At 40.0% G+C, this 144179-nt stretch overlaps 1 protein-coding gene across 1 annotated transcript; it reads left to right on the top strand.

Moving 5' to 3' along the window:
- Window positions 1-62429: 62429 nt before the first annotated feature.
- Window positions 62430-118103, top strand: LOC136886247 (oocyte zinc finger protein XlCOF19). The gene is made up of 6 exons (XM_068230800.1): window positions 62430-62558; window positions 68273-68402; window positions 74687-74782; window positions 93342-93424; window positions 117648-117960; window positions 118056-118103. Exons 2-6 carry the CDS (start codon window positions 68337-68339, stop codon window positions 118101-118103), a joined length of 606 nt encoding a protein of 201 aa, XP_068086901.1. The 5' UTR covers window positions 62430-62558; window positions 68273-68336.
- Window positions 118104-144179: the final 26076 nt, after the last annotated feature.

Below are 144179 nucleotides of genomic sequence, written 5' to 3'. Positions count from 1 at the left end.
CAAGGAGAAATATGTTCAACGTAACGGACAAAGTTATATTTGACAACAGAGTTGCTAGGCGGGAAGTAAGGAGCTATCATCCATATGCTGGCACGAAATATGAAAACAACGATGAAATTCGAGTTCCTGTACACAACCAAGAACATATATTTTTACCCTCTGAAGCTGATGTTCACATCGAAGGTGAAATAGTTAGATCAAGCGCAGATAATACACCTTCAGCTACAGCCGTTCCCGATCAAAACTTTGCAGCAAATCTCTTCGATGAAATGCGTATTGAATTGAATGGGAAAGAGATTGAAAGAACACGACGTGTAGGCACGACTAGTGCTATAAAAACTTTCGCCTCTTATTCTAAAAATGAAATGTTAGCGCTGCAAAATGCTGGCTATTTTCCATCAATTTCTACACCACCATACGAAGCTAATATTGTCCACGCAACTACAAAGCTGTTCCAAGCAATTATCCCACTGAGTCTTCTTTGCGGATTATTTGAAGACTACAGGAAACCATTCATAAACTGTAAACTTGAATTTATCTTTATTCGTTCTAGAGATGACAAATGTGCACTGTTTTCAGCCAACGCGGAAGATACAGCTAAGGTCAAAGTACGAAAAATGTATATAAAGCTACCAACTCTAATACTGTCCGACGAGGAAGAAGTTAAACGCATAAAGTTAATCCAAAAAATTCCTTCTATTCCTGTAGCATTTCGATCGTGGAGTTATCACGAGTTACCTACTATTCCAAATTCAACGAAAATTAATTGGACTGTTATGACTACGTCACAAATAGAAAAACCGATAGTTTTTACGCTTACTTTCCAAACCGATCGTAAGAAAATTAATGTTTCTTCTTCTCTGTTCGATCACTGTAATATTCGATCCGTTGGCGTATTCTTAAATTCAAACTTTTATCCCTATGAAAAGGCTGTAGCTAATTTTAACAATGGCGACTACAGTGAATTGTATGATATGTTCATCAAGTTTCGTAATGCGTACTATCAGCTTGATGATAATCGTTCCGAACCGAACATATCACGAAGTGAATTTCACTCGCATTGTCCTATTGTTGTTATTAATTGCATGGAACAGGTTGAATCGATAAAATCTTCCTCTGTAGATGTTCGCGTTGAAATTGAAACAAACGAACCTATTCCAGCCAACACTACTCTGCATTGCATTATTATTCATGATCGCATAATAAATTATAAACCACTAACGAATGAAGTATTTTTCTTCCAATGATCTTGCGCGAGTTTTTCTTCCTTTTTTCCTTCTAATAGTGTATATAAACGAGAGAGTGAAGATTCTCTGCTTCAGTTCTTCGATATCAAGCACACCATCAGTGCAAAACCCAGAGGAGTGATAGCTGACATTCAGAGGTTACCTACTGGAGGTTACGAGATAGCCTGTTGTAATATAGATTCGTCTACAAATGTGTTATCTACTGCTCTATTAGGTATGAGTGTACCTAATTTAGATTTCACGCTTACGTCGTTTTTCAATCTTCTCAGTGAACAACAATACCAATATCTGGTTGTGTGCAACTGTGTTAATGAGTTACGTCTATTAGCACTGCAAGAGTATCCTCGTACATGCATAATTGACTTGAACACTATAGAAGGTGTACCTGATTTAAGAACAATGCGTAACGAGTGTTTCCCTGTTGACTGTCCGCGCCATTTACCACATGTTGCAAGACATTCAGGCAGCTGTGCTATGTTCAACGTTCACGCAGTTCATAGTTGGCTAAAATCGTCAGATGGTGTGATGAGAATAGTGTGTTCAGTGATAAACAAATTTAAGAAAGAAGGTGTGAGCAGATTCAATAAATTTGAGTGGACTTTCTTCCCTGAAAACATATTATCTATTTACGAACAACATCAGTTAAGTGCGCTCTGGCAGTATCTACCAGATCATCTGAAGGCGAACTTACACCAGGCTTGTCAGGATTCAGGAGCTAACAACAACGACATCATCCGAGCTTGATATCAGCTACTAATACATCAATTATTAAGGTGAAAAAATAGATATAATACCATCCTTTTTTCCTTGCTTGTTTTTTTGGTTTTATTCTGCTTCTAACTAATTTATTTATTTTTTCTCCTCTGCAGGTGTCTCCTCATAGTGGCATCAACAACAACAACAACAACAACAACGACGTCTGAGCTTGATATTAGTTACTATTTCATCAATTATTAAGGTAAAGAAAAAAATTAGTTTCCTTTTTTTTCTTGCTTGCTTTTTCTGTTTTATGCTGCTATCAACTAATTTTTCTTTCCTTTTTTTCCCCTCCGCAGGACTCTCCTCTGGTGGCGGTGGAAGATTCAGTCTCTGCAGATCTCTCCTCGTGGTTGCAGTTACAAATTCAATCAGAAGTTTATATTTTGAAAAACCTCTGTAGTTTCCTATTCAATAAACTTGATTGTAAAAAAGAAATATGTTCTCTTTTTTTTCATTCTCCTACTCCTACTTTAGTTAAGAGTACAAGGAATAAAAGGAGAGGCTGCGCAGGATAGCTTGAAAGAAAATCAACTTTTTGATCATCTAGTGTAGAGTTTTTATTTTTATTTTTATTTTCGAAAAAGAAAAAAGATTAAATAAAGGTTTACAATGCACTTTAATATATAAATGATAGAAAATTAACTTACAGTACAATACTAGTTAGTACAATAGTATACAATGTACTTAAACAGCGAGTGAAATTCTATAAGATTCCTTTTTTTTTCATAATTAAATAAATATAATAGTATGCAATGTACTTTAAAAGTATAAATACAGTACAATACATTGAATAAAAGAAACAGCGAGTGAAATGTTTATCTAGTTTGAAATTCTATAAGATTACATTTTTTCTTTAATTAATTACAGAATGAAACAAAAGTTTCTCTAAAATAAAAATGATTAAAGTAATCACAGGAGCTTCTCCTCTTATTACTTAATATTCACCTTCAGAGAAAATTACATTATTTTACATACAGAGGGGTAAACTGATGACAAAGTGGAGGAGGTGTTCACAAAAAAAGCAAACCTACCTTGCAAGATAGCTATACATTAGTTATACTTCTTTTCTCTGCAAGACTGTAATGTCCAAATGGTAATGTATTAATTTTGTTATCTGTGATGTACCTTTTGTCATCATTAGCTGTGAGTGCTAGTTTGTATTGACGAACCGTGAACACAGAATGAGAATTGGAAGTAATGCACACTTGTAGTTTGGTCACTTGTTCACTTTCATAGAGACATCGTCTATACTGATCAATTGTAAGGTGATCGACAACATTTTTTTGACACCCTTAGCTTTACATGTAGGTTTCTCTTTTTCACACAACTTAATAGCATACATCTTTGGTCTCAAACCTACAAATTCTTCAACAATACTTCCACCGTTTTTATCCTTCATCAAACCTATTTCACCTGAATTTTTTCTTTCAATTTGGAAAGGATTATTTTCATCATAATTTCCTGTATCGAACAAAATTGAATTTTCCTTCATAAACTCATATATATCAAATGAAAAATTGTATATCAAACTGTCGGTGTCAGTGTAGAGTAGTTGTTAGTTTGATTCTGTGTTTCTCAAAATAACGTTGTAGTGAAAATCGTTCATTTTCATTTTTGACAAATCTAAAATTGTAGCACCGAGGTAAACCGGTTGATTGTGATGAATTTGAAGTTTCTTCATTTCGATAACCATACACTGTTCGTCTACTATAATACGACGTTTGAAGTTTGCTCTTGAGATCAACGTACCTGCACCAGAACGACCCTTCCACTGTGTGACCCATCTGACGTCGCGCAGTTTCCTTACGTTCATTAATGAACGACCAAAAATTGCGTTATTCATTAATTGATAGAAACTTTTCTCGAACTCATTTTTTGCTAACTTTCGTTTCTCTGTGTTCAAATCAATGTAGCATTTTAACCATGCGCTCTGATTAAACTGAATCGCTCTGTAAATGTGAGCTACTTTCATACCTAATTCTACACACTGTTTTAATAGCCTATAATGAAGAACATACCGTTCCTTGTTGTAAAGAGTGCTCATTAGTTTCGTAGATTTTTCAGGACACAATGGATAATCGGCATGTTTATCATGAAGTTCTGGCGGGTAGATTAAATCAACTTCTACCATAAATCCAACATCTGCTTCATCTCCTACATTCATAATGTCTAAATTCTCAACGTTTTCGACCCATTGAAAGCCGCCCATTGGAAGAAACTGTTGCATAGCGAATCCATACAAATTGTTCACGTCAAAGTACATTATGTATGATTCCGGTTTGGACTCATCGTATGTTAACATGTACTTGTTATTTGCTACTGCATGCCGCGTAACGCATTGCACATTACCACCGCGTATGGAGCGTTCGAAAAACTGCAGCATGTCGATATCCTGAAGTAATTCTAGCTGGACAGCTGTTATTTTCTTCATAGCACTCCATGCCATAGACGGTACCGTGTAGAAATGAGCGGCATCAATACCATATGTCTCTTTTCCAAGTTTTCAAATACATCGGCCAAGAGTAAAGTATCGATTTTCAAGTAAAGATCAGAATATTCACCCAACGATTTACAGTTAAACTTATTCCAAATAAGCTGAGCAAACGCGTAGTTTTCTTCCGAAACAGTTTCACCCTTTAAAGAGCTAAAGAATGAACTCCTTGACGGTAAACTAGTGTCGTCTAACACCTCCATACTAGTAACATATTCGTATGGAAATATCCCTTTCCGAGAAGCGAGTTTAAACTGTAAATCATCGGTGAAATACCGTCTCGTTACAAGCTTTGACTCGTCACTAAGTAATAGGGACATTTTGTCCAGCGAAAAAGGAATAAAGTTATAAGTGTCTATAAATCTTAGTTCAACACACTGTCTTTGGTTATAACGTATAAAGTTTGAAAATCCTTTGTATCGTTCCATGTTCACTGCTAATAGTTTAATGTTCGTTCTGAGATTTGTCACAACATCCACTCCCTTCCTATGCAGTTCTCTAATTATGAAATGACCATCATAGGCTGTCAAATTATGGAATGCTACCGGCAAGATAGAAATTTTACGATAGTGTAAGTTACACAATTGATGTGCTGATCCCCTGTAAACACCCGTTAAATGACAATGATCGCGAACTTTAATTTCATTATCTGCAATTTCCTTCTCACATATGTGACATAATGTAGACGAAAGAAATTCATTTTCTTGCTCAACAGTTAATGCTAACATTGGTTTCGTATCAAAATAATAGGGCGCAAGCGTGTCCACCAAGTTATACATCTCATCTACGAACCATTTTACACAATCACTACCTCGATAGAGTTTGAAAGAGCACAAATCTCTGTCAAAACTACAGTGTAAATAATATGCTACGCTGTATGGCACATGTTCGTGAATTGGAGTTGAATGTGAGGTGTCATCACATGGAAAACAAGTAGACACAGGTTTCAGTATGCATTCTGTGTCAGCATACACAATAAAAGGCACTGGCTCTTTAACCTTATACTCGGTAAAGTACACTAGCCGTTCGCTATCCGAAGACATTATACTTTTGCCCACCGGAAATTGTATACAGTTATTAGTATGCAAAGCTAATTTTTCCTTATTAGAAAAGTAAGACAAACACCGTCTGCAAATATAAATTCTATTATGGTTCTTCGTAAGAGATGAGCGCACAAGACGTGGAAGATTCTTAATCAAACAAAAGTGATACTTCTCACTGTCGCCAATCTGAAGCATTAGAAGATCTACGATCTTTTCACACGTTTTATGTGAAATGTACTAAGGTACAAGAGTAAACTCTTTTTTGGCATCATTCCGTCCTATGCACACCCAGTTGTTCTCGTCATACTGCGCTCCGAATACATTCACGGAGATTTCGTTTTGATCTTCAAATTTTCTCATGTATCTCATTTCCATCGGGATTGGTATGTCTTTTAAATTTAAAATTGCATTATAATGTGGATAAGAAGAAATGCGATCTACATGATGTTTAGCTGGAACTAAGCCAGCAACTACACTCCACGCAAAGCAAGCATCTCGTGTGTTCCGCAGATTAATAACTGCTTTCTTGTTTCGAATTGCTGTAGGCAACGTTAGACTAGTTGGGGACTTGCCCACGTGAAAACCTACATTTTTATTAATGTTTATCCGCAATTCGCGAATTCGTAGCAGAGACCATCCCGAATCACGAGCCTCGAACTCTGATATTTTTTTCAGAATCGGTTTCGTTACATGTTCGTTGTACCATTCTCTTAAATTAGTACCTTCAGTAATTTCAGCGTTCCTTGAATGAAAATAATTGATATCGATTTTATCGTGAAGCACATGTTGTGTGCAGAGAACGGTATTTACTTTTAATGCTTGTGTCTTGAGTGCTTCCTTCACGTATTTATTAAACCACACGTAATATTTATCTAGGAACTCTTCGGGGAGTAAGAAATCATTGTTAACATTTACCACCGCTAGTGTGTACACTCTGCGCCGAAAAGCTTCCTCGATTTGTTTACACTGGAAAGCAGACAAATCTTCTATCTGAAAAGTTAGTCCATTAACAGCGCGAGCGTGAAAATAAATTTCTAACATCTGATTACGCATTTCCTCTAGCTCGTTAAGATTTTCAATCAGCTTGAACTGAGCTTCTTCTTGCTCGTCGCTAGGTTCGAACCGATATGAAATTAGTATTGATCCATTTACCTCCCTCAAAAACGCGCGAATGCGTTCAAACGCTCTATCAAAATGAGTTTGCATTCTTCCCGCATCTTCATCTGTCTGTAAATTAATGTCTAGCTTTCTACGTTTGCTGCTCGAAGGATACTCCATGACTACAAAAAAAATTACGATTTGGTGCTAAATTTTTCAGCAATCTCAAGACAAGTCCAGCAGTTGCTGTAGCAACGACTTATCAAGAATGTACAATCCGTCATTACACAGTATAACCATCGAGCTAGGTCACTACCTTCTGCATCGCGTGAACAGTGTACAGCTTCGCTAGGAAACTCGTCCTGAAGCTTCCCTAGCAATGTATTACGGTAATAGGAAATTTTATTTGAATCTTGTGACGAAAAGGAAAATTCAATTTTATAAATTTCTTCGAATGTATTATATCCAAGAAATAGTAGAAAATGTTCATTACTTGAAAGTTCACTCAAAAGAAATCGCACTACAGCAGCTGTCACTTCCTGCTGGCTTTCGTAAGCTTTACTCAGGTTCGTCACATATACTGTATAATTAAAAAGAGAACCCCTCTGTTCCATAGTTCAATACAATTAGCACTCACTTCTTGTTCTTGTTGTGCGCTCAGTTGTCCCGCTTCATCTTCAACAGGCTGTGAAGTAGCGACCACTTCCTCCTCTCGATGTACTTGCAGACGACGACTCTGTATGCTTGGATATGCTTGATGTTCAGTTCCTGGTTTAATCTCAACTTTCTTCCACTTCATCATATTACCACCTCGGACCTGAAAAGAAACACCACATACTATTTTCAATTAACAAAACAATTATGCGAATACGGCGAAAAAAAATTACATTAAAAACGAAAATACTCTCTGCATACTTACTTAGTTAAAATAGATGTCGTAACTGATGACATTCTACTGTAGGAAGCACACTTGATGGTAGCCCCTCTCCATGCCTCTGTACATCATTTTCAAGTTGTTTTTTAAAGAATTTATTTCTTCTATTTCTTCTGCTGTAAGTTTTGAGAATTGCGCCGGCAGGAAAACACTCACAGTCTCCTCATCTTCCCCTTCTATATCAACGATTATTTTCCTCCCAAATCTTGTTTCTACCGCTCTCAGCGCTTTAACCTATGGTTAAGTTGCAACTCACTTAACTTTCTATTATGAAATTGTGGTGCCTTGGCAATTTTGTTTAATTTCATTAACATATCCATTCTGTTGAAACTGCTATATCTTTTTAAAATTAACAAACTAAATAAACTTACACTTACTGAAGAGGAAAGAAAAGTAGTAGTAGAGAACTCTTCCAACTAGATGATAGTTTTCATGTTGCGCTCTGCTCCTTAAATACTCCCTGCCACCACCTTCACTCCTCACCAGTAGGCTGGACTTGTCACTAGTTCACCTTCACTCAAAATTACAACCTACAATAAACATCCTGTTCGTGACAGAGATAACCTTCAACAAGTTAGAAAGCGGATCTTGCCTAGTAACAGCTGCACTGTAGCACTCCTTAGTGTTTCCCCCTCACCCCTCCAGTAAGAGAGGAGTGAGGGATCATTTTTTTTACATAAACTAACATCCTGTTCAGCTTTCACCAGCAAGTGACCTATTAAAGCAAATCCAGTTGCCACATAGTTACTGTACATTGGCCACAAGAGTAACCTTTCAAGAAAATTAATTACCTCTTACATAAAGACCTCTGAGTGTGTTGTCCTCATTCTACATGTGGTTGACCCCCTTAGCCAGTGAAAGCTACTCCAGCAAAATCCAGTCACAGCACCTTGCCCCCCCACACCTTTCAAGAATTAATTACCTCTCACATTAAGACCTTGCAGTATGTGTAGTTAACATTCCACACACACACCTTGGCAAGTGAGAGGCCCCTTCAGGGAGTGAAGCGCACGGGCATGCGCAGTGGCTGCCGCTGGTCCAGAATTCTTCTCTCGCAAAGCTGGTCCAGTATTCTTCTTTCTACTCTACATACGATACAGTAATTAAGGTAAAAGTCTGCAGGAAGTATGACTTACCTTTTGTTCTAATTCATGTAATGGATTGATTACAGTTTTCACTTAATTTACTGTAACTACTAAATATCACCTTTCCTGAAGTATCACAAATGTAATTAAAATAAGGAAATAGGTATAAATATATTTACAGTCAATTTCTGTGACGTACGTGGTCAGTGTTTAGAACTCAACTCAATAAACTTGTATGAAATATAAAATAATTAATTATGTTTATTAGCTTACTGTTGTCACCTCCTCGTCTGTAAACTCACTGTCACAACCAAGACAAATCACGAAAGTATGTAATATTTCGGTTACATATATCACTCAAATATTCTCCTTGTCCATATCGTACTAATGTTATGTATTATTTACTTGTAATCATAGTTTGTATTTTAAGGGAACATGTACGCAAATTCTTTTAGAAAATAAAAGAATTGCTGTTATACTATCCCCCAGTCTTTCCTGAATCCAACCATATACAATAAGTACACATTATTAATGTTTTAGGATTTTTTTACAGCGCTAATCCTAAATATCTGCAGAACTCTGCCACGCCCCTTTACATTTCAAATGTATTTAAACTTCATAATATTTCCTGAACAAGTCACTTTGGGGCAGTAAATGTAATATCTGTGCAAAAATATTAAATTTCACTTTCAAAAGTTGGCTAACCTGCACGATGTTCATCTTTCTCCACATCAGTAATAAATAAACTATAGTGTTGATCACAACAGTTTTTCTTAAAATATAAGTAGCAAATATTTCCACAGATATGCTGAGGACAAGGAAATTTGGTGCAGGCAGGCGCAAGTTCTATTTACATCTAGGGAGCAAGAAACACAAATCAATACCAGTAATGGTTCTGGTGAGAGTGAGGATAAGGTGCAATCAAGTGCTTCAAAAAAGAAACTGAAATATTTGGACGATTCAAACAGCAGTAACTTTAGTGAAGAAAAGATTCCAAACATTAATCCTGGGTCTGTGATAATTGAACTGAGTGTTGTGTGCAGTTTACTGAACAAATGTTAGAGTGTAAATATTGTGAAAGTGAAAGTAGTATTGAACTGCTTGAAGATGTAAATAGTAGAAAGAGTTTAGTCTAAAAACGTATCATTATGTGCAGTGTCTGTGGTCATGGTCTCAGGGGTAAATAACAAGAGGCTTTATAATATGAACACAAGACCAGCCTATGGTATGCGCTGTATAGGCAAAAGGTATAAAGCAACACAAACTTTCTGTGCAATTATGGATTTTCCTCTACCTCCTCACTGCTATTGACAGAATAGTTGCCGAGGCGGAGAGAATGTTTAAGGTGACTTCCAAGGAGGCAAGAACCAGAAAAAGGAATATAAGGAGGAAGAAAGAGGATGAAGAACTTCTGAACTAAGATGATTATTGGGCTGGAATGCATTAAACACATCAGGTTACGCCACAACTTTCATTAAAAGCAAAGTTAAATTTTAAGTCCGATTTCACAGAAGTTCAATTTTCTGACATATTTCATTTAATAGACCAAAAACTACTCAAGCTAGAAGGCTGAAACTTCATACATAGAATCAGTACGATAATTGAAGAAAAGTAGACTACAATCATGGACCCCTCTTTAAAAATTAGGACTTGACTTCAGCTATCACCAACAAAAAATTGCTGTATTTTTATGTACCAAGTTTTAATTAATGCCGTTAATTCATTTCTTTCTGTATGTTCTCCGTAGTAGTCTTCTTTATGCACACACACATTCTCTGTATACAGTGAAAAATGGTGGATTTTATTGATAAGTTTCAGAGATAAAGGTACCTAAAACTGTCTACACTCCCAAAAAGTAAATTACATACAAAGGATGAAGTAGGCTAATTATTAAAATACTTGACTAACTACTTTTTCTTTCTTGTTTTATGGTTCTAAAGGTTAATTCCACTTGTACAGTGAATTTCGGGTGTATATGAAGCATACTACTGGTGATATCTTGTGTGTAATTTGTAGTTAAAATTATGGTCCTTCACAGAGATGTACCCTTAAGTTCTCCCTTAAGCATGACTGGTACCAGTGTGCATGCTTCATAATGATAATTGTAGAGGTTTTTATAAGAAATTAGGCTTGTTGTGAAGTGAAGTGAGTCTCCCCAATACCTGGAAATAGTTGCCATATACTAGGCAGCTTACATGGTAAAACAGAGGGTGCACAGATATCCATGAGCAATTGTCTCTACATACCTCAAATTCTCCAGTAGGAATCACATGATTTCATTGGTACAAATTGAAGCTTATAATGCTCAGCCTTTCCCTGGCATGGAGTAGCCGGTCTGAGTGCAATCGCTGTTGCTGTATGAAGATTAACAGCAACACTGAGAAGCATGATAATTAGCAAAATGGAGCTGAGACCCTGGCTATGGGAGGTTCCCACTAAAGACATGTAGAGAATTGTAAAAACGCCCGTAAATGTTCGTTAGATAAATGGCCGATGTCTCCTTCGCTTATTCCGTTTCCTCATATGTTTGCGTGGGCAGTGTGTAATGTTTTCTTTTTGGAGCACTGGCACGAACTGGTATGCACTGTGCTGTGCAAGTCTGTGAAAAGTGTGGCCTAATGCGTCATGCATAGATCATAAGATTCCTGTAGATCGTCGAACATATTTGTGAATAATGGTTGCAACAGACAGTTTTCTCTTGTAATTCACGTACATTTATCGATAGAGTCGTCTTTATTGGAAAACAAATTCTTTCAGTATGCCCAATATTTGGGGAACTGAACAATCTCCAAAGGACTAAGGTGCATAGATATGTGACTCCGTGGTCACCTTTCAGGTTATAATGACGAATCCTGATGTTCATAGCTTGTCTGTAATTTCAATATTGTTTATTTTACCCCAGACTTTATTTGATATTTCTTTCCCGAACGGTGCAGGCCTTCGTTTCTGGGTAGATGGTCGCTACAATATAAGGCGTATTAAAAACAGATAGCACAATCGCCGTTCAATTTGGAGAGATCTGGAACATTGGTCCTATGGTTTATTTTCGTGTCTCAATTGATACGTTAGCGCTGCATATCTCGATTATTATGAAATCCCTCCAACTCGATTGTGACTGGCATGAGGAAAAGGGGCCTGCCTTTATAATGAAAACTCTCCATCTCTACTGTGAATGGTAGTTGCCAAATGAGCCTGTCATTATAGTAGAAATTACCGAACTCGATTGTGATTGGCGGTAGGATATGTGGCCTGCCATTATCAAGGAAATTTCCACAATGCCTACCTCACATCGGAAACAACGTATGGTGTCCTCCCTGTTTTCTTTCTCGGACTCGCTAAAAGACATGTAATGTAACATAATCTTACTAACTGCCTTTAGAGTAATTTACGGAGAAATCCGTATACAATGTTGAATATCATAGCGAAGCACGGGTACATTTGCTTGTCATTATATAAACTGTGTTATAATTATGTGTTAATGTTATCATTAGAAATTTTCTGCATCTCAAATATTACCCTGTATCGGTACATTATCTTCTCGACTTTATATTATGGAAAAGTCTGCGAATTTCTTCTGAACACTCCCAGACACAAAAGAATATTCAAGGCAGTCAGCAACCACTGCACGTGAATTTAACAGAGATTCTGGCACATCACTTCATGCCAGAAGAAAATCCTGAAGACTACGTGCCATGTTTGCTGCCTGCACAAGAGTCAAAGTCTATTGAACACTTTAAGGCACATCATCCTCTTGCAACTCATCATCATACGGATTCCCATCACTTACAATATCTATTGCTTTAGAAATTGATAAGTTGGCATATATGTCTTTTATGTTACATGTATGCTACTTTGTGTTACTTTCCTCTAATTCAGAACCCTCGGTTCTATTGCAAAATTCATTTTTGTTGTTCAGTACAGCTGTCAAAGTGAACTTAAAATATTTCTTAAAAAACTGGATAAAATTTGCCATCATGTAGGTTGGACTATTTCTAAAATTTACTATAAACTTACGGGTGTGTTCATTTTATGACCTATGAAAAGGGTAGTTTAAATATTCTTTTATGACATTTATGACAGCAAAACCTCGTTAAGACGTTCCTACAGGGGACAACAAAAAAGAACGTGCTAAGCAAGGAAACCTACTTCTCTATATACGAATAAAAACTATTCAACAAGGATACAGAAACAATAAATACGACTTTTCCCGACATGAGGGCACTTTACGTTGTGTAGCCGCGGGTACAGTGTAAACTATACCATATCTAAAGATGAGAGGAAAGTATTATTAAAAGGTGTGAAAAAGGCGAGAAAACAAATATGAAAATCTTTTCTGCTGGGGCTCATAAAATACCAAATGCCCTGAGTAGGGAAAATAGGTGGAGCTGGCACACGGGCTACTGCGCAAGATGGCCGCGACGCGCAATCCACCTCTAGTCACGCGTTACGTCCTCTGAAACCTCCAGAAAATAGGATGCCGTTATCTTATGGAATAATGTCAAAAGAGGCTACTGAAAAGGGCGCCTGATTTGAGAGAGCATGTGTTAGCGAACACGGGGTCTTTAGCTCAGTCTAGACATGTTGTGTACTAAGATGTTGTCTGTCCAACCACCTGGGCCAACTCTTGTAGGACACTTCATTCCGATGTGGTGGGGTTCTAGAATAGTAAAGCTCCTCCAGGGGCACCCTTGCCTTAGGTAGGAGTCGAGTAACCTGTGCTGTTGTTTTGCCTGCATTGGCCAAATCGCGGGGGTCTGTATCTGAGTCTAGGCATGTTGTGTGCTAAGCTGTCGTCTATCTAACCTCCTTGGCTAACTCTTGTAGGGGGCACTTCAACCCTAGGTAGCAGAGTAAATGCCACTCCTAAGGATTCGAACGTGGAGTTGACATAAACTGAAAAACTAAAGAGCTTAATTGCATTTCAAATATCCTCACCCTGATTGAAATATGTGTACGATGAAGATGTACTGACTACAGTAAATGACTACAGTGTACATGTCAGCGGAAAAAATGACTTTGTGAGCTGAGCTGTATTTTTCCAATCTGGTGTTGTAAAGGAATGCGACAACGTGTTATGACGCAAGACATCTGACTTGAGAGAACCCGGAGTCTTCAGCTACAGGTGAAAGCTTGTTCGGTTACGTCTCAGAACTCACGAGTCTCAGAACTCACGGGCTATAATTAGTAACAAATAGTATCAAAACTGACGACTACAAACTGGTAGCTAAAGTAAACATTCTAATGAGTCTCAAAATTCACGAATCCTGACAGCAGGTGCTTGCGATGACTGCACGAGGGATGAGGTGCGCGGTGACTCACGCCTCCCTTCAACCCATGTTTTTCCATCGACTTAGGGCAGTCACCCTGCTAGCAGATTGCCTATCAGTTGTTTATCTAGCCTTTTCTTAAATAATTTAAGAGCCCCTGGGGGCCCTTTTTAGTTGCTTCTTATGACAGGCAGGGGATACTGTGAATGTTATTCTGCCATCCCAACCCAGGGAAAAAATAATGGTTAGTGAATGAAAGAGACCGAGGTGTATTAATATCATTATTTTAAAAATATTTTGCTGTTGTCTTAAAGTTAATATAATACATTTCTTACCTTTCACATAAATTTGTAATACTGGCATGTGGCCTCCGGGGAGGTCTCGTGCAGGTCTTTAGAGTTGACCTGCACGTCTGTGAGGATGAAGTCCTACCTAAGATGAAGTCTAATGCTGAAGACGGCACGAATACCAGTCCCCGAGCCATAGGAATTAACTAATGAAAGTTAAAATCTCCCACCCGACCGGAAACCGAACTCGGGACCCCAGGACCCCTTGGACCAAAGGCCAGCATGCTAACCATTTATGCATGCAGCTGGACGAGATAAAATTAAAGTAGGTATATTTCCCACTGCTAGTTAAAAGAAACTGTCAGTTGTTAGTACTGGGGCTTAGCTCCATAATGCGCCAGAAGGCGGCATTTATTTGAATAAGGAATTTTATTTAGAGATATTAGATGTCAAGCCAGTTAATTCACTCATTTAGTTTCAACATTTGGAGATTCATTTGGGAAAAGGCGTATTTCTAATTTTCGTAAGCGTTCATCTATTCGCTTACTTCAATCGGTTATCTACCAGGTACATTTAAACCGAAAAAATATCCTTGTCGCATCCCATTATTCCGCGCGATATAAATGAATGATATTTGAAACTCATTCGATTATTTTATTCGATTATTTGAATAATCGGATGGAAGTTATTTGAATATTAAAAGTATTCGATTAACCCATCCCTAATAGGGTGGACATTTAACCATTCAAAGAAGGACTGGCCTTGCTCGTGAGTTTGAGACTGGCCCAGGTAGAGAAACTTACTCTTTCTAATCCTCTTCCAGGAATTCGTGAGTTTTGAGACTGGCGCAGGTAGAGAAACTTACTCTTTCTAATCCTCTTCCTGGAATTCGTGAGTTTTGAGACTGGCGCAGGTAGAGAAACTTGTTGTTACTAATCCTCTTCCAGGAATTCGTGAGTTTTGAGACTGGCCCAGGTAGAGAAACTTGTTCTTACTAATCCTCTTCCAGGAATTCGTGAGTTTTGAGACTGGTGTAGGTGGATAAACTTACTCTTTCTAATCCTCTTCCAGTAATTCGTGAGCTTTGATACTCGTGAGTTTTGAAACTCGTGAGTTTTGAGACGACACGGCTTGTTCGTGGTGTCCTTACTACAACTCTTGCTACTATGGTGACGTCACTCCACCCAGATCCTCATTTTTTTATGAGGTGAGGTGGAGGGGTAGAATTGCGTCAATGGTATACTGCCAGTCGTAAGGGTGACTAAAAGGGAGGGCTAACTCTGGCGAGAGCTGTGCTAGGACACAGTGGTAAATAGGCATAGACAGAGCCTTATAGATGCATTCCCTAATTTCTTCTTCTTCTTCCTCTGCTTCCTTATCTGTTTACGCTCCAGGGTCGGTTTTTCCATCGGACTTAGCGAGGGATCCTACCTCTACCGCCTCAAGGGCAGTGTCCTGGAACTACAGACTAGGGGTCGGACTCTACGGATCACTGGCGTAACGTGTGGAGATAAGGTAATTGCAGCTGAAAGAAGATACCAGAGTGGTGGAAGAATTGGAGAGAACTAATGAGGAGACAGGGAACAGCCCGAGTTTATTGGAAGAAGTGCTGAAATACAGTGAGATGGTGATAGAACAGAGGCAGGAGGCATTTGAGAAGAAAGCAATTGATGTGGAGAATGCACGTAAGGACAGAGAAGAGGAGGTGGAGAGAGCATGAAAGAAGAGAGAGGAGGAAATGGAAAGAGCTTGTAAGGACGGAGAGAAGTTTGTTGAGAAGAGAGAGCTGGCGTGCGGAATGAGAGAGAAACTTCCTCCCCAGAGAGACAGACAAAGTGGCGGAACAAAGAGGAAGGTCCACGGTGGCGGGAACTGCTCGTCGAGTACGAACCAGGTCACGAAATCCTTCAGCAAATTCTACATTGGGCCTCTGATCAGGGATATATCAATTCGGTGAATTTCCTTCTTGCAAGAAATCCCTGTGTGGACTGGATGCGCACCGATTTGAACCATGCTGCAGATAGGGGGCAGCTGCATGTTGTGGATGCTCTGGTAGGAAAGGAGAAAATCGAGGTCGAGTGGACTGTCTCTCCTTTGGAAGGAGTGACATTGATGTGAACATTGGTACCCACAGACAAGGAGTGCCTGCACTGACCTTGTCAGCCATAGAGGGCCAAGTGGAGGTGGTGATGTACCTGGTGGAGGAGGGAGGTATTACTGGGGAGTTGCTGGGTACTACTCTTGTACAAGTTGCTCAGTGGGGTCACCTCGATATAGTGAAGTACCTCACCACGCTAGACCCCACTAGTCTCAATGCTAAGGCTAATAGTTGCACATCTCTGTCCCTTGTCAAACGGAGGGGGGAAGCCACCATGAGGTGGTACGCTTCCTAGAGCAGTGCTCACTGAACAAGTAAGTTACTTGGACACACAACAGTAATGTAGTGTGTCTCCCTCTATCGACACCATGATCCTTACCTGCGCCGTGGAGGTGAGGAGGAGCCCTTCCTCCTCTCAGGAGGTTCAGTGCTACAACAGTGAGGGATCCTACCGGTAACAAAGAACTCTGTGTTGTGTCGTTGCCTAGAAGCGAATGGCATTCTGTGCTAAGGTTTGTACCAATGCAAATAAATTGTTCCAAGGTAATAAAACTGTTAAATGTGAGTTAGTGTTGGCCCCAGAACCATCTTCTTTGTGATTAAATTAGCAGCTCTCCGCAGACCATATGCCGCTCTCTAATTGGGAGTTGAGTAGAGTAATATACTTACACAGTATCGTACAATTGAGTGGTTGAAGCCGCTCTACAGGCTGAGGACAGTGTGGAAAGTCAGCACCATAGATCATCCAGGTAAGTGTCCTCGAGAAACGTTTCCGTTGAAGACACCGGCAATGAAATATGTAGCATGATCTCAGATAGGTAGGTGGCCTTCAGATGTGGCACAGATGGGAAACGAAATATTGTACGTAAATTTCCCATCACACAGGTGACAAGCACTTCAGTCATCTTATAATTTTCATGTTTTCCCTCCTCACCACTACATTTATGCTTTCAGTAGTTCCTGCATTGAGCCCTGCAGAAGTATTTGAATTACCTTTTAAACAAGGGTGAAGGTGAGAGTCGATGCAAGTGGCTGTGTCAGCGGAGAATAAGGCAGACTAATGATTCACTTATCCTAGTGCTTGAAATGCGATTTTACTAGAGTATGAAATCAGGCTTGAAATTAGAAACTACATTCTGAGTTTAATTGTATGGTATTTATCAAAATAATCATTAATGATCTCAATTAACTTACTGTATGACGATAAATATATCTTTTGCAGTAAATATTTGGTTTGAAAAGCCGTTGGCTCAGTAAACTCGCGTCCTCAACCTGAAGTAGAGCAGCTAATTTCAGGTGCACCCCAGTGGAGATGCATATACATTTTTAACCACATACCTGGAATCGAACCCTAGCTGAATGTTATGATGCCGTGGTTTCATTGAAATGGCAGAATGGGTTTGAACATAACACAGGTTGAAAGGAGGGAGCTGACGGCTGTCATACTGAGCCATGTACAGGAGGAGAACGGCCAATGACATAAGAGGCCTGTCGCTACAAAGAAACTATTGATCCCATAGGAACCTTGAGTGCGTCACTAGTTGCACTATGCGATATTATACAATTCAATCTAAACATTTAAACTCTTACTTCCAACAAATCATTTGCGAATCTTCTCACAAGAAATGCCTCATATGATTCCTTGATGCATTTAGGAATAACCGTGGTATTGGAACAGGAGGGTGCAACCTTCAGTCAGTCGCCACTGATCTGCATTTAGGGCAGTCACCAGGTGGCAGGTTCACTACTAGATGTTCACCCAGTATTTTCTCAAACTGATATGGACAGGTCTTACGGTGACAATGAGATAGGGAAGGAAGTTACTCTGGTGTGGAATTTGGAAACCACATAAATCAATATTCAAGTTTGCTGAGGTGAGGTTTGATCCCATTTTCTCCCGACAGTTGTTTGTTCACTCGCTCTGTGGAAACATTTTAGTCATGCTGTAACTAAACTGTGATGGGAAAAGTGCAAAATAAAAGTGACTGGGGTCGTATTAGTTACCCGAGCAAAAATAAATTTCTGAGTGTAATCAGTAAAGTTATAATAATCGTAGAACGCGCGTCTTCAGAGAACCACTGACTTTTTTCACATGGGTATGCCAGGGGGAAATGCATTAGTCTGTTTTGTACCTTTTAGTATGACAGTAAGTGGCTGTCATCGCGGCGTGAGACTAAACAGGCTTTCAAAATGATAGCTACGGAGCAAAATTAGAATGTCACTTTCGAGTTTGCAGGGTAACATTTTCAAAAAGGGGAGTGGAAATGCCTTAAGCCGTTCACTGTCACGTCTTTTTTTCGGCTCTTTTCTCCACGACGTGGGGGCGGTATTCCCTGCCTGTAGTACGAGGCGACTTTAAGAGATACCCAGGACTGTCAACTTGAGAGTGTCGTTTGGTGACCACGGTTCCGCTAGCTGAGTCTGGTGTGAGACTCCTGCACGGTTTGAGTGTCCTCCCTCTCTTTTGCAGATACCTTCACTTCTCCATTTTTCCTCTGATTAGTGTTAATAGAGGATGGTTGTCCAGTTGTACTTCCTCTTAGAAAAGTAATCACCACCACCGTCTCACGATTACCTAAATCTCAACAAGCTGTGAGTAAATGAGTGAGTGCTGGGGCTCCAAAGTGACCAAGCTCTCGATGCGACGTATATCGATTACTACAATGTATCAATTACAATTTTATTTTCAGAAGTAAATTACGAGTAAAAGTTACTAAGAAAGTAGCCGTTACAAGTAAATCATTTACTAGCCAACTCTATAAGTGAGATATTCGTGCTCATGACACAAGCTCGTATTACCACGTGTTAACGGTACTGGTGTCGGACCAGAGTACAGTTTACTGTATTGTTTACTGAGCACTTCATAGGCAAGTAATACCTGTTAGCGCTTGTCCTGCAGTGGAACAGGGTCTGGTGTCTCTTGTAAGCCAATCTTCACTTGGTTCTATAAGAGCATCATCTGAAACAAGATGAACATCCCTCAAGTCTTCTTGAAGGCGATCAAGCCAGTGTTTCTAGGACCGACCACGTGGCCTGTTTTCAGATGGTGTGATGTGAAGTGCCGTCTGTACCCATTACATGGCCATACCAAGTAGGTTATAAAGATAATAGCAGATACACTCTCGAAAGTGCGTAGCTTTCCGACGAGACAGCGCCACTACCACTATCTAGCGGCTCGCTGTCGACTGCTCCTTGTGGCTGCTATGACGTAATACCTGAACCAGAGGTCTCGAAATTGTATTGTATTGCATTGTATTGATTTTAAGTTTTAGACGAATTATGGAATAGCTTTTTAAGTACAACATGTGAGAACATTCAATGGGGAATATCATATTACTTGATTCATATTTCTTCACTAGTAAGAGGAAGTTTTCAGGGTCATGGCAATTAAGTTCAAGGGACATCAAAACATATTTACATTCATTGTATGGGATTGCCCAACCAATAACATAATTGTCTGCATTTGCCTGTGTAGTTTGCACATTGCTGTCGATGATCTCGTTTTTTCATTACTATTAGGTCTCTTATCACTAATATTTAATCTTTCATTCACAGCATAACTCATTTTAAAATACCGGTAATTGTATTTGTTTAGGAATACTGCAGCATCAGCCTCACAATTGCTATCTTGTGATGGGGATAGTAAGTTATTTATCTAACAGTTCTTAATGCACAGTGAATATTAGATGCATCTGGAGCTGTATTATTGCCCTCTTTACCTCTGACAATGGCAAATGAATTTTCCAGAAAATCTTGTGCTGGTCTTCTGGTGAAGAGAAATTGAAAATTCATTGCTCCATGAATTCTGACCACAAAATCTTCAGAGCAGTGACATTATCTACCCAACATTGAATACATGTTGGGTTGAGTTTACTATTACCACCTCTGTTTAACACAATGATCTGTCTTAGATATTTTCAATTTCTACCAATTTTTCTAAATGATTAGAATTACTGCAAAGGTGTTTTCTATACTTCTTAGGGCCTGGGATACTACATTTTGAGGAATCCAAGATGTCAAATAGTATGTGACATATTTCAATTAAATCAGCTCTAATAGCTGCAGAGGGTGGTTGTGAATGAAATTGAACATGCACCATTATGCCACAAGCAACAGAATGGCTCACAGTCCGAACAGCTAAACAAACTCCCGTTGGGGAAAATGAGGGAAGTGAAATATATACTTTTTATTCATTTTGGGGCTAGTCTGGGAACAATGGTTGAATCTTTGTTATAAAATTCTTCAGTATGAGACTAGCTAAAAATTTCCCTCCTTCATTTAAATCATACTTCTTTAAATTTTTTTTGAGTTGATTTAATCAAGTGAGGGGCATCATAGAAAATGTATATTTTTTAATCATTTATTTCTGTTGCGGGGATACCATTGTGGACAGAGAGGAAAGAAGGAGCACGCATGAATGGGTCTATCCACAACAATCAAAAGATTAATTAAAAGCTTAAAAATTATGGTTATATTTATTTTTTGGCTGTTTTTATGCTACGTTTCAACAAAACAAGTCGCTCAGCAACAGAACAAGATTTCAGGTACAGAACTAGCTCGGTAGCTTAGATACAAGATAGGAGAAATCAGAAAATCAACCTAAATTGCTAATTAACAATACGAGCTTAAAGCTCCCAATTTTACAAATGTTACTTGAGCACTGTTGCTCCATCCACTCAGTGGTCAAGGAGACAGGTCTCCCAATTTCATTTACAGAGTACTCACAACGTAAAATCTGCCGAGAGTACCTCTTGCTCTACAACGTTACCGCCATCCAAAAGGCACCATTCAATATTTACACTAACACCTCTACAAGAATAGAAAGAGCATCTGTGCTCTATGAATATATCTAGGAGGCTGCGCTCCGAACTTTATACCCTTACTGCCTTCTCAAGGCAACCTTCAACTTTTACATTCACAACCAGTGTATCTTTGCTCAATAAAATTAACACTTTCCAGGTCTCTCGAGGCACAACCTACATTTTACAATTCAAACCGTATTCACTGTCTTCAACACTCAACAGTCTAACATCTTAACATACATAATCAATTTTACAGGAGTATGGAATACCCATTCTACCGGGACTTGGTGGGAGAAGACACACAGATAAAAGTTACTGACCCAATAATCAAAATGATGCGGAGGCGAACACTTGCACTCCTTGAAATTTAGACTAAAAAGGTTAAAACCGTATTTGGGTTTCGGCCCGAAGTTACAGAGGCTGAGCCTATACTACTGAGGTGACTAGATGGAGAAAATGTAAGTTAGGAAAGCTACAGATAGAAAACGGTTACAAAGACATAGTCACCTCTAAGTCAAGTTGATAGGGAACTCAAGAGGTGTCACTCTCTCTAGTCCCGAATTTTAACTAAGTGCTTTTCGGCTCGTTTAAAATTTACATTAGATGTAGAAATTTACATTTTAGAAGACTGGAAATTTACTGTTACATCATTAAAGATAGGAAACCTTGCCCTCGAGTTAGCTTTCAGAGGCTATCACATAGTTATTAAAGGGCTGCCATTACCTTAATCTGCTGGAATACTCGATGAAGGGTCGAGGCGCCGCCGCTTCCTCTATTAACGCACACTCAGTAGACTGGGCGATCAATAAGGCAAGGTAGCTAGAAAAGGTAACAGATTTTATACCCGAGAGGAAGGTCCTAGAGAGCTCTCGGCTAAGGCCCAACACACCTCCAAATTTTATTGGTTAATCACAAAGGTACAAGACGGATCCTATTGCCTAAAAAGAAAATATACAAAATATTATATTGGTCGATATTTGAAGTTAGAGGACAGAGATAGAAATGTTGCAAACTGTAATACACCAAAAACAAAGCATAATCAACCTAGTTTAGGAAACCTCAAAATAAAAGTTACTTTAGGATTTGAATAGTTCCTCTTCACATTGATAGGGACATCTGTAGAGGAGAGTCCAAACTTCTAGCGCTAGTAGTTGTGACATTCATATATCAGATGGCATTCTTCGAGGCGCTTCATTTGAATGAACAGGGCGGGTGTACCTCGCGGTATAGACCTCCCCTCCCTTAATGTCTCTCCTCAGAGTTAAAGTTTGGCATTTGCATGTTAGAAGAAAAAATATCAAGTTGTTTTTTACAGACATACATTTTCTTGAAAAAGTTCATTTTTAAGAAATTACATTAAAAACAAATCTTGAAGTCTTCTTTCAGCCCTACCACTACAAGATACATAGTTCAAGTTTTGACGGCAAAAGCAGCCGCCGCAGACGGTAACCAGGTGGGGTCACCCGCATCACCCAGGTACCCTCAGATACATCTCTCCCGCTACTTTGAGAGGGGTAGCCATGGTGATGGTCGCCACAGACCAGATATAATGATACTGCTCCAAGATTGGTAGGCGGTTGAGATACAGCACCACAGCCCTCGCCGTAAAGGATGGTAGTAAATAAAGGGGATCGTTCGGCCGCCACCTCCACCTCCGGCTCTCAGGGGCCTCTTCCTGGGGGGCTTTTTCAGGGGCCTCTTCCACCGCCACCTTGTGGGGGCCCACCCCAGAGGCCCTCCGTAAACAAAGCTACGTGCTTTTTGACAGCAGTCATCGACAACAACGCATCGCTTACCTCACTGGTGCCATCTTGACAGGCCTAAACCTCAGTGCTGCCACCTTAACCTTACTAGCGCGAGATTTGAATGAGTAAACAAAGCACGTGCTTTTTTGACAGCCACGTGCTTTTTGACAACTATCATCGACAACAACGCATCGCTAACCTCAGTGCTGCCATCTTGAAGGGCCTAAACCTCAGTGTTGCCAACTAAACCTTACTAGCGCGAGATTTGAATGGGTAAACAAAGCCACGTGCTTTTTGGCAGCTGTCATCCGCCATTTTGAATCGCAAACCTCAGTGCTGCACTCTTTAGCTACTTACCTTTGAAATGTGGTGGCGGCAAAATGAAAAATTCCACGTGCTCTTGTTTGGAAACAAACCCACGTGCTTTTCTTGACGGCTGATTGCAGCCATCTTTAACCAACAGAGCACCGTGCTGCTATCTTTGTCGTAGTAGCAGCCAATTCCGTCAGCTGTCATCCGCCATCTTGCATCGCAAACCTTAGTGCTGCTATCTTTAACTACCTACCTTTGAAATGTGGTGGCGGCAATTTGAAAAATTCCACATTCTCATGTTTGGAAACAAAGCCACGTGCCATATTGACAGCTGTCATCCGCCATCTTTCATCACAAACCTCAGTGCTGCCCTCTTTATCTACTTACCTTTGAAATGTGGTGGCGGAAAATTCCACGTGCTCTTGTTTGGAAACAAATCCACGTGCTTTTTTGACAGCTGTCGTCCGCCATCTTTAATCAAGAGAGTACCGTGCTGTTATCTTTATCGTAGTAGCGGGCAATTCCGTCAGCTGTCATCCGCCATCTTTAATCAACAGAGCACCGTGCTGCTATCTTTATCGTAGTAGCGGGCAATTTGAAAAATTCCGTCAGCTGTCATCCGCCATCTTGCATCGCAAACGCAAGTGCTGCTATATTTAGCTACTACCTTTGAAATATGGTGGCGGATAATTTAAGAAATTCTACAGCAGGTATCTCTCGACGCTAATTGCACAAGATGGCGGCTATACATGACTCCTTAAGGGTACTTACGCAAGAAGGTGGTTGCAAGGTGGCTGCTATACATAGGTTCTTATGAGAATTCTTTGGGATGCTTGCGCAAGATGGCGGCTATACATGGCTCCTTATGAGACTCCTTAAGGGTGCTTGCGCAAGATGGCGGCTGTTCTTATGAGACGGCTTAAGGGTGCTTGCACAAGATGGCTTGAGACTCGCTAAGGATGCTTGCGCAAGATGGCGGACACAAGATGGCGGCTATACACGGCCCCTTATGAGACACCTTAAGGGTGCTTGCGCAAGGTGGCTGTTGCTCTTATCAAGAAAGCTAGCTTAGAGTCTAACGTGCCGTGCCGGTTCGATTCATTGAATTTGGGGCTTAAATGCATAATGTTAAATATCTCGAAAACGGTGCGTCGTAGAGCAAAACGGACAAAATATTTCCACCTACAGCGTAGGTTCGCAGTATAAGGAACATGATAGTAAAAGAAAAACATAGTCTAATGATGAGATCAACGGTTCGGTTCCCACTTAGGCCCTTTGACATTTGCTCTGCTTTAGCTTGTATTGAAGCAAGCTTTTGTAATAATATCAGGTCTAGCTATGGTAGAGAGTGTAACGTGCCGTGCCGGTTCGATTCATTAAATTTGGGGCTTAAATGCACAATGTTTATATATATCGAAAACGTTGCATCGTAGAGCAAAATGGGCAAAATATATCAGCCTAATACGTAGGCCCCTGAGAAAGTCCCCAGGAGGAGGAGGAGTAAGAGGCCCCTGGGATGGCCCCCCTGGAGGAGGAGGAGGAAGAGGCCCCTGGGAAGGTCCTCCAGGAGTAGGATGAGGAAGAGGCCCCTGAGAGCCGGAGGTGGACGTGTCGGCTGAGCCATCCACTTTATCTACTGATGGTGTTCCAGTACGCCGTAATGCAGGAGACTGGGCCAGAGCAGAGTGGGCCCTTACCCCACGCCGGCATCCCTCGCCAGATGCTGAGACACGGCCACAGATTAAAGAGAGGGCACGGAAACTGTCATTTATTTGGCGACAAAAATGGTTTGTGTTGAGAAAGAGAGTTGTGTACCCTTCTAAATTGCAGTTTCAGATGAGGCGGGCTGCAGCGAGTATGAGTGGGCTTAGAGGTAGTGAGAGACGGGCAACGGGATGAAATAAACCTAACTAAAGGGGACGGTTGTACGGGATTAAGTATATGCACTAGATACTGCCCTTAGGTGGATATGGGAGGGGCAGAAAGCCTCCCAATATAACTTAACAAACTGATATTTAAAAGAAAATTGTTACAGAACTGACGCCGAAGAAATATAACTGTTTTCTTACTGCCATAACTTAGTGGCCTATACTGAAAAACAAAAGATAATGCCAGTTTAATCTGCGAAAGTGGGCTCAAAATATCCTCTCAGGTGCTGGGTTCCTGACCAAAAGAGTAACAGGAGAGAAGAAGTCCAAAAAATACATGGCCCATGAAATCTAGGGGCAAGTTTTCCTGTAGGTACGAAATTCTTAACCATGACTTGATCTCCAACATTTTTATTGGTGGGCCCCCGTCCACGATCATATCTCTCTCCAACCTTTTCATGAGAAGCCTTCAGATTACTTTCAGCCTTCTTCCATAAGTCTCGGATATTATCAGGACCTATTGCCTTTGGTAATATGTCATTGATTGACCAAAGATTCGACAGCGGTGTGTTGGGAACAAATTTAAACGTGAGAGAGGGAGGAGTGAACTCGTGGGACTCATGAACAGCAGAATTTAAAGCAAAAGGTAACCAATGCAGAGAATTATCCCACCTGGAATTATCTTCATGATGAAAAGCGATCAACGCAGATCGAAATTTACGATTGATCCGCTGAGCCGGAGATGGTTGAGGGTAATAAGCAGAAGTTGTTACATGGGATATGGAGAGATCGAAACAGAATTTCCGGAATAAGTTAGATGTGACATCCTTTGCATTATCAGAAACTATATATAGACAGGGACCAAATGAAGCAATGCTAGTATTAAGACGAGAAAAGGTAGACTGAGCTGTAGTCAGCTTAGTGGGAAACTACCATGAAAATCTAGTGAAGCCGTCCACACATACAATAATAAATTTAGCCCCGTTCCCCTTTGATTGGGGAAGGATCCAACGTAGACTGTGTATAAATGCTCCAGGGGGGGGGGAGATGCTTGTTGCGAAGACAGTAGCCCTACCTTACTAGACAAGATGGGCTTACTAATAAAGCAAGATTTACAAGCTTAACCATTCCTCTCATTTCGCCGTCCATACTCTTCCTAATAAACATCTCTCTGATTATTTCCCTTGTTTCGAAGATGCCTTAATGCCCCCGTAATGGGTCCTCATGTAGTATTTGAAGATCATTGGCACAAGAACGGTTGAAACCACAAGTTTCGTCTTCTCATCATGCCTCGAAGGGCATACATAAGGGACAACATGTTCCGCAGAAGAAAGGTTTTCCGTTATCGGAGCCAGCACGGGATCTTCTCGTTGATATTTCTCAATGTCACGAAGTTGCATAGGGGCATCATTCAAAATAGCATTAACACTAGGAGGTATGGGCATGGAAATAGAAGAACTATCTTCCTGTTCACTGATCTCAACATCACTAGAAAACATGCGGCTTAGTCCATCGGCAACTACATTTTCTGATCCCCAAATATGTCGTACATCAAATTGGAATGCTGAGATCCTGATCGCCGAACGGGAGATACGTCCAGGACGACGAGGCCGAGCTAAAACCCAACTGAAGGCTTGCTTTCTTTTTCTAATTTAAATTTGACATGTTGCAGATAAAGGCGGAACTTCTCCAGGGCAAACAAGACTGCCAAACCCTCTGATTCATAGATAGAACACTTGTTGTCTTAAGCCGATAAGGTCCTAGACGCATAGACGATGGGCCGCCTTCCGAGTTCCTGCAGAAGGACAGCAGCGACAGCAGATGATTAGGCATCAGTTTGGACAATGAATTTCTTAGAGAAATCGTGCATGTCTAATACAGGGGCGTTACAAAGAGCTAATTTAAGGTCTTCATATTTAACACCTTTCCTGCGAAGTAAGTTCAGGGCCGCCGCCCTATTAGCAAAGTAATTCACCATGTTTATAAATCTGGCGATTCCTTTGATGTCTTTACGAGGCTTGAAGTCAAAATTGGCCTGTGTTCTGGAATGGTCAATAGAAACACCATCCGGCGACACAATATGTCCTAAGAACGGCATAGAAGGCGTAGCAAAAGCTACCTTCCACCCTCCAGGTCTCTCGAAGCACAACCTACATTTTAAATGAAAACATTCACTATCTTGAACATTCAACAGTAACCACTTAACATGAATGATTGAATTTTACAGGAGGATCGAATACTCACTTTACCGGGATTTTGTGGAAAAAACACATGTTAAAGTTACTGGCCCAAAAATCAAAATGATGCGGAGGCGGACTCTTGCATTCCTTGAAACTTACACTTAGAAATTTAAAACCCTAGTTGGGTTCAGTGCTCGACGTTACAGATGCTACCCTACACTACTGAGGTGACCAGATGGAGAAAATATAAGTTACAGATTGAAGACGGTTACAGAATCAGTCGCCTCCAAGTCAAGTTGATAGGGAACTCGAGAGGTTGTCACACTCGCTATTCCCGAATTTAAGCTAATTGCTTTTCGGCTTGTTTGAAATTTACATTAGAAATTTACATTTTAGATGATTAAAAATTGAAGGATACATAAATAAAGTTAGAAAACCTTCCCCTCGAGATAGCTTTCAGAGGCTATCACATAGATATTAGTTAGCTGCCATCTCCAGTAAAGCTCGATGAAGGGGAAGACGCCCCCACCTTCTCTATTTGCACACACTCAGTAAACTGGACGATCAATAAAGAAAGGTGGCTCGAAAACGTACCAGCTTTTATACCCGAGAGGAAGGTTCTAGAGTGATCTGGGCTAAGGCTCGACACACCTAATTTTTACTGGATAATGAAATAAACGGGGGATGAACACTATTGGTGGAAAAGTTCACATACAAAATTTCCTATTTGTCAGTTTTGAAGTTGGTGGAAACAGATCGAAGTGTTGACGACTGTGATACACAAGAAAGACAAATCAATTCAGTTTAGGAAACCTTAAAATAACAAATTACTTTGTATTCTTAATCGTTCCTCTTCACACTAGAGGGCTTAACATAAGCTGAAATGATCCCTTTTAATCCCTGCAAGGTGTAGGAAGATGTGTGGTATCTTACAAGACACCAGCACTGTCCATTGCAGTGTGCAGTAGATCACAGTTATAAGTAAACCAACGATACTGAATGTTAAGAAACAACGGGCTGCGTCTTGGAGCAAGAGAAAATAAGGGATTCAGGGTGCGTCACGCCTTCCAAGTAAGAATAGAACAGGACTTGACCAATAGAGAGGGACGTTAACGCTTGGAGACTGGAAACATTGCCTGGAACAGCTCGGGGTCCCGTGGTTGCTGTCCTGCTCTAAATGACCGCGACATAATTGTTATACGAAGCTAATTCTTTTTAATGCAGTAAAATAACCTGTAGCGCATTATGTGTGGTTGATACCACCTAACAGTCATGCGACTAAAAGGTGTGCCTAACTTTATGAATCCACCTAGTTACCCGATTAACAGTGTGAGATGTTGAACTCCTTCAGGTTTCGTATACAAGACAGCTGGAGAACAAATCGACCATCTCCGAATCACATTATCTTAAGTAGAAGGAAAGAAAAAGTAAACTCTGCTTGACTCTCAATACAGTGAGCACGGAACTCGTAACTGAGTCTGACACTCTCCCAGTTATTTCTGCCAATCCCTAACCTTTATCGTCCCTGTCCAAACATCCTTGGTCAACTCTTAATCCTTTCCGGCTCTGGTGGTATTAGGTTTGTGTCTTCCTCTTATTGATAGCTTAACTCTTCTCTGATTGGCGTTAAAAGAGGAAAGTTGTCATCAGTTCTGTAATAATCTGAACTGAATTCTCTCATCTCTGGGGTCAGTTCCTGTGGTACACAGCAAAGTTCTACTGCTAGTAGTTATCAGAACGAGCTGAGTTCTCTCATCTCTGGAGTCAGTTCTTGTGGTACACAGCAAAGTTCTACTGCTAGTAGTTATCAGAACGAGCTGAGTTCTCTCATCTCTGGAGTCAGTTCTTGTGGTACACAGCAAAGTTCTACTGCTAGTAGTTATCAGAACGAGCTGAGTTCTCTCATCTCTGGGGTCAGTTCCTGTGGTACACAGCAAAGTTCTACTGCTAGTAGTTATCAGAACGAGCTCAGTTCTCTCATCTCTGGAGTCAGTTCTTGTGGTACACAGCAAATTTCTACTGCTAGTAGTTATCAGAACGAGCTGAGTTCTGTCAACTCTGGAGTCAGTTCTTGTGGTACACAGCAAAGTTCTACTGCTAGTAGTTATCAGAACGAGCTGAGTTCTCTCAGCTCTGGAGACAGTTCCTGTGGTGCAAAACAAAGTTCTACTGGTAGTAGTTATCAGAAGTAACTGAGTTCTATCTCTGGAGTCAGTTCCTGTGGTGCACAACAAAGTTCTACTGCTAGTAGTTATCAGAACGAACTCAGTTCTCTCATCTCTAGAGTCAGTTCCTGTGGTGCACAGCAAAGTTCTACTGCTAGTAGTTATCAGAACGAGCTGAGTTCTCTCATCTCTGGAGTCAGTTCTTGTGGTTCACAACGAAGTTCTACCGCTAGTAGTTATCAGAACGAACTGAGTTCTCTCATCTCTAGAGTCAGTTCCTGTGGTGCACAGCAAAGTTCTACCGCTAGTAGTTATCAGAACGAACTCAGTTCTCTCATCTCTAGAGTCAGTTCCTGTGGTTCACAACGAAGTTCTACCGCTAGTAGTTATCAGAACGAACTGAGTTCTCTCATCTCTAGAGTCAGTTCCTGTGGTGCACAGCAAAGTTCTACCGCTAGTAGTTATCAGAACGAACTGAGTTCTCTCATCTCTAGAGTCAGTTCCTGTGGTTCACAACGAAGTTCTACCGCTAGTAGTTATCAGAACGAACTGAGTTCTATCTCTGGAGTCAGTTCCTGTGGTGCACAGCAAAGTTCTACCGCTAGTAGTTATCAGAACGAACTCAGTTCTCTCATCTCTAGAGTCAGTTCCTATGGTGCACAGCAAAGTTCTACTGCTAGTAGTTATCAGAACGAGCTGAGTTCTGTCAACTCTGGAGTCAGTTCTTGTGGTACACAGCAAATTTCTACTGCTAGTAGTTATCAGAACGAGCTGAGTTCTGTCAACTCTGGAGTCAGTTCTTGTGGTACACAGCAAAGTTCTACTGCTAGTAGTTATCAGAACGAGCTGAGTTCTCTCAGCTCTGGAGACAGTTCCTGTGGTGCAAAACAAAGTTCTACTGGTAGTAGTTATCAGAAGTAACTGAGTTCTATCTCTGGAGTCAGTTCCTGTGGTGCACAACAAAGTTCTACTGCTAGTAGTTATCAGAACGAACTCAGTTCTCTCATCTCTAGAGTCAGTTCCTGTGGTGCACAGCAAAGTTCTACTGCTAGTAGTTATCAGAACGAGCTGAGTTCTCTCATCTCTGGAGTCAGTTCTTGTGGTTCACAACGAAGTTCTACCGCTAGTAGTTATCAGAACGAACTGAGTTCTCTCATCTCTAGAGTCAGTTCCTGTGGTGCACAGCAAAGTTCTACCGCTAGTAGTTATCAGAACGAACTCAGTTCTCTCATCTCTAGAGTCAGTTCCTGTGGTTCACAACGAAGTTCTACCGCTAGTAGTTATCAGAACGAACTGAGTTCTCTCATCTCTAGAGTCAGTTCCTGTGGTGCACAGCAAAGTTCTACCGCTAGTAGTTATCAGAACGAACTGAGTTCTCTCATCTCTGGAGTCAGTTCCTGTGGTGCACAGCAAAGTTCTACTGCTAGTAGTTATCAGAACGAGCTGAGTTCTCTCATCTCTAGAGTCAGTTCCTGTGGTTCACAACGAAGTTCTACCGCTAGTAGTTATCAGAACGAACTGAGTTCTATCTCTGGAGTCAGTTCCTGTGGTGCACAGCAAAGTTCTACCGCTAGTAGTTATCAGAACGAACTCAGTTCTCTCATCTCTAGAGTCAGTTCCTATGGTGCACAGCAAAGTTCTACTGCTAGTAGTTATCAGAACGAGCTGAGTTCTGTCAACTCTGGAGTCAGTTCTTGTGGTACACAGCAAATTTCTACTGCTAGTAGTTATCAGAACGAGCTGAGTTCTGTCAACTCTGGAGTCAGTTCTTGTGGTACACAGCAAAGTTCTACTGCTAGTAGTTATCAGAACGAGCTGAGTTCTCTCAGCTCTGGAGACAGTTCCTGTGGTGCAAAACAAAGTTCTACTGGTAGTAGTTATCAGAAGTAACTGAGTTCTATCTCTGGAGTCAGTTCCTGTGGTGCACAACAAAGTTCTACTGCTAGTAGTTATCAGAACGAACTCAGTTCTCTCATCTCTAGAGTCAGTTCCTGTGGTGCACAGCAAAGTTCTACTGCTAGTAGTTATCAGAACGAGCTGAGTTCTCTCATCTCTGGAGTCAGTTCTTGTGGTTCACAACGAAGTTCTACCGCTAGTAGTTATCAGAACGAACTGAGTTCTCTCATCTCTAGAGTCAGTTCCTGTGGTGCACAGCAAAGTTCTACCGCTAGTAGTTATCAGAACGAACTGAGTTCTCTCATCTCTGGAGTCAGTTCCTGTGGTGCACAGCAAAGTTCTACTGCTAGTAGTTATCAGAACGAGCTGAGTTCTCTCATCTCTAGAGTCAGTTCCTGTGGTGCACAGCAAAGTTCTACTGCTAGTAGTTATCAGAACGAGCTGAGTTCTCTCATCTCTGGAGTCAGTTCTTGTGGTACACAGCAAAGTTCTACCACTAGTAGTTATCAGAACGAACTGAGTTCTATCTCTGGAGTCAGTTCCTGTGGTGCACAGCAAAGTTCTACTGCTAGTAGTTATCAGAACGAGCTGAGTTCTCTCATCTCTAGAGTCAGTTCCTGTGGTTCACAACGAAGTTCTACCGCTAGTAGTTATCAGAACGAACTGAGTTCTCTCATCTCTGGAGTCAGTTCCTGTGGTGCACAACAAAGTTCTACCGCTAGTAGTTATCAGAACGAACTGAGTTATATCTCTGGAGTCAGTTCCTGTGGTGCACAACAAAGTTCTACCGCTAGTAGTTATCAGAACGAGCTGAGTTCTCATCTCTGGAGTCAGTTCTTGTGGTGCACAACGAAGTTCTACCGCTAGTAGTTATCAGAACGAGCTGAGTTCTCTCATCTCTAGAGTCAGTTCCTGTGGTGCACAACAAAGTTCTACCGCTAGTAGTTATCAGAACGAGCTGAGTTCTCATCTCTGGAGTCAGTTCCTGTGGTGCACAACAAAGTTCTACCGCTAGTAGTTATCAGAACGAACTGAGTTCTCATCTCTGGAGTCAGTTCCTGTGGTGCACAACAAAGTTCTACCGCTAGTAGTTATCAGAACGAGCTGAGTTCTCTCATCTCTAGAGTCAGTTCCTGTGGTGCACAACAAAGTTCTACCGCTAGTAGTTATCAGAACGAACTGAGTTCTCATCTCTGGAGTCAGTTCCTGTGGTGCACAACGAAGTTCTACCGCTAGTAGTTATCAGAACGAACTGAGTTATATCTCTGGAGTCAGTTCCTGTGGTGCACAACAAAGTTCTACCGCTAGTAGTTATCAGAACGAACTGAGTTATATCTCTGGAGTCAGTTCCTGTGGTGCACAGCAAAGTTCTACCGCTAGTAGTTATCAGAACGAGCTGAGTTCTCTCATCTCTGGAGTCAGTTCCTATGGTGCACAGCAAAGTTCTACTGCTAGTATTTACCAAAACGAGCTGAGTTCTCATCTCTGGAGTCAGTTCCTATGGTGCACAGCAAAGTTCTACTGCTAGTAGTTACCAAAATGAGCTGAGTTCTCATCTCTGGAGTCAGTTCGTGTGGTGCACAGCAAAGTTCTACTGCTAGTAGTTACCAAAACGAGCTGAGTTCTCTCATCTCTGGAGTCAGTTACTGTGGTGGACAGCAAAGTTCTACTGCTAGTAGTTATCAGAACGAGCTGAGTTCTCTCATCTCTGGAGTCAGTTCCTATGGTGCACAGCAAATTTCTACTGCTAGTAGTTACCAAAATGAGCTGAGTTCTCATCTCTGGAGTCAGTTCGTGTGGTGCACAGCAAAGTTCTACTGCTAGTAGTTACCAAAACGAGCTGAGTTCTCTCATCTCTGGAGTCAGTTACTGTGGTGGACAGCAAAGTTCTCCTGACGTAAGTCAAGCTGAGCAATTGACACTAGCTGAGTCGGTCATCTGGAAAAGGGGACACGTCCACAAAATTGCATTTAACAGAAGAGACACAAAATTGAATGAACGTTGAAATTATCGAAGTTGCATATAAATAGTAAAAGGCCATTTATTCCAGTCATACGGATTCCGGAATCCATCCCTGAAGGGCAGAAAAATATTTTTTTCTCTAGATGCGTACAATTTTCCAAGTGGACTGAATTTCCTTATAAAAAAGGAAATTTTCATACCTGTCCTTTAATTTTGTGTTTAATTCGACTATTATTACAGTGTCTCTTTTCAATCAATCTATGACATTTAGAAATAAGGCACATATTTTAATTTTGACAAAGAAAATCAGTAATCATGTTCATTCCGTCGTATAGGCTATTATATTTTTCAATACGGTTCATGTTCTCTCATCATGAACTGACCTTGTAACAATTGTAATGAATATGTTATAGTTCCTGACCGTAGGTTAAAGATATAAAACAAGAACTGCAAGTAGCTTCTCTGTAAGAGGATCCGAATTCTTCTTCATACAGAGCTTCCTGCTCAGAAATTAGACAGTTGTTGGCAGTCTCATGGTAGAAACTGACATCTTATCACCAATATACCGTATAAGTTTCCTCATATCGTTGACCTTAATATTAATGGGACTTAGTATATACTACGAGAAGAAATGGAGAACATAGTTGAATTATTGTAAGAAAATTAATTTTTGCACTTGACAACTGTTCTGACAACACCAAGTATGTCATACTTTTATAAGAATACAAGTGTATTTTACACTATTACACATTCTGACAGGGCACACTTACATTCATTGAATTCGTCCATATCAGGAAATGTATTTTCAGCTTCTGCAGTGGTCTTCAACTCCGAAAATCTGTGTCAGTCAGCGTTAAAGATCTAAGAGATCCTTGTTCTTTTCCTTGGAAATCGGAAGTGTATTGCTGTAAAAATATTCGCTGTAGTTTATTCGATACAAACAGGTTTTGTCATCATTCACTGTGTATTCTGATTTCATTCGAACTGAAAGGTTCACTTGATGAACAGAAATTTCTCTTTTGATCTCTTGTTCTTCTTCATCCTTGACTATCTTCAATTTCATTTGTAGATTTCCACACTTGTGACGTGCTTCAAAAATATTCCAAAGAATATAGAGTGCGACCCACATGGAGTACATAGTGTTCTTCTTGTGTGATGAGAACGAAGCTCAGCCACACATCGCATCACCAGATGACTTTACTGTTGAAAACATTTCTTATCTGACAATGTAAAGGTCCCCTCAAAACTATGCAATTTCCTCAATTGTACGGAAGCTGAGGGGCTAACGTGTTATATTGTGAGTACTGGAGAGCTCTGTCAAGCTAAGCAAGCAAATTTCGAAAATCACTTCCAGGCTAAATGCAGTCCCGGATAAACTGTCTAAAATCGCTTGGTTCATTTCTCGTTTTCTGTCTTATTCAAATCCCAGCCAAATTATTCTTTCTCTAACGAATTCCTTGGTTCAATACTCTGAGAGATTTTTTATTTTTTTAAATGCCCGCACCGAAGCCTTAAGTGAAACTCTGCACTGACTCACACTAGCGCTCGTACTGGTATAAAAGACAAACTGCTAATCTAATCGACCTAATAACGATGATAAAACAAAGGATTGCATTTCTTTGGAATAAATATAGAATATATTCTCTTAGTTTATTATATTTTATTTACTTAAAATTCTTACCTCATATCCATAGGATATTTCCAGCATTGAGTTGCTTGTCTGAAGGCCTAAAAATGTGGATATTCCTCTGTTTTCTTCTTGCTTAATGCCAGATGTAGAAGCACTTGTGTTCATTATTGCCAATGTGTTCATAAAATATCCCATCCACACTCTTACTCATACTACATCTGTCTTAAGATATAACACGTATGACACAATTATAAATGTCCCCTCATCAGGATCACCTGTTCAGTACCAACACTTGATGTTTTATCTCTGCTGCCAAGAGACCAAAATAATTTCAATAATCTTTCTCGTACGTCATCACGAAGTTTCTCTTTACACTTTGCTCGACAGTCTCTAAGTGGTTCCATTACTCTGGCTGTAAATTGGTATAAGATTTTCTCTTTCCGTTGTTTTCAACCCGAAAATTGCATTCTTCTCGCGAGATCATGATGAAAAACATTAACATCTTCTCCACTTGAGCTTTCCACATACACAGGCAGAAAATCTGGATCGTTTCCCTGTTGTCATTCACTTCTTCACTTTCATCTCTGGCCATTGCCTGCAACATGACCATTGCTGTACTTCTGAGCACGTAAGCCCATACACTAAGGGTGCAACCTTACTCATTCTCCCCTGCAATGTAAATTTATAGTTATTTTTCTAATTGTTGGGTTTCTATTCAGTGTCGCTAACCATACAGTTTAGGGACCCTACTTTCCGATACGACGTCCGTCACGTTGGCACTGTACATTCAGGATTTATCTCGTGAATTGCCAGAATTACGTATTGCCATTGCAGTCACTAGTCTTACATTTGCGAGTATAATTGTAAATCTGCTTGGCTAATACCAGGTGGCATTTGATAACGTAGTTTGTGTGAACGCAGCATTTTATTTTGGTTTTATTTCGTGCAATACATACGCACAGAATTCAATTAGGGTGTCTAAGGAGCACGAAAACTCATCAAGAACTCCTACGAAAAGGAGACCAACGTTACCTCGTTTACAAAAATCAATTCAGACATTGCTACAAGTTATTGATAAAGGAAGGCGATGAGTTATCACTCGTAGTGATGTGTACATTATGACAAGAGTTTCACAATGAATTTGAGTAAGTGTTATTTTTAATTTTGTTTCTGTGATAAGTTTCTGATAATGAGATCAGTTGAAATGGAAACAATATTTCGTTATGAACTTAACCTAACCTAACCATGTCTTGTCTCGACTTTGGTACGGTTGCAGACCTAGCCTTTGTGTATTATTTTTGACTTACAGCATATGTGTATGTAATATGCTTGCTCATGTGTATTATTACAGCGTGATTTCATTTAGATTTCTATCCTGTTTACTAGGTAACATCTGCCACCTGAGCGACTGTTGTAAATGCTTCGAGTAATACACACCATTTCCGGAGGTGAAATCCTCCACACTCTAGTAAATTAACACTTTCAGACTGCAACTAAAGAGCATTCTGTATATTGTCACAGATCCTTACTAGGTCATCAGCATTATATACTCTGCGAATAACTTGTGGGTCTCTGGGGAATCTCGATTCTTCATCTTCAGCAAGTTGCTCCTGAGATCTGGTAGCTAGGAACGCTGCTGCTGCTGTGCCATATGTTACAGTGACAGGGTGGATCCATAGGTAGGGTTGCCATAAGATTCAGGATGAAATTCAGGGCACCAACATCGACAAGTTCCAAACATAGGTGCCAACTCCACTGCAGCACTTGCCCCCATGCACATAGTGGTACGGGGATATAATCATGTTTTTGCTCACGCAAAATTATTTGATATATTCATCCTTGCCCCCACGCTCAAGACCAAAAGTTGGCGTCTGTGGTTACAACGAGTGTATTTGGATAATTCCATGAGAACTGGCCTCTCCATTACCAAAAAAACACATTTGTTATTGCACCCGTCCACCTCCCGAGTCCCAGACTAGCATTTATCTCAGGGGTGTCGGTTCATTATTTAAGTCATCTATATATATAAAATAAGTGTTTTGTCTGTACATTGCTCAGAATTTGAAAATAATGGTATTTCTGTATCGGTCACGTCCATAGTAACAAGAAAATGCACTTTTTACTTTTCCGTAATTTCTGTCTGTCTGTCTGTCTGTCTGTCTGTCTGTCTGTCTGTCTGTCTGTCTGTCTGTCTGTCTGTCTGTCTGTCTGTCTGTCTGTCTGTCTGTCTGTCTGTCTGTCTGTCTGTCTGTCTGTCTGTCTGTCTGTCTGTCTGTCTGTCTGTCTGTCTGTCTGTCTGTCTGTCTGTCTGTCTGTCTGTATGTATGTACACGCATCACGAGAAAACGGTTGAAGAGAATTTAATGAAAGTCGGTATGTGAAGTCGGGGGATGAGCCTCTACAATCTAGGCTATAAATCATTTTACTCACGCTGAGTGAAATGGTAGTTTAGAGGAGGGACTAAAATTGAATTCTCAACTATTTATGTTATTAGTGGTCTGATGAAAATCGGTATGTGAAGTCAGGGGATGAGCCTCTACAATCTAGGCTATAAATCATTTTACTCACGCTGAGCGAAATGGTAATTTAGGGGAAGGCCTAAAATTAAATTCTCAACTATTTATGTTATTAGTGGTCGTATTTTAAAGAAAATGGGTATGAAAAGTTGGGGAACAAGTTGCTACAATCTAGGCTATCAATAATTGTATTCACGCTGAGAAAATGGTAGTTTAGGGGAAGGCCTAAAATTTAATTCTCAAATATTGTTGTTATTAGTAGTCCTATCTTGATGAAAATCGGTATGCAAAGTCCGGAAATAAGTCGCCGTAGTCTAGGCTGTAAATTATTTTATTCACGCTGAGTGAAATGGTAGTTTAGGAGAAGGCCTAAAATGTAATTCTCAAATATTTCGTATTAGAGGTGTGATCGATGAATGCTACATAACTAAGCTTATATAGTATTACATTTCCTATTATTAATGTCTTATACATTGTTACCGTACTGGCTATGATCACAAAGATATTCATGAATTTGGATTTTTGTTACTAAGTCATATCAGCTCCGAGTAACGAGAAAATGGGTAAAACGTATTTAATGAAAATCGGTATGTAAAGTCGGAGAATAAGAAACTACAGCTTATGGTATAAAATATTTTACAAATCGCAGAGTCGAAAGAAAACTAAATGTGAAGGTCTACAATATAGAAAGCTCATAACATTGATCAACAATAACATTACATTGACCATTGTTTGTCGTGATGTGCTTTGTGTCTTCTGTTGCCCCTCATCTCCGGTAGATAGGATTACTGCTGCATACAGAGTATTTTTTATTTGATTTGTGTCTTCTGTTGCACCTCATCTCCGGTAGATAGGATTACTGCTGCGTACAGAGTATTTTTATTTGATTTACGTCGCACCGACATAGATAGGTTTAATGGCGACGATGGGATAGGAAAGGGCTAGGAGTGCCTTAGGCCTTAATTAAGGTACAGACCCAGCATTTGACTGGTGTGAAAGTGGGAAACCACGGAATACCATCTTCAGCGCTGCCGATAATGGGGTTCGAATCCACTATCTCTCGGATGGAAGCTCACAGCTGCGCACCGCTAACCACACGGTCAACTCGCCCAGTCGTACAGAGTGTAACAGCCTGTCTGAATATTGATGGGAAGTAGCTGAGGAGTTAGATAACTTTCTTCTTTAGCATGCCATTCCCCTGGTTTATAAATTTTCTGATACTACTGGTACGTAACACACTGGATCATCATAGCATTCAAGCTATTCAATCCCTACTCTGAGGCACTGATTGGAATGAACAGTGTGCATATTTAGCGGAATAATGGCAGATGAGTGTTCATGGCAATCTGCGGCCTGGTCATCCCAGCTCTGAAATTTTGGACTATTAGATTGGCACCGCAATCTAACCGCAGCACTGTTCGTTAAAAGTGATAAAACCTGCGGCTTTCCATTTGATCGAGTATTTTATTTGATAGCATTGCTTTTAATCGCTACATTCATACTTACGTTTTTGTAATGACCTATGTTGATTTTAGGTTAGGAAAACCACAAAGTCAGTCTTTCTGAGAATCCCGTAGCGAAACACGGGTACATCAGCTAGTCAAATATAAATATAGCGGCATCAATGAACACGGGAATGAACGGAGCAATTTAAAATTAAAAATGGGGAAGGCTCGATTGTAAACTTGAATTTAAGGACTCCATGATAGGACTAGGAAGTGACTGTTAACTTTAAAAAGAGTCTCATCTAACTACAATAAAAAGATTATGAGAATGGTTTCCTTTGAAATAATTGCCAGAAGGAGCAGTTTATTACGCCACCCGACGTACGAAACTTTGATACATTTGGCAATGATATTTAAATTTCCACACATGTTACATAAACAAATCACTTGCTACACCGCAAGTGGTATCAATATCTTGCTGGGTTGCTTCTGAAAGAAATTACAAGTGGAGTATAACTTACGGATCGATTCCATTTGAATCGAACCGTTGTTCAAGGATATAGCTTCCTTCTATCGGGAGCCTGAGCATAACCCATGTTACGGTCGGCTTCCCGATTTAACTAAGATGATGTACCCCGGCTATATACATTTTTCCGAGACCGGTACTCGGACTGGGTAATGTTTCTCGTGAATTACGAAAAATGGATTACACGGACAGTTCCTATCTTACGATGTCCAGCTGATGCCATACCACAGAATTAGCATTTATATTTTATTTACACATGATTTGAAATGTTACAAAGTAGCCTCAGTAGACAACTGCCACAGATGAGATAACGAGAAGCGGTGGGAAATACCGTGACAATGACCTCCCCTCGCATCGCCAGCGAAGTAAACAAACACACCAAGTATTACTGTAACTCGTCCCGTGCGGAAACCGTATGATAACGAGGTAACAAATGACTATAATATTTAACATTCTTATTATTCAAACATACGAATCGAGGGATGTTGTCACCAATTAATTAATTAACTATCGTCAGAATATTCATTTATCCATGAAATTATCATCCTTGAAATTATTATTATTATTATTATTATTATTATTATTATTATTATTATTATTATTACTCAACGGTTCCTGGCACTGTCACGTTTGATTAATATCGTCATTATTATGCGGGACGGAAACACCAATGGTTATTACTGTTATTATTATTAGTATATCCCTCTTGTGGTTTTTATTATTATTAATGAATAGGTGACTCCTGATATTATTATTATTATTCACGTCACTCAAGAGGTTATTATTATTAATGAACCGGTCTCTTCCGCCAAAATATATACTTTTGAAGTTACGAGAATATCTCATCCATCATCTCTTAAGATGGTATCCCTGAGTCTTCCATCAAATTTTAGCGATTGGCCGGCAAGCGGTCACGTGATTTAAATCTCCACCTGCCCGAACCTAGGCTAGCGAATGTCCTCGCAACCGCTGTAGCTTTCCATGACGTCACGGAATCTCCGTCCTGCCAAAAATATCCCAGCGCATTACTCATGTTGCGAGCTTCCATTGTGTCACCTATCCCTTTCTCTTTCTGACCAAGACTTATTTGTGGACTTGTATTTCCCTGTTCGCCAACTAATGAGATCCCCTGCTGTGAAGTAGCTAAATGTTGTTGTGTCGAGCTAATCCGTCAGGCTCCAGTCTGTCGTCCTTCCTTCGCTCATATTACGACATTACACAGATGAAATATTTTCAACTACACTTCTGTATTTCAGTAAATGTACCATATATTATTTTATCAATCAAATCATGACTGACTATGGGCCTAAGTCACTCGGGTTCATTATATGATGTTAATGTTAAAAATCAAATAGAAAATTAATAAAAAACATACTTTAAGTGAAATACCTACTTAACAGTCCACTGCAAAATTAAACAATATTGAATGTTATTTGCATAGATTTTTATGTAAAAGATGGGACATTCCCTTTCAAAAGCATTTGAGCAAAATTTTAAATAATGTGCTCTAATTGTTTTAATTCAGGACATTCAAGAATTTTTAAAAATTCAGTCAGGACGTCGGCACACATGCTCAAATTCAGGACAATCCCACTTTTCAAGGACGTATGGCAAACCTATCCCTAGGTAATTCCCTCCAGATAATCCGCTGAACGTTCCTATCATCTGCATGAACCATGTCTTGCTGATAGATTTAGCAATATCTGTAGTGAAGGCAAAGGTATGCATTCCAAATCTTAGAATAATAGTGTAAATATCATCTTGTATTGTCGTTACAACCATTAATAAATCACTTAACGAAATACTGTTAGAAGTTTTAGCAGGTGCATCACATACAACCCTCGTTTTTGAAGATGAGCTACAAAGCTTAAAAACTGGATGATAGGGCAGATAATAGCTTCCACCTTCATTCCCTGACCTTAACCATATGCCCCATGGCCTCATACTCGTGAAGAAGGTTACAGTACTCGTGTTTTAGTGAGGTCTGCCTACTGAAATGCCGTCCTAGTTTCCCAGAACCTCAGGTTTCCGCTTGAGGGGTATCTACATTTAGCATCCCTAGTGGTATTCTCTGTAAAGTGCCTTTCTGTTGCTCTCTCTTCTCTTGATATGAATGGGGACGTAAACTCTTCTATTTCCCAGGACTGCTGTAGCTGGGTGTCTAACCTGTCCTCTGATTTCAAGAAACATGTGATTAGAGTATGACATCTCTCATTCCTCTGATGGTAATGTCCAGCAATAAACCATCCTAGTTCAGTGTCTTGAAGAATGGGATGATCTGGTGATCGAGTTCTGTGACCAAGTGTCAATAATGAAAAGAAATGCTCTGCGCCTATTAACAACTCAATGTCACCTGGCGGGATGAATTTGGGGTCAGCGAGCTTCAAGTCAGTGAGCAAGTTCGAATGTTCACGCTGAAAGTAGACCTAACCACTCGACCCCACCAAGTGCCAAAGCCTCTACCCTTCACCCTTCCAATGGCCCTCTTGGCTTGTACAGAGATGATTTTGCTTTCTAAATACTATTACGCATGTTTATTATGTTTGTTTATTCATACTCCCTGCTTTGTAATTCTTGATGTTGTAAATTAATGTAAACTTATTTTTAATAGCATACTTTTGTTGTTGTTGCTGTTGTTACTACATATCCATTTAAATATAAATAAAGTAATATTTAATATAGTAAATTAATCTTATCTCTTTAGATTCATTTATTTCATTGCATAGTGTTATTGCTATGACAACATGACTTCTTTATTATTTAGATCTATACTAATATTATAAAGAGGAAAAATCTGTATATTTGTTTGTAACGGATAGACTAAAAAACTACTGAATCGATTTTGAAAATTACTTAACCTATAGGAAGCTACGTTGCCAGTGAGTAACATGGGCTATATTTTATTTTCAAAACAATTCGATGTGGCGGCACGGGGGGATGTATAAAAATAATAAGCTAATATAGGCAAAATATCGAATTTGTCGTACAAGGACGAGTAAAGCCCAATTTAATCCCCTTGACGCAAATAACACAACTCGGTAAGCCCTAAGGGCCCGAAAATGATAACCCACCGTTATGGGATGTTGGTACCACACTCCCCCTGCTCTAGAAATGGGATAAAATAATGAACTGCCGTAACCATGACAACGTCAGCTCCAGGATTCTACAGCAACGAAATTATCTACAATAAATCACTCAAACCTAGCATGTTACAGACATGAAAATTGGTATTTGGAATCCCTTTTAAAAATAAAAGTAGACACATGTTCGTTTTCAGAAAGTCCACTTAAGGAGTGGGGGTGGGGTGAAAAGAAATGATAAAGGAGTTAAATTACTTATATGAGTATACATATATCTCAGGAAATGAAGATGTTACAGTTGTCAAAATTGAGGCGGAGAATGTTGGGACAATCACAAACTACTTGTCCCGAACCAGAAGAATTAATCACACGCGATTAAAAACCCCGACCTAGCCCGGAATCGAAGCCGGAACTCTGTAAACCGAAGACTTCAACGCTGACCACTCAGCCAAGGAGTGGGGCTGTTTTTAATGAGTTTTTCTACATTATATATCATAAACGTAACATGTTACAGGCGTGAAAATTGGTATTTGTATTCTGATTTCAAAATAAAGAAACACATATTTTTGTTTTCGGAAAATCAACATAAGCTGGAGGTGGAGAATAAGGGAAGGAGGAGTTGAATTCTCTTTATGAGAATACTTATATCTCAAAACTAAGATGTTTTAGACGTGAAATTTGTTGTTTGGAGTCTCCTTTAGAAATAAAGAAAACTTTCCTTTCGACATAAAAGAGGACTGTTTCTCACACATAGAGTCCCATCTCCCGTGTTCCAGAATTAGCTCTGCCAGTAGCCTGGTCATCTTAGCCCCAAAAGGCAATGCCACAAACATGGTTTTCAAAGAGGTTCTTGGGTAAAGAAATGCAATTTTTCGGTGAGTTTTTATACTTTAGGGATTTGCAGACAATTTCATAGTGCAGTACCGAGAAACAAGTAATTTTTATCAAATCACGAAATCCTCGCGAGCGAAGCCGTGTGTAACAGCTAGTACTGTATAAAAGTGTTCCTTCCCAAATAGATTTGTTATACACCCCGTGTGGGTGAGACACGCAGACGAAGAATACACCCACTGTTGTAAGAGGCGACTAAAAGGGGCAACCAAGAGATGATAGTGTTAGAAGCATGAAAGTACTTGTGATTAGTACCATCATGCGGGGAACAACATGGGTCGCCTTTACTTACGAGTAGTACCACTATGTTAGGTACACAATAGGTTTTTGATTAGTAGCAATTTAGCCCCTGGCAAAAAAAGTAGCAATTTAAGGTGAGTCTGTATGGGTTTTCCAGTTCCCGCGATTAGTACCATTGTGAGAAACACCGTGGATCTGCGTTGCCTAAGGGTAGCGCCATAATGTGAGAAATACCATAGGTCTGCGTTACCTGTGCGAAATCCAATACTTGTGAGTACTACCGTAATGGGTGGAACACCGTGAGTCTAACCTATTTTTGATTAGTACCGCAACATGACGAATACTATGATTCTACGTTACTAGCGATAAGTATCAATATGATGGGCCATTGACCAGAATTTTGGACCCCTTTAGACAACAAGCATCCTCGATTCAGGATTGTGCTTTAGAAGCAGTCCCTTGGTTAGTAATACCATTGTTTAAGATAGTTTCTGGGACGGATCCACCGATTGTTTTAAATTCATATCTACCCATTTATTCTTCATCATCATGTTTTTTATTCTGATCAGTGGATGATTTTGAACTTTTAAATTGCCATTTTATTTCGTCTCATTTCATACAATTAGGGGCTGATGACCTAGATGTTAATCCCCTTTAAACAACAAGCATCATCATCATCATCAGGTTTATTATACCTACACCAATCAGACTACATACTAGGGAAGTATCTTTTATTACGGTTCATAATTTCTTATATATATGTATAATTGAAGAACTGAAGATCCATCTACAGGTGAGTGAGTCGCCCTATGGTAGAAGTCCATACTGTGCAATTTGTGAGAGTCTAAGCCCATGTGGTGTTGTGCGTCACAAGAAACTGAGTGAATTGGCTGTGCAGTTCGATCACACTGCTGTGAGCTCTTATCGGGAGGTGGTGGATTCGAACCCCACAGTTGGCAGATCAGACTTTTTTTCCCCCGTGGTTCCCTCATTTGCATTTTGGCTCATTCTGTGGCTGTGCCTTCTTTCATTTATGTCGTAACCCCCTTTCCTATCCCATTCTTGCCTTGCAACCTGTCTTCTATCAGTGTGATTTAAGCCAATAAATATATAAAATATGGTAATGTTGTTTGACTCATCAGTGCTCCTGTAAATTTCCTGGGTTTTTCTAATGTGGTTAATATATAATTTCGTGTGGCTATTTCAAGCCGGGTGTAGCCCTTGTAAGGCAGACCCTCCGATTAGCTGCTCAGATACGCCAGTCTCATGTCTGTGGATCTGCCGATACGTAAAAGAAATCTTGCGGGACGCAATTCTGTCTCCACGGTGTTTATAGAAACCATAGGAGTAGTTATAGAACTGATAACATTATTATTCTTAATTCAGCAGTGAGCTTGCAAGCTGACTTAATTTCCGTTCACATAGCTTATCACATTAGTTCTCCTCTATGTTTCCTGGATAAGCTTGAAGTTATAACCAGCCTGAAAACTGAAAATATGCCGACAATCTCTCTTACTGGTAATTTAAGAGAGAAAGGAACTGAATAATCAAACGAAAAGAAGGTTGATTTGTTCTGGGTGATATCCGACAAAAAATAGCGTTACAAAAAAGTTGCAAAGTTTGGGCTGGGAAGACTTGGAGTAAAGGAGACGAGGTGCTCGACAAAGTGGTATGTTCCAAGCTGTCAGTGGAGAGATGGCGCGGAATGACATCAATAGACTAATAAGTTTCATTGGTGTCTTTAAAAGTGGGAAAGATTACAACATGGATATAAAGCTGAAATTCAAGAGGACAAATTGGGGCAAATGTTCGTTTATAGGATGGGGAGTTAGGGAAAGGAATAACTGACCAAGGGAGATGTTCAATAAGTTTCCAATTTCTTAATAATCATTTAAGCAAAGAACAAGGAGAACAACAGATAGGGAATTTGTCACGTGGGCGACTGCCCTAAATGCAGACCAGTAATGATTGATTGATTGATTGATTGGTTGGTTGGTTGGTTGGTTGGTTGGTTGGTTGGTTGGTTGGTTGGTTGGTTGGTTGGTTGGTCGGTCGGTCGGTCGGTCGGTCGGTCGGTCGGTCGGTCGGTCGGTCGGTCGGTCGGTCGGTCGGTCGGTCGGTCGGTCGGTCGGTCGGTTGGTTGGTGATCGCGCAAGAGAAAGGAAAGGTACTAAGTAATTTCTGGAAATTTCGAAAATCACACTGCCAAGATGTATTAAATGAAATGCATTGTTTAAGACACCCTTCTTTTCAAGGATATGGTTATAGTAATGTATATATCAAATTAAAGGCAGAAATATGTAACATTAATTTGAGTGAGAGTGAGAAAGTGTGTTTATTTCCTTAATTCCACATTGAGCGTGGGAACCGGCTTAATTATGAAAATCTTGATTTATTTCATCTTAAATTTCATCATTTACTGCTGTAAGAGAGCGTTCATTATGGATGCATTTATTGATATTAGTTTGCTATTGCCATGTCTGGTGATTTTAAACTGTGACTAGTCATGTTAGCAGGAGTGGTGCGCCTTAAGAAAAGAGAATCGAGTGAGGGTACTATGTCACATAAGACTATCTCCGCAGGTCCTAAGGAATGCCTCCAAATTGCCTCCGATACTCCAGGCTTCGTGCACTTCCTCAAAATTCAGATAACACACTGATCATGGGCCTTTTAGATTCAGGAAGTATTGTGTCCATCATTTCGTAGAATATTATTCCAAGCTGAAGTTTTGTTGTAAATATCCTGAATATGTTTCTTCTTCTGTAAAATGTTTTTCGGCTAACTCTTCTCCCCTAGAAACTTTAGGACATGTCCATGCCAAAATTCGTATTTCAAAATTTACGTGGAAATCTAAGTTAATTTTTGCTAAGTATTTGCCATGCCCTGTGATATTAATAGCAGATTTATTGTCACAATCCACTATCGTGCTCGATCTTCGACGTAAACCCTGCATATTCAAAATTAGGAGTAATTTTCATATACAGTACCTCTTTTGAAATTTAATTCTGTAGCGTCATCTATTATTTCGCCTCCTCAGAGTGAGATGTCGTTTGACCTTAGGCATCTACCTGAGAATTAGGCTAGTTGCATTCGCAGATTGTGTCAGTCATTTCCCTACCAGTTTGCGGAAAATCTAGGTTTGACTGACTTAACTGAATACAAGATTGAGGTTACGGATTCGATGCTCGTAATATTTCATCCCTACGGGTTATCTCCGCCGTAAATAAAGGTCCTCAATGAAATCATCGGTCAAATTATGAGGGGTGGTATCATTCGACCCTCCAAGTCGCCGTATTCTTCACCCTTTTTCCTGGTGTTGAAACCTCAAGATGGCTTCAGGCCAGTAACTGATTACAGGACGTTAAATTGTAAGATTTTTCTACAATCAGTATCCATTCCCGACTTGCATTCATGTTTCTCTTGGTTTTGGAAGTCTAAGTTCTTCACCATCTTAGATCTCAACGAAGCCTATAATGAGATACGTCTGGTGGAAGAATCAAACAATCTGGCTGCCTTTGCTGCCGACTGGAATCTGTATGAATACAACCGCGTGCCTTTCGGCCTCCCCATGGGCACAGCGGTTCTTACTAGGGTGCTAGGTAGGGTCTTCTGCGATATTAAATTTGAATATCTATACCATTATCTAGATGATGTTGTTATTTTTATTGGAAAATTTGAAGTACCCTACGCTCATCTAGATGAAGATCTAAAACGCCAACGTAAAGCTGGATTGACGGTGAAGTTGTAAAAGGTATCGTTTGATTAACCATCTATGTCATACTTGGGGCACATTTTGTCACTTGGTGGAGTTTAAGTCGATCATTCCAGAACGTATGCAATGCGCAACTGCAGGCCTTGAGAGGATGTTAAGGGGGTTGGTAGATTTCTTTAGAAAATTCATCCCCAACTTCGCAACAGGGCGGCACCCCTAAACCGTCTCCGCAGGAAAGCTGTCAAGTTTGAATGGGAGCCGTTGCAGCAAGCAGCGTTAGAGGACCTGAAATTGGCTCTGTGTAACGCCCCGGTCTTGGCTATGTCAGATTTCTCCAAGAAGTTAATTGTACACACAGACGCCTTTCCATCCGCAGTCACTGCGGTTCTTCTTCAGGAACTAGGTTGGTGGCCAATGCGTCTAGAACCTTGTCACCTCAAGAGGCCAACTCCGTACGAGTTAGAAGGACTGGCCATCCCATTCCAATTAGAAACTTTCCTCCTTTATCTTGAGCATGTTAAATTTCAATTAGAGACTGACAATCATTCTCTGAGGTGGGTTCTGGCTAGGCCCCGTCGAACCGGGCGAATCTGATATGAGCGTTTCAGTTTGACGTGCGACACATTCGGTGATCTGAAAATATGGTCACTGATGGATTAAGCCGAATATTTTCCGGCGATTATGATGTTGTTGACTCGAAGAAAAGCCCTTTGTCTTCTACTTCCACACCTCCTATTATAAGTGCCATTCTAACTGGTGCCCCTTTGTTATTTCATGATATAGCGAAATACCAACGTGAAGATCAGTGCTGGCTCCTATTATGGAAACCCTTTCTTCTGGAGAACATGTTGTCTATTATGTTTTGATGAATAAGGTTCTGTGTTGCCCTTCGCGGCGTGATCATATTGTGCAAATTTTGGTTCGAGCTGTTCTAACGCCTATGATTTTCAAGTATTACCATGAGGCCCCACTAGATAGACATCTACGCGTCTTCAAAACTAGAGAAAAGATAAGGGAAATGTTTATCTGGAAGTATGGACGGCGAGATTAGGGAACTCGTTAAAACATGTAAGTCGTGTTTAATTAGCGATTGTACATCGATTACGCTGGACCCTAGCTTCAATCTAAAGAGAATGGGAATAAATTCATTCTTGTGTGTGTGGATCGTTCCACACGCTTCTCATTGCTGTTTCCGAATACGATTGGCACTGATCAGTCCACTGTTTCTTGCCTCAATATTATTTTTCCATCTTTCGGACTTGGTCAATATATTGCTTCTGATAACGCTAATGCGTTCGCCTCTAATTTATTTCGTAAGTTCTGTTTCGATCTCTGTATTCACTTGTCATGACGTCTGCGTACCACCCACAGACATCTCTAGCTCAGCGGGTTGTTCATAATCCCTGAACTGCCGTTATTGCTTCCAACCACGAAGATCATTCTCGTCGGAACACTTCCTTACACTGGTTATCATTAGCCTTTGACTGGGCCGTTCATGAGTCCCACAAGATTTTTCCTCTTTCTCTTACAATTAAGTGTGTCCCAAATATTCCTTTGTCAAATTTGCAGCCAATCAATGAGCTATTGCCAGATACAATAGATCCAAAGGATATCCGTGATTTATGGAGGGAAGCTAGTCTCATAAGAGAGTAAAAATTTGGTATGACCGAGGAAAAACACCCACCAATTTAGAAAATTGGAGATCTGGTTATGGATAAAAAGGGTCGTTCCCGCAGGCAAGCTTGCCCCCAGATTTCATGGACCTTGCATTATACTTGATTTCCTTACTCCTGTCACCCATTTGGTGAGTAACCCGAGAAAAGAGAGGATATTAGGGGTCCACTTGTCTCAAGTGAAACGTGTGTGATATTGCTGATTTTATTAAATTTCTTTCCTTAGTATGTCATTAGTTTAAATTTTATATAAGCAAGTTAGAATAAGGAGGCCTCCTGTCCCTGTGGGTTGTGAAATATTGTACGTATTTAAGTTATATCCTAAGTTAACTTCCATTTTTTTGTTTAAATACTTTTTTGAAAACCTTCCCTTCAATTATTTCATTACCATTCTGCCATTAAGGACCCTGCCTTCCAACGTTTGTCAGAAACATCGTACACTCGTCCTCCGAAGTCGCCAATCTTACCTGCACCACATGTAACACTGTCTGTGAGTCACATACTCTTGCCCCAAAGTTCAATGTTACAGTGCCCTACTTTCACCTGAGACCACATAGTGTCAACCTGCGAGAGATGCCGGCGCGGGGTATGGGCCCGCCTCTTTCCGGCCGAGAATCTGTCTAAACTGCGGCCTTTGGGACTATCAACCTTGGGATAGGCTTGGAAGCTGGACTCCAACCGCTCACTCCTTCCTAGGCCCGAACAATTCTATTTGGTACTTTGTGGATGGTATCTCAGAGTTCCCCATCCAGTCATCGTCAGCAGCAGCCACTCTTGCTACAGACTCTGGGAGCAACAGCCCGAATTTCTGCTACTTTGCAAACACTATCTGAACTACTTTACTTCAGAAAATATACAAGAAATGACTCTCTATCAAGTGATACTCCAACTTATATAAGTTTTCTAAAAAATTATTCATGGCAAGATTTAAGATTTCAAAGCTGTTCATACCGTGGTAAGAGCTTCGGGGGTGGTGGTCTGTACCGAGTGTGCACTTTCTCCGTCCGATCGAACTGCGTGCATTCTATAAGGCCATCTATGTAATTGAACTTGAAATAATGTTATGCAAGACACTTGGATTTTCAACTGTTAGATGCCTCCACCATCGGCGTAAGTACCCCCTCTGGCGAGATTAACGGCAATTAATTCTTAAAATGATGCTAATTTTCAGAAGTGGTTTAGCATAGTTTTGAAGTTTTTTTGTTCTTGTGTCAAGGTTTTCATCACATCTGCCTCCCCCCTCAATCTCCCGTACCTATCAAACAATTCGAATTTGCGAATGCCTATCTGTAAAGAGTTCACTAACTTCCGCTCGAGATACTAAAAACGCTGGGCGGATTAAGACCGTGTTGTCATTGTCATGGCTCCACTTTTTTGTGTGCGGCGTATACTAAAGTGGCAGAGGTCGCAGATCTGCGTTCGGAAGGCCCAGCAATACAAGGTAATGGCAGAATTTTCTTAACATGTGATAGCTCCCGGAGATAGCTTGAGGGAAGTACATTTCTAAACCTGTTGGATTAAATATAACATTTTCGCCAGTCTAAGGGCTCTGTTTTATTCCCAACTGGGATATATGTAATGTTAGGGGACAAGAGTGATTACCCTCTGTTGACTACCATTCAACTCGGTATGGGGTGACTAAAGTTTTTGGTATACAATTTTATTATTTAGTCGCCCTGGCGCACAATAGCCTTAGCCTCTGTATCTTGGGGCTATGAGCCCACTTATGGTTTGAAGAGTTTTCTAGAAGGAGTGCTGGTTTTTCGCCTCCCTGCATTTTGTTTTTGGCCGATCATTATCATTCTTACATTGTGGCCATTTGGTATGGGCACTCATTGCCCCTCTTCATGTTTCCGGAAAATAATAAGAAAATAATTGCGCAGAAGTGACTGTAAATAACTCATTTGAAGGTTGCAATTGCAGAACCTTGTGTGCTGTAAGAAATTTATGCCTCTTAGGAACTGGACTTTATTAGAGTTTGGAGCTTAGACTTTTAGGCTATGGAAGTTAATGGAGCAAACCTGCTCTTATACTATAGTGTACCTGTTTCAGAGCTAAAATACTCATCCCTCGTATATTATCATGCTGAAAATTCTCTCTACTTTTGTATCTGATTTTGGACTTTAAGTCGTTGTTGCTGAAGCTAACGAGTTCATTATTATATTGCTATTGTTTATTCACATCTCATATTTACCAAATTTTAAATAAGAAAAACAAGAAGGAAGGAACACAATTTCAAAATTTAGTTCATTAAATTATGCTTTTCTCAAATCCTTGTCAATCCATTCAGCCCAGCACCTTCTTACACCTCTGTGATCCACGATATTTCCGAAATAATAATAATAATAATAGTAGAGGAGCAATAGGGTTCCCACTCCACCTCGTCAGCACTTTCTTTGTTGCGTAAGCACCGGAAGTTATTGACCCCTAGTAGTGTACCTAGGCGGGTACTGACTCCGAGGTCATTGACCCCTAGAATAGTAAAAGGACTAGGCCGATTTGCTGATTTTACTTAAGAGAGCGAGCGTGACCTCACATTCGCAATTTTCAGGGGCGTAACCTCACTTTAATGGCTAATTGCCCTTCCCGACGCTTAAGAGAGCGAGCCGAACCCCACATCCGCCACCTTGAAGGGGGCTATCCTTAGTTTTGGGGCAATTGTCTTTCCCGACGCCAATTCTTTAAGATATCGGCTATACACAGCTCCTTATGGGATGGCCTAGGGCCACTTCCACAAAATGGCTACTATACATAGGCTCTTATGAGACGGCGTAGGGACGCTTGCGCGGGATGATGGCTCTCTAATTGCACAAGATGACGGCTATACACAGCTCCTTATGAGGCAGCGTGGGGGCGCTAGGTTACTAGGGGTCAATGACCTCGGAGTCAGAACCCGCCTCGGTACACTGCTAGGGGTCAATGACCTCGCTCGCTGACGCAGCAATAGAGGTGCTGATGAGGTGGATTAGGAACCTTATCGCTCCCTAATAATAATAATAATAATAATAATAATAATAATAATAATAATAATAATAATTTCAATGCACAGCTAGGCACTGAAAGGAGATTCAAAGGCCCAGTAGGGGATTACCATGCGCACAAGAGAACCAATAAGAATGGAGAAAGGCTTGCGAACTTGTGCAAAAGACACAAGATGAGAATCATGACCACACGCTATAAAGCCAAGGCGAGTAAAAAGACAACCTGGGTAAGTCCGGGCAATAGAATTGGTGAAAGGCAGATAGCCCACGTAGCGATCTGAGACAAAAACCATGCAGAAATCATGAACACCAAAGTCAGGAAAAATAGCAGAATGGAGTCTGACCACTATCTTACTGAAATCAAATGTAGATGGATACCAAACAGAACTAGGAGAAACACAAACACACACCAGATCGACAGAGAACTGCTGAACAAAAACCGAGATCAGTACATGAAGAACCTGACAGTGGAGAGTAAATGGGAAAACTTAAATGACAAGGTTAGAGAAGAATCCAAACAATTGGCCACTAGTAACAAGAGAAGGAAGCATGAGTGGTGGACAGAAGAATGTGTAGAGGCGGTAGAGTACAGGAGGAAGATGTGGGTAAGGTGGCAGACTACCAAGAAGGAAGAGGACCTGTCAACATTCGAGAGAGCGAGAAAGATGGCTGCCAAGATGAACACGAATGCCAGAAGGAAAAGGCGGAATGAAAGGCTGGAAGAAGCTGATCATGCGTTTAAGAAAAACAAATCGCGATCCTTCTTTAAGGAAATGAAGAGCAGGATAAAGGGTTATGAGGTGAGAGAACCTTTTGTGAAAGAACAAGATGGCGAGTTGAAAATAGGTGAAAAAGACGTATGCGAGGAAATGGCAAGATATTTCAAAGATCTACTGAACACAGAAGCACCCACAAGGAGTATGGCTCTACAGTACAGCAGATACATCAACCAAGGACGAGCACCCACCAGAACAGAAGTTGTGAAGGCAATCAAGGATCTCAAGAACAACAAAGCGGGAGGTAATGATGGTATATGCGCTGAGGAGTTCTAATGGGGTGGTCCTGCAATGGAAGAAAGCATGTACAGAATAATAATGGACATCTGGATAAATAAGAAGATACCTAGCGACAGGAAAGGAGCCATAATTATACCGGTACTTAAGAAAGGAGACTTAAGAATACTGGATAACTACAGAGGTATCTCACTGCTAAACAGTGGATACAAGATACTCTCGAGATTATTGCTGAACAGAGTGGAAGAACAGCTTGCATCGACCATAGGAGAATACCAGGGTGGTTTCCGGAAAGGAAGGAACTGCGTAGAACAGATCTTTGGACTGAAGAGAATCATAAAACACAGACACAGGAAAGGAAAGGTCACAATAGTTACATTTGTAGACTTCGCAAAAGCCTACAACTCGATAGACAGAAACACACTTCTGAACATCCTACGCGACAGAGGATTGGATTCTACGACACACGCATTGGTGGGGGAATCACTGAAGGCTACAACCGCTAGAGTTAAATACCGGAGTATGTTGTCAGACAGCTTTGAAATTAAGACAGGAGTCCGACAAGGGGATGGTCTGTCGCCAATATTATTTAACCTAGTTTTGGATGAAGTGGTGAAACAGTGGAGACAGTTGAATAGAACCATGGGAATTGAAGGTGTACAGATTTGATATAAGATCAAAAACAATGTCATAGAGGATTGCCTTGCCTTCGCAGATGATATGGTGTTGTTACATGAGAAGGAAGAAGACGCGAAGTTGGCACTAGCAAATCTAGCTGAGACTGCAGCAAAGGTTGGTCTAAAAATAGCCTACAACAAGACGAAGATACTGAATACAAAGACTGATTGGAATGTAAAAGACCAAGTGGTAGAGAGAGTCGACAGCTTCCGGTACCTAGGTGAGAACATCACGGGTAAAGTACAAAGCAACAAAAGTACCACAGACAGAGTTCAACTGCTGCTGAAACTACGATATGTAGCCATGACTACGTATGGAGGAACGCCGATCTGCGACACTACATGATAACCATCAGGAATGCTGCATTATATGCAACTGAGACGCTGACATTGGGCAAGAGAGCATGCATACAATCGGAGAAGGAGGAAAGAAGAATCTTGAGACATATATGGGGCACCAAAAAGCAAGGTGAAATCTGGGTACACAGATCAAGGCAGGAACTATATGCGAGTATAGAACCAATCTCGAGTGTGATAGGAAAGAGAAGGTTAGGATTTGTTGGACATCTCATGAGGATGGATGACAGTAGGCTGACGAAGAAAATATGGAACGCAACCTGCTTAAACGGAAATAAGTGGATGTAGGATGTCAGAGAGATTGGGAGACTATTGGCATAAAGGAAAAATATCTATTGATGACAGTACAGGATAGGTCCAAATACAAAAAGCTCGTGGAAGGTCACAGATGGACAGACACCAGGATACAGATTCAGATCACGGAAGCCGAGGGAAAGAAGAGGAGTGAGAGAATGAAGAGGTATTGGCAAGAAAGAAAACTTACCGAACAAGTCACTCGTGATCCTCAGGGGTCGTAACGAACCTAATAATAATAATAATAATAATAATAATAATAATAATAATAATAATAATAATAATAATAATAATAATAATAATAATAACTGATGGTCCCTGGTGTGGGTTACTGTAGTCACGTTCTAGTTCGTGAACCATGAGCAATGGCTGAAAGGCCTAGTAAGTGGTCCTGAGGGTCGCGATACCAGTTGCTACGGAACGCGAATGGTTCTGTGTAATAGCCCTTCGCGTGCTCAGACGGCTAGAACTACACAATCCACCGATGGTCCCTAACCCGATACAGGAGAGATCCTCACTTGGACTATGTGTAAGTAATTTAGCATCCTGCTTCATGAATTTGTGGAGTTCAGAACGTTTTAAGCAATCCTCGGACCTATGGGAGTAATGGAGCCCCACTCTCATTTGACAGGTAAGGGAATCCTTGGAAACAACTTAGCGAAAGAAATGGAATTCGATGGGGAGCTATCAGTATTAATGGGGCTTTTGGAAAAAATAAAGTAGAACTGGCTGAGTCAGCTTAGAGGTGACGCACCCAGATGTACTAGGGGTAAGTGATATTCGGGTAAGAAGTGATAACGAGGGAGTGACAGGAGATTATAAAGGGTACTTGTTGGGTGTTAAAAAGGGACTGGCACTGTTTATGAGAAATACTACTGTACGCAGCATAGTTTCTTTCAGGCACGTAAATGAGCGAACGATGTGGGTACATTTGGCAGTTGGAGGAATAAGGACGAGAATTATCTCAGTGTACTCACCATTTGAGGGTGCAGATGATAATCAAGTTCACAAGTTTTATGAAACATCGTGTGACATCGTAGTCAGGGTTAACAATAAGGATAGAATAGTACTAATGGGCGATTTCAATGCGGGAGTTGGGAATAGAACTGAAGGATACGAAAGGGTGATTGGTAAATGTGTGGAATATTTATGGAAGCTGATGGGAATCGGAAGCGTTTTCTGGACTTCTGTGCTACTTTGTGTTTAGCCGTTACGAATGCATTCTTCAAGCATAAGGCTATTCACACCGCTACATATGGGAGGCTAGGGTTACCAGATCCATAAAGTAGACTATATCTTAACTGACTTTAAATTCAGGAGGTCTGTTAGGAATGTGTGAGTTTTCGGGGATTTTTCGTTGGTACAGACCACTATCTGATCTGTAGTGAACTAAGTATCTCTAGGCCTAGGATATGGAAAGTGAAATCTGTCTGCAAACGAATAAGAGTAGAAAATCTCCAGAACGAGGAAATTAGACAGAAGTACATGGATATGATTAGTGAGAAGTTTTGAACAGTAGACAGTAAGCAGGTTCAGGATATAGAAAGAGAATATGTGATATACAGGGCTGCTGTAGTAGAAACAGGAAGGGAATTCCTAGGAACGACTACGTGTACAGGTGGGGAAAAACGAACATCTTGGTGGACTGTCGAAGTGACAGCAGCTTGTAAACGTAAAAAGAAGGCCTATCAGAAATGGCTCCAAAGAAGGATTGATGAAGACAAGGAATTGTACGTAGATGAATGAAACAGAGCGAAACAAATAGTTGTTGAATCCAAAAATTAATCTTGGGAAGATAGTCTTACCGGTAATAACCTGGAAAGGCTATGCCAAGCAGCAGCGAAACCTCTCTGGGCAGTAAAAAAAAGTCCTAGGAAGTAAAGGAAAAAGAAATGAACAGTGTTTTGGGTAATTCAGGTGAACTCATAATAGATCCCTGGGAATCATTGGAGAGGTGGAGGCAATATTTTGAAAATCTTCTCAATGTAAAAGGAAATCTTCCTGGTGGTTTCGCGAACAACCAAGTTAATGGGCAGGCAGGAAATGATATTGGTGAAATTACGCTTGAGGAAGTGGAAAGGATGGTTAATAAACTCCATTGTTATAAAGCAGCAGAAATAGATGAACATGGACCTGAAATGTTGAAGTATATTGGGAAGGTGGGGATGAAATGTATTTTTTCCACCCGGAGAGGTTCCTTCTCCCTTATATATGAGGGGTGTAGATGCAAAACTCATATTCTGCACTTTCCCAAACTTTCGGAAAAAGGTGAAAAACTGTTTAATGTTGAAGGCCATGGTATCGTACTTTTTTTGTTACAAGTTTGTTTCAACATGAACTGTTTGCCCACACTGCAAAGCTTTGTGTAAAGAGGGCTCTTTTGTAATTTTAAATAAAAATTCAGACAATGTGAGTTTTGAACAAAACTGTGGTCAACTGTGAGTTTGCAACAAACTTTCATGTATAATGTTAGTTATGAAGCAAAACGGTTTAACTCTGAAAACGGACCAAGGAAAATATCGTGGGTTGGTATGCTGTTATAGGTTAGGTTAGCAAAAAGGAAACAAAAAGCGTTAAGAAAATAACAAATTTTAATATCTAAAATGTTAGAAACTTTGTAGTAGTCTACAGGTTTTACACATTAATGACAATGACTTCTTCAATCGGCTCACAAACTGGTTCCTCTTCTTCATTGTCATCAGCCCCATCAATAATGTTTTTGAAAAGTAGCAACTCCTCGTTATCTCTCCAGTGGTCCCCGTGATGTTTCCTTAACAAGTTGTTGACATCAAACTTCTTGGTTTCTTTTGTTGTGTTTGACGCATAAATAACGTTAGGACTCATGTTAGAAAGTCATTTCCTTGGCTTGGTTAGAAATTTGGACGCTCCAGGGTCTGACTTGTATGTGTACTCACCCCGAACAAGTACGTCCTTCGCTTTAGTTCTTGTCAGAACAATCCTTCTACAGGCCCCCAGCCGTAATAATAATAGATTAATTAATTAAAAACTTGCTGCGTAAACTGAGAAGTTAATGCTAAGAGTGAGGTGAACAAAACACCAACAGAGTGAAAACAATCCCAAGATGCCCTGGGGGCACCACATGCTCTCAGATTGGTTGGAATGGAGAGAATGAATTTTGCTGCAAAACATCTGTTGGATAATGTGACTTATGTTTCAGAACTCCATTTACAGTATATTTTTCAGTCTTATAATGTGCGTTTTGGTTCAAACTACCATCAGAGTTCGATGCGCTTTTACAAGATGGTCATGGTGATATGCATAACTCAATACCTTAAAAAATTGGAGAATGAGGGTTTTGCATCTTCACCTCTCAAAAATCCTTGTTGAGCCAGACATAGCGGGACATTGCACCCAGTGCAGCCAGTGCTCTTTTCAGTAAGTGTCGCATAATCTGTAGTTGTGACTGGTAATGCATCCTTTCCTAAATTCTACCGGTTCTACTGACTGTTACAAATCAAATTTGTTCTTCCAGAGTATGTTTCAAGTGGTTAAACCACCGCCGTCTAAAAACCTATATACTACTTGCTCTATGCCATCCAGTTAACATGCTTCTCAGTGTGAGCTCTAAGTGTCACGAACCTCCGCTAGGGGCGCCAGCTAACGCACCCAACTTATCTCCGTACCCACGATGTAGTGTTCTAGGGCTTTTGTATCGAGCATTTGTTTGTGTGTCTCTGGTTATAAAATGATTAATTGTTGTGTTCCTCTCTGTATATCACAGCAGGATATCCAAATTCTTCAGGTGTGAGGATTTCTCTTACCCCCCCCCCCCAAGTAAAGAACTTTCGGAAAATTGGCTCAACGCTATATCAGTGCAAGGATCAACCAAGGGTAATCAATGGATTCTATTCGATTATTTTCGTGTTTGTAACCTGAATTTTAGAGATGGAGATAAAAGGTAAAACTAAAAGAAAACTATATTGAAGCCAGACAGCGTACCTAGTCGGTCTTCGAATAATCCCCATTACCTTCAAACCAGAAAAATTGCCCGACGAAAGACCAAACAGCGACAAGATATTTCTTCGGAAGAAATCTGCGATAAAACAAGCTCTTCAACTGAAGGAACTGCATTGGATGACGAGTACGAAATTCATTTGAACAACGATGTATAAATCCAAGTCAATGAGTAAGAATGCCTGCAGTGATTAGAAAATCAGACATTAGAGGCTCCGATCAAGAATTCTAAGACTGCGATAACAGCTGATGACTACCAGTATCTATAATGAAGTTGAAAGACTGCGAGGCAATTCGAAGACAACCATGAAATTGATCGTCTGAATAAAGTAAAGGAAGCAGCCAAATATAAAGGAAAATCTTCCGGTTTTTAAAAGGAAATTCATAATTTTCGCAAGACAAAATCCGGGCAGTCAGAACAAATCATGCGGTACTATGTGCCGTGTTGAATAGTATCCCAAACAGTTACGAATATGGCAGGACCCCTGGTCTAGTGTCGGCTCCGTCACAAAGTACTCTGGACAGGTAGCCTAAATGGAAAATGTTGATAGTGTTTGTCGGAATTTCCCAATTAGTGAAGGAAAGACTTAGAGCTGAATGTAAAACTTTCAGACCAACAGAGAGGAGTGTAACAGTGATCGACGATTAAATGGCTGATTAGGTACCGGTAGCGGTACGGCTCCTCTATGACCGAAACAGTGACAAGTTCGTTTGCGTGGTCATGTTGAAGGTGTATGCGGCACAAATATTGTACAATCTCCTGCTCTCGCAAATAAACTGTTGTGTTTTCTTGTAATCCGACTTTTAATGAAGTTTTCCAGTCCTGCTGCCTACTTCCTCGTTAAAGGCTTAGAAGTCTCCGATCTAACCTTTTAGTTCAGAAATGATTACTGTAATGCCTTTCGGCAAAACAATCCAGATTGAGTGCATTTCTAATGGCCAGTAGATAAAATACTTACAAAAGTTGAATGATGATTTCATCGAGTACGTTAAAATAATTCGTTTGTATTCAAAACGTGGAAAACTGAAGTGCCTGACTTATGAGACGGCTGATGCTGTGTCGCTAACTGTGAAATCTATAGTGGAATGAGTGTCTTATCTGTTACAAAAAAAGTAATTTTTTTCTCACTAGGTGATTTTCTGGAAACGCAATAGAAGCTCTATATCGTTCAGTGAGATTGGGTGGTAGATTTAATGACATGGCAAACGCACGCATTATGTACTGTAAAACTTATCCTGAAATCTGGTCATGAACAAAGGGCCAGCGAAATACTGATATACCTTTTTTTTTTGCTTCCACTGTTGGTAAGCAACAGTAAGACTAAAAAGGTGCTCCGTCATTCGTGTCGAGAAAATTCTGAAATTTGTATGTACCATGCAGCAGTGGGACAATTCTAATATAATTGCTGTAAATGTTAAGATTTGATATATTTTACGTTTCTATATCTTAAGCCAAGTTCAAATGTGAGATGTTAGTTTCTGTATGTGTATTATCTTCTCAAATAGTAACATGCCAAGATTTATTATTATTCATTTTATATTGGTTTTACGTACGAACTCTCATTTAACCAACATGTGCTCTGGGTGCGGTAAGTGCTGCCATCTGCAATGTCGCTGTAAACCACTGCCTGCTCGATCTGCATCCGATGGCTGCTTATACTGCCTGCTCATTACAACATTTTAACATGGCACTAAATGAAACACTCCCTTTACAAATACCCACAGCAGGTGGCAGCACCAACCGGCTCCAGACCTGTCGGAATGAAATAGCGGGAAATAGGATAGACTGTACTTGTTTTCAGTGAAAATGGTGTACTGCTGCGTGCCTTTCTGCAAATCAAAGAAATGGAAACCAGAATGCCGTGATATTTCATTCCATGATATACCTTCAAGTACACAATTGCGTCGAAAGTGGTTAAGTATTATATCCAGGGAAGGAAACAGCAAGGGAAGTAAATGGATTCCTTCTGATTATTCCGTGGTTTGCAGTCTACATTTCGTAAATGACGATTTCCAAGTGACCAGCAAAACGCGAAAATTAAAAACAGGATGTGTACCCAGCCCTTTCCCTGATTATCCAGCTTATAAACAACCGCTAATTTCAGCGATGATTAAGAGAAGGGATTCAAGCACAGAGACGTCTAACAAGAGCTCTTCAAACACCATTGCAGAAAATGGTAAGCGTAAGGTTTGATATATTACATACTAAGTAATATAATATCTGGGGACACTGTACTGTTAATGTGAAGGTACAAAACAGAATAATATGCTGTCATAGATTCCATTGTCCGCCTCTGTGGTGTAGTGGTTAGTGTGACTAGCTGCTAACGCCGGAACCCCGGGTTCGATTCCCGACTCTGCTACGAAATTTGAAAAGTGGTACGAGGGCTGGAACGGGGTCCACTCAGTCTCGGGAGGTCAACTGAGTAGAGGTGGGTTCGATTCCCACCTCAGCCATCCTGGAAGTGGTTTTCCGTGGTTTCCCACTTCTCCTCCAGGCAAATGCCGCGAGCTTCCTTCACCCTTCCTTGTCTATCCCTTCCAAGGCCCCTGTTCAGCATAGCAGATGAGGCCGCCTGGGCAAGGTACTGGTCATCCTCCCCAGTTTCATCCCCCCGACCCAGAGTCTGAAGCTCCAGGACACTGCCCTTGAGGCGGTAGAGGTGGGATCCTTCGCTGAGTCCGAGGGAAAAGCCAACCCTGGAGGGTAAGCAGATTAAGATTCCGTTACGAGTCTTTTGCTAGCAGTATAAAATCCTGTCAATATACTGCTCTTTTTATTACTATTATTATTTACGCAAGTAGGGCCTATTTAGTTAATTGGTTAATTCCAGTGGCTCGGAGGCTGGGGTGTGTGTGGCATCTTCAGCATTAGAAATCATCCAAGGTAGGACTTTCATCTTCACAGATATGAAAGTCGCCTAATAGGCCGTCTGTTATTATTATTCTATGAGTATGTACCTGATTTACTGGAAGATTTTCGTGAGCCCCCTGAGTCAGTGTGTGTCACTTCGGAAACTGCTTACCAGGGATTAGTGTGTGGTTATTTAGTGCATGTAATCGAAGAAAAAACAGAATGCAGCACGTGCATGAATAACGTTTCTACCTCATTTAATTCATCCCCATTGATAGCTGCGCTAGCCCTAGCAACGATTTATTGGCCTAATTATGAGGCTTCAGAAATTTGTTGAGGCTGCTCTACCGTACTGCAAGAAATCTGCAAGTCTGCTCCAGACTATAAAAAGCTATGTTCTATACCTTCTTTGTGCTAATGTAAGTTTTTAAAGTGTTTTAGTAACAATAAGCACCAGGAACTTGTGTCAGAAACTGTGGTGGCCAAAGTCGTGAAACCTCTACTTAGTAATGTAGGGATATACCATACAGACATTCCAGGTTTTCTTGTTCGTCGAAACCTCTTTCTCGAAAAGTGATGAAGCTATAACTCTCTAGAGCACCACTTTATACGTAAAATTCTTTAATATTTCTCTTACTTTCAGATTTTAAATTTTGCTGGTATGCTTATCTAGTTGTATTCACGCGGTAAATGGGTACGTTTGGTGCTGCCATCTAGCGGCAGATTGTTTGTAAGGCGTGTTACACGTTTGAGTATGGAATGAGCAGGCAGTTTAAGCAGCCATCGGATGCAGATCGAGCAGGCAGTGCTGTAAACGCAATTCCCGCGGCACAGAGCAGACAGTATGTAGAGATTGAGACGGCGGTGGGTTAAACAACATTCATATATCAGTTCTTTTGTGTTATCCTTTATATGTCGGCCCGGTCCAGTTTGTGTATGTAGAAAAGGCGCCGAGACGGCCACTCTGGTGTGAAGATTAGTACCCTGTGTCCTTGTATAATTTGTGTCACCCCCTTTAATTTTGTAGGTATACCAGCAATTCCAACCCTAATTGTAATGGTACAACCACAAATATGGTTTACCCTTCGAGTATGTTTTAGTATATACCCTGGATATTAATATTTTCTATCCTAATGGTCTAGTCTCGTAGGTTGATCAGCAAAACAGCAAGACTTTCATTTCTATAAGACAGTTATACCGATGTCTGGGACTTTTTTCTGCTGTAATCTGTGCATATAATTGAGGAAGCAGCAGAAGAGGAGGTAGTGTACGTGCTACCAGTATTAGTGATCTCATTGTGTGATACTACTCCCCTACTGATTAGCTATTTCGTGAGTCATAATAGAGAACATCGCGCAGTGTATACAGTTAATTAAGCTAACTTACGGGGCAAAAAAGCCCATACATCTTCATCAACAAGTAAATATGAAGTTTTGTTTCGAAGTGGCTGGTATGGTATGTATGGAGGGTATTAGCCAATTCTACAGCTTATTCCGTTAAGTGAGTTACGGATTTTCTTCATTGAGGAATTGTGATTTCTATCATTTTACACTGTGTCCACAACCTCTGACATATTGACGGTAATGTTCAAGTTCAATAATTTACTTTTGCTAAATGTATAGATCTCAATTGAGAATATTAGAAGGTAATACTTATATTTCTCAGTTTGAGATTTGTACATATTTTTAATATTTAATGTTATTAATTTTCTTAAAATTTATTTTTAATTAAGCATTAAAAATGAATACGCATATAACTAGATTGCTTTTCAGAAAACGCCCAGCATTTGCGTTGCAAGTTCTGGCAAGTTTTGTGTAGTAGCAATATGTCGTACGGTACCGTATATCTAAATTTAGTGGAATGAGGATTTCTTACTGAAGAGCTACGGTAGTTTCAGAAAGATATCGCAACATGTAGTGTGTAATTTTAATTATTGTTTTTCTGTGTTATTTACCTCTGTGTGCAATTTTATAGTGACGCTGTGGATGATGAGTTGTTCTTTACACAGTAGGCTGCGACATATGGTAGTAGGTTCGAAATCTTGAGAGGTTTCGATTTAGGATATCTGTATCTTGTTATTATCAGTGTTGTTATGGAGATTCTTTTGTATCACTTCATTACCCCATGGCAGCTATATCCGGTATTTATTCGTGATGATTTAGATAACAGTATGTAGGCTGCCCCTCTGATTTATTGGTGTGGAAAAGATCTTTGGGCGCGAGTGACGGTGAGTTTACACGGGGTCGAATCCTAGGATAGGCAGCCCTGAAAAGCGTTTCCGTGGTTTCCCCATTTTATCATTAATTATACTTGATTATTGCCGCTGCATATCTAATATTGTCCCATTCCCTTGGAGTTGTTAGTGCAACATTAAACTGCTGGCAGAAATGGAAGAACAATCTTCAGGAATAAATTCTGGCTGTGGAAACTGTAGAAGGTAGTTACTTGAAAGTGAAACCAATAATATATTAATAGAATAACCTGTGATGGCCAGAACATGTAAACACGGCACACTTCAGTATTGACCCCTACATTGAAATAAACAAAATGCAATTGAGCATATTTTCCTGAAGAGATATGTGTATACATAGAAATCTGTTCCCTGGCAATGTGTAAGAATCGACTCAATTAGCCACAGGAACGAAGGTTGTATTACCTGTAGGGGAAATTGTAGTATTCCTTGTTAGTGCAGTATGTTTACATTTACAGTAAAATATCACAGGGCCCGATGACTTTCGATGTTATGCCCCTTAAAAAACAAGCATCATCATCATCATCATCAGCAAAATATCACAAAGTGACTAATGAACACTGCTATTGGGTGAAATGAATTCTCTGAGGCACTACTTGAGGTATTCAACCTAGACAAGTTTCATGCCACCTGGGGAACAATGAAAACTGCTAAACATTTAAACCAATTGTTTGACACGGAACTCCCTACAAGGGGCGCTCCGATAAACACCACTCGGTTGTGTCATTAGACATTTCATGCACAGAAAAATAAAGAAAGGACACTTAAAGTAAAAGTTGGTGGCATTGTTCAATGAAAAGAGCTGATAGCTGTATTGTGTAAATTTTTGTCTTCATTTCAACAGAATTTTCTTTCTTTTCCATTTCCAGTCTTCTGGGTTGAAAGGTGAATCAAGAACCTCCTTACTTTTCCCTTTCTCCACCAGTCCCTTCCTTCTTTGAATATTTTTTCTACTTTTACTCCACTCTTCTCTGTACTCTCCTCACCGTATCCATTCACCCCATTCTGGGCATTCGCCTATGTCTTTCTCCTATGACTTTCTCTATAAATACTTACTTCAAATCAAATCAAAATATCTGTATTTGCAAATGAGGTGTCTATCTCGGTGGCAAATGGTACACTAAAATTGTCAAGCACTAAATTTTAAATTAACAGGAGAAGATGAACATTTTCCTAGAATACAAACAAAGTTCACTCATATACAGTATGTGGAATTACTTAAAATGATACTATACAACTTGTATAAGATTAAAATGTTCATTGCATTTATTTACTTATTTGTTTCTTTACCTATTTTGGAAACTATGTAGCATAACGACCTGCTGCGTCTTAACCAGAGCCCCTTTTGCCACCACTTTTCAGTGTTCCTGAAGTGTCTTCACAGCTACCGTAGCGGCCCCAGGGCCCTTGAAGTCCCCACTGTACTTTACCCCTACAGGCAATCCGCTACTTCGGCTGTCCAAACTCCACAGACCCGGGGGTGGAATTAATTTATTCACACAAATTTTTAATTTAAAATAACCTGCACTGGTCGAATGCCCTCTAACATTTCATTTATTTTCTCTGTTGCTGTTTATTCTCTTCTTGAATATCTGTACAGATTTTGGAAAAGGATCAAACACTACCCCTGGTACACTGTTCCACTCCTTCACGCCCTTCCCATTGAATGAAAATTTACCCCAATCGCTTCTGCTAAAATTCCTTCAAATTTTATACTTGTGGTCAGTTCTGCCATTATAATTATTTTCCAACCAAAGCCTCTCACGGGTTTCTCCCCATGCTTCTTCTCTTGTACGGGCTCTATATAATTCTCTAAGTCTAGTTTTCTCCCTTCTCTTAATGTTTTCCTCCCAAGTTCCTGTAACATTTCTGATACACCACTTTTTCTCCTGAAATCCCCTGTTACAAGTCTTGCTGCTTTCCTCTGCACACTATCTATTTCTTTTATTAGGTATTCTTGGTGAGGATCCCAAACACTGTTTGCATATTCCAATAATGGACAAACCATACTTATATGACTTTTTCCTTTTAATTCTTTGTTGCATCTTTTAACTAGCCTCATTATGACATGTAACAATCTGTGTGCTTTCCGAACAATGTCATCAACATGACCCTCCAAGTGCAAATTACTTTCAAATCTCACACCTAAGTATTTGCACTTGCCATCTTTTGGGATAACTACCTCATCCAAAGGATATTCAAATTCAGTTTTAAAGCTCATGTTTGTAAATGTTGTAACAGTTGATTTGCCTCCATTAACCTTCATATTATTTTCTTCAACGCATTGTTGGATACCCTCAAGGTCCGTTTGTAATTCTGAATAATCCTCAATGTTATTTATTTCCCTATAATCAATTATGTCATCTGCATACAATCTTATTTATGATGTTATATTATTCCCTAAATCATTTGCGTATATTAAGAAAAGTAACAGACTGATTATACTACCCTGTGCGATTCCCTTCCAAACTTTCCCTTTCTGTGATATATTATTTCCTACTTTGACTTTCTGAACCCTTGAATTTAGAAATGTTTTTTCCAATGTATAACTCTTACATCCAATCCTATTCCCTCCAATTCCTTTAATAATATTCCATGTTCCACTCTATCAAAGGCTTTGGAAAGATCTATGCCTATGCAATCTAACTGGCCTCCTGAATCCAACTGATCTGACATGTCATGCTAAAATCCCACCAGTTGTGCCTCACAAGAAAATTTCTTTCTAAATCCGTGCTGGCTCCTCATGAACCAATTTTTATCATCACATATCCCTCTGATGTACTTAGCTATTAAACTCTCCAATATTTTACAAACTATACTGGTCAGGCAGATTGGTCTGTTGTTCTCTGGTTTCCTTTTATCACCCTTTGCTTTATAAATTGGTATTATTATAAATTCCTTCCATACTTTTGGTATTACACTATTATTTTTAACATAGTCAACGTGAAATTTTAAATAAGGCATTATGTACCACCCCATTGTCTTCAATACCTCCCCAGTAATTTGTTCAGTTCCTGCTGCTTTTCCTTGCTGAAGCAGTTGGATTTCTCTGAAAATATCTTAATTTGTGAATGAGAAGCTTCTTGTTTACCTATGTGTGTCACCCTCTCTATCTTCTGTTACAGTTTCCAAGTCCTGACAAACTTCTATTGAATCTCTGAATTACTTTGGAACTCCCTCTTCTTCCATTTTCATCATGTGTCCATACCATTTCAGTTTACTAGTCTCTGTCTTGCCTTTCAGCTCAGGGAATCCCATTCTCTTCCTAATTTCTATGTTTCTGACTTTATCCCTTCATGCCCTCCCTATTATTTCACTGAGGAATTTCATCTTGGCCTCTTGCATTCTGCTTTCATCATGTTCTGTTGTTATCCATGTTCCTGATGCATATGTCAAAATTGGGGTGTAATACATTGGGTGCAAAATTTTCTTGCATTCCTTTGGGATGACCCAGTTACAGACTATACATCTCACACATTGATAAAACTCATTGTCTTGTTCAATACTCTTTCCAATTTCTTAATTTATTTTCCCATCTTCTGCAATTATTCACCATGAATATTTGAAGCTTTAGGTCTTCCATTTACTCTTCAATATTTCCACTTCCTTCTCCTTTACCTCTCGTCACCACTACTATCGTACACTTTTCCATACTTATTTTCATTTTTATGTTCCTTATCTCCTGATTCCATACAGTATCTTGTTCCTGTGCTTCCATTTCATCTTCTCCACATATTATTGTGTCATCTGCGAGGAGTGACGCCTTTGCCTCCTTTTTTCCCATTTTGTGTTGAATACTTTTGTGGATTTCATCCATGATTGTAATGAAGATTGGAGGGGATGAAACACATCCTTTTTGAATTCCTGTTTCTACTTTGAACCAGTTTGTTTGTCCTATCAGGGTATTCATACTACTTACTCACTTTTCGTTCATGGGTTTTATAACTGGTTCTGCTCCTCTCCCTGCCTTCTTTTTTACCAATGCATCTGAGAGCACTTGCCTTGGTACACTGACATATGCTTCCTCAGTATCGATAAATATCATCACTGAAACCTACCTAAATTCCCATCTCTTCTCCATCACATTTTTTAGGTTCAACAGATTGAAAAATTTAAAAATTATGTTTACACAGAGTAAGGAGTACAACTCCATATGAAAGTGAAATATAGTTAATAACTTGTGCCAAGAAAGAAAAGAGTTGAAGCCTTTGAAAGGCCATGTTATCAGAGGTTATTGAAGATCATATTGATAGAACATGTCTCAAATACAGAGATAGTGTATCAGCTTGTCGAGAGGAGAATGGTTTGAGAGAATTTGATCCTGGGAAGGAAAATTTCTGATAGAACAAACCTCAAGAACTGTGAACACGTTCAGTTAGTTTTGAAGCTGATTGCAAAGGATATAAATTGGTAGGAAGATTCCAAGGTATGGGCCCGGGTGATCAGAGTGATATGCAAACAGAATAGTGACTGAATTTTCAAGAAGTTTTGTGCATTTTGATCACAAGCGATGTGCGTTGAATTTTTAACAAGAAAGGTCATCTTGTTGTGGTTTCAGTTCCATATAAAACTGTATGTTTTATAGCTATTAATGCGATATGTGTCGTGTAATACTAAGGGTCCTTTGGCTTTAATCTTCATATCGACAGATATGTTAACTTATATTCCTATGGAAGTGATCATTGTTTCAGAAGTCATGTAAAACTGGAGGTCCTTAGCTTTGACCAAAGTATCAGTCATGGTCATAGTCATAGGTATGATCACAATATCAACAATCATGTAAAATTTCAAGTTTTTCAGTGTGATCACAATATTCACGGTCATATAAAATTATAAGCTTGTTGCTTAGTCTGTTGACAAACCACATAAGTAGCAATGACAGCAATAAGGTAATATATTTTTCTGGCTTATGTTTCAGTGTAAGCTCATTGTAAGTAATCAACAATCCCAGTACCTTCTGACTACTTCAGTTTTAGTGCAAAATGGACCTTGAAGTAAAGATCAAAGAGGAACCAGCCTGGCTTGAAGGAACAACAACTGCATCACTTGTAAGCTCATTCTAGATAACTTTATAGAGGTCAGAAATTAACCCTTAATAGCTGAATAAGTTTGGCAGCGGAATAAATTCCTGTGTGCTTCCACCATTTGCTGCATGAGCATCTATGCGTGATATGACTCTCTTTTGTTTCTTTGTCTGGGAATACACCACCAAGCTTTACACAAAGCTGCCAATATTTAGGAACTTAAGGTTGGCACTGGATTAGTCTGCACTTTTTACTGTCAGTGTCAAAATTACTTTGGTTTAAGGGTTGCACCTCTTCTGTTCTTCCTCCCTGATTATAATAGAAAATGGTTGGCCCAATCACAAATATTTCGTTAGTGTTTTTGAGGCTGGATACACCAGTCTGCTACATAAACTGCCAACACAGGTGTGATTATTCTGGGTTAACCTCGCATCCTCAATGTGCTGGAATATGTGTGTGTTAAGGAAAGAGCAGATTTGCCTATGGCATACGAGGGATAAAATAGCTCAAAATCTGAATGCATGTTTTCTCAAAATAAGTATTTTGCTCAGACGTTGAACTCATTTAGAAGACAGAATAGTGATTAGTTTATTTTATTCCTAATTAAATGCAGGTCAGATTCTATGTTATGTACAGTACCTTATCTAAGGGGTCTAGAATACATGATTTCTGAGAAAAATGTGCTTAATATGCCCCTTTATAGTGGGCTCTGACACTTCAAGGACTCATGCCACATTAAACAAAAAAATTTCTTTCCTCTTTGTCATTACTTCCCTCTTCTTTTTGTGTATCCATTTCATCCATTCCATAGTTCCAGCTACTGTTCTCTTCTATATTGAATGGGTTAAGTCAGTATATTCTAGAACTTGATACTTAAATCCACTTTTATTAGTAAGTTAACTTATATTAGAACATAAGCTTTTGATCACAGTCCCTCCTCCCATTTAGTGCCGAAAAGGTTTTATGAATCCAAGTGAGGAATTTAAATATTTTGTAGTAGATCATAAAAGTTCTTCTGAAACAGTAGATGCACACACCAACACTGCTCACCCTCCACTGACAGTGTCCTCATCCCCATATACCTTCACAGAGCACTACATTACATGCTTGTAGTAGTGAAATATTTCATTTCTAGTTGCTTTGACTTCAGGCTTTGTCACATCTTTTGCTGGTATAAGGCTGTGATAAGCCTGCTCCTTTCATTTTTATTTTTATATTTTACAATTGGAAGCATTGAAATATGCTGTTTGAAACAGAAGTGTCTTAGTGCTTTTTGTAGTGCCTGTGATCTCGGCAAAACCAGAGTAGAGAATGTGATTCCATTATTTCTGTCTGTAAAGAAACTCTATGCTGAGAACAAAAAATTATTTAGAAGAGTTGTAACATTTTTAATTTGTTCAAACAACTTTTAATATTTGACTGATATGATTGTGCATATGAAAACAGTCATACAATTTTGTGTTTATGGCTATAGCTGCTTCCTTCCAAATTCTGTGTGAGATGGCCTCAATTCCATCCCTGGTAGTATATCTTCTGATATGGCTAGAAAATGTTTCGTATTTTATATTTTGTTCTCAGTCTCATCCTTTCCCTGACATAAGGAGTGAGCAATAATTGTAACACAATTCTCAGTACATCATTTGGTACCGAGCTCGATAGCTGCAGTCGCTTAAGTGCGGCCAGTATCCAGTATGGAATAATATCAATAAGTTAATTTATTGAATTTACCACCTAATCAATACAAAATGTCATACTTTAGTTGGTTTACTTTGGCATATTAACAAAAATGGTACATGTTTCGCCTTGAATTCAGGCATCATCAGCCATTATCTTAACTTTAAAATAGAAACAGGCATCTGATTTATATATACATGAAATAAAATTAAAAAACCTTGGAGAGACTAAAATTACAATTAACATATAGTAAAAGAATTAAAGTTAAGTTTGTTATAAAGATATTACAATGAGTCAGTAATAATTACAATTGGTGAAAGTAATGGTGATATGACATTAGAAGGTTTCTATTATAATTAAAAAGAAAGAACAAAGCAACAGTCTGTCATAAACGAGTGATAGGATTGCTAAAAATTATGTTGGCCGACCAGCGGTTACAACGAAAATGACAAAGATGGTCGTGTTTAATAAAAATGTAGCATAAGATAATAGTGAAATATGGTCATGTGACCGTCAATACTTGTTGACTAGAGATAAATCGAAAGTCAATGGCATATGGTGATATGGTTCAGTTTAATAAAAATACAAAGTTGAATAACGATGTTTAAATAGGGCCTTTATGGACCATCTCGATTTGTTGCAAATACTGCAATGTTCTTAAGAACGTGTGGATGATTGACATTTGAGTCGAAACAGAAGTGTTACAGTTGAATCTGTAAAAGGAAACAAAAAACGTGGTGTTAATTGAGTGAAAAATCGTAATTGAATGTTAATGTGAAGATTGTGTACACTTACCATTAGACTAAGAGAGGGTAGTTTGTTACGTTATTACGTTATTAACTGAGCGTTATTGTCGACTGTCTGCTTCTTACTGCGAGTGTTGTAACAGTATGTTTGAGTTGGAGGTGGAACTGTTTGCGAAGGTGTGGCTATGGGCTTGTTTGTAGTGCTTGGAGGGGAGTTGCTATTGGCAGAAGAGAGAGGGGGAAGTGTGCTTCTGCGCGGGTTGTAATAATGAGATGCCGTTGGAGGGAGCGAAAATACAGTGGGTGTGGCTCACGGTCTATTGGTTGCATTTGAATTAGAGGTAATGGCGGTGAGGGGAAGGGGGGATTGTGTTAGTTGTAGAGGAGGTAGGGGGGGCTTATTGAATTGATGTTGAAAACTTTTAGGAATATATTGGTGAGGGGAATTGAATCTTGTAATAGACATAAAGTCTGTTCGTACAAGGGGCTTTTTTTTATCAATGATATCGTTTAAGTTCTTATCTTTGTTGAAATGTTGGTCTAGGAAAATGAATAAATTTTCATACTCAGTCGTACCATGGAGGCCACTGCGTAGGCTAATTGTAGCTACCGGCAGTGCCAATGCACTATCCAGCGTCTTGGTAGGTGTGCTAGGTACCAACTGATGAGCCCAGCCTAGCACATGGGGGCGAAACGCTGGCAACAAGAATGAGTTAGCTGGAAAATTTATAATGTCCAATAACGGACCATTTATATTGGTATTATAAATTTACTCATTTGGAACAAATATTTCAGATTCCCTATGGGAATCAACATCTATAACATCTGATGGCCAAGCAGGCATCAATTTTTGATAATGAGACAAAGTCTCTCATAGTGCATTGGCACTGCCGGTAGCTACAATTAGCCTACGCAGTGGCCTCCATCGTATGCACTATCCAGCGTCTTGGTAGGTGTGCTAGGTACCAACTGATGAGCTCAGCCTAGCACATGGGGGCAAACACTGGCAACAAGAATGAGTTAGCTGGAAAATTTATAATGTCCAATAACGGACCATTTATATTGGTATTATAAATTTACTCATTCGGAACAAATATTTCAGATTCCCTATGGGAATCAACATCTATAACATCTGATGGCCAAGCAGGCATCAATTTTTGATAATGAGACAAAGTCTCTCATAGTGCATTGGCACTGCCGGTAGCTACAATTAGCCTACGCAGTGGCCTCCATCGTATGCACTATCCAGCGTCTTGGTAGGTGTGCTAGGTACCAACTGATGAGCCCAGCCTAGCACATGGGGGCGAAACACTGGCAACAAGAATGAGTTAGCTGGAAAATTTATAATGTCCAATAACGGACCATTTATATTGGTATTATAAATTTACTCATTCGGAACAAATATTTCAGATTCCCTATGGGAATCAACATCTATAACATCTGATGGCCAAGCAGGCATCAATTTTTGATAATGAGACAAAGTCTCTCATAGTGCATTGGCACTGCCGGTAGCTACAATTAGCCTACGCAGTGGCCTCCATGGTATGCACTATCCAGCGTCTTGGTAGGTGTGCTAGGTACCAACTGATGAGCCCAGCCTAGCACATGGGGGCAAAACGCTGGCAGCAAGAATGAGTTAGCTGGAAAATTTATAATGTCCAATAACGGACCATTTATATTGGTATTATAAATTTACTCATTCGGAACAAATATTTCAGATTCCCTGTGGGAATCAACATCTATAACATCTGATGGCCAAGCAGGCATCAATTTTTAATAATGAGACAAAGTCTCTCATAGTGCATTGGCACTGCCGGTAGCTACAATTAGCCTACGCAGTGGCCTCCATGGTATGCACTATCCAGCGTCTTGGTAGGTGTGCTAGGTACCAACTGATGAGCCCAGCCTAGCACATGGGGGCGAAACGCTGGCAACAAGAACGAGTTAGGTGGAAAATTTATAATGTCCAATAACGGACCATTTATAAAGGTTCTTTAAGTCGCGCTGTATTTTGTTTGTTGGATCTTTATTAATTATAGTATAGGTTTTGTCTGATAGAAAGGTTTCTGTTTTATCTATGTAATATTCTTTATTCATTATTACTATGGTGTTGCCTTTATCTGCTTTGGTTATTACTACATTACTATTATGGATTTTAGATTTCAGATTTAGGATTTGTTTTGAGATGTTGTAGTTGTTGTTAGATGTTATCTCATTAAACAATGTTGGGAGTCTCTTTTTTACTTCATAACGTACGTCCTTTTGCTTCTCAATCGGAATTTGTTTATCAATATTAGTTTCGGTTTCTGCGATGGTAGTAATTATGTCGTCTGCTTTTTTGTGATTAGGCAAATTATATTTAATACCCTTATCCAATAGATTCATCTCTTGTTTGGAGAAGGCAGTATTAGAAAGATTGACAGTAGTGGAAATGTTAGTCAAATGGGAAGGGGGCACTTTGTTAGTTGTGTTATGGTCGGAAGTTTTGCGTTTGTTTTCTTGTAAACAAGATAATTTATGGTTTAGGGTTTTCTGTTTCGTGTCTAATATGTAAGATAGTTTAAGGTCAGTGTGCCTTAAAAATGAATTCCATTCGAGTGGAGATAGTTTTTGAGAGATGGTCAAAAGTGTCTTATATAATTGTAAATTCAATAGAGATTTCTTCCTGTATAATAGCTTGATTTCATTTTTTAACCATATGCTGTTTACCTTCTTTTGAGTGACATTAGATTTTGAATGGGGATGACCTTTTTGTTGCAAAGATTTGAGAAACTTAGGAACCAACTCTAATTTCAAGCAATCTTTAAGAAACTTAATATCTCTAGAAATCTTGCTTATTTTAATTCTTAGGTTCAAATACTTATTAGGTTTTATCATTGCCTGGTTGGCATTAATATTACATGTGATAAATATCATTCTTGATCCGTATTGATGATACTTGAATGGAATAATATCAATAAGTTAATTTATTGAATTTACCACCTAATCAATACAAAATGTCATACTTTGGTTGGTTTACTTTGGCATATTAACTAAAATGGTACAAGTTTCGCCTTGAATTCAGGCATCATCAGCCATTATCTTAACTTTAAAATAGAAACAGGCATCTGATTTATATATACATGAAATAAAATTAAAAACCTTGGAGAGACTAAAATTACAATTAACATATAGTAAAAAAATTAAAGTTAAGTTTGTTATAAAGATATTACAATGAGTCAGTAATAATTACAATTGGTGAAAGTAATGGTGATATGACATTAGAAGGTTTCTATTATAATTAAAAAGAAAGAACAAAGCAACAGTCTGTCATAAACGAGTGATAGGATTGCTAAAAATTATGTTGGCCGACCAGCGGTAACAACGAAAATGACAAAGATGGTCGTATTTAATAAAAATGTAGCATAAGATAATAGTGAAATATGGTCATGTGACCATCAATACTTGTTGACTAGAGATCATCAATACGGATCAAGAATATTTATCACATGTAAGCAGTATCCAGTAATCGGGAGATAGTGGGTTCGAGTCCCCCTGTCAGCAGCCCTGAAGATGGTTTTCCGTGGTTTCCCATTTTCACACCAGGCAAATGCTGGGGCTGTACCTTAAATAAGGCCACAGCCACTTCCTTCCCATTCCTATACCTTTCCTATCCCATCGTCGCGATAAGACCTGTCTCTGTCGGTGCGACGTAAAATAAATAGCAAAAAAAACATCCTTTGGTTATATTATAACAATCCTCTGCTGGTAGAAATCTTCCTTAAACATTAGTGAAATTCTGAAAGTAACTGTAATACTGGAAATTAATGAATTAACATACACATTTGTTGGTGACTATATTTGTAGATATGTGCTATGAGCATACCTAATATATCTTATTTTCCACAGGAAAATATTGAACATGTATCAGAAGTGATAGCTCTGAAGGAAGAAGTTAAATCAGAGTTAACAGAGCCAGAGTCAACGCAGGAAAACTCTCTTGAGGTAATGTACATAACTTGATAAGCCATTGTCAGGTAATGGAAATGGTTAGAAAATTGCTCAACAGATATCAGTGTTTGATCCTTCATTTCATTGCACATGAATGATAGTCCTACAGAAAATATACTTTTTTATGAGATTGACTGTTTACTTAGCTATTTTCACTTTTCCTTCAAGTTGTTCCACAATCTTGCATTGTGAATTGTGCAGTAGTTAGGATTATTCCAAAGACCTCTACTCTATATCATTTGGGAGATGGTATCAATCCTACTAGTACTTTTGAATTTGTAAATAGTTTTGAACACAAAGTAATTATAAGGTGCATTGTTTTCTTACTGTTACAGGATATTTTACTAGTTGCTTCCAAATGAAACACCTTTTTTATCTTATTCCTTATATTAGTTATTGATTTCTGGATAATACTGTAATTTGTTGATACAAGTTGCAGGTGATATCCTTGTTTACTCTGAGTGTTTGCTTATATACTACACACATTTTAGCCATCTTTTGGCAAGTGAAAAATATTCTTATTCTTCCTAATGTGGTCTATGGTGATACTTGCCCATTGTGACTGATAATATTAATTAACCCATATCTGCCCAAATTATTTTTTTGTGGAATATTGTGATGTATTTCATAAATATAGTTGTTTGTAACCTAAGTGAAAGGGTTATGATGATTTTAGGTTTCATTACCATATTTTTGCGGAGATTTGCTGTGTTGACATATGTCGACAGTGAGCATGGATGGGTAGGATAAAGGACATGCTTAATAAAGGAACATTTCTTCGCATTTTAAGTTCATGTAAATGTAATAATTAATCACTTAGTAAATATTAGTCACATAAGTATTGAATAAGCACAAAATATTACAAAATATACTTTTCAAAACATAAATGAGGAACAGTTTTGTCTCAATATAGAATGCACGCTGTTTCAAAATGAAAGGACAATATTTGTGTGTTTGTAGTACTTGTTATACACTTAATACCAAATTTTGAGCAAGTATGATCACTCTGAAAATAGCAAAAGAGGAAAACTACGAGTAGTACTTTAAAACAGTTAAATTTGTGTTCTGAGGTTACACTCTGCTTTTTATCATCCAGTCTGGTTTAGCGTGAGTGAAATGCCTCGAAACAAAGGACGTGGCAGCCAATATTACATTTTTTGCACTGTTTCCTGGCAGTTTTACCACATTGAGCACACCGCACTTGATTCTCTCTTGTTTCGTGTTAGTGGGATACAGCATCGAAACGCACTTCTGGCAACACGCATGAAGATACTTTTGTACTTGGTCTTTCTGCATTAGAACGCGTAGCGGCACAAGATCGGATATATGCCGTAACAATGTACCGTGTGAAGCTGAGAAGGTCTAAATTTTCCTGTTTGCAATTTGGGGTCAAACGGTAAAGTTGCCATGCATTGTTCATGCAGACGTTCAGAAGGAACGCAGTTAGAGGCCAGTACCATTTCTTGTTTTTGATGCTGATGCGGTAACAGGATATATTTTGATCCAAACGATCGATTTCCTCCATGTGCATATTATACAAAATTATACATGCTAGATGAATTACTGTTATGTATTTCTTTTCAGCATTACCATTGTACCATTTTCACTTATTTTTGTGCACACTAGTTCAGCACAAGCCCGGAGTTGATTACCAGAGAGTCTGTTTATATCTGCACGACTCATCATCATCCCTATCTCCGTCACTATCTAAAGCATTTTGGGGTGGTTCTATGTTTGTATTAGCATCTAGGATGTCTTGTGAATCCTCCAGGATGCTTACGATCTGCTTGATGGTCAATCTGAGAAGGATAAATGAAAATTCTATATCAGTACTGAGGCAGTCCCATTCGTGCCCGCTGTTGACATATGTCGACGTGGAACTTTTGTGTTCTGCTAGACAAAAGCAACTATATATCAGCCATGAATGAATTCAAAATCTGTTAAAGGCATGTTTCATTATTACGTTTAACACAACAGTCCGATCTTATTTTCAACTGTAACAATATTATAAGAAAATATTTCTCACCGTGACAGAAGCTTCATCCCCTTGTGTGTATATGATCTTTTTTACGCAGCCACGCGATAAGGGGTGAAACCAAGTGTTTCTTGTTTTCGTGCAGTGCAGTAAGTATCAAACAATGAACGGTAAATAATGCACCTCAAAAATATTCTTCCGGTTTACCGATATAAGTTCAACAGTATTCAGATATTAACGTCGGCAAATGTCGACAGTGGGCACATATGGGTTAAACATGCAATGGAATAAATAAGCCATTCAAGAGTTATCTTGCCTTTCCGTTTCATACTTCATAAGGGATAATGTTTGTGATAGGCCTTGTAAGTTCATCGTTACTCACCTGAAAATTCGTTGCGTGAATGAATTCTTCATTACCACTGTCATTGTCCACTTCATAGCTTGAGTATCATCTTCTTTCAGTATGACTATGTTGCTATGGGGTCTTTCATTGCCCGTTTATTGAGATACTCATTTCACCATCTCTTCCAGGAGTTCTTGGTTATCTGCTGAAAATATAGCCATGTGGGCAAGGTTGTGATGAGAGCGGAAGTATAATCATGATCAAGGAGTTTTGTAATTGGCTCTCCTATGAGGAAATGGGATGTAGTTAGGTAAGAAGTGTCAAAACGATCATCATTTAGCTTTGGTGAAATAATGTATATGTTGTAAGAACGGTCCATTCTTTGTTGGTGAAGCGAGAAGAATCCATCACTCATCTGAGGTGTTATAACAGACTCTTGACAGCTGCTTCCCAGATTCCACCAAGGTGTGTTTTTGCACAAGGGATGAAATGCCATGTCAGTCCCATGCCTGCAGTTGTGTGCAAAGTTGATTTTCTGTGGATTGTTTTGCAGGAAGGCCTTATTTTCTGTACCTGATCCGAAGAAGTTTGTGCCTTAATTGCTGTAAATGTTGAGGGTTTGACCTCTATGATACCTAAGTTGATAAAGTGCAGAGAGAAAATTTGTCGTGGTGAGATCAGGTATCATATCTATATAGACAGCCTTGGTAGCTAGGCAGTCTGATCTTGTTCGATTTCACATGATTTTTTATTAGAATTTGGCTAGCAGTTTTAAGGAATGGGTAATTGTGGGTTACAGGCAACATAGGTGTATTTCGCATTAATTGTTCAGAGGTGTCTGCATTCAACTTAGAACACTTGAGACGTGTATGAGTGTGGCTTCTATCGGTCCCCCTTGCTGATGAGATCCTAATCTTGTCTCTCAGAGAGTTGAGTGTCAGGATGAAGTGGACGAAGGTGTTCCGCCATCATAATTATATTTGTGACATGAAACGGTATTTCTGATGTTTCCACTCCATTAGTGTTGGAGTATTGTACAGTCTTCCGTTAACAAGAAGATGGCCTTCTTGATCTATGATTGGATTTATAGTCTTTAGTTTCCTACACAACATTAATCTAACATTTGTATACAGGGTTCAACTCCAATACGAACAGTGGACTCTATTTCACTCTGTGGGTTGTTTACGACAATTCTAGATAATTATATGTTACAATTCTCATGACTTGTCCGTATTGAAATGTACATTAATTCAACAATGTAACAAAAGCTTATTGAAATCCACATATTGAATACACATTGGGTTCTTAAAATTAAGATTTATCTCTCGTAATACTAATTTAAGGGGACATGTTTCGCCTATTGCGTGGGCATCATCAGTCGTGATCTCATGCCTGAGGGGTAAAAATCAGGATCCTGATTACTTTGGTCAACTTGTTACGTAGAGGAATGTATGTTATAAAAATGAGGAAACTCTGTAAGTCAACAAACGACAATTTACACAATTAAGACACGTCTAAAAAATATTTGGTGAGAGGATGTGAGTATGTGTTATAAGGGTGGTCCATTCATTGTTGGGGAAGCGATAAGATTATTTCACTCTTCTGAGGTGATATATCAGACTCTTGACAGCTGCTTTCCAGATTCCACCAAAGTGTGGTGCTGCAGGAGGGATGAAATGTCATGTGAGTCCCATGACTGCAGTTGTGTGAAGAGTTGGTTTTCTGAGGGTTGTTTTGCAGAAAGGCGTTGATTTCTTTAGCCGTCTCGCAGGAGAAGAATTATAATAAGAAAGTATCATGGGTTAAAGAATAGAAGGGACAACAACTCTAGCAGAAGATTTAGGGGTGGGTTTAAAAAGAAGAAGACCTTTGGAAAACAAAAAGGGACCGCAATAGGAGGGGTCAGAAACTGAAGTATTCGTCTGAATGCAGAAATCATCCTGATGTTGATGAGTTTGGAAAGAATGAAAAGATAATGGGAAATCAATTAAAGTACAAATTAAATTATCCAATGAGGCTGAATTAGAGGTGGTAAACGACTGGAAAACGGTGGGAGGAAGAGAAGCATCAGATGAAGAGGGATGAAATAAACGAGATAGAACATCCGCAACGCAATTATGGGTACTAGAAATGAATTTGGTGGAAAATTTAAACCGAGAAAGACGGAGCAACCAGCGGTCAGTTTTGCCAATCTTAGGAGCATTAGAAGGAAGCCAGGAGAGGGCTTGGTTATCGGTTTTAACAATAAATTTTTTGTGATTGAGGTACTCAGAAAAATGTTCAAGGGTGGTCACTAAGGCTAGGGCTTCTCGTTCATAGAGGGAATAATCACGTTCATTGGGAGAAAGCAGTTTACTAGAATAAGCAATAGGCAAAGGGGTACCCTCAACAACTGGATTAAGAACTCCACAAATAGCATAATCGGAGGCGTCAGTGTGTATATCGAAGGGTAAAGAAAAATCAGAGAACTGCAGAATGGGGGCATTGATAAGAAGAGTCTTAAGAGTAGAGAAAGCATACTGTTGAGTAGGGGTCCAAACAAATTTAACATTTTTATGCTTGAGATATTGCAATGGTTCAGCAATATGAGATAAATTTGGAACAAATCAGTTAAAAAAGAAACCATTCTAAGAAAGGTATGCAGTTGTTTAATATTTTTAGTGGGGGAGAGTTGCATAATAGCGGCAATATGATCAGGATTAACAGAAAAACCTTGGGAAGAAATGATATGGCCAAAGAATTTAACAGAAGTTTGAGCATGAGAATGTTTGGAAGGGCTGGTAGTAAGACCTGCCGTACGAAGACGAGAAAGTACTTCGGTAAGTTGAATAATATGGGAGTCAGAATCAGGAGAAAAAGTCAATAAATCATCTACATATGGAGTTTGGTAAATTGATAGAGACCATTAGGCATGGTGAACTAGCAGAATCTAAGGGAATTTGGTGAAAAGCGCAATTACAGTCAAATATGGAAAAATATTTAGCATTAGTAAAAAAATTTATTGCGTTTTTCAGCTTGGGAAGAGGATGAGCATCATATTTAATTTTGCTATTGAGATGACGATAGTCTATGACAAAATGCATGGAATGATCAGGCTTATTGACAAGAAAGGCAGGTGAAGCATAATTCGATGTAGAAGGGATAATTAAACCATCAGCAAACATCTGAGATATGTGCTGCTCTTGAAGTTGCATACGAGCTGGTCTAAGATGATAAGGTGGAGATCTGACGGGAGAAACATCGAAGAGATCAGTACAAGCTTCATAATTGCGGACAGTACCAGTAACAATGTCAGAAAATTGGTTGAATAGCAAGCTTAAAACTTCCTGCTGAGACTCAGTAACATAAACATGTGAGTTAGAAAGATGTAATAAATTGGGGTAAACAGAAGGGTTAATCAAAGGAATGCTAGTCACAGAATCAAAACAAAAAGAAATAGAAGAGGTTTGAGTGTGGAGAATTAAGCCGTTATGTGAGAAAAAATCATATCCGAGTATCAGGGGTATAGGAACATCTTGAGCGACGTAGAAGGGAAAAGACCATGAAAATTTAGAAATCTTTACAGTAAGAGTAAGTTGACCAAGAATATTTAAAGGGTGATGTGACACTGAAGAACACACTAAGTCCGAAAAACGTAATTGAAAGTGTGGATGAAATTGAAGTAATTGCTGAAAGAAAGTGGGACTGAGAAGTGAAATAGAAGCTCCGGAGTCCAATAAGGCATGGGAGTGAATATTGTATAATACAGTAAGAATATAAGCAGATCGAGCCTGACACGTTGGTAAGAAAAACAGAGAGACGGATGGCAGATTTTGCCCCACAGACCGAATGCTGTCTACATATGGCGGGAGAAAGAGTTTATCGGTCATAATTGTAAAAGCAATAGCTGACAGATACTCTATTGAAGACTTTCATGCCCATCTTTTCCCTAAATTTATTCCAGGTAGAGCAATGTCATCCTTAATACAGAAGTACTACTTCTGAGTACAGAGGTTGGACGGGAATTTGGCCGATTTTATTCAGGATATAAAATTTTATACGCGGGTATTCGCTCTCCATTTTCCCGAAGATAAAATTGTGCAAACCATTGTCGAAGAAATGTCACCAGCTTATAGTTCGTACTTAGTTTTGCTTCTCGACGTCAAACCTTCTCCGAATGGCATTGTCAGCCGAGGGAGTGAGGTACGCTGACACCTTACGAGTAGGCAGGGAGCCCCCTCCGTCATCTAACAGTTCTCGGCCACTCCCTTTTCGAACCTTTCCCACACGCAAGTATTATGCGTGCAGATTGACTGAACACCTCAGGAATAAGTGTCCTTTGCTAGAATCTAGTGGAACTAGGAAACGAGCAGGTCCGTCCCAAGGTTGTTTTAAGTGCAGGTCGTTTTCCCATTGAGCAAAAAAATTGCACTTCACTTAACAGCACAACTTCCTGTTCTTCTTCTGGTAATGCCTCCAATAACTCAGGCGATAGGAAGCGACTAGGGTCGTCGGCTGAGTCACAAGGTTCATCTTCTCCAGGCTCAGCGCCCATTAAATCAGGCAACGAATCCTTCAAGGAAGAAACCCCTTCTAATTTATCATTTGAAGGCCCTAGAGAATGCCTTACAATTGCTTTTGAGACCCCAGGGTACGTGCCATTTCTGAAAATTGAGGTAAATAAGGAACCTGTCAGTGTACTATTAGATTTCTGATGAGTGGTACTCTAAATTGACAGCCTTTTTTTAAATTTCCAGACTATTGTTTGTCTTCTATTATATGCATTTCGGCAAATTCTTCACCATTAGAAATTTTAGATTTTATTTTTAATAAAGTTCGTATCTCAAAATTGACATGGAAAATTATGTTGTTTGGGGCTAAACAGTTGTCTTGCCCTGTAATATTGGGTGCCGATTTCATGTCTCATTCTGGACATTTGCTCGACCTTCAGAGCAAGTCGTGCACATTCATATTTGATAGTAACGTTAATATCTCCTTTTGAAATCTAATCCTTTGTCATTTTCATCTATTTCGCCTAGCCAGAGTGAGATGTCGTTAGATCTTAGGCATCTACCTGAGGTCCAGGCTGAAACTATTTGAACATTGGGTCAGACCTTTCCTGACGTATTTCCAGAAACCCTTGGTGTTACTGACCTGATTGAGTATAAGACTGAGGTAACGGATTCCATTCCTGAAAGGTTTCCTCCATATAGGCCATCTTCCGCATAAAATGAAGGCTCTTAACTCTTTCGCTGTGCTATTTTTAAACAGAACACATACAGAAAGATGTAATCTTTTTGTATTGCTAAATAAACTGAAACTTTATCTTTTTAAAGTTAGTGACATTCAACACCATTGCACCATTTTAAACTCAACTTTGGCAAACTAGCAATGACATTTGACCTTGAAACGCACATTACTCTGATACATTCGAAACATGGAACTAGGCACGTTGCTGGCTGTCCTGGGCAAGTCTTACAAAAAATATTGTCTGTTTTCTCTTGCAGGGTCCCTTTCTTTTCTTTGAACATTTAGCTGGTAATTGGAGCAAACAACACACTTAGGTTTTTGACTCTTGTCCTGCTGCTCCTCAAGGAAGTTCCCATCCATCAGGCGCGCTTGAGGTATGTAATCAGAAGGTCTTCCTCGTTTCGCCGCCGGACTGCGCTGATACTCTCGTAGAAGTCCCATTATGACAGAATTTCTGAAGTAAGGAGCACTCTTTTTGGAAGCTTATTGTACAATATTCTTCCATTTTTAATGCAGTTTCAATGAGAAAATACCACAAGACCTGATACCACTTGAGTTTCTTGTGTAGAAATGCATAGTTAGTTTTCAGTTAATCAATTTTTATCAACTCCGTTCATTTCATGGTTGTAATTTACAACTAACTTGAGTTTTTCAACAGTCACATAGCCACTTTCACCTTTTTTGACATCTTATGAATCTTCACGATCTCAGATGTGAACGATCGATAACATGTTTACCCGGCCAGTATCTTGCCACGCGCATGCTAGCATTTCTTTGGATGGAATATGCCAGAGCTTAGGTTTTTGCCCTTTCGTCATTTTCAGGATTTTCATCTCTTGAGCTAGTCCTTTGCGGTTACATCTCACTGTCCTGGAGGCACCTATGTTCTTCTCAGAAAGCTGGGTGAAAAGAGCTGGGCTTGATAAATAATTGTCCGCATTCACAATTCTGCCAGTATTCTCAAAACCCTCTCTCAGGCTTTTTACCACTTTCTCTCCCAAAGTTTCCCCGGAAACTGACTCATCGCTGTCCTCTCTTACCTAAGTCTGAAACTTGCAAATGTAACCACTTTTACTGTCGCATAGTGACCACAATTTTACACCCCATTTTGTCGATGGCTGTGAAGGAAAGTGTTGCTTACACCACAGCCTTCCCGTAAACTTCAGCATACTGAAGACTCATCAACTGATATGCATTTTTCAGGTGTAGCATGCTCCAGGTACGTATTTTCTACAATAGGTATGACAGGTCTTACCTTGAATAATGGACCATAACCTGGCGACCCCTTAGCAATGTGGTTTTCATTGTTATTGATATGTATTGTACCGGAAACGCAGCTACGCGAAAGCAAATTCGAAGTATGAGAGTTAAACTTCACGTGAGGGAAAGGGTAGGCAATACGGCTGATCTCGCTGACGTAGACGTGGCCGCCTCGGGCTGACCTCACGCCCCAAGGCATGATGTTCTGACCCATCTGTAAAGTCTATTTGGAGTTACTGTAGGATACAATTATTTTTGCACTGCCAACGTTAAGGCCATAATAACAGATGCAAACTAGCAGGTTCTTGAGCAAATCTACCATGTACTTTAGGAGTTACAGGGGTGGATAATATCCATGTTTCGAGATACTTAGTCGGCTCCAGGTATAAAAGCATGGCGATCTAGGCTACTGGATCAATAATACTCCACCGTCTCTGCGATACGGGAGATAGGTGGAGCCCTGCAAGTGCGGCAAACCGAATCTATGTCCAGTCGGGACTCTGCATCTCTGGTGCTCGGTTCCAGTGGAAGCGGAACATACTGTAGTATTTTTCTTCAAGTGCCATATTAGGACTCATGTTTTCTATACTAACAGTAGCGTTCTAAAGGAACATAGAATTTGTCTTGTGAGTGTTATAATTTTTCCAAGTGTCATGTTTGAACTTGTGTTTTGTAACAAATTGTAGGAACTTAGAATATTTCTGAGTGCCACATTTAAACTGGTGTTTTTGTAACAAACTGTGGGAACCTAGAATATTAATGCCATATTTGAACTTCTGTTTTCTTCTCGTGAAGTTCCGAGGGAACATAGAATGTTTTGGTGCCACATTTAAACTTATAATTTATACTTAGTAATAATTATCCATGGACAGTGTTAAACACTCTTCAAGTGCAGGTAAACTTTTATAATGATTTAAAGACAGTGCTGAACAGTCTTCAAGTGCACGTGAATTTAATAATTAATTACAGACAGTATAGAACATTCTCCGAGAGGTATTAAATTTAATTTAATACTTATATGTCCTGAACTTGCACGAACTGTAAATATTACGTTCAACATTGTGTTCCAATCATAAAATTGACAAAGGCAGTCAATTAGGAACAGTAATGATAAAAGTTAGTGAACTAATAGACTCAGACTGTCGTGCCATTATCAGCGGATTTACATCGCGAATTTGACATTGTAAATTTGTACATAATTTTCACAAGTGTCAATTTGGCTGGGGCCGATGACCTTGATGTTAGGCCCCTTTAAACAACAAGCAACAAGCAAGCAATTTGGCTGGCATGCAACGTGTGATCAGTTACTCAGTTTAATTGTTTTCTATTCAAGTATTAACTTCATGAATCTTTGTGATTCAGCGAGGTGTTTTAGTCATAGATTCAAGTGTCATTTTCATTAACATTTGACGTATCTACATGCAATGAATTAATGCAGTATTCAAAGGTCAATGTTAATTTATTCGATTGTGCTAAAAGTGAGTTGAATGCCATACAGGGGACTTGTGTGCTTGGCACGCCTGACCTCTCAGTATTGCCGTGTGAGATCGGACCCTGCAACTTGTGCACTTAGAAATTCGAGAACTTCCAGATATTCCAGAAATTCGAGAAATTCAAGAACGTCGAGAACTTCGCATCAAGGATGGGCGTGGTCCCCGTCCAGACCGTGCGTAGTAACCATCCCGAAGTCTGGAGATTCCCGCCTGCAACAACGCATCAAATCAGCTTGTGTAAAAGGTGATATGAATTTGTTTCCAATGAACAATAAAACCACATTTTCAAAAGAATATAAATTCAATGAACTAATATTCCTCTCTGTTGCAAGTTCAGTGCTTACGTACCACCACCTTAGAAACATTCCATGCTCTTCAAGCTAGCCAGACAGACTTTTTTCCTGGTACAGCATGGAGCTTCGAAGAAGGCGACACCACTTGGCGTAGCAGTGAGCCAATATTGTTCGGAAAAGTAAGTCTGTTTTTTTTTTTTTGTTAGTTGCTTTACGGCGCACCGACACAGATAGGTGTTATGGCGACGATGGGACAGGGAAGAGCTAGGAGTGGGAGGGAAGCGGCCGTGGCCTTAATTAAGGTACAGCCCCGGCATTTGCCTGGTGTGAAAATGGGAAACCACGGAAAACCATCTTCAGGGCTGCGGACAGTGGGGTTCGAACCTACTATCTCCTGAATACTGGGTACCGGCCGCACTTAAGCGACTGCAGCTATCGAGCTCGGTAAGTAGGTCTGTAATGTTGATTTATGTTACAATACTATCCCAATATCAATAGCCACCATTGCCTGATTACCTTCTGTTGTGCATTCAGTCCATCGATTATACCTTGAACGTGGATGAAAATCATTTTTTTAATCTAAGCACTGCTCAGCATATCTATTTGTTTCCATTACTGTATGCTCAAACACTGAGCGCATCATAAATTGAAGTAATGCCTTGTATGGGTCATCAAATTAGAAACATTGCTTTTCACTGTTATATCAAAATTAGCCCCGTCACATAATTTCATTTTTGTCATTCTTATTTCATCACTGATATCCCGCCAGACCGATACAACTTGAACATCTTCCTCGTTGGCACTTTCTTCCGAACAGTCACTATGCGCATCATCACCTGTTCCATTGTCCAAATTTACTGAACAGTCTGAATCAGAATCTGCCACTAAAAGATTGAAGATTTCTTCACTGTTGTTCCGCGCCCTCATAGCTGCTGAGTGAAGCCTGCTATCAGCCAGACAGCTGACAGGAATGTTGTCGGGCAGGCTGGTGAAAAATAAATAAACATAGGTTCAGTATTAGCAGCAATGTTTGTATTATTAAATGTGCCTTTTTTAAAGAAGCACGCTAAACTATAGCAGGAAATTACCAAGTTGACAAAAGTCTATTACAGCAGCGAAAGTGTTTAATGTTAAAGGATGGTATTATTCGACTTTCAGAGTCGGCGTATTCATCACCCATTTTTCTTGTACCGATACCCCAAGGTGGTTTCAGGCCTGTCATCGATTACAGAACTTTAAACTGTAAGGTTGTATTATAATCAGTGCCCCTTCCTGACTTTCATTCTTGTTTTTAATGATTTCATAAGGCTAAGTTCTTTTCCATATTGGATCTTAACCAAGCATATAATCAGATTCCGATGGCGGAAAAATCCAAACATTTGACGGCTTTCACCACTGATTGGAAATTGTATGAATACAACCGTTTGCCTTTTGGGCTCCCTACGGGCGCGGCTGTCCTTACTAGACTGCTGGATAGGGTCTTCTCCGACATCAAATTTATCTTTGTCATTACCTCGACGATGCCGTGGTGTTTTCTGAGACCTTTGAAGAACACCTAGATCATCTTAAGGAGGTTCTAAATCGCCTTCGTAAGGATGGTTTGACAGTTAAGTTATCTAAGGTAGATTTTTCTAAGCCTTGTGTCATTCTTAGTTCATATTGTGTCGCCCGATGGTGTTGTTATCTACCATTCCAGAACGCAGGCTAACCGCAACTTCAAGTGGCTTAAGGACGTCAGAGGAATTGCTAGGTTCATAGGCATGGTGAATTTCTTCAGGAAATTTACTTCCAACTTCGCTAATAGGGCGGCGCCCCTAAACCTACTTCGTAGGAAAGGTGTCGTGATCGAATGGGGACCCTCGCAGCAAGATGCATTTGAAGATCTTATATTAGCTCTTTGTAATGCCCCAGTATTAGCCATGCCTGATTTCTCTAAGAAATTCATAGTTCAAACCGATGCCTCTTCATCTGCCGTTGCTGCTGTCCTCCGTCAAGAAACCGAACCTGGAAGGCGGCCTATTGCGTATGCGTCTACGACCTTGTCGGTTTAAGAAGCCAAGTACTACATCTATGAATTAGAAGGTCTGGCAGTTCTGTTTGCCTTAGAGAATTTCCGCCTTTATCTAAAGCATGGTAAATATGAATGAGAAACTGACAATCAGGCTTTGAGTTGGGTTTTGGCTAGGCCTCGCCGTACTGGGCGTATCACTTGTTGCGCTATCAGAAATTCAGCTTTTCAATTCAACGTGCAACACTTTACAGGATCAGAGAAAATGGTCGTAGATGGACTAAGTCGCATGTTTTCTAGTGACATTGAGTCCAATGAACAGGACGATAATTAATCTCCTCCCATGCCCATACCTTCTTGTGTTAATGCTATTTTGATGGATGCCCCTATGTTGTTTTGTGATATCCGGAAATATCAACGGGAAGATCCATTGCTGGCTCCTAGTATTTAAACCCTTTCTTCTGGGGAACATCTTGTCCCTAATGTGCTGAGGATTGGGGTTTTGTGCTGCCGTTCGAAGCCCGATCACAAGATGAAAGTAGTTGTTCCAGCTGTTATTGTGCCCATGATATTCAAGTACTATCAAAAGACCCCATTAGGGGGGCTCTTAGGCATCTTTAAAACTAGAGAGAAAATTAGGGAACTGTTTATCTGGAAGAGTATGGACAGTGAAATCAGAGAAATGGTTAAATAATGTAAATCTTGCTTACTTAGTGATCCCATATAATCTACCTAGCTAGGGCTATTTTCATCATTCAAGCGTCTCGCCCTATGGAGCATTTCTACATAGACTACGTTGGATCCTACGGGAATAAGTTCATCCATCTATGTGTAGATGGCTTCACTAGATTTTTATGGTCATTTCCGACTAAGCTGGCTACTGCTCAGATGACCATTTCTTGCCTTAATACTATCTTTGATTCATTTGGTCCTTGTCAGTATATAGTTTACGATAATGGAAGGACTTTGACATCTATCTTATTCCGAAAATTCTGTTTTGATTTGTCCATGTCACATGTAACTACTTCTCCTTATTACCCTCAGCCACCTCTGGTTGAGCGGGTCAGTCATAATCTTCGATCTGCTTTTATAGTCTTTCACCAAGAAGATTATTTTATGTAGGATACTTCCTTGCATTGGTTAGCCTTTTCACTAAATTCAGCTGTTCACGAGTCACATAATTTTACGCCTGCCTCTCTCGTGTTCAAGTTTGTACCTAACATGCCATTGTCAAATGAGGTATTGCCAGAGAGCATAGATCCCGATAGCATCAGGGACCTGTGGAAGAAGGCTAACAGTAACCTCAAGGCTTAAAATGAGATGGTTAAAGGGAGACATGATCGTGGACGGAGACCCACCAATCTAAAGTTTGGAGTTCAGGTAATGGTTAAGAATTTTGTGCCGGCAGGCAAGCTTGCCTCCAGATTTCTCGGGCCATGCATTCTTTTGGATTTCTTAACACCGGTCACTCTTTTGGTGAGCAACCCAGCCACTGAAAGATTATTAGAGTGCACCTCTCTCAGATAAAACCTGTAAAATCTCTTTGTTTGCAATATAGGCCACTAAGTTATGACAGTGAGAAAGTAGTTATATTCCTTTCCTTAACAGCTCAGAGACTTAAAATTTTAAGTTGGAAAGTGGAGACCTTCTGCCCCACTAATATGCCGCTTGTGTATTGCGTTTTCTTGTTCCACCTGTGTACAAACCTTCCTCTCTAAAATAATTCTTTTTCCTCCGTTGCTCAGCTGCGATTACTTTCCCCCTGCCTCCAAAACCTAGCTTGCATTCCACACACTCATCATCGATGCCGCCCACCTCATCTGAACCTGCAGCTTAAAAATAAACATACTCTCGCTGTCCATAAGAACAATCTCTGTCACCAAGTTAATTACTCTTTCAATGCCCTCTCTGCAATCTGCGTCCGAGTTACATCTGGCGAGTGATGCTGGCATGGGGTAAGGGCCCACCCCGCTCTGGCCCAGTCTCCTTCATGACAGCATACTTGAGTACCATCCTTGCCGGCAAAGGGCTGAGGTGCGGTAACACTACTGTCTACATTATTTCGGAGCAGTGTCTCAATATCTGGCCTTGGGTGCATCTAACCTTCTCACGGTAGTGGGAGAGATGTATCTGAGGGTACTTGGTGATTCGGGGGACCCTACCCAGGTATCGGCATTGGCAGCCGCTCTTGTTGTCAATCGTGAACTGTGCATCTTGGACTTTTATGGCTTCAGGAAGACTTCAACACTTGTATTCGACATAATTACTTACAAATGAACTTTCATCAGCCAATTTTCCGACTACCAACTCAATTTCAAATTTTTCAAAAAAGCAAAATTTTCTAAAACGTGTCACCTGAGGGAGGACGTTTGTGGGGAGGTCTGTACCGGAGGTAGATCTGCCCGGTTTATTTAATTTAAGTGCCTTCGCTAAGGCCCTCGTTAAAGTAAAGTTTGAAACAACTATTACAAGAAGTTTGAACATTTCTCAACAGATGTCTCTACTATAAACTTTACGATGTGCCCTCTGATGTGAAGATGAACTATTAAAATTTTTGATACATTTTGTATATGAAGGTTTCCTAAACTAGAATGTTCTCTTTTGTTTTTTCATGTCCACATTTTTTTAACACTTCTATCTCTTCCCACCAACTTAGGATGTTGGCCAATGAAAAATTGTGTATATCTTTCTACCAATCAAAATTTCCTGGTGTTTATTGGATTATCCTATAAAAATTGGGGGTGTGTCGAGTCTTAGCCCAGAATTTTCTGGAGCTTTCCCTCTACTATAAAATCTGGAACTTTTATACCACTTCAAGAGGTCCACCAGCTTAAGGTAATGGAAGATCCTGCTTAAAATCAAGTGGTCTTCCAAAGCTAGCTCCAGGGGAAGGTTTCATATATTTAGTAATGTAACTTCATTTTCTAAAAATGGAAATTTCAACTTAACCGAAATCAGGGAACAGAACGTGGTGTACCCTCTTATGTTCCCTCTCAACGTGATTGTAAGGTGACTATGATTTTGTGACCTTTCCTGTTTTGTAAATTCTGTAACTTGAACATTTTTCTCCTTGTCACCTCCGTAATATAGGCTTAGCCTCTGTAACGTTGGGCCGTAAGCTCAAATATGGTTTTATGCATGTAATGTAAAATTCTAGGAGATCCAGAGTTCGCATCCTTACCTGTTTGGTTTATGGACCAGTAAATTAACCTTTTTTAACCATAGGCTTTGTAGAATGGGTACTTGTTACCCCTGTTTAACTCCATTTATTTCATATTAAAATTATCAGACAGTTGAGCAGGATGTACATAGGTAAAATACAAGTATACATGTACAAAAGGGGTCCTCTACCTGTTCTAAGTGTATACATTGCAACGGTAGAGTCTACGAAAACCGTTAGTTCATCACAAATCAAGTTCCTTTCAAGGATATGGTCTACCACTGTGCTTGCGGCGTACAGGGCCGCCGCTGTTTCAGCTACATTAATCCGGGTTGGCACTTGGAAAGGTTGGGCCCAAGCCAAGTTCAATTGAGGCAAAAAGTAAGCTATACTGTGCGGAGTGGCGTCCGCATAAACACTAATTACATGGTTATTCACACGCACAGAACAAACACTTGCAAGAGTTACTGGGTTGAATAATTGTCGTGGCCAGAACCATTCTCTTGATAGAATGTGTCGCACTGGAAATAGAGGCCATGACATGACATAGCATAGCCAAGCCAAATACCCGGCAATGCGTGCGAGGTCATCCGTTTGCACTCTTGGGAGCACTGTCAAGTAGGAAGTCACTCTTCTCTGCACATCCTGCATCAGTTGAAGAGTCTGCCTATTGGTGTTGATAACCATGCTGAGGAAGGTGAGTTCATTCGTTGGCTGGAGATGTGATTTCTGTTTGTTGAGCGTAATTCCTAATACCCATTCCAAGTACATTATTGTATCGTCCACAAGGATCTCGTTGCCGTAGATCAGCCAATCATCTAAATAGCAAATAGTGTCAACGTTAAACTGTGCCTTCAGTATCCCAGAGACCGCTATTGCCACCTTTGCATAATAGATGGGATTAGCGTGTGCCCCATCGGGAGGCGCGTCATGGCATATGACTGTCCTCGGTAATATACACCGTAGAACCTTCGGTGGTGGTAGTGAAGAGGCACTTGGTAAAATCCGGATTTTAAATCCACTTTTATCATGAGTGAAAAGGGAGGTATACGTTGAAGTGCCCATGCAGGGCTGTGAAGAGAGGACTTTGGAATATTATAATACTGTGTCCATCGCGACAAGTCGTGTATGACTCGTGCGGAGCGGTCAGGCTTAGTGACGAGAAATAAAGAGTGAGCGTTAGTGATCTCCTGTCGTTCCGAGAGTCCCGTTGCCTGCATATCGTTGATTACCTGGTCCATGAGAGGAGATGCCTTTCTGGGTACGAAGACCGGTGGAGCCGCTGTGAGTCGTGGAAGGCGGGCGCCTTCCCCGATGAGTTGTTCCGCAAAACGTCCAAGGGGGGTGTCCATATAGGGCACTGGAAGCACAGCAGGCACTGCTACTGAGTGATAATGTGTCGGACGGTGTGCTGCTTGTTGAAACTCTGGTATCGGTGGAAGCGGTTGGCTTTGTTAAATGTAGTGTGTGCCTTTGATAGTCCTTGAAAGTGTGAATTTTCGTAGAGGGATCCTTAGGTGTAAATTGATGGAGCAAGGGTGCTCTTCCTAGTAAAGTTATTGATGTAAAGGTTGAATGGTGTCTAGTTAGGCTGTAATGGTGTAATGTGTGGATAGTAGTCTCCTAGCTAGATTCGTTGAGCAAATATGCTCTTACTGATGGTGTAAAAGCAATTGGGAGAGCTGTCTCCTTGACTATTGATTGAAAGGGAGCAGCTGTGCTTCAAGCTCATGTTGTAAATAGTTGTTCTTTTTTCTAATTTTGTCGCACAAGATTACGGGCTAGCCTCGTTGCTAGTCTATTGTTATTTGCTCAGCAAAGTGTGAATATTTAAGATTTGGAAAAAGATAGAGGTCAAGAAAAGAAATTAAATGGCCAAAATAATGTTGCCAACTTTAAGAGTTTAAATTAATCTATCGATTTTCGTATATCCGCCCATTCATGCCCGCACTTTATTTCAATTCTGTATACCACGGTATCCCCGTAACAATTATTATTATTATTATTATTATTATTATTATTATTATTATTATTATTATTATTATTATTATTATTATTATTTATTTTCCTTAAATTGTACACATACACGGCTTCCATCCCCATATGTATGTGTACATATACTCTGCTGAAATTCACAAATAAGTAGGCAAATTTAAATTTACATATTTACAAATGTTCCTCCTTTTCTATGCTACCTTGTGTACTGCTATCCTACAGTGTGTTCCTTTTCATCTTCTTTTCTCTCTTATCAGTTGTCCAAGAAGCAGTGGCAAAAGGGACTCAGGTTAAGACACAGCAGGTTGTTATGCAAGTTACGTTCCAAAGAGGGTAAAAAAATTAATGTAATGTAAATTTTAATCCAATAACTGTTGTAAAGTATTATTTGAAGTAATTCCACATGTTATATATGAGTTGATTATGTTTGCAAATACAGACAATATTATAAGTAGAATTTTGTAAATAATATAAATTTATTAAGGATGAGCTTTGTGTTAATAAAAAAAATGTGTAAATTGTATAATGCTGAATTGTGTGAAATTGTCTTCTTCTCTGTACATTTAAAATGTAGTGTTGGACAATGTATTTTTGTGTACCATTTGCCACCAAGGTAGACACCTCTTTTGCATTTAAAGTGATTTTGATTTGATTGTTCCTTTCCATTCTTATATATTTTAAATGGGAAATAAATTAATTATACTCTTTTTTGCCACTATGAAATTTATTTTCTCAGCTGTTTATTGTTTAGGCTTATATATTTTTATTCCTTTACTTTTCTTATTTGTTACTTACAGACGTCCAATGATATTAAGGAGGAAATATTCATAGAAGAACATACTGATGATCAGTTGTTGCCATACATCAAAGCAGAAACAAAGTACGTACACTCCAGATCCTATACAATATGGAATATGTTGTACCTATTCTCAGTTGTGTCCAGTAGCAGTTGGTTTATCTCCAAAAACTGCCCATTTTCATCAGTTTAATCCTTTTTTTACAAGGTTACATTTTCACACTAGTATCTTAAAATTCTATTGGTTAAAATTGTTTAAAACCTTCAGAAATTTTAAGATCGTATTTAATGTTCTGTCCTGTAGTTTTATTGAATATATATCTACAAAAATAATCTCTGCTAAACCTAGATATTATTGAAATATATTTGTTTACAATACCGTTAAGCAACCATGAAAAATGTGTTCTTCCTTTCACTTTTACCACATCATTTGTTCATCACATTCTTATCATCTGAAATGCCATCTTTAGCTATTAACCCCAGATATTCTCAGTATTTGTGTACTTTCATACCAACAGTGACACACAGAAACAATCATGTTTGTAGGTTATCAACTAAATCTACAAATTCAAAATGGTTAAGTTTGATGAACATTGTAAACAATATAATATTTTCAAACTAATGTAATAATTTTCATGTTATCTTACTATATATAAAAATGGATGTATGTATGTAAATGACACATCCCCTCCTAAACCACTGGAGCAATTTGAATCAAATTTTGAACACTTATTATTTACTATCTGGAGATGAGCACTGTGGGGGTAAGCCACCTCTAGCCCCCTTAGGAGTGGGGGTTAGGGGGGTCAGGTAAAAAAATTAATCGAAAATAGTGTCAAATCCATAGTTCATGGGGTGAATAGTGATACTCCCGATTTTTTAGAAGTCAAATTTCTGCTCCCATTTGGGTGGGGGGCTAGGGGGCCTGATGATGGATGTATGTGTGTAACTGACACATCTCCTCCTTAACCACTGGAGCAATTTCAATCAATTTTGAACACATATTATTTGCTATCTGAAGAGAGCACTGTGGGGGAAGCCACCACTAGCCCCCTTAGGGGAGGGGTTATGGGGTTCAGGTAAGAACATAATCGAAAATAGTGTGGAATCCATTGCTTTTGGTGTCGCTGAGGTGAATAGTGGCACTCCCGATTTTTAAAAGTCAAATTTCTGCTCACATTTGGATGGGGGGGAGGGGGGACTGATGATGGATGTATGTGTGTAAATGACACACCTCCTCTTAAACCACTGGCGCAATTTCAGTCAAATTTTGAAACTTATTCTTTGCTATCTGGAGACGAGCACTGTGGGTTAAGCCACCTCTAGCCCCCTTAGGGTTGGGGGGTTAGTGGGTCAGGTAAAAAATAATTGATAATAGTGACGAATACATAGTTTTTGGGTTGTCGAGGTGAATTGAACACTCCGGATTTTTAGTATCAGGAGACGAACCACGTGGGGGTAAGACAGCCCAGGAAAACTTAGGGGCAGGGTGGGCAAGGGGGTCATATATACAAATAAATGAAAATAGTGTCGAATCCATACGTTTCGTGGTCGCTGAGATGAATAGTCACACTCCGGAATTTTTTTAAGTCCAACTTAGAGCCCCCTTAGTAGTAGGGGGCGATGGGAGAGTGTTACATGAAAATAATCAAAAAGAGTGTCGAATGCATAGTTGTCGGGGTCGCTGAGATGAATAGTGAGACTCCGGATATTTTATAAGTTCTTTCCCTTTTGGGGTGGGGCGAGGGGGGAGTGATATATAAAATAAATAGAAAATAGTGTCGAATATGTATAGTTTTCGGGGTCGCCGGGGTTAATTGTATGCTTCGGATTTTTAATATCAGGAGACAAACCACGTGGGGGTAATACACCCCAGGAAACATTAGGGGCGAGGTGCTGAGTTACACAAATCATCAAATGTAGTGTCGAATCCATATTTTTGGGGGTTGCTGAGGTGAATAGTGACACTCCCAGAAATTTTTAAAGTCCAATTTGAGCCCCCTTCATAGTGGAGGAGATGGGAGAATGATATATAAAAATAATCGAAAGTGTCAAATCCATAGTTGTCAGGGTTGCTGAGATGAATAGTGAGACTCCGGTTATTTATAAGCCGAAGTTCATCCCCCTTTGGGATTGGGAGCGAGGGGGGAGTGATATATAAAATTAATCAAAAATAGTGTCGAATACATAGTTTTCGATTTTGCCGAGGTGAATTGTACACTTCGAAATGTTAGTATCAGGAGACAAACCACGTGGGGGTAGGACACCCCAGGAACCCTTACGGGCAGTGGGGGGCGCGAAGGGGCTGTGATATAAAATAATCGAAATTAGTGTCGAATCCATACTTTTCGGGGTCACTGAGATGAATAATGGCACTCCGGAATTTTTTAAAGTTCAGCCCCCTTCGTGGTGGGTGGCAATTGGAGAGTGATATATAAAAATAAACGAAAATAATGTTGACTCCATAGTTGTCCGTGTCGTTGAGATGAATGGTGAGACTCCGGATATTTTACGAGTCCAAGTTCATCCCCCTTTCTGGTGGGGGTGAGGGGATTCAGATTTTAAAATAATTGAAAATAGTGTCGAAGCCATAGTTTTCGGGGTCGCTGAGATGAATAGCAACACTCCCGATTTTTAAAACTCAATGTTTAACCACCTTTTGGGGGAAGTGAGATATAATAATAATTGAATATTCTGCCTAATCCATAGATTTCCAGGTCGCTGAGGTAAATAGTAACATTCCGGATTTTTTAAGTCCAGTTTCAAAAATGCCCCCCTTTGGCATAGAGGCTGAGAAAGGGTGAAAAAATAAATGGCCAAGAATGCCCAAGGTAATAGATGTGTGTACGTTCCAGTATGACTTTCAAGTATGACTTTCTACCTGGAAAACATACTGTGGGAGTAAGACGCCCCTAGAACCACTTCGGAAGCGGGTGAAATATATAATCCATATTAATAAATAGAAGTCAGTTTGGCCCGATCTATATATACTGTACTATATATATATAAATTAAGGCATAAAAATGAATACAGACGTGAATTAATGAGACCATTCTAGGCATCTTAAAAACTTAAAACTGGTAGCAGACAAACTGATGACTTCAGGATCCCTAGAAAAATCTAAAATTCTCAAAATTCTCTGAGAGGGACACGTTGGGATTTTCAAATCTGCATAGGAACACAGTCGGTGATATTTATCCTGAACGATAAACTATAGGTTTCATGAGCTTAAAAGTTTCCTGAAAGTCCTAATGTTTAACCCCCTCCCCCATATCAAGATGGCACCACAACCTCCCAGACGAGTTCGAAAATAGAAATTTGGCAAAATTATAACTCTTTGCCTGTAACCGATGGAAATTTTACGAGATGTTAAAAAAATTTATTTTTTAACCCCCCCAAAATATCGGAATATGGAGGCAATTTTATGATGGTGCAGAGCTTCCTTTTGAAGTATTTGGTGGCTAAATGGTAAGTCGTATCACAAAACGGATGGCACAATCTCTGTTCAATTTGGAGTGATCTACAACATTGGTCCTATGACTTTTTGTAGTATCTCTATCCCTTATGTTAAATTTGTCTCTATTTCTGGATTTACCTAAATTTTGCACTTTGTACACATATAATTGATGATTTGAGTCAGTTATAGGAAAGATGTGATCATCAATTTGTACATGAATATTGGCCCACCCAGCCAAATTCTATGTTTGAAGCTGTCGCATAAGTATCTGAAAAGTAATTCACTGTGTGAAAACCTTACACAAATTTCGCCCTATTGAACGATTCTAAAATAATCTTGCCTTTAATAGATGAGATACGAGGAAATATCATAGGGCCAGCCATTTAGATAGCTAAATGAGGCCAGAATCATCTTTTTATACAATCCGTTTTTCCAATATGAATACACCGTTTAGCAGCAGTCATTCTGTAACTGAAGGTGAACATGCATATACTTCTGTATGTCGATCTACATTTATTAATTTAAGTCGATTTGTGGTGATCTAGAAAGGGGTGTGTCTTACATTGTAATTAATACTTTATAAATCAGTAGTGACTCTCAGCAGGAGGGCATGTGCTGTTGTAATCAGTACTCCGCATATCGACGAAATAGAGCTAGGAATGGCTGTGGAAGTAAGGAGAAATTGAAGGAACTTACTAGAAAATTGAAGGCAGCTAAGGATAACATGATGGCAAACTTAATTGGCAGTCATACAAATTTTAGTGAAAAATGGAAGGGTTTGTATAGGTATTTTAAGGCAGAAACAGGTTCCAAGGAGGACATTCCAGAAATAATTAATGAACAAGGGGAGTGTGTATGTGAGGATATTCAAAAGGCAGAAGTATTCAGTCAGCAGTATGTAAAGATTGTTGGTTACATGGATAATGTCCAAATAAAGAAGGAGACTAAGGCTAAAGAAGTATTAAAATTTACATATGATAACAATGACATTTACAATAAGGTACAAAAGTTGAAAAAATAGAAAAGCAGCTGGAATTGATAAGATTTCTGGGGATACACTAAAGACAATGGGTTGAGATATAGTACCGTATCTGAAGTACTTATTTGATTATTGTTTGGTTGGAGGAGCTATACCAGATGAGTGGAGAGTTGCTATAGTAGTGCCTGTGTATAAAGGAAAGGGTGATAGACATAAAGCTGAAAATTACAGGCCAGTAAGTTTGACATGCATTGTATGTAAGCTTTGGGAAGGCATTCTTTCTGATTATATTTGTGAAATTAATAACTGGTTCGATAGAAGGCAGGTCGGTTTTAAGGAAGGTTATTCCACTGAAGCTCAACTTGTAGTATTCCAGATATCTTGGATTCAGGAGGTCAAATAGACTGTATCGCGATTGACCTGTCTAAAGCATTTGATAGGGTGGATCATGGTAGACTACTGGCAAAAATGAGTGCAATTGGACTAGACAAAAGAGTGACTGAATGGGTTGCTATATTTCTAGAAAACAGATCTCATATAATTAAGAGTAGGTGAAGCTTTATGTGACCCTGTAATAATTAAGAGGGGATATCCTCAAGTCATTATTATTGGACCTTTATGTTTTCTTATATATATAAATGATATGATTAAGGAGTGGAATCAGAGGTAAGGCTTTTTGCAGTGATGTTATTCTGTATAGAGTAATAAATAAGTTACAAGATCGTGAGCAACTGCAACGTGACCTCAAAAATGTTGTGAGATGGACAGCAGGCAATGGTATGTTAGTAAACGTGGTTAAAAGTCAGGTTGTGTGTTTCACAAATAGGGAAAGTTCTCTCTGTTTTAATTACTGCGTTGATGGGGTGAAAGTTCCTTTTGGGGATCATTGTAAGTATCTAGGTGTTAATATAAGGAAAGATCTTTTTTTTTTTTGCTAGGGGCTCTACGTCGCACCAATACAGATAGGTCTGATGGCCACGATAGGAAAGGGGTAATCACATACATGGGATTGTAAATAAATGTACAAATCTCTGTACATGGTTATGAGGGTGTTTAGGGGTTATAGTAAAGATATAAAGGAGAGGGCATATATGTCTCTAGTACGACCCCAACTAGAGTATGGTTCAAGTGTATGGGACCCTCACCAGGATTACCTGATTCAAGAACTGGAAAAAATCTAAAGAAAAGCAGCTCGATTTTTTTCTGGGTGATTTCCGACAAAAGAGTAGTGTTATAAAAATGTTGCAAAGTTTGGGCTGGGAAGAGGTGAGGGAAAGAAGAAGAGCTGCTTGACTAAGTGGTATGTTCCAAGCTGTGAGCGGAGAGATGGCATGGAATGACATTAGTAGACGAATAACTTTGAGTGGTGTTTATAAAAGTAGGAAAGATCACAATATGAAGATAAAGTTGGAATTCATTTATAGGAAGGGGAGTGAGGGATTGGAATAACTTACCAAGGGAGATGTTCAATTAATTTCCAATTTCTTTCAAATCATTTAAGAAAAGGCTAGGAAAACAACAGATAGGGAATCTGACCTACGTGCAGATCAGTATCGATTGATTTAACTAGCAATAGGAGTGGGGTAGTTTTCCAATGCCTGTGTACCACTGTAATGCATAATTCCCTTCTTGATGTGACTAGCAGAAGGCAAGGGAGCGTGCATTTTTTTTTAAACTCCTTTACCAGGTTCTCTTTATCATTATGTGTAGGTGCTCCCGATTATAAACAAATTTACCCATCAAAATGTGACTGACGTTACGCATAGGGAATTGCGGCAGTCAAGTCGACCTGTCGTTATCATCACAACTCTGCAACTCGCACTTCACATTGGAAACAACGTCTGCGGACCGCCCTATGCTTTTTGTCGGATAACGCCAAGGGACATACAATTAAATTTTTTTATTCACTTCATGTGCAGCAATTTACTTTGATATCCGTATACATTGTAGAATACCATAGCGAAGCACGGGTACATTTGCTAGTTAATCAGTATAATGCTGGCTGAGTTCATTAGTGCGATAAATTAAATATGTCATTTTAAATTATTTATTTGGTTAGATTCCTTTTCTGTTCTCTTGTGTGTTAAGTCAGATTCCTCCATTTGTGGATGCATAAGCAGATAATGTTTTGTAGTAATGAAATGTTCAGATCGATAGTGCTACATCTTAGATATCATAGTTATCAAGCAGTACTTCCACATTGTTGTAAGCATTAAAAATTTTGGTACCCGGTATTGAATTTATGTTTGCTCCAGTGTTGTGCTCACACTTGCTGATTGTCACCAATTCCCACTTTTCATTTTAGTCAAGTGCTTATAGTGTGTTGATTGCAAACACATTTACGCAATTAGTATAAACTAATAAAATGGGCAGCTACAAGTGAAGTTTCAAATTTGTGCAGGTTCCCTAAAAAATTCCAAATTCTTCAAGTAAGTGAATTTATTATCTCGTAAAGTTAGATAAATAATTAGGTAATGATATTATTTCAAAATTGTTATCTTAATCACTGATGTTACAAAGTAGCACAAGTGCATATCCTGTTTTCAAACATTTAATGCAGTAGTGATTTTTGAACTGTAGGTTACCTTAGCTGGCTACTATGTGAAACGATCTTTGATAATCCTTGGAAAATAATTGTATAATCTTGGATTGGTGCTCTTAACCGAGCCCTTGTATCGGCAGGATCTGCAATTGCTCGCCATAGCCTAAGGTTTGACTCACAAACATGATTTGTGATGGAAACTATGAATTCTGAAAGTTTTATTTGATTTTGTAGGTGGTTAGAGTCATGTCTTCTGTTATGTGATGCATTGACATGTTCCTACTCTATATTCACAACTAATGGCAAGAAATATTCATTTCAGTCCTCAGAACTACCCAGTACCTGCTTACACTCTCTCATTAGTCAGAGTAGAACCATGCACACAACTGAGAATTGCTCAAATTCGTTAACTCTTTGAGGTTCAAATTTTGCTGTTTGCAATTCTTGACTAATAGGACACAATAGGCTACTTTACAGTACAATCTTGTATTATGATCACCATATAAATGTTGCTTATAAATACTTTTCACACACTAAATGCATGTTTCTATTTTTGGATGGAGTTTATATTAGCTTTCTTCTTCCTAAACATGTCTTGTGCAGAGACACTCTCAAACCAGCAAAAGCCTTTTGTGTGTATTCCTTTTTCCGTGGCATAGGGCAGTCCATTGTCTATGTAGCTTAGTCCATTGTATATCATAGATTTTAGATGCTTCTGTAGGATTCAGTCGGCCAGATCTTATCTACTGCTTCCCACTTTGATCTTACCTCAGGCACTATGTTATACTGATTGTCATTTCAGCAGTCTACAAATATCACGCAGCAACTTAAATGACTTCTTTTAAAATGTCTAAGAGAATTGCCGTGTCAATTTGGTACTGAATTACATAAGAAGAGGTTTTAATATTCATAAAATTTCCTAATTGCTGACTTGTGCAAAGACACATATTTCTGATCTTACCAATTAGTGATGAGATTACCTGCCATTTGTGGAGAGACACATCACCCTGTGTTAAATAATTAGTGATGCGGTTTCCTTCCTCTTGTAGAGTGTCATATGGCCCTGAGCTGACCACTTTGTGCAACTCCTCCATGGTTTTCATATTTATAGACATGATCGGGGTGAAAATAACAATTATTATGGTCGTCTGCCATCTGCGACTGATGTAAGCAGAAATATGAATTGCAAAATTCCATTCAGGCTAGATTTCACTTACGAACTCCCCACTTGTGGATACTAGTAAAAATTTTACCGGATATTCAATCTGTCACTCCCGATTAACACAGATAATCCTGAAATTTCTATTTTGTTGAGTTATATATTTTTATTTATAATGCATTTTTACGAGTTACTTAAACATGAAATCCAGAAGCGTTCTGTCCTTCAAATACTATTTTGCAAAAATAATGCTTTATTGGTGTAGGACAAAGGCTTTAAGAGAGAGAATTGAGACACAGGAAGTTAAATGACAGGATATGTAAAATATCCATTGTATCCTATTTTTATAACAGAATATTCATCAGTCTGCTACTTGTTATTCTGCTTCTTTAGTGTTAGTCCTGCCTGGTCCATTGTTGTGATTCATTGTCTCCTGTTAGTTCAGTCTCGGGCCATGTCTGTATGTAGTCTCACAGCTTTCAGGTCGTTGTGCACTTTATCTGTCTTATGCTCTCTTGTTCGTCCCTTGCGCCTCTTTTCACCGACTATCTGTGTATATTCTGACTGTCCCAATATATTGTCCTCTGCAATCAACACATGCCCAAACCAGTGCACAGGCCTTTCCTCAATTTTCTTCTGGATCAGTGCAATACCAAAATATTTTCTTAAAACATCATTTGAAATGTGATCCAGCTCTAGTTATGCCAGCCTTCCACCTAAGCATCATTGTATCCATGATGCTTAGTTGGCACTGTACCTCCTCTTTAGCTGGCCAGCATTCATTGCTGTAGAAAACCACACAATGAATAACAGTTCAGTAGATCTTAGATTTCAGATGGTCCTTCATCTGAGCGTCGCAAGGGCGCACGTCATTCTCAGCTTCAGCCAGGCTTTGTTTATCCTTAAGTTGACCTCTTCAGTAAAGTTGGCCTTCATCAGAGATTGTGGAACCAAGATACTCGTGCTATACATTCACTGTCAACATGCATTGCTCCAACTTCTCGACGATGTAATGTCAGGTATTCTGTCTTCTTTTTGTTGAAGCGTGGGACATATTGCTTAAGTCGATTGTTCCAGTCTTCTTTTTGGCGCCTATTGTCTGCAGCCAGAATTATATCATTTGCATAGAGAAATGTCCATGGCATTGGACTGTGCATGTCTGATGTAATGGTGTCAGTCACAAGAATGAACAGCAGTGGTGATAAGGCATGGCCTTGGTGGAATTCTGCAATTATGCGGAAGTCATCAGACGCTGCTGCGGCAGCTTGAACATAACTCCTTGGTTCTTCGCAGAGCAATTATACCCTCTCAGCAAGATGCTCTGGAATGGCATGTTCTTATAGCGCTGACTGATAAGCTTATGAGGTACCTGATGGAAGTTCTTCTCAGGGTACAGAAAGTCGTGATGAAGCCTCTTATTGTTTTCACACTGTTTTTTAAATAATAGCCATGCAGCGTGGGTTGCTCCTGTTGCGCCACAGTTTTACACAAATCCAGTTTGGCCTGTTGTATGATGGGCTAAATCGCTAATCCTTTTGTGGAAGATTTGTTTGAAATCTGTCATTACGTGGTTCAAAAGCATGATTGGCGGTAATTTGAAATCGGCAGGGCATCCCTTATTTTTGAATGGATACTCCATCACCAATTTGTTGGTTTGGACCTTTTTTTGATTTAATGATTGGAAAGCTTGCTTTAGCCACACTGCTACATCCCCCCATTGAGAGAAACAAAACTCTGCCGGAAGATAAGCAGGACTGATGGCTTTCCCTGGTTTCATTTCCGTCAGCATAGCCTGGATTTCGGTGACGTCAAATTTCTACATTGGTCCTTCAACAGCGGAGGGGTTTGGGATTGGGAGATACGGAGATTCCTAGATAGATAATTTGACGAAGTAGTTCTGCCAGTTAAATGTAACAAAGGCTTTTCAGTCTGTCAAACACACAGCAAATACAATGTAAATTATAACACTATCAACATAGCTGTAAAATACACACTAACATACAAAGAATGACATGTTTCGTTCTACAAGATCATCCTCAGATTCTATCAAATCACTTAATTCGGCCTGTCAGGCAAATTACGAAGCCAACAACCTCAAATCACTTAAAATCAAAATCATGAACATTGACAGATCAATTACTTTCAATAATAAATGTCTAGAATTGAAGCTCGTTCCTAAGTACATGCCCATAAAAGCTAAACCCACAACAACTTCGGCTAAAATATCAACATCTCAATCACAATTACTATGGATCAGAAACGAACTCAAATTCGCGTACATAAAGAAACAGGAAATCAATAAACAAATTCTACACATCCATTTAAAGTTAAGCTACTTCCGGCACCACACACAATGGACGTCCTACTTTAACTTTTTACACGATTACATTAAAAATGAAGCAATCCGGAAACAGAAGGTCATTGACAATAAAATACGTAACCTAATGATTAAACAGAAAAATCCAGAAAACGCTAAGCACAACAAACTCGCGAATTTTCACCCTAGATGAATTAACAGATCAGACACTACCTTTTCAAAGAATGAAATAAATCTGCTAGAGAAAGGTCTCAAATTCAACTGCCAGGAACGTCATAACGAAAACAACATAAAACAGCTCATCACTAACTTAGAAATTGCTTGCAACAAAATACCCTCTCCACAAAGAGAAATAATAAAAAACGTAGCCACCTACGAAGCCCTAAAAATAATCGCACCTGAAAATTTCACCAAACAACCGAATTACGCCACACAATACTTGACATTGAAAACGGTTAAGAACAAAATTAAAAACGACAACCTTATCATCACGAAAGCGGATAAAGGTAACACATAATGAAGGAAGACGATTACATAGAAAAAACGATAGTATTTATCAACAACAGCGGTATTCAAGAACTGCAACGCGACCCTAAAAATAAAGCAAGCTATCAAGAAAACGGTCTTCGTTTTCACAAACCAATGAAAAGAAAGCCTCACCATCAAAAATCCTAAACTCCCCACACTAAGAGCCCTGCCCAAAATACACAAAGAGCCGTGTCCCATTAGACTAACAGTAAATTTTAAAGATGCGCCAAGTTACAATTTAAGCAAACAACTGAACCTAATTCTAAAAGAGAAAATTTCACTTAAAGGAGACAGATCAATTAAAAACAGCCTAGAACTACTTAAAGACCTAAATAAACTTAAAATAACAGAGAGCACACATATGATATCTTTTGACATCACTAACATGTACACCAACATACCAATAGATGAATCCATTAAAATTATCGAAAAACTTCTTAAAGAAAACACCTCTCTACAAGAAATCAAAGAAGTTATTAACCTTCTTAGAACAACACTACACCAAAATTGCTTTGCATTCAACAACAAAATATATTGCCAAAAATAAGGGTTAGCCATGGGCTCACCGTTATCAGGTATAATAGCAAACATTTTTCTGAATAACTTCGAAAACATCTTCTTAATGGGCCAGCTTTCGAAAGGAATCTTACATTGGAGCAGATACGTGGATGACGTCATATGCATATATAATAAAGTAGCTAACATTTTCAAGAAACAAGGTGTAATGTAGCCTTTCGAACGAATAACACACTAAAGAGACACATCAGCAGGTGCAACCTAAACAAAAAGGACCCTTTCTCAAAGTCAGGAATATATGAACTCAAGTGCCAAGAACCTAACTGCAACGCCACATATATAGGTCAAACAAAATGTAATTTCCGTACAAGATACAAAGAACACAAATACGCGATCAGATATAATCGGCATTCAGCCTTCGGGGAGCACATATACGACTGTTCACACCATTTCACAGACATCAACACTGATCTAAAAATGTTACACTTCGAAAATAAAAGTAAATCTTTGAATATAAAAGAAGCAATAGATGTTTACGTCGCAAAAAATGCTAATGCAAATAACCTGAATGAGCATTTACATTTAAATAATCTCCCCTATTCGCTCTATATCTGGCAACACCTACTCATTAAATTGCGTTTATAATAATAATAATAATAATACCGTACCTTACTTTATTCACCTAAGTTATTAATTTGCATTCATCCATAGTCCATAAAAGTACATTTAACATGAAGTAGGTCAGTAACCTCCCTCCCCTCTCCAATGTTGATGGAACGTTCCACAGCGCTCCAGCCGCTCCGCCCTACTTCTCTCTCCCTTCTCCGCTGTACAGTATACTCGACTTAATCATCCAATAGGAGAGATCCACATCGCTCTACAAGGCCCCTCCCATAACCATCTATTATTCGCTCTGCGAGTCTATCCCACTCTGTATCGGCTCCAAAACCAAGTTCCACTCCCTGAGGTCCTACTCATGCCCTTTACCCAAGAACTTTTCCCGGTACAGAGAGGATAGAATATATAATAGATGGCGCCCAACGTGGGGCTCGATTTGGAGCCGTGCCATAATAATAGATGATGCGCCAGTAATAATAGATATAACCGCAACATTCAGGGTTCGATTCAAGTCATAATAAATTGCAATTTGAGTACAGGATTCGACTGCAACTATTACGAACACGAAGAACTTGTATTTGACTTATTCGAATATTCCGGAAACATAGATAACTTACTTGCAGCAATCGAAGCTCTTAGGCTTAGCATTAATGATCAGAATGCTAAGATCGGTAGGTCTAACAGCCAGATAGCACAAATGAACACGCAAATAGATCTAATTAATACGCAAATGGTAGAGTCTAATAACCAATTGCAGACTCAAATGAATATACAAATAACCGCACTACAGTCATAGATAGTTGACTCTAATTCCCAATTGCAGGCTCAAATAATAAATTCTAATACTCAACTACAAACGCAGTTAAATGAGTCAAGCAGCAAGGTCGAAGACTTAACTTATAAAATTCACCGGACCTTGAACACTAAGTTTGCAGAGGCCGATAAAGTCATTAATAAAAGGCTCACTGAATCCAGTGCCCTTATCGAGCAACGATTCCGTGAAGCTGGAACTCGCCTCGAAAAGAAACTTACTGATTCTAGTGCACAAGTCGAAGCCACATTGAAAAACATGCAGGATCAGTTTGTTGAAAACTTAGAGTCTATCAAGGAAGACATAAAGACAGAGGTCGTCAAGTCTTTAGACAAAGATCTTAGAAATGTTCTTCCTTCCGTTCAAGCATTTTCCACCGAACTCAAAGATTTACGGACTGAATTTCAAGAATCCCATGGTAACATCTCACAAGCTCAAGTAAAGCTAGCTCAGGTGCAGGAAAACTTGCGAGATGCATTAAAGAACGACGTGGGCAAATTACGAAACGAGATAGGATTAATTAAGAGCACGCAAGGAGAACTCGACAAGCGTATTACAGGACAGCTAGACAGCACGAATACCCAGATAGCTGCTTTCTGTAAAGACGTACAAGTCATTAAAACTGACTTGAGAAATGAAATAAAAGATTTAGACGCCTCAATTAATTCCAAAATTTAAAACTTGTCTGAAGAAGTGAATCAAATTAAACTCAAAGAACATACGACTGACTTCACAATCCCTGGTTCGTCGAGGGAAGTACACAACATAACAACCCTCATTAAAGTACCAGATGACAAACCAGTCAAATTTTCAGGACGTGGCGAGTATACTGCTCGAGAATTTTTGTTAAATGTCGACGATTACCTGGAAGAGAATAGGTTAGATGACGATAGAAAACTTAGAGTAGTATCCAAGCTTCTAGAAGGACGAGCCTTGTCATGGTCGATAGCTTTTAAGAGCAACTTTAAAAACTATGACGACTTTAAAAAGGCACTTCTTAAACGCTTTTGGGATTCTGAAAGACAACACCTCGTCAAGATGCAACTCTACTCTCGTAAATACAGTACTTCAGTCAATACTTCCCGATATTCAGGTTATTGTTTAATGCAATTAAAGAAAATACAATTTTTATGTCCACCTTTGACAGATATCGAACTCATTCATATCCTGACACTTCAATATCCGCCTCATGTTCAAGAGATACTAGTCGCTGCCAACATTAAAACATTGGAACATTTCGACGCTACTTTGCGCAGGCTAGACACGGCTAATATCCAATCTAGTCCGAAAACTAACAGGAGTCGAGAAATAAATACGAACTCTGCGGAAATAAAACCGCCGGAAAGAAAGGAACCCAGGACACGTGAAGAAGGCAGATTAAGCCCTACCAACCCAACCAGATTCCGGAATTTTAGACGTCAGAGGAATCAGGATAGACACCCTTACCAACCTAGGAATTTATGGAGACAGCGTGAAAGCACTCCTGAAGGAAATCGTGAGTCCAGACGACGAGAACTCGAAAGTAGATGGAAGGATACACGGGAATACGTCAGGGAGAGAAATCGTAATCCTGATGAGCTTGGAGCCACATCCCTGGAATACCAACGTCAATTCGGACCAAGTGAACAAAGATCACCTGATCCTGAATCAACAGGTGCTATAAAAAACGCCGATCTCACAATAGGGAGATTGACTGCAGAACACGATGAGGACGAGAATACAAACTATTGTACTGCTGTTATCAATTACTGGCACATTGACAATTCCGAATTACTATTCGAAGACGCACAAACACCAAGGCCAATCATTACACGTTCGTTACCTGTCATAACAGTACGCACATTCAACCTACAGGTGATTACGCTCATCGATTCTGGAGCACAAGCTTCTTTAATTTCTGATAGGCTTGTAGACTCACTTAAAAATCAGAACAATGTTTTGTTATTGCCTGCAACTCAGATCAAAGTAAGAGGGATAGTTCCTGATAAAGTTGTTAAGTGTAAATCCCAGGCATTTTTAGAGTTTGAAATTAACAGTCAGTCATTCGAACACATATTTTTGGTAGTATCACGTCTTAACTTCAATTTAATACTTGGATCAGATTTTATGATCAAATACAAAGGAACCATTGATTATGATGCCAACCTCGTAAGATTAAAGAATAATTCAGTAGGACTACAGCTGGTAGGACGAAGCGACCTGGAAGTTCAAGAGAATGGAGCCCGTTTTGAAGAAGCCGGTGGTGACATAATTAAGCCCGCTGTAAGCGAGGTTGCGCCAGCCGTAGCAGAATGTGGAAAGGGTGACCAAAGTGAGGACGATGCAGAGTCCCTATTCAATGAGAACTCCATCATAGGTCCGGATTATATAATATAATAATGTGGTTGAAGACCTGGAAATTAAATTGAAATTGGAGGAGGCCAAAAATGATGTTGTACAAAAATTTGCATGTGTGTTCGATGACAAGCCTGGAGAGATAGCTGGCTACGGATATCATCTTGATGTAAATATCTTGTCTCCTTATCAGAAGAAGCTATATCCCATTCCAGAGAGCCAATTTAAAACAATATGTACCACAGGAAGAGTAAAGCCTGGAAAAGAAAATCCTGCGCATTTTCTTTTCGTCCAACCAAGGGGAAGATGTACCAGGAAAGCCTAGGTCCTGGTCCATATCAGTCGAAATATACGTCATTCCAGCATAAAATATCCGTCCGACGTACGATCATCTAAGTAAAGGAATGTTCCAGCATGTGCCAGACTCCACGAGTGCACTAGGCGGAGTCAAGTGACGTCACCTGTCGTTCGAAGTTCACCTCCCCTAGAGATATTTCTCGAAAATAATTTTCTTTTCGCAAGATTTTCAACGCCTGAACCAATTTCAACGGGACAAACGCTGAATTGTAGCGGGCGTCATAAAAGTTAATCCCTGTGAATTTCAAATTAATCCATCCCATGGTTGTTGAGTTATAATAATTTAAAGTCTAAGAAAATTACGCACTCACGGTCACACGGCCAAGAGATACCACCCCTCCCAGCGCCAGTATATATGTCAAGGCTAACAAGCAGAGCAGAGCAGTACAAGGACGAGTACACAGATGTGTGTGAGTGAGACAGAGGAGCGACCGACAATCGTACAGTATGTCCGCACAGTCACGGTGAAAGTACTTGCCGTCGCGTTTCCGCAATACGAAGTTATATCGCCGACAAAATTATAAAAGATGTCGCACTGTATTTAGTATATCACGTCGCGACTACGGTCTAATTCTAGAGACATTTGAGAATATAATACGAGTGAATTTATTGAAGTGCAAATCCCAAATATTTAACGTTCACAGAATATATCATTACGTGCAGACTTAGTTTACCTCACATGATATTGACCTTCTACCATGAACAGTAACTAATGTGTAGAATTACCAGAACTCATTTCTTTTCGAGCATCGAATTGTGTTTCTTTATTCATATAGTGTTCATGCCATATTAGTATACAACTTACAGTAGTAAACTGGGTGAATACTAAGAACTTTTTCTGAGGTAATATGACGTTATAATAAGAAGATAATCAGAAAATAATCCTTAGTGACTTAATGACCGTGTTCAAAGACTGTGATTATAGACTGTGCTTTTTCAAATGTGAACTGTGTCATTATGGACGTTTTCAGTAACGACTTTAAATAGTATTTCATACAGAAAGGACTGTGATTATTCATTTAACGTCTTACAGTTCAATTACACCATAAACTGTGTTCAACAGTAAATGACAGTGTCAGTGATAACTACTCGCACCAAGTGAATTTTCCGTGTGCGCAAAATCACCTTAACGAGCTGCAATTCTACATGATCCAGTTCCAGCTATCATCACCTTATCGGGGGACGTCAACATGGTATGTTAAGGGAACATCGCTGATCCTGATTCTCCACGGAACATTCTAGATGTCCATCCTTCAACTTTTGTAGCAACATTTCTTTCATTAATTGAGTAGTAACAAACTGACTAAAATTTTCTCATTAATTTGAACAGTGGAAACTTCAGTGCCGCGTGTGAACAAATATTTCAGAGTTCTCATAATTTCTCAGAAGTTCTTCTTTTGTGATTAATTTAATTTTCAAATTTAATTTTCATATCTCATGGACAGACTTTAGGCTTTTCTAGTGTGCTATACATCAACGTTTACAAACTGAAAAACTGAAAACATTTAACAGAAATTTAATTTCTCATGTCAATTTGCAGTTACAAGTGTGTGCTCATATTTAGAAAGACTTTAGGTGGAAATCTAATTCTCACATATGAAAGACTTTGGAATCTGATATTAATTTAATTTTCATGAACAGAATTCGAGAAGATTACGTTTAAACTTTTAATTTCAATGCCAGATTTGAGTCCAATAATCATATTGCAGGGTGATGAATCAATAAATTGTTTATAAAAATGTATAACCATCTATTATTCGCTCTATTATCCTACTCTGTATCGGCTCCGAAACCAAGTTCCACTCCCTGAGGTCCTACTCATGCCCTTTACCCAAGAACTTTTCCTGGTACAATATATATATTGTGACCGTTCGTGGGACGCCTAGTTCGAAGATGATAATAAATTTCATAATGCGCTCGACTAGAATTCAGTGGTTTACATGATCTTCCACTCAGGGCATGACCCTTCTGAAAGAAAGCGGTCACATCCTATCAATAATTAACCTGGTAATGATCTAACATCAGTCTCAAAATAATAAGTTCTCTTAAATTAGGCATAAATGAAAATTGCTATGAAAAATTGGAAGTGTAATAAGTTTAATAAAATGAAATTAACTTACTACAATTGAACAACTGAATATGCAACGTAAAAATAAATTATCCTTGTGCATCTCTTATCGCACTGTATTAAAAGAATCAAGTCCATCTTGGAAAATAATTGTCAGTCATTAAATTAAAATCTCATCATTAAACAACATTGATTCACTTAAATAAATATATAATTAATATAATGGAAAATCAGCAATTTCAGTTTCTATTCATTCATCTTGTTTATTCATTCGCTGACGCATTTATTAGACGAACCTGTCCTCCCTGCTCTACTTTTCCTATTACTTCATTATAACCTCCTAACTAACTGAATAATAACTTGAATTTTCTAACGGCGCATGATGAACACCAAAAATCCTTCAAATACATAATAATAATATCATTGCTCCATAATTAAATAACTGCATGTCTCCATCCAACCAACGGCATCATATGGCTGCACCTGAAATAAAGTACTAACTACTGTCATAAATAAGTGAACGATCAAATGCCAGACGATCTGCGTTGCATCGGCTCCACTCCATCCTGCTGGAAAATACTTCTACAGCGCCAACTTACTACATCTAGCAATGCCACAAGATGATCTACAGTACAGGTGACAATATTCTCACAATCTAATTATCGTTCGAGTAGCTTGTCGAAGATCCTATTCGTGTGTTCGTAAAATACATTCCGCTATCCATGTGATACCAAATTAAACTCAAGTCAGCTCGTATGCCTATCCAATCTCTTCGAAAAACATCCAATCAACGCTACGAAACTCGCTCATCTAATGAACTCAAATATACGCGGCGGAAATACCTCTCAGTAACACTATCCAAACCATTGGCCATCTCAAAGAATTAAATTACTACCGCAATTCACCACTCAATAAATCATTCTCTAATTATACCGTCAACTATACCTTTAGATGACCCTACGTATTTTACGCCACACAATGTCCACCACATAATGAAAACAATCATCATTCCCTACATAAATGAGCTAAAATATCTTTGAAGAGTTTCACTATTATTCATACAACCATCACTGAATCGATCCACTAAACACATCACAACACTCCGCGGAATTATTCATATTATAAGATCACCACATCAAATATCTCACACATCGGTACTTAAGAACTTAACTGTGGCATTCAAGATCACACTCGCTTCATAGCTAACACGGCAAACAACGAAGGAAAGATCGCATTATTTACCATAATAATAATGAGGCTGCTTTCCATGAACCACATAACTACAATCCTGACTTCTTTGCATATGATTTTGACATTTGAGGAAACGTTATCACGGAGATTCACAAAGGAACTCATGCTACTATTGTTTATTCTTCTCCACTTGAAGTACGTCATACCACACGCCTGTTAGATGATTAACTGTGTATAATTCCGGCTCAATCCATGGCCTCCTTGACGTCTGTAATACTAGATGTAATGTCTGGCCTTTCTTCTCCTCAGCTGTTACTGCAAATATTTATTGATACCCGCTTGTGACTACACTGTTTTCATGCGGTCCGATGTATACCACGGGGTTCTGAGCTTGATCTACCGATTCTCTTCCATAAGATCTACCATCAGTTCGCGAGTTGTGTCGGCTCATATATTACGAATATATTTAAATTCGCCGTGCATCAACAATTTATCTTACATCCATACCGTCCATATGCATCTATCATACTTATGACCTTATGACCTTCAATGACTCCCTGACATGTAATTACACTTCATTGGAAGGTCATAATATATATAAGCTTTAAGTGATTTGATAGAATCTGAGGATGTTCTTGTAGAACGAAACATGTCATTCTTTCCTTGTTTGTGTGTATTTTACATGTATGTTCATAGTGTTATAATTTACATTGTATTTGCAGTGTGTTTGACAGACTGAAAAGCCTTTGTTACATTTAACTAAGTCAACACTGGAAAACATGTCTTCACTCTTAACAAACAGTTCCGCTAGTGTACTCGCGCTTCCCGCCAGTCCAGTAGCAAATCGTCTGCTTCCTCATTGATGCTGTAAAAACGTTGGACTTCTGCCGTTTCGCAATGCTACGATTTGAGTAGCCGGTAAATATTCCGCGCGTGTCATGTTTCACATATAGACCTCTTTACCGGTTTGCCTGTGATACAGCAACGACCTCCTTCACTTTACTAGTTGCTGCTTTGTAGGCATTCCGAGGAGCATGAAACTCGTGGTACAGTTGTTTCTTCAACCTTACTGCATACTTAACATGGTCATTTCGAAGCCACATGTCATAGGTAACCCTTCGTTGTCGTCGCCCTGACTGAGTTGTTTCAAGATTAGTGCGTGCGCCTTCCGACTCACTTCAGCTATGGTGATTTGTGGCACTGTAACATTTCCAACAAAGTTGGCCTCCTTCTTCAGGTGCCACGATTCGATTCCCTTTGACCTATTTCCTGTGAAGTATTGGGCTCCTGATGACTTTATCCGCAGCTTACAGATGACTGGTCGACGTTGCATCGCAGCGGTTTCGTAAGGAACAACTGTTGTCTCTAGAACATCTTTGAGATTCCTTCGTCTCACAAGGATGTAGTCAGTGTAAGTTGGATGGGAGCCACTGTAGTATGTGATTAGATGAATATCACGCTTTTTGTGTCCGCGATAATCAGTTTCTGCATAATCGGGAATTTGTTGCCATTGTCGTTTTTCTGTCCATATTCATGAACGCCATGGACTGTGTGTTCTTCCTCCGTTTGACACTTCCTTTCAGATCACGAGCAACGATGAGATTGTCTGCGGTCTTCTCGTCAGGCAGTGCCTGGTAGGCATGTTTGTTCTCCGTGCCCAGGCCAGTGTGTGGAGCATTCCACTGAAAAATTTGAATTTCCTTCTCTCTCCAATGTGGACGAGTTACATCAAGTGATTGTCATACTTTTGCACCTCGGAGACTGGACCGTTAAATTTTGCCGATAAAACAGTGCCACCACCATTAGTGGTTCTTCGGCTTCCGTTGAACATAAGTTAGTAACTGCTCCCCATTTCGCATGAATTTTCTCCACTCCATCTTTATTCCTGCACCTCACTGATGCCTATATGCCTTCTCTGATGTGTTGTGGGTAATTTGCCAGTTCATTCAGAGGTAGTTCAGTGATGGGATACAGAATGGGGGTACTCGCTTGCTTAGCCGTCAAGCCCGTGCGACGGCAACCCTTGCATACTTTTCATGGTGACTGGGCCCTGCCAATGCGCGTCCCTTTCAGAGGACATCCTAGCATTGGTTCCGATTCCATGAGACATATTTCTGTAATCATGTGTGTGGTGTTATTTTATGGCTGGCTTGTCTTGAGGCATTTCAGAGCTCATGACAGCAGGGAGTTACGCCGCTCCGGACATGGGAACAGACGCCTTTTTTGCAGCTGCTCCTGTGGAGATGAAACGCTACGCTCCTTTCTGAATTAACTTCCCAAAAGATAGAGTACCTCTTCTGTCAACTGCTCCGTACGGAACGTCTCCATCTCTGCCAAAGTTGTCATTAAGTACTTGTGCGTGTTTGGTCCGCGAGAGAGATTCAATTTCGCTCAATTCTACCGGCAGGCCAGGGCGGAACCTGTATCCTTCACCTGGGACGCGTCACGTGTTACAGCAATGTAGCTGGTTCGTGCATCAAATTTGTCAATAAAAAATGAAATGCCATATTACTGAAAAACTAATTGTGAACCTAATAAATCACTTGTCACAAAAATCACAATCTGGTAAAGAAGAATGACCACAGACTTTTGCACCTTTTGCTTGGCATGATATGCCACAAAACGTATGACGTACAATCAAGTGTCGTATTTTCTGCCCCTGTTGTCTACATCAATATGTTGTGTGATGATCAAGGTGTCTATCCTGTCGTATCTGGAATCAATGTCCCCCTTTTATTTATCCACTCATTTTCTCCTAAGTGTGCAGTAAGAACATGTTGTCGAGCCTCCCATTACTTTGCTTGAGTAGAAGTCATGCATTCGACTCGGGCATGTGAACTCAGTGAATACAATATGAATTAGAAAGTACCAGTTCATGTTACGATGTATCCTGCTCTGCGTGACTGTTATTTCCCATGTGCCTGATCTCACCTTTAAGCAAGAAATTATTATTTTTTGCTCTTCTATCGTAGAATATGTAGATCCACTTGCGGTGGGGAGACAGGCACAGACTTGGATGCCGTCTGACTGTGTTATCAATCCACTAAAAGTAATTAGGTTGTCAGTGAACGTTTGAAATAAAAGGCTTCTCATTCGTTCCTTTACATAGGAACAATATCCACTAAGGTGCAACTCATCGTTCTGTCATCTCGAAATTTGGCTCAAGTCTTGTTTTTCGTGCTCCTTCTTACCGTAGTGTTAGGGGGAAACTTGTGTGAATGTTCAAGTACATGAGAGCTTGCATTTGGGTTCAATTCAGGATATGAGAACATTGTACAAAGGGCACTAGGAAGGTTTTGCAATACGCAAAAACGGTTGGCCGGTCACCCCTGTTATGGTGAGGGATGAAAAGAGGGGTGAAATCCGCTCTAGAGGAGAGCATGGTGCGACCTTCACACCAGTTATTACCAAGCAATGGAATTGAAAGCAAGTTAAGATGTCAGTGTGTTCTAAAGGTGAATATCACGCAATTATCCGCTACAGATTTGCTCATGGATTAACTGTTGACCAGTGCCTGGAGGAAGTGACTCCTGTACTGGGGAAAGACTTTCCTCATCGGACAACAATTTCATGCTGGTACAAACAGTTCCAGAGGGGAAATTCTGGGGTTGAATACGATCATCGTTCTGGGCGACCGTCTGAATCAGTGACCGAGGAAAACATTGAAGCTGGGAGGAAAATGTTGCATCAAGAGACGCGGTTGCTATGGGCAGATAGAAGAGTCCCTCCACATCCCTGCAGCTGCATTTCATTCAATGCTACACGACCATCTCCATGTTAGAGGGGTTTGTTCCCTTTGGGTACCCCATTCACCTTCAGAGGAACAAAGGGCACATCGAGTGAAACGGTGCGCTTTATTATTACGATGTCCCAACAAAATCTCGGAAAAAGGTGTGGCTGTGTGAAGATGAGGGCACCCGTGCGACTGTGCGAAAGTCAAGGTTAGTGAAGAAAAGGATGATTGCAGTATTCTTCACTAAACGGGGCATATTGACTCGGGATGTGCTAGAAACACAAAGGAAAGTTACTGCGAAGTGGTACAGTGAGACTTGTCTGCCTCAGGTCCTCCAGGCTATCAAGCAGCTCTGTCCAAGGTGACGCATCAACACTTGGTTCTTGCATCATGACAATGCTCCAGCACATCATGTTAATGTAACTGGATTTTCTTGCCATATCCGCGTTGACTGTGCTTGATCACCCTCCATAGAGTCCTGATCTTGCCCATGTGACTTCTCACTCTTCCCAGAAGTGAAGATGAAGCTGAGAGGGCGGCGTTTTGCATCCTACGTGGAGCTTCTGGCACCACTGGATGAAGAGTGTGAAAATGTAACTGAAAAACGTGACAGAGTTGGTTCAGTGACTAGTTTCGACAAGTGTATTGAGTGTGGTGGAAATTATTTTGAAGAAGTCTAAACGTTCACTCACATTGCAAAGCTTTCCTAGTGCCCTTTGTAATAAAACACTAATATAAAAGCCATATTGTTTGTTGCATTCATAATGTCTATGACAGCAGTATCTGGGTGAGAAAAAAAAGTGTCAGTGTTAGGGTACGAGCGGTCATCTGCTTGTTCTATTTCAGCCTTTCCAGGATTTCATCAGGATTAGTGGTTTCCATATTGCATACGGCCTCTGTTAAAACAGCAATTAAGAGGTAGGCTGATGTAATAGAAGGTAGTAAGTATGAACTTCCTTGTATGAACCTACTGTCCTATATATAGGTTGGCTCTGTTTGATCGCACATCAAAGCTACCTAATTAGAAATAACCGCACTGTGACATAATCTAATGCTATACACTGATATGATATCAATGTACAAATACAATATGTGTGTTTGCATGACAGTAAGTAACATTCATAAAACATTAGCCATGATTCAGCAGATCTAGCTGACTGTCGGCAAACAATTTTCTCAACTTTACTAATATCTACATCACTGCGAATCTCAACCTTAACAGAGGTTTTACAAAAAATGTTACTTGCATGCCACAAAGCACAGTGTGGAAGAAGAAGATAAAAGCTCCAAACCATGTGCCATCATTTATGTAGAACAGAATATACAGATTTCAATAGCTAAATGTGTGCCGGATTAAAGGGCTTGTATTTTTCCTTTGAGGCTGGACCACTTCTCATGCATTCTTTAAATGAGGTCTGTTAACTCGTTCATTCCAAAATGGTCAGAAGTTTCTTGCGCGTGATATCGTGATTCGAGAGAAAAGATGCAACACAACCTCGTAACAAATGAGAGCTTTTGAAATTTAAGTCTACACTCTGAATTTAACCTAAGATGATGTTTACCCTCAGGAATGTGATATTCATGAGTAACAAGCTCTCTGCATGGGGTATCAGTGAGCGGAATGTTCATTAGGAATTCCTTTATGTGATAGGTGGCTATTGAACTATTGTTCACATGGTATTAATTTTTCACTGCAGATCGAGACCTGAGGTAAGCTATGCAGATCATCAACCTCCGGATGGTGGAGCACCTTGTTTTTGCTGTAGTGTGTGCAGTGATGTCCTGGCCGGGAATTTAGACCTCTTACGACATCTGAAGAGACACAATGAAGATCGTCCCTTCAAGTGCGGTCACTGCGGAAAGCTGTTCGATAGCGGAAGCATCTTGTCGGAACACTTGAGGATCCACCCGCTCCTAGAGTGCGGATTTTGCCATAAATGCTTTACAGAGAGGAACATGCTGACAGACCACATGCGGTTACATACAAGTGGTATAGCAAACGAGTGCTCAGTATGTCGTAAAAGATTCAGGAATTGGTGTAACTTGACGAACCACATGCGTTCTCACGTGCTACATTGTTGCAATATCTGTCGCAAATCCTTCAGCTGGAACAGCCACCTAGCAGATCACATGCGGTTGCACACAGGCGTTAAGCAATATTGGTGCAATATCTGTGGCAAATTCTGCAGTCATTTATCCACTCTGAAAGATCATAAACGGACTCACACAGGCGAGAAGCGAAACCAATGCAATGTTTGTGGCAAATCCTTCATATCTAAAGGCAACCTAACTGGACATATCCGGGTTCACACAGGCCAAAAGCCATACTCATGTAGTATCTGTGGTAAAATCTTCACCCATAAAAGTACTTTATCGAATCACCTGGTAACTCACACAGACGAGAAGCTCCATTGTTGTAAGGTCTTATGGAAGTCTTTCAACAGTAAACGTCATTTAGCAGTACACGTCCGGACTCACACAGGAGACAAGCTCCACTGCTGCAATGTCTGTGGTAAGTCTTTCAACAGTAAAGCTCATCTAGCAATACACGTGCGAACCCACACCGGCGTCAAGCCGTTCTGGTGCAATGTCTGTGGCAAGTCCTTCACGCAGAAAGGCAACCTAGCATGTCATATGCGGACTCACACACACGAGAAGCCATACTGTTGCAGTATATGTGGCAAGTCATTTAGCAGTAAATCCTACGTAGCAGTACATGTGCGGACGCACACCGGCGTAAAGTCAACTGATGCAATGTCTGTGGCAAATCTATCCGGAAAGGAAACCTAGTAGGGAATTTGCAGACTGACACGACTGACTGACTGACTGAAATGTCCGTGGCATATTTTTCAGCCGAAAAATCTATCATAGAGCTCGCACCCGAATGCACAGGGATGTTAAGGCACACGACTGTTCGGTATTCCGTAAAAAATTTCAAAGGATCATGTACTCGTTACATTATTATTTAATCTCGTGCAGCTTCATTCCGGCGTGAAGTTATGCTGGTGCGCCGTCTCGGCGGTGTACACCAACTGCGTGCGAACGATGTCACAAAACACGGAGCAGTGCAGCAACTCTCCGCGTTCAGTTTTAGCAACCGACCCTCAGCCAGGCGTGGAACGGAATTCATGGACAGCAATGTGAGTTCGAAATGTCAATATTAATATATCCTTCAGTTCAAATATCGACGCGCAATTTTCTGCGTTCTTCATCGACTCACGAGCCGAGTGATCCACTGTTCAGGGTTGTTTTTTCCTGTTTTGATCGTTCTCTCCACGGTGAGTGAGAGGGGAAACAATTATTTTCATGGGTCTCTCGTCGCAGAACTAAGAAGTGTTTCGAGCATGGGCGTTGCGTTCATTTAAAACCTGCCCGCCGGGCCGAAGCCGCACATGTGAACAGTTTTATTCGTATTTTATTTTACATCCCACTAACTACTGCAAGAGAGTTTGATGTTCCGTACGACCTTCTCCAATTCTGTAGATACAGCCACGAACATGCGATCGCACACAGCGGAGAAAAAAAGTTCCTCGGCCAGAACGGCACTTTTTAGGCACACTCTTGGTGTACGCCGGACAGCGGTTCGTCCGTTTGTGCCATTTTCTCTGAGATGGAATCTTGTGGTGACATAATGCCAGGTCCGTGTGCGGAAGGATCAAAGGACATTTCATGAGTTATCTCCTCATCAATCACAGATATATGACACCATGGACGACGCTTTTTCTGTTTTCGGACTTCAGTAGAAGTGTGCTCATTAACACTCATTGAAGAGCCGTATAGGTTCGAGAATAAGAAGTAATCCGTATGAACACGGAAGAATCATATGGCAAAGACAGTTAGTAAAATAGTAGAAGCGCACGAAATAATATTCAAACGTTTGAATAAATATTTCAGGGGAATAAATAAGTGCCAAGTCAAGTCATAATAGGGTATGCAATTGAAGAAATTGTTGCTGAAAATCAAGCACTCCTTTTGCTCCCCTTCCTATGTGTCACTAGTGTGTTCTTTTAATTATAAGTAGACCTGTAGCTCAAAACTGTACCTGTTTCCGCAACTCTAGAACAACAATACTTTGTCAACCTGTTCTGAATGAAAATTGAAAGTTCAGCTTTAGTGACCATAGCCGTTAATCAAGATCACGTACTTCTGGAGGAGGCGTGTGTAAGCAAAGGTTCGTATGTGAGAGTTGCAGTATACTCGTCCGTAAGTTTCTTAATTTTTAAAGAGTGGCGGAGAATTGGCCACTCGCTTTTCTCTACTGGAACCTCAAATAAGTCACTAAGAATCTCTTATATCTCCGAGTTGCATGTGTTGAAGGGACATAGTGAATACTGAACCCTTTCCATCATGTCAAACTGATATTTGCCTGTTAAAGGCCTTCAGCATGAATTGTCAACTCTTGTGTATGGGGGGTTGTTAATGGCTCTTTGTCACTTCCAGACATTACAGTCGGGTACCAAGGAAGGCCTGCTTATTTAAATTAAGTACTTACATTATCTGACTATGTTCAATCAAAAACAATGAAATGTGATGGCGGGCATGTTTACAAATATGGCCTAAACAGTGGTATGTGGTCAGTGACATTAATATAACGCTGCGGCTGGACGATTTCAGGATGTAATTAATATCCACCACAAAGAAAGCTTGAAGGGCTATTTATAGGAAACCACTTTGTGATTGACTAGAAAATAACATCTTGGGATTTAATCTGCTTTGCTCCATAAACAACTGTGCACTATGCTTCCTGTTTCATAATCATCTAATTATCAGGAAGTTATCGCCACACCTTTTTAATTGGGGCTGTCCACTCTCTGACCATCAGTATAGGATGAGTTACCTGGACCCTAAAATTGAATCTGAGTAACCTCCAATGTACATCATTCAGCTATCATGGTCATCCAATAAAATTAATGTATTTTGTTGCTATTTTGCTTTACGTCGCACCAACACAGATAGGTGTTATGGCGATGATGGGGCAGGAAAGGCCCAGGAATGGGAAGGAAGCAGCCGTGGCCTTAATTAAGGTACAGCCCCAGAATTTGCATGGTGTGAAAAAAGGAAACCATGTAAATCCATCTTCAGGGCTGCCGACAGTAGGGTTCGAACCCACTATCTCCCGGATGCGAGCTTACAACTGCGCGCTCCTAATCGCACGATCAACTCGCCCGGTAAAATTAATGTTTAAGGTTAAGGAAACGTGCCTGATGATGAAAGTGAAGTCTCATTGAATTTAAGTTAATTGAACATAGCTGATGACCAAAGTGACCCTTCATTGAATGTAATTGAACGTGCCCTGTGAACAAAGTGGTTAATAACATGGAAGATTGTTCTGTTAAATAACTCCATGTGATCCAAGGAGAGGTGTTGGAAGCGGAAAGCGTATCCTAGCAACCAGAAACATGAGAGAGAAAAGAGGATAGGGTATGTATGTTTAGATATTTAGCTATGACATTTTCTACTCTACATTAGTACTATTTTGAGTCAAAGCTGTAATGTAAACCACCATCTGGCAATCATGTTTATTATTGTTACAGACATTCTGCAAAGTCATTGCCGCTTTATCCAACTTGCAGTCATGCTGGGAAGCTACGTCGAGCATTTCAGTGTAAGCGCCTGACTATGCACGATATCAAACATTTCAACATAAAAATGCTATGGAAGCCTCCACCTTATCAATACAATGTTTATTTACTATTAATTACAGTAAATCCAGTACTGGTTTCGACCCCTATGGGGTCATCCTCAGCTGTCATATATCAAACTAGTTTGCAAAAACATCCCATTACAAACGATGTACATGCATAAAAACTGACCCGATTTGGCAACTTATTAAAGACAAGTTAGTGTTAAAATGATGAGAATAAAATGGATCTTTCCTTTTAACTTTAAAAGTTACATGTTGTGAGAGGTATACCACTTCATTACTTCATTGATCTAGTGAAAATCAATTAAAATTTACATTACTTATGTACACTAATATTTGTGAGGTTGTTACTATTTACATTTGTGATGTTGAGATATACAATATTTAAAGTTTGTATCTAGATAAAAATGTACCCAATATAACTGGCCGTTTAAAAAATGAATGAAGTAGTAAAAACAGGATAAATTGGTCCACTTTCTACTCGTTATCCGTCGTTCAACAACCCTCGCAGTTTTCTCCACACGCTAATAATATGCATACAGGAAACTCGCCGAAACGAGAATCTTCGCCATCCAAAAATCAAGGGCATGCATTTAGTGGTTGAACACCCTCAGTGCTATCCAACATCCAGATCCTCTCCCATGATCACATTGAAACTCACACAGTAGAGCTCAATTAATAAGCTACCAGGTACTGTACTTAGATTTGTGCAGCCTTCCAGCATCAATATGTGAAGTTTGTTGTTGGTGACTTCAACAGTCATAATACAACATGGGGCTACGCACGTACCGACAGAAGCGGAGATGCTGGGGTATAATGGGCAGATTCATGTGATATAATTCTACTGCATAACAAACTTCCAGCATCATTCAACATTGCAAGATGTAGGCTTAGATATCATCCAAATATTAACTTACTGTATATGGGACATATCTCAGTTATCAGTGATATCAGTGGGTCAAGCAATCCTGCATAGTCCTCTTATATGCCAGATATATGCTGGAATCTGACCACAGACAGTTCCTTTACAGACATCTTCATTACAGACTGTTATGCCTTTCAGCAATCAGTCTGCGACCCACTGTGAATTTACAAAGCGCCACCACAATCCTCTATTTGCAGCTAATTCTGTGGCATCGTCTTCTATACATCGTACCTCTAAATCATTAAAATCTGAGTTCCTTTTCGAAGAAGATATCATTTTAAGAAGGCTGATTGGGAGAAATGTACCATTACACTGGACGATAAAATTCTGAATATAGAGTCTCTTCTTGAATCATATAATGATTTTGTAAATATCATCAAGCATTGTTCTCGTATCTCATTTCCCTGAGGCTGCACACTATATACCTATACGTAAACTAGGGAAATATTGAGAAACTAACGTGATCTCATAGACAACGGTCCTTTGAGCTCCGATTCCGTCCAAGCTGGGGAAGATCTCTTAAAAGCGATATCTAATAACAGGAGCGATGGAGGAGACTGATCTGAGGAACAGTATCCAGAAATCCTGAAGGTCCCTTAAGCGTCTGAGTTGTTACCCAACAGCTAGAGATGATCAGGCGTATGTAACAGCTAAACAGATTGCCCGCCAGCTCGTGGAAAATGGTCAACATTATTACATTCGGGGATGTTCTGCCACCATGTGGTGACCATATACTAGGCAGAAGCTACTGCTCAGTGAAATAGTACAGGTTTAATAATAATAATAATAATAATAATAATTGTTATTATAACTAAAAACTTTGTTCGCAGTGGAATATAGCCAGAGGGATCCGGGACGTGAGGGATGGTAACAAGGTATACAACTGAATGAAAAGATAATTTCAATAATCATAACAACAACCTTTTACTAGAATAGATAGACGTGTGTGTACACAACCGACCATCTAATTCGATGTATACTGAGACAAATATTGACAGTGTATTGTACGTGTTTGGTTTAAATACATTATATAGTTAATGCAGATCCATAGATGTGGAAACTCTTACGCCAAATCGTTAACAAGTGATATAAATTTAACTGAATGTGCAACACAATTCAAAAGAATCAACAGTGAAAATGATCAAGCGATAGTTAAGTTCATTACAAGTCAGGCCTAAATTTCAAATACCTAATACCGTACAATCGTACGAGGTTTAAAGAAAATGAGGGGTCGAGGCAGGACGCGAATGAGGGAACCGAGAGACACGATTGACGCGAAAAGAGTTCCAATATGAGTAATGGCAGACACATGGAGATAACATTTCCTCTAAGAGTGAAGTAGTTCAAAAATACGATAAAGCGTGTAAGTTAAGGCTCACTAGCCAAAAGCACAAATGAATTTTGGTGCCGTGCAATTGCGTGACTCTCCCAAGTCCGTCATTGTTTTGAAATATGAATGCACGATGTTGTACATGAATTGATCTCTACGTCTCACCTGAAACCAAAACAGCAGCAGTCGAAGGGAATGATCGACAATTTATTCTAAAATGTGTGAGACGTTAGAGCGACGTCAGGTGAGCAGGACAGTCAGCTGATTGTTCAAAATGGCGGTCACTCTGTGGAAAACATGTCCGGTGGATGGTAGTGTAATGTGCTTGGCTGCTACACAAGGTACAGCACGATATCCCCATGCTCGTAGAAAAATAGTTGAGGCCACAGAAACTCATTCTTTGTGCAAGCATCAGAAGCAGGGATCCAAATAATTGATTTATGCGATGATGCAACGTAGTAGGTAGGAGATGGTAAATGCTTGCAGAGGTAGGCGAAGAATGGTGTTCCTGAACGAGATATCGTGCATAATCAATGGTGGTGCCAACAAGGAGACAGCAGCATGTACGTCCGTAGAGAAAGAAAATTTTACACTGGGAGCAAAATTAATTTACGCTTAAGAGTCCAAGGATTTCAGGAGTGTTTTGGGGGGAAAAGGGCGACAGGGATTGTGGAGCGCTCCAAATGGTAGAAAAGTGAGAAGAAGGGGGATATAATAAACATGATGTAACATTTTAGCTACATTCGGCATAACAATTGAGCATGGACTTTGAAGATCATCTTACATATTTTACATTTTTTGGTATAAGGAGTAAATTTGAAGTAGAAACATTGTTGTTAGATGGAAATGCACTGTACATTTTTTTTGTGTTTTACTTGAAAATTAAACTTTTAAGAACATGATATTTTGTTGCATCAGAATTAAGTATAGAAGAGAGAAATGTTTTTGACATGGGAATGAAATACCTGAAGAAAAACGTGAGGAGTGATAATGTAAAGAAGGCCATGGATGAGTGGATGCACGAGCACACACATGAAGGAAACAGGTGGGAGATAGAGGATCTTTTTTTACAAATATAAACTATGCTGAGAAAAAATTAGGGAAATGAACATTGCATACAAGAGGGTTGGATCCGGAAGAGTCGTACAAGTAGAGGGCATAAGAAACAAGTAAAACATGTCATCAAAAGGACATATAATAGCAGAGACAATAACAAGCGCCGACGTTCTCCCGGGGGAAAGGTGGAAAGGGGAGATGAAATTGGGTGGATGGAAAGAGAAATCGAGTTGGAGAAAGCACAAGATGAAAAAATAACAAATTACTATCTGCCAACAAAGGGTTAAACAATTTTATAAAACTTTGACTCGAAGTTGAGGATGTTGGGACTTAAAACTGAACTTACGACTAAACGCTTGTAAAGCACAGTATTATCAACATTATCAGTAGTATAATACAGGGATTCTGCGGCCACCACCTCCTCCGGCTCCCAGAGGCCACCACCACCACCACAGGCTCCCAGATGCCTCCACCACCACCACCACCACAGGCTCCCAGATGCCTCCTCCACCACCACCACCACAGGCTCCTAGAGGCCACCACCATCACAGCCAGAGGCCTCCCAGATGCCACCTCCACCACCACCACCACAGCCAGAGGCCTCCCAGATGCCTCCTCCACCGCAACCACAGCCAAAGGCCTCCCAGAGGTCTCCTCCACCACCCGCGGGAAATTTGAATTTGTAAACAAAGCCACGTGCTTTTTGACAGCTGTCATCGACAACAACGCATCGCTAACCTCAGTACTGCCCTCTTGACGGGCCTAAACCTCAGTAGTGCCAACTTAACCTAACTAGCGAGAGATAAACAAAGCCACGTGTTTTTGACAGCCACGTGCTTTTTGACAGACAACAACGCATCGCTAACCTCAGTACTGCCATCTTGACGGGCCTAAACCTCAGTAGTACCAACTTAACCTAACTAGCGTGCGGTAAACAAAGCCACGTGCTTTTTTGACAGCTGTCATCCGCCATCTTTAAACCACAGAGCACTGTGCTGCCCTCTTTATCGTAGTAGATGTAAATTCGTCACCTGTCATCGGCAGTGCTGCTATCTTGGCGGGCCTAAACCTTAGTGCTACCAACTTAACCTCACTAGCGTGAGATAAACAAATCCACGTGCAGCTGTCATCCGCCATCTTTAATCCATAGAGCACAGTGCTGCCCTCTTTAACTCCTTACCTTCGAAATGTAGTACGTCACAGCTGTCATCCGCCATCTTGCATCCGAAACCTCAGTGCTGCACTCTTTAGCTAGATACCTTTGAAATGTAGTGGTGGCGATTTGAAAAATTCTTTATGCTCTTGTTTGGAAACAAAGCCACGTGCAGCTGTCATCCGCCATCTTTAATCCAGAGAGCACCGTGCTGCCCTCTTTAGCTACTTACCTTTGAAATGTGGTACGTCACAGCTGTCATCCGCCATCTTGCATCGCAAACCTCAGTGCTGCACTCTTTAGCTTGATACCTTTGAAATGTAGTGGCGGCAATTTGAAAAATTCTTTATGCTCCTGTTTGGAAACAAACCTATGCGCTTTTTTGTCAGCTATCATCCGCCATCTTTAATCTAGAGAGCACCGTGCTGCCCTCTGTGTGGTGGTGGTAAATTCTACACGCTCTTGTTTGGAAACAAACCCATGTGCTTTTCTGACAGCTGTCACCCGCCAGAGAGCACCGTGCTGCCCTCTTTATGCCGGTGGCAAATTCCACGTGCTTTACAAACTCACGTGCTTTTTGACAGCTGTCATCCGCCATCTCTAATCAAGAGAGCGTCGTGCTGCTATCTTTAGCTAGATACCTTTGAAATGTGGTGGCGGTAAATTCCACGTGCTCTTGTTTGGAAACAAAGCCACGTGCTTTTTTGACAGCTATCATCCGCCATCTTTAATCAATAGAGCACTGTGCTGCTATCATGCGGGTAATTTCGTTAGCCGTCATCCACCATCTTTAATCTACAGAGCGCCGTGCTTCTCTCTGTAGTAGCGGGCAATTTGAAAAGTTCTGTTACTTGTCATCCGTCATCTTTAATCAACAAATCATCATACTGCTATCTTTAGCTACATACATTTAACATGTGGTGGCGGATAATATGAAAACAAACTTCCGTTAGCTATCATCCACTATCTTTATTCAACAGAGCTTCGTGCTTTTATCTCTAGCTACATACATTTAACATGTGGTGACGGCAATTTGAAATTCTATCTAGATGCCATCTTTAATCAACAGAGCACCGTGCTGCTATGCCTTTGAATTATGGTGACGGATAATTTGAAATTCCGTTAACTATCATCATTAAACATTAGTGCATTCGCTAACCTAACCACTCATCTACTATCATGAAGGAGACTATACGCCTCCTCCTCCTCCTCCTCTGTCAAGGCATAACTTTATCGAACCCGCATCGCGAAGGCAAGAGTGTGCAGCGATATGCATGTTTAGACTTGCGGATTACGAAAGAAACATAACAAGACTTGAATCGAACACTGCACTCGATGTCGTTAACTTCAACATGTGATTAAAACATTGTCTGGTGTGTTCAGAACACTACATAAGGGATCAAGACTAGAATCGAACGCTGTACTTAATACAACATGTTAGGGGATACCTTTGTTCTAAGAAGATCAGATTGAAACATAACAAGGCTAGAATTGAACACTGCACTCGATGTCGTTAACCTTAACATGTGATCAGAACATTGATTGATGTGTTCAGATCACTAAACAAGTAGAACCGAACACTGTACAACATGTTAGGGATACCTTTGTTCTAAGAAAATTAGATTGCAAAATAACAAGACTAGAATCGAACACTACACTCGATGTCGTTAACCTTAACATGTGATCGGAACATTGATCGATGTGTTCTGATCACTAAACAAGTAGAACCGAACACTGTACAACATGTCAGGGGATACCTTTGTTCTAAGAAAATTAGATTGAAACATAACAAGACTAGAACCGAACACTGTACTCGATACAACATGTTAGGGGATACCTTTGTTCTAAGAAGATCAGATTGAAACATAACAAGACTAGAATTGAACACTGCACTCGATGTCGTTAACCTTAACATGTGATCAGAACATTGATTGATGTGTTCAGATCACTAAACAAGTAGAACCGAACACTACATCATGTTAGGGGATACCTTTGTTCTAAGAAAATTAGATTGAAACAGAACAAGACTAGAATCGAACACTGCACTCGATGTCGTTAACCTTAACATGTGATCCGATACAACATGTTAGGGGATAACTTTGTTCTAAGAGAATTAGATTGAAACATAGCAAGACTAGAATCGAACACTGTAAGAACATTGTTTGATGTGTTCAGAGCAAAAGTACAACTTCAATGATTTACCTAGTGTAAAAATCAAAAACACACACTGTGCACATATCGCATAGCTATCTCGCCTATCACTTGCCTAGTATGAAAATCAAAAACACACTGTGCACATATCGCATAGCTAACTCGGCAACACTTCAAATGATTTGCTTAGTACGAAAATAAAAAAATCTATACCGCGTAGCTAACTCGTTCATCGCACTGCTAAGACGCTTAGTAATTGCAAATACACTGATATATGTCATACGAAAATCAAGAAAGCACACTGCATAGCCAAATCGCTCGGTCACTCGCTTAGTAATTGCAACACGACTAGAACACTGATACACGTTACTCTTTTTTTCTCGAAACACACACACACACACACACGGATAAGAATGTTGCGAGATACTACATACTTCCATGTTTTTTTAAAAAAATAGGGGGATGAAGGATCATAAATTATATGTACACATGTTGTCTCCTCCAAGTTGTAAGACGAAATAGACGCAGTACTGTGAATTTCCGCTATAGCTGGCGAACGGAAGTAGCATGATATCTCAGCAAAAAATACGCGTGAGCTTGCATACACGCAAGTCAGACACAATGATGGATACCGCGATTCAAATCCTGGCTACTTATGCCGTCAGTTAGGGCATCCAGCTAGATCATGTTATGACGATCGCGCAGGTCCCTCGCCTAACATTTGCTATTTTTTGCGGCTTCCAACAGTAGGAGTTCGAACCCGCTATCTCCCGAAGTAGCGAGAATGATTGCGAGTACTGGAGTGTTTGAGGGTGATTCATTTGTCGGATGGAGGCGTTAAGCTGTGTGCAGGCTTCTTCGGTAGGAGTAGGCTATGTGCCGGCACTGGGATATCTAGTTATAAAACCCGCTACAACAAATTTATCGCGTATACTGCGATTTAGATTCCTAGTCAGGAAGGGTAACCGGTTGTAAAACTATGGTGTATGATCTAAGAGGCGGGGTGTGCAACCTTGTACAGGCTCTTTCAACAGGAGTAGCCTACATGCCGGCGCCGTGCAGGCTCTCTCGATAGGGGTAGGCTATATGCTGGCACTGTGTTTTAACCTCTCCGTACAATCATCATATTTTATGTTAGGAACTTACACCAGCTAAATGCTTCACGGTTAAGAAGACGTTCCGTGAGTTACAAGTGGCTTATCAGCACACAGTGTCTTCGTTCAAGGTTAGTGCAGCCGGAAGATGCGTGTACAATTTCAGCCAACACATACATTCCGTACCTCGCTCTGAATGACTGCGCCGATACAAGTTCAAAGACTGTAGAACAAAAAATATGTAACCCATAGCTTACAGTTTGGTTTAGTGTGCTTGCCTCTCACCCGGTAGTCTCGGGTTCGATTCTCTTGGGAATAAAAGTATGTTTTACAGATTTTAAATCGCAAAAATTTGTTTTAAGACTAGTTGCCCTTCCTGACGCAAAACTGGCAGTATCTAGCCTCTTACATCATACACTATTGTTTTCGACAGGTTGCCCTTCCTGACGTCAAAGAACTAGGATTAAGAATCTGTTTTACAAATAGTTACCCTTTCTAACACGAGAATCGGGTTTTTACAGCTAGATGCACTTCTTAGATATTAAATCGTTGTATCACAAACTATTGTTTTACAGCCGGATGCCCTTCCTGACGCAAAACTAAGATTTTAAATCGCAAGAATTTGCTTTAAGACTAGTTGCCCTTCCTGACGCAAAACTGGCAGTATCTAGCCTCTTACATCATACACTATCGTTTTCGACCGGCTGCCCTTCCTGACGTCAAAGAACTAGGATTAAGAATCTGTTTTACAACTTGTTACCCTTTCTGACACGAGAATCGGGGTTTTACTGCTAGATGCACTTCTTAGATTTTAAATCGCTGTATCACGAAGTATTGTTTTACAGCCGGATGCCCTTCCTGACGCAAAACTAAGATTTTAAATCGCAAGAATTTGTTTTAAGACTAGTTGCCCTTCCTGACGCAAAACTGGGAGTATCTAGCCTCCTACATCATACACTATTGTTTTCGACCGGTTACCCTTCCTGACGTCAAAGAACTAGGATTAAGAATCTGTTTTACAACTAGTTACCCTTTCTAACACGAGAATCGGGGATTTACAGCTAGATGCTCTTCTTAGTGCAGGAACTAAGATTTTAAATCTCTGTATCACGAACTATTGTTTTACAGCCGGATTCCCTTCCTGACGCAAAACTAAGATTTTAAATCGCAAGAATTTGTTTTAAGACTAGTTGCCCTTCCTGACGCAAAACTGGTAGTATCTAACCTGTTATATCATACACTATTGTTTTCGACCGGTTGCCCTTCCTGACGTCAAAGAACTAGGATTAAGAATTTGTTTTACAACTAGTTACCCTTTCTAACATGAGAATCGGGGATTTACAGCTAGATGCTCTTCTTAATGCAGGAACTAAGATTTTAAATCTCTGTATCACGAACTATTGTTTTACAGCCGGATGCCCTTCCTGACGCAAAACTAAGATTTTAAATCGCAAGAATTTGTTTTAAGACTAGTTGCCCTTCCTGACGCAAAACTGGCAGTATCTAACCTCTTACATCATACACTATTGTCTTCGACCGGTTGCCCTTCCTGACGTCAAAGAACTGGGATTAAGAATCTGTTCTACAACTAGTTACCCTTTCTAACACGAGAATCGGGGATTTACAGCTAGATGCACTTCTTAGATTTTAAATCTCTGTATCACGAACTATTGTTTTACAGCCGGATGCCCTTCCTGACGCAAAACTAAGATTTTAAATCGCAAGAATTTGTTTTAAGACTAGTTGCCCTTCCTGACGCAAAACTGGCAGTATCTAGCCTCTTACATCATACACTATTGTTTTCGACCGGTTGCCCTTCCTGACGTCAAAGAACTGGGATTAAGAATGTTTTACAACAAGTTGCCCTTTCTAACATGAGAATCGGGGATTTACAGCTAGATGCTCGCCGGATGCCCTTCCTGTCGGCATAAGTTGCCAGGATTTGAATTGCGGTATCCATCATTGTGTCTGACTTGCGTGTATGCAAGCACACGCGTATTTTTTTTTTGCAAATCATTTGAAGTGTTGCCGAGTTAGCTATGCGATATGTGCACAGTGTGTTTTTGATTTTCATACTAGGCAAGTGATAGGCGAGATAGCTATGCGATATGTGCACAGTGTGTGTTTTTGATTTTTACACTAGGTAAATCATTGAAGTTGTACTTTTGCTCTGAACACATCAAACAATGTTCTTACAGTGTTCGATTCTAGTCTTGCTATGTTTCAACCTAATTTTCTTAGAACAAAGTTATCCCCTAACATGTTGTATCGGATCACATGTTAAGGTTAACGACATCGAGTGCAGTGTTCGATTCTAGTCTTGTTATGTTTCAATCTAATTTTCTTAGAACAAAGGTATCCCCTAACATGTTGTACAGTGTTCGGTTCTACTTGTTTAGTGATCTGAACACATCAATCAATGTTCTGATCACATGTTAAGGTTAACGACATCGAGTGCAGTGTTCAATTCTAGTCTTGTTATGTTTCAATCTGATCTTCTTGGAACAAAGGTATCTCCTAACATGTTGTATCGAGTACAGTGTTCGGTTCTAGTCTTGTTATGTTTCAATCTAATTTTCTTAGAACAAAGGTATCCCCTGACATGTTGTACAGTGTTCGGTTCTACTTGTTTAGTGATCTGAACACATCGATCAATGTTCTGATCACATGTTAAGGTTAACGACATCGAGTGTAGTGTTCGATTTTAGTCTTGTTATTTTGCAATCTAATTTTCTTAGAACAAAGGTATCCCCTAACATGTTGTACAGTGTTCGGTTCTACTTGTTCAGTGATCTGAACACATCAATCAATGTTCTGATCACATGTTAAGGTTAAGGACATCGAGTGCAGTGTTCAATTCTAGTCTTGTTATGTTTCAATCTGATCTTAGAACAAAGGTATCCCCTAACATGTTGTATTAAGTACAGCGTTCGATTCTAGTCTTGATCACTTATGTAGTGTTCTGAACACACCAGACAATGTTTTAATCACATGTTGAAGTTAACGACATCGAGTGCAGTGTTCGATTCAAGTCTTGTTTTCTTTCTTAATCCGCAAGTCTAAACATGCATATCGCTGCACACTCTTGCCTTCGCGATGCGTGCTCGATAAAGTTATGCCTTGACAGAGGAGGAGGATGAGGAGGCGGGGGTGGTAGGGGTGGAGGAGGAGGAGGAGGTAGAGGAGGTGTCGTATAGTCTCCTTCAAGATAGTAGATGAGAGGTTAGGTTAGCGAATGCACTAATGTTTAATGATGATAGCTAACGGAATTTCAAATTATCCGTCACCACAATTCAAAGGGATAGCAGCACGGTGCTCTGTTGATTAAAGATGGCATCTAGATAGAATTTCAAATTGCCGTCACCACATGTTAAATGTATGTAGCTAGAGATAAAAGCACGATGCTCTGTTGAATAAAGATAGTGGATGATAGCTAACGGAAGTTTTTTTTCATATTATCCGCCACCACATGTTAAATGTATGTAGCTAAAGATAGCAGTATGATGCTTTGTTGTTTAAAGATGACGGATGACTAGTAACAGAACTTTTCAAATTGCCCGCTACTACAGTGAGCAGCACGGCGCTCTGTAGATTAAAGATGGTGGATGACGGCTAACGAAATTACCCGCATGATAGCAGCACAGTGCTCTCTTGATTAAAGATGGCGGATGACAGCTGTCAAAAAGCACGTGAGTTTGTAAAGCACGTGGAATTTGCCACCGGCATAAAGAGGGCAGCACGGTGCTCTCTGGCGGTTGACAGCTGTCAGAAAAGGACATGGGTTTTTTCCAAACAAGAGCGTGTAGAATTTACCACCACCACATAGAGGGCAGCACGGTGCTCTCTAGATTAAAGATGGCGGATGATAGCTGACAAAAAAGCGCATAGGTTTGTTTCCAAACAGGAGCATAAAGAATTTTTCAAATTGCCGCCACTACATTTCAAAGGTATCTAGCTAAAGAGTGCAGCACTGAGGTTTGCGATGCAAGATGGCGGATGACAGCTGTGACGTACCACATTTCAAAGGTAAGTAGCTAAAGAGGGCAGCACGGTGCTCTCTGGATTAAAGATGGCGGATGACAGCTGCACGTGGCTTTGTTTCCAAACAAGAGCACGTGGAATTTGCCACCACTACATTTCAAAGGTATCTAGCCAAAGAGTGCAGCACTGAGGTTTGCGATGCAAGATGACGGATGACAGCTGTGACGTACCACGTTTCAAAGGTAAGTAGCTAAAGAGGGTAGCACGGTGCTCTCTGGATTAAAGATGGCGGATGACAGCTGCACATGGGTTTGTTTCCAAACAAGAGCACGTGGAATTTGCCACCACTACATTTCAAAGGTATCTAGCTAAAGAGTGCAGCACTGAGGTTTGCGATGCAAGATGGCGGATGACAGCTGTGACGTACCACATTTCAAAGGTAAGTAGCTAAAAAAGGCAGCGCGGTGCTCTCTGGATTAAGGATGGCGGATGACAGCTGCACGTGGCTTTGTTTCCAAACAAGAGCATAAAGAATTTTTCAAATCGCCACCACTACATTTCAAAGGTATCTAGCTAAAGAGTGCAGCACTGAGGTTTCGGATGCAAGATGGCGGATGACAGCTGTGACGTACTACATTTCAAATGTAAGTAGCTAAAGAGGGCAGCACTGTGCTCTATGGATTAAAGATGGCGGATGACAGCTGCACGTGGATTTGTTTATCTCACGCTAGTGAGGTTAAGTTGGTAGCACTAAGGTTTAGGCCCGCCAAGATGGCAGCACTGCCGATGACAGGTGACGAATTTACATCTACTACGATAAAGACTGCAGCACAGTGCTCTGTGGTTTAAGGATGGCGGATGACAGCTGTCAAAAAAGCACGTGGCTGTCAAAAAGCACGTGGCTTTGTTTACCACACGCTAGTTAGGTTAAGTTGGTACTACTGAGGTTTAGGCCCGTCAAGATGGCAGTACTGAGGTTAGCGATGCGTTGTCTGTCAAAAAGCACGTGACTGTCAAAAACACGTGGCTTTGTTTATCTCGCGCTAGTTAGGTTAAGTTGGCACTACTGAGGTTTAGGCCCGTCAAGATGGCAGTACTGAGGTTAGCGATGCGTTGTTGTCGATGACAGCTGTCAAAAAGCACGTGGCTTTGTTTACAAATTCAAATTTCCCGCGGGTGGTGGAGGAGACCTCTGGGAGGCCTCTGGCTATGGTGATGGTAGAGGAAGCTTCTGGGAGGCCTCTGGCTGTGGTGGTGGTGGAGGTGGGATCTGGGAGGCCTCTGGCTGTGGTGGTGGTGGAGGTGGCCTCTAGGAGCCTGTGGTGGTGGTGGTGGTGGAGGAGGCATCTGGGAGCCTGTGGTGGTGGTGGTGGTGGAGGAGGAGGCATCTGGGAGCCTGTGGTGTTGGTGGTGGTGGAGGTGGCTTCTGGGAGCCGGAGGAGGTGGTGGCCGCAGAATCCCTGTATTATACTACTATTATCACTCTTAATATACGAGAACCTAACGTAAACCGGCAATCACTGCCCAGTCAAAAAACACAGAACCTCGAGTCAAAGGTAACAAGCACAAAATAAGGAGGCGCAAATAGATAGAAAGTAAGTAACTGTGGAAAATGTATAAGGAAATGTGTTAGTTTATCAAGGTTGAGCTTACTCTTAACAGTCGAAAATATAAAAGAGGGAAAAAGACGCAGAATAGGAACGAATGACTGGCGATCAGAAAGAGCAAATTAGATTAGCGATCGTTGTCATAGGTGGAGGGAGTATTTAACTCATGAGGGAAATTATGTTTCTATTAATATGAGGTTAGGTAACGATTGACCTTGAGATAATTGCCGGGGTTGAGTGTTATTAATGTCAAACAATTGACGAAATCGTCGGAAAAGTTATTGATTTAAAATATTTCGTAAGGTAATGTGAGGTTAAGTACGATGGAAATTACAGCGAAGCAAAGAAATGAGTTTTGATTTAGTGAATCCCTGCTACCATGTTACATTTCGTAGTTGTTGTTCCTTTTCATGTTCTTATAAACTGTTAATACGTTATCATTTGTTACTAGGTTATATTGGTATTCTGGCACGATGTGATGACCGTATGTTATACAGGAGCTATTGCTCAGTGACAGAGTACAGGTTTAACATTGCTGATAATATTAATAATAATTAAACACTTTTGTGCGCAGTGGAATACAGCCTAGAGGGAACCGGGGCATACAGGATGGTGATAAGGTATACAACTAAATGAAAAGATCATTTCAATAATCATAACAACAACCTTTCACTAGAATAGATATACGTGTGTGTACACAACCGACCAGCGGGTACAATGTATAACAAATATAATTCGATGGATACTGGGACAAATATTGAGAATGTATGGTTAGTGTTAGGTTTTAAAACGTTATATAGTTAATACAGATGCATAGACGTGGAAACTCTTATGCCAAATCGTTAACAAGTGATATAAATTTAACTGAATGAGTAACACAATTCAAAAGAAGCAACAGTGAGAATGAACAAGCGATAGTTAAGTTCATTACAAGTCAGGTCTAAATTTTAAATACCTAATACCGTACAATCGCACAAGGTTTCAAAGAAGATGGGGGGTCGAGGCAGGACGAGAATGAGGGAACCTGCTAGGGTGTCGTAGCAGGAGGAGAGCTGTGACTCCCACGAGCTCCATCCCAGGTGACGTGTAGGGTGTCCCACCTGGTTTTCCGGCCGACATGAGCGAAATAAAATAGCTCTCGTGGACCAAACACACAAACACCTGCGGGTGGGAGAAGACACCAAGGCATGCTGAATTTTGAACCGAATTACCTGTGTTTTGATCCATCATCCTTGTGATTAGTACCACAAAGAGACGAATACCATTGGTCTGTTGGGGGATGACTATTTGTTTAATGTGCCAGTGTATAGTTCGCACCATAATGACGGAGGCTATCCCTTTGCCCGCATTAGGTTGGCTAATCTCGCTCGTGTGTTTCAGCATCGTCTGTGAACATCATGGGTCTCCGTTCCGAGGAACACCACGGGATAATACGGGTCCCTGAAATTTCTACAACTACGTGAGGAACACCATGGGTCCGCCTTCCGAGGAACACAACGGGATAGTACACGTCGCTGAGATTTGTAACACTATGTGAGGAACACCACGGGATTGTACGGCTCCCTGTGATAGGTACCACTATGTGAGGAACACTACAGTATAGTATGGGTGCCTGAGACGTGTACAACGATATGAGGAACACCACGGGATAGTACGGGTCACTGCGAGTTGTAGATCGATGTGAGAAACACCACAGGATAGTACGGGTCCCTGTGATTAGTACCACTATATGAGCAACACCACGGTACAGAACGGGTCACTGAGATATGTACAACTATATGAGGAACACCAGGGTACGGGTCCCCGTGATTAGTACTACTATGTGAGGAACACCACGGGTTTGCGTTCCGAGGAAATTTACTGGTCTACGTTTTACCTGTCATTAGTACCCATATGTGAGGAACACCACGGGATAGTATGAGTCCTTGAGATTTGTACAGCTATGTGACGAACACCATGGATTGTCGTTTCGAGGAACACCACTGGATATTACGGGTCCCTATGATTAGTACCACTATGTGAGGAAAACCACGGTATAGCAGGGGTCCCTGAGACGTGTATAACTATGTGACGGACACCATGGGTTTGCGTTCCGAGCAACACCATGGGTCGGGGTTTACCTGTCAGTACCACGATGTGATGAACACCACGGGATAGTACACGCCCCTTTGATTAGTACCCTTCTGTGATGAGCACCACGGTATAGCATGTGCCCCTGTGATTAATACCACTATGTGAGGAACAACTTGGTTTTTCGTTCCGAGGAACATAAGAATTCTGGGGATTATCAGTCGTTAGTACACACTATGTCAGAAACTCCACGGTAGAGTACGGATCCCTGAGATTTGTGCAACTATGTGAGGTACACCATGGTTTTTTGTTCCATGGAACACCACGGGATAGTACGGGTCCCTGTGATTAGTACCCACTATGTTAGGTGCAACACGGGATAGTACGCCCCCCTTTGATTAGTACCCTTCTCTGAGGAACACCACTGGATAGTACGGCTCCATGTGATTATTACCAGTATGTGAGGAGCAACATGGGACCGAGTTCCAAGGAACTCCACGGTTCTGGGTTTTACCTGCGATTAGTCCCCACTATGAGGAACACCAGGTCCCTGTGATTAGTACCACCATGTGAGGAACACCATGAGTTTTCGTTCTGAGGAACTTCGCGAGTCTGGGGTTTGCCTGCCATTAGTTCCCACTATGTGAGGAACACCACGCGACAGTACTGGTCTCTTTGATTAGTACCCACCATGTGAGCAACACTACGGGATAGGACGGATCCCTTGATTAATATTTGTGAGGAATACCACGCGATAATACGGGTCTCTGTGATTAGTACCACTATGTGAGGAACACCACGGGATAGTACGGGTCACTCGATTAGTACCCATTATGTGAGGAACACCACTGGATAGTACGGGTGACTGCGACTAGTGCCCATTATTGAGGAACACCACTGGATAGTACAGGTCCCTGTGATTAGTACCACCATGTGAGGAATACCATGAGTTTGCGTTCCCGGGAACTTCACGGGTCTGGGGTATGCCTGTCATTAGTTCCCACTATGTGAGGAACACCACGCGACAGTACGGGTCTCTTTGATTAGTACCCACTAATGTGAGCAACACTACGGGATAGGACGGATCCCTTGATTAATACCCATTTTGTGAGGAACACCACGCGATAATACGGGTCTCTGTCATTAGTTCCCACTATGTGAGCAACACCGCGGGATAGTACTGGTCCCTTGATTAGTACCCATTTTGTGAGGAACACCACTGGGTAGTACGAGTGACTGTGATTAATACCCACAATGAGAGGAACACCACTGCATAGTACGGGTGAATGTGGTTTTTACCAGCTCGTACCGGCACTCACTGGTACAAGTAAACAAGGCCATGAAATAGCACAACCAGGAAAAATATTTAAACAGGAATCGTCAATACTCACCAAAATGCAGCAACGGGACCGCAAAACAGAGGCAAGACGGATCGTAACCTAGCGGTTTTCGCTGTGGTAAATAATAGAAGAATGAAGGAAAAACACTGCTTAATTTCTTTTAAAAATAGATTATTTAATTGCTGTGATTTAAAAATATTAACACATGATAATAGAACAAACCTACATTGACTAACTCTAAAATACTATCGAATTAATTGCCTAAGGGTCAATAGATTAATAAAATAAACTTTGAACTGAATTAATGTAACAATAAATTGTTTTAACAAAATAGATTAGATTTGAAAAATCAATAGGTACTTGCAGTAGAGGGACGTCTTTAGATTTCAAAATGAATTAAAGGTAAACTTGAAAGAAAATAAAGTACAAGGTAGTTAAAAGTCAAGAATGTCCATGGTCACATCTATTACTGATCGTCAGAAGTGCTCAAGAAGGTACCTTGCACTTACAAGGATTTACTTGAAAATTAATAAATAAAAAAACTCTTTCCCCAGGAATTATTTGTACATCAGGTGAAGGTAAGGTGAGACCGCGAGATACTTCTCTTAAACGGGTTCACAACGGATACAAGTGGAAAACAGAATTAACACGCACGGAAGGCATACCCAAATCGGAAGGCACACTTCAAACCAAATAGCCACGAAACAGGGCACCAAATGACCTCTAAAAATCTACCACACTTCAAAATAGGAAAAGATATCACCCAGGTGGATAACGCGCCCACCAAATCAGAGTTCAAACGTCAGTTCACAGGGCGAGCAGCTCAAATCATAACAGAGTGAGCACACATTAAATCAAATGGGCATCAGTCAATCAATCAATACTGATCTGCATTTAGGGCAGTCGCCCAGGTGGCAGATTCCCTATCTGTTGCTTTCCTAGCCTTTTCCTAAATGATTTCAAAGAAATTGGAAATTTATTGAACATCTCCCTTGCTAAGTTATTCCAATCCCTAACTCCCCTTCCTATAAATGAATATTTGCCCCAGTTTGTCCTCTTGAATTCCAACTTTATCTTCATATTGTGATCTTTCCTACTTTTATAAACGCCATTCAAACTTATTCGTCTACTAATGTCATTCCACGCCATCTCTCCGCTGACAGCTCGGAACATACCACTTAGTCGAGCAGCTCTTCTTCTTTCTCTCAATTCTTCCCAACCCAAACATTGCAACATTTTTGTAACGCTACTCTTTTGTCGGAAATCACCCAGAACAAATCGAGCTGCTTTTCTTTGGATTTTTTCCAGTTCTTGAATCAGGTAATCCTGGTGAGGGTCCCATATACTGGAACCATACTCTAGTTGGGGTCTTACCAGAGACTTGAACTCTACTTTACATCCTTACTACAACCCCTAAACACCCTCATAACCATGTGCAGAGATCTGTACCCTTTATTTACAATCCCATTTATGTGATTACCCCAATGAAGATCTTTCCTTATATTAACACCTAGATACTTACAATGATCCCCAAAGGAACTTTCACCCCATCAACGCAGTAATTAAAACTGAGAGGACTTTTCATATTTGTGAAACTCACAACCTGACTTTTAACCCCGTTTATCAACATACCATTGCCTGCTGTCCATCTCACAACATTTTCGAGGTCACGTTGCAGTTGCTCACAATCTTGTAACTTATTTATCACTCTATAGAGAATAACACCATCCGCAAAAAGCCTTACCTCCGATTCTACTCCTTTACTCATATCATTTATATATATATATATATATATATAAGAAAACATAAAGGTCCGATAATACTGCCTTGAGGAATTCCCCTCTTAATTATTACAGGGTCAGATAAAGCTTCACCTACTCTAATTTTCTGAGATCTATTTTCTAGAAATATATCAACCCATTCAGTCACTCTTTTGTCTAGTCCAATTCCACTCATTTTTGCCAGTAGTCTCCCATGATCCACCCTATCAAATGCTTTAGACAGGTCAATCGCGATACAGTCCATTTGACCTCCAGAATCCAAGATATCTGCTATATCTTGCTGGAATCCTACAAGTTGAACTTCAGTGGAATAACCTTTCCTAAAACCGAATTGCCTTCCATCGAACCAGTTATTTATTTCACAAACATGACTAATATAATCAGAAAGAATGCCTTCCCAAAGCTTACATACAATGCATGTCAAACTTAGTGGCCTGTAATTTTCAGCTTTATGTCTATCACTCTTTCCTTTATACACAGGGGCTACTATAGCAACTCTCCATTCATCTGGTATAGCTCCTCCGACCAAACAATAATCAAATAAGTACTTCAGATATGGTACTATATCCGAACCCATTGTCTTTAGTATATCCCCAGAAATCTGATCAATTCCAGCCGCTTTTCTAGTTTTCAACTTTTGTATCTTATTGTAAATGTCATTGTTATCATATGTAAATTTTATTACTTCTTTGGCCTTAGTCTCCTCCTCTATCTCGACATTATCCTTGTAACCAACAATCTTTACATACTGCTGCCTGAATACTTCTGCCTTTTGATGATCCTCACATACACACTCCCCTTGTTCATTAATTATTCCTGGAATGTCCTTCTTGGAACCTGTTTCTGCCTTAAAATACCTATACATACCCTTCCATTTTTCACTAAAATTCGTATGACTGCCAATTATGCTTCCCATCATGTTATCCTTAGCTGCCTTCTTTGCTAGATTCAATTTTCTAGTAAGTTCCTTCAATTTCTCCTTAATTCCACAGCCATTTCTAACTCTATTTCTTTCCAGTCTGCACCTCCTTCTTAGTCTCTTTATTTCTCTATTATAATAAGGTGGGTCTTTACCATTCCTTACCACCCTTAATGGTACAAACCTGTTTTCGCATTCCTCAACAATTTCTTTAAACCCATCCCAGAGTCTGTTTACATTTTTATTTACCGTTTTCCACCGATCATAGTTACTTTTTAGAAACTGCCTCATGCCTGCCTTCTCAGCCATATGGTACTGCCTAACAGTCCTACTTTTAAGACCTTCCTTTCTATCACATTTATTTTTAACTACCACAAAAACAGCTTCATGATCACTAATACCATCTATTACTTCAGTTTCCCTATAGAGCTCATCTGGTTTTTATCAGCATGACATCCAGGATATTTTTCCTTCTGGTTGGTTCCATCACTTTCTGAATCAGCTGTCCTTCCCATATTAACTTATTTTTCATTTGTTGGTCATGCTTCCTGTCGTTCGCATTTCCTTCCCAATTGACATCTGGCAAATTCAGATCTCCCGCTACAATCACTTTTCTTTCCATGTCGTTTCCCACATAGCTGACTATCCTATCAAATAATTCCGAATCCGCGTCAGTGCTACCTTTTCCCGATCTGTACATTCCAAATATATCAAGTTGCCTATTATCTTCAGAAATGAGCCTTACACCTAGAATTTCATGTGCCTCATCTTTAACTTTTTCGTAGCTTACAAATTATTCTTTCACCAGAATGAACACTCCCCCTCCCACCCTTCCTATCATATCACTACGATACACACTCCAGTGCCGTGAGATAATTTCTGCATCCATTATATCATTTCTTAGCCATGATTCAACTCCTATTACAATATCTGGTAAATATATATCTATTAAATTAATTAATTCTATTCCTTACAGTACTTCTACAGTTCAACACTAACAATTTTATGTCATCCCTACTTGATTTCCAGTTCCCTGTTCCCTTATCACCGCTCCCTAAGCCATCCCGTTTCCCTGAATGTACCTCCCTATTACCCTTCCAAACAAATTTCCTAACTTATATGTACCACTGCGGTTTAAATGAAGGCCATCTGAGCGCAGATCCCTATCTCCTACCCACCCATTAGGATCTAGAAATTTCACTCCCAGTTTCCCACATACCCACTCCATAGTCTCATTTAAATCCCCAATCACCCTCCAGTCAGTATCCCTTCTACACAGTATTCCACTGGCATTAAACGCCAGGCAGCTCAATCCACCAGGAAAAGCTCCCGTAATTAAATCACAGATCACTTAGGAAGAAGAATAAATAGCCCACAGCTCTCAACACAAATACGCGCACGGCCATAATAATCAAACATTTTTCAATTATCTCGAGCAATAGTTCCTATGGGCGACAATAACCGTAGGAACGTAAACAAGTTAGAGCGTTTACCCAGCAATAAGGAAAATTAACACCAAGAGAAAATAAGGTCAAAAAAATTGAAGCAAAAACAGATTCCGATCCACAGAGGTAATCTTGCAATCTCATACTATATAAATGATAGCATTACATAATTTTTTAAAATAAAATTTTCATAACTCCAGACTTATTTAACACCGTTGAAACAGAAAAGTCTTTTAGTCCGATAAACACTTAGCCGAAAGGTGTAGCTCCCACACAGATGCGGTTTCAACCGAGCAGTCAGTAAGCCGAAAGTTTCTTTATGCCAAGAGGCTCGAAACGAAGGATTACCAGAATTGGGGATCGTATAACCTGGTAATGTCCACGAATTAAGTTTGGGTTTCGAGACGGTTCAGTCCAGCTCCAGTAGAAAATTAAATAAAATATATTTGAGTCACATAACTTACATTTGGTCTTTGAAGCCCAGCTAATGCATGACGTCAGATAGAAAAGCAGCTTGCTTACCTTCTTGAAGAGCTCAAAACAAGTTAAATAATGCACGTCCACTCCTTTGAAGAAGATAATAGTAAATTAAAAGAATAAGGCACTTCATTACATGTTACCCAGGCAAATGCTCTTGTAAGAGCGACGGCACAAAGCTTGCAAACAGCACTGAACCACGCCAACAAGGCGAGGTACACCAACAGAGCAGACTCGCTCTCTACCCGGCCTGAGATCAGACAAGTAAACAAAAGACATAAAATCAGGGAAGAAAAAAGGAAACACATCGCATATAAACGATGGCAGTTACAATTAGCGACCTAAGTTGCACCAAAAAAATTACAACAGAGTAGGAATAAGATCCCAAAGTGATACACATTTCAATGGCGAATTGCCCAGGTCTAAAATGTTGAAGGGAAAGGCTTAAAACGTGTCCCCTCTGGGACAGATTATTACCCACAATGCGAGGGACACCACGGGATAGTACGGGTTACTGTGGACAGTACTGACAATGTGAGGAACACCGCGGAATAGTATGGGTTACTGTGATTAGTACCCGCTATGTGATGAACATCTACTCGATTGTACAGGTTACTGTGATTAGTACTCACTATGTAAGAAACACCACGGGATTTTACCGGTCCCTGAGATTTGTACCCTTATGCGAGGAACACCGCGGGATGATACTGGTACCTGTGATGAGTACCCACAATGTGAGGAACACCACGCGTTAGTACGCGTCCCTGAGATTCGTACCCGTATCTGGGGAAGCCATTGGTCTGCGTTGCCTTTGGCTTGCGCCCTTATGTTTATAAAACACCGTGAATCTACGTTACTTGTAATTAGTACCGCTACGTGAGAATTAACATGGTTCTGCTTTACTATCGATGCGTACATTTATGAGGGGCCGTTGACCTGGATTTTACCTCTTTAGACAAAAAGAATCATTGATTCAGGGCTGTGCCTTGGTTAGTACATACCATTGTTATAAGTTGGCATCAGGGAAGGTGGGCCATTGCGTATCGGTTCCGCTGATTGTTTTATGTTCATAATCGTTGTTCATCGTCGTGCTTGTTAATTCTAGTCTGAAGATTGATTTTGGATTTTTTAAATTTTGAATATTGTGATTTCGATTCGCTGATTATCTTACATTCGTTTCATCCATTCATTATTCACAATCAAGATTTGAATTCTGGTCAGAGGATGAATTTTTGGACTTTCAAATCTTTTTACAT

This window comes from Anabrus simplex, chromosome X (assembly GCF_040414725.1).
Source record: "Anabrus simplex isolate iqAnaSimp1 chromosome X, ASM4041472v1, whole genome shotgun sequence".
Lineage (NCBI taxonomy): Eukaryota > Metazoa > Arthropoda > Insecta > Orthoptera > Tettigoniidae > Anabrus > Anabrus simplex.
This window is presented reverse-complemented; position numbering and strand designations above follow the sequence as displayed.

Coding starts and splice junctions, on each gene's coding strand:
- LOC136886247 (XM_068230800.1), top strand. CDS start 68,337: ATGGACCTTGAAGTAAAGATCAAAGAGGAACCAGCCTGGCTTGAAGGA. Junction 74,783..93,341: donor CGCAGGAAAACTCTCTTGAG/GTAATGTACATA, acceptor TGTTACTTACAG/ACGTCCAATGATATTAAGGA. Junction 93,425..117,647: donor TACATCAAAGCAGAAACAAA/GTACGTACACTC, acceptor TTTTCACTGCAG/ATCGAGACCTGAGGTAAGCT.